This window comes from Pempheris klunzingeri, chromosome 16, assembly GCF_042242105.1.
Source record: "Pempheris klunzingeri isolate RE-2024b chromosome 16, fPemKlu1.hap1, whole genome shotgun sequence".
Classification (NCBI taxonomy): domain Eukaryota; kingdom Metazoa; phylum Chordata; class Actinopteri; order Acropomatiformes; family Pempheridae; genus Pempheris; species Pempheris klunzingeri.
In genome coordinates this window covers 1,085,802-1,196,142 of record NC_092027.1, presented here as the reverse complement: position 1 = coordinate 1,196,142, position 110,341 = coordinate 1,085,802, and the positions used below count along the sequence as shown (strand labels likewise).

Genomic DNA, 110,341 nt, shown 5'->3' with positions numbered 1-110,341 from the left:
GTGTTTCCTCGGGCACAGGACTGGGAAAGGATGATTTACAACAGAAATCTTTTCATACAAATCCATTTTCAAAGAAAGCAAAATTAAAACTGTGATGTCTTCTGTCCACATGATGTCACCAGTGTCAACAGGATCAGCTGGAACTCACCTACACTGGTGCTGCTGTGACACAACTAGAGATGGCGCCATAACTATTATTACTATTGGAGAGCTGACAGCTACCGATGAGCTGAACGGAGGGAAAATCTCAATACTTTCACGTGTCCTTAAAAGAGACGGTCCTGTGATGGGCTCCAACAATTCCTTACAGCAGCCCTGCAACTCTAAAGCCCCTAATTGGGGAAAGTGGGCGTCATGGCATGTTGGTAAATCCAGATGGGAGGGACACACACTCTTTCTAATGCTACTAGTCTGATTTCTTCAGACTGTAGGGGCTTTAAGTCCCCATTAATACATGGAACTGTCCCACTAAATCAACTAGGGATCCTGTACAGACAGCATCCACAGCCTGGTTATTACTGGATGTGCACGGCTGCACTGAGCTCAGATCAGTTATGTCCCCATCCCTTGGTCACATCATGGCACTATTATTATTAGTGAGAGTAATATTAAAGTAAGAGAAGATCTTTGTGTGTCTCATTCAGCTTCTTTCAGGGAGGCAGGAGCTTCACATGTTCAGTTTAATGAGTGAAGATTTTCTAACCAGTCTGGGAGAACTGGTGATAACAGGAGTTTCAGTAACCATATGACAGCTCCTGCTGGGGAGGGAAGGGGGGGGGTCCTGTGCGTCGACGCGGGAGGAGGAGGAGGAAGTGCATTAGACAAATGAAGTCCATCAAGTATCGCCTAAAGAGGGGTGACTCTTCCGAAATGCCAAAGTGATGATGAGGCCTCGGTGTTCCCGAGAAATGTAGAGAGGTTTTTTCGGAGCGTCGGAGCTGTGATAAATAGAGGTGGGGAGGCGGTGAGAGCGCCATCCTCCCCTCCCGACGGACGCTGCACCCTGCAACAGCTCTCTACACATCTACGATGGTGGGTGGGGGGCAGGGAGGGCAGGCATGTCGAGGCTTCTCACTGCCTGAGATGGTTGTGCTGTTTCTCCTCAGCGCGCTGAGGCTCTGTGGCTCTCAGCTCCTAGTTTAGAGATGTTTTAGACTCTTTCAGACATTATGGGGACGTTAACCTTGTTCACAGGACCTAACAGCGAGGTGGTTTTTAACTGGAAACTGGTGCAAAAAGAGAGGTATTAGTTTGTAGACTGACCGTGAGGACCTGTCCAGGTGTGACAGCTCTGCGCCTCCTGTCTCCCCTGTGCCGCTTGTGTCCTCGCGCCTCTCCGTGCGCCACGGTGCCCCTCCACACTTCTCTGTCTCATGTCCTGTCTGCCTTCTTCCTTCTCTGCAGAGGCTGGCTTCGCTCCTCCCCGCGGTGCTGCTGTCACTTCGCGCTGCTCTGCTTGCAGCCTCGTCCCGGACCTTCAGGAGCACGGACCCGATCACCGGGAGGCCGGTGGAGTGTGACAGCTGCGCCCCCGGTACCTACCTGCGAAGCCGCTGCACGTCCGCGCAAAAGAGCGACTGCGCGCCGTGTCCGCCGGGCTCGTTCACGGAGCTGTGGAACTACATCGGTAAATGCCTGCGGTGCGGCGTGTGCGGCCAGAACCAGGTGGTGAAGACGCCCTGCAGCGCGGACACGGACTGCCAGTGCGAGTGCAGACCGGGATACTTCTTCAAGGAGTCTTACGACATGTGCGTCCAGCACAGAGTGTGTCCGGCCGGACAGGGGGTGCTGAGCACAGGTAGGCTGCTGCTGGAGGGTCCAGAGGGGTGGGGGGGTCTCAGGGCCAGAACAGATCAGGAACTGGACCTCATGCAGCATGGATGATAACTATGATTGTCCTACTGTCAGTCATCTTTGAAAAAGTTCAGGCTGCTAGTTTTCCCAGAGAAGTTCCTGTTTTCGGGATGGTGTCCTCCTGGTTTCCCTGCGGTGATGCTGTAATAAGTCAGACATGTCTGAGCACAACACTGTGTGTGGCTCCAATATCCACAGGCACATTCAGACCTGGTGCCGTTGCCATGGCGACAGCTGTTATGTTCTAGTTTTCTTTTGTTTATGCCCTTTAGGTGAGCCCAGGTTTGGATGTATGTTCGTTTTAAAAGGTGGTGACTTGTTGGGAGAAGCTTTAGAAGCAAGTGGATGTGACCTCCATGACAGCAGGATGCTGCAGACAAGTTTTAGAGCGGAGCTGGCCGTCCCACCGCAGAGCGCATGCACATTCACAGCGTTAACAGAAGGCTACAGAGAGCAGGATGAAAGCAGCAGCAGTGGTCTTAGTCTCTAATCAGGGCGACGTGTGTGGCTCTTTATCTAAAACAAACGCACATGTCTCCTCCAGGTACGGCCGATGAGGACGTCGTGTGCCACACTTGTCCCAATGGCACCTTCTCCGACTCCGTCTCTGCTCACCAGAACTGCACGAAGCACAAGAGCTGCAGGGCTGCGGGGCTGCAGCTGCTGCTGAGGGGCTCCGCCTGGCACAACAACCTGTGCACAAACTGTGAAGAGCTCAAATCAAAAGGTGACAGCGCCCCTTCCTACTGCTCAGACAGAAACAGGCAGACACGGAGGCTTGTTGTGTTGATGCCCATTAACATTGTCTTCCATCAGAGGGCAGAGAGTTAAAGAGCCATCACTGTTCTGATTTCTTCAGTTTTATTTTTTTTATTAAAGTTCCATTATCGTCAGTTACAGTTTCACAGCCTTTCCAGGACATTTCACATCATAGCTGTGCTTTCTTTGGTTCTTATGCAACATCACTGACACCTTAGAAATAAAGCTTGCTGAGAAATATTTCACGTGACGGTCACAGTCATGTTTAGGCACCGACACTAACACTGCATGGTTTGGTTTAGGAAGAATGATGGTGTGTCTTAAAGTAGTGAGTTAACTCAAAGTGAAGTTACATTATGTGACTGTAGTTACATCAGTTGAAATAACTCACTGTTGAATTTTGCTCTCAAACAGGAAACAAACCATCACTAGTGTGCACAAAGTTAGCAGAGACTGAATAGTTTACACGTGCAAAGCTTAAAATGGGGATGTGGTGGTTGAAGTGGCTTTGCTCTGTGCTGTGTCACGTCTCCTCACGCTGGTCGGTCATCTTCTTTGTCTCTCACAGATGGAGCCGACTACCTTAAAGAGATCCTTCCTGCTTTCTTCGTTCACCAGAAATTGTCCATGAAGAGGCTGCGTCAGATCGTGAACAAGCTCCCGTCTGAGGACGGCAAGACACAGGGAAGATCGTCAAGACTTGACCTCTCCGATCTTCATGAAGCCATCAACACTTGGATGGTGTCTGCCACAGCGAAGCAGATTCGCCAGCTCCCACAGCTGCTGAGGAAAACAGGAGCGAGCAGCGCTAGTGAGAGACTACTCAACAAGCTGCAGCGAATAGACTCTTCTCTGACTCAGCTATGTGTTGTGGATGCAGCTTTTATATCAGAATAAGCTGAAGTAGAAAATATCTCACCATAGTTTCACTGCTGCATCACATTAGCGTTAAAAAAAAAAAAGATTAGTTTTTTTGTAGTTCAAAAACTGTTGCACTGTCAATACAGGCTGAAGTACTGAAGTTAAAGGAGAATACCGGTCAAATAGATTAACAGATCTTTTACTTCAGCTTGCTAATTAGCATTCCCTCTTTTTTTTATTCTTATTGTGGACCACACAATCCAAAACACGATCCAAACTTAATTGTGTCACCTAGCTTGAAATGACCTGCTGTGCTTTGTTACCAGATTTTAGTCATAAATGTGATAAAATAGATAGATATGTGAGAATAAACTACGCATGGCACCATGTTTTCGAGGACACTTCATTTCAGGTCAGGTGACTAACATGAATAATATAATATATTGTCATTTAATGCAGATTTAATACTGAGGAAGACAAATCATACATGCACCTTTTGGTATCTAGTTTTGCTCTTAAAGGTACAAGTTTGCAGCAAAGATACAACAGTACGCTGCACTTGGTTCTCCAAAACTCTCCATAAAACAGAGAGAGGACCTGCACAATTGATCCTTAAAAATTAAAAGCCCTGCTGGAAACCCACTGGTATTAACCTTTAGAAAGTAAAAAGTGTTGGCCTACAGTATAACTACCTCTTACTAAGCCTGCAGTTAAACACCAACGTGGCATTGATCCTGCTATTTCCGAAGGTTTCATTTTGTGTGAAAGCGCAATATGAGATATCTGACATATCAATATCTGAGATCTTAATTTATTTTACTATTTATACAAACAATGTAAGTTGTGTCTTATAACGGACGGGGTTGTGGAGCTCTTGTTTTTTGCCTGTATTATTTTGCTGCTTTGACTGCTCTCTGAATGACACAAATAAAAATAATCATAAATGTCAGTGGTAGTCATTTTTAATATGATTTATTTGTGACTATGCTGAACACGTGGGACATGAAAAGACAAAAAAAAAGAATCAGTTCAACCTTAAACCTTGTTGGATGTTGTTCATTAATGAAATATACATTTTGTTTATTTATAAGGTTATTTTTGAAAGAAATTCATAACAGGAGTTTCTATTCCAGAAACAGTTTGAATGGACAAAAAACATTTTAGATAACCACCTGTCTAAGACAGGAGGACAAAATTAATCACATTTCTGCCACTATTCCCAATTTTTGAGAGTTTTGTTCACTCACTGATTCAAAATTCAAAGTTTATTGTAAATTCAATCGTAAAAAACACACCATTGCCAGCCTAGAACAGCAAGCAAATAGATCAGTACTGATTTTGTGTTTTTAGAATTTAGTCACCTAACTAACTATGAAGCTTGTTGCAATTCCTAAATGAAGGGGCTTTATGGGTTGTTCTAATGCTGTCTTAAAGTTTTTTGAAATATTTCCTGGTTGGATCGATTGGATCTTCGCGCTTGACCATACAATACTTCTAGACAGGCAAACTGGATTTAATTCACTGATGCAGTATTAAAATGGTTCAGGTCCTTTCTACAGGACAGGGGTGACAAACATTACATATGGAGTTCCCCAAGGTTCAATCCTTGGAGCTCTTTAACAATTCATTCACTCAAATGATACAAATCATCATAATATGCAGATGACACCCAGTTCTCTCTGTAAATCTGCTGCTCTGGGATCAAAGATCATTAACAAGGAAGTAATGGCTCAAGATAAAAAGCAAAAAAGGGGAAAAAAATGTAATTAATGACCAGAAAGCTGCCCACATCTGATCCTGGTTCTGTTCCAGGTTTCTTCCAGTTAAAAGGGAGTTCTTCCTGCCACTGTTGCTTAATCTAATATCTGATGCTTGTCTTGAATCCTTAATGTTGAATTCCTGAATCGTTGGGTCTCTCTCTTAATCAAAGAGTTTGGTCTAGACCTGCTCTTTATGTAAAGCGTCTTGAGATAACGCTATTGTGAACTGGCGCTCTATAAATAAAGTTTGAATGACTTGTGAATAACGCTAATAAAGTTTATAACCGTGTCTTTGAGTAGACTGCATTGTTGGCTGCATTAACACAATCGGTTAAGGTCACGTCATATTTCATGCCCACCTCATCAGTCTGTAACTCCTGCGCTCAGGTCTCTAGTTTCCAGTGTTTTGTTGAACAGAAATTAAATTCCTGCAGCTCACCTACAAATTTCTCAGTGATTTAGGACCAAAGTAACTCTCTGACTGCCCGTCTACCATATCAACCCTCTCTCTCTCTCCCATACACTCACTGTACCACTGTAACTGACTCTGACAAGCTTGAAAACCAGGACAAAAACTTTGTTTCCACTACCTTTGACTGAATGGAAAGCAGCTTTTCTCAGATAAAACTGAAAACTAAGTTGAAAAAAACACGATACAAACAGAAAGATGGAGCTAAATATTTATGATGTTTGTATGAACGATGGTCATGAGAGTGTCTGTGTTTTACAGCTCGTGGTTACACTCATTTGTTCGCCTGTCTGAGGCTAGAAGATTGCACCATATAATACCAACCACTGCACACACAAGGTCACAAGTTCAGAAGCCTGATAATGACTCATTCATTCATTTGAATCCGTTGTGTTTGAGCAGGGAAACATCTGAAAACATGTTGTTAAATACTACATGTAATAATCAGACAAACAGAAGCTGAATACTGGAAACTGGAGAGTACATGCAGTTACCTTTTAACAGCAAAACAAACACACTACAGGTCACACAGAGATGTTCCATTTCATTGGAGACCTTTAGTCTTTAGATGCCCGGTAACATTTGAACAAATGGAAAATGTCAGTATTTGAACTGTGCAGGACCAAAGTCATTGTCTTCTAGTTCTCTATAATTTCTAAAGAGTCGTGGAAGTAATTTATCTTTATTTTTCATGAAGTTGTCAGTCCAGTGGCCGTTGGTCATTTTATTGTTGCTTTTGTTAAATGGGAATGCAAACAGTATAGTCCACGCTAGAGAACATTACAAGTCTACTATAGAATAGATACTATATGACTATATGACATTGTAAACAGAAGAATTATTCATTTTGGACCTTCTTTCTTGTCCTTTGGCCTTTGAGTTCTGAGTCCATCAAGTCTGAATCTCCCTTTCAGGTCCAGCTGGGCTCTTCCATGTCAGTCATACATGTGCAAGTTGTTTTGATTTCTGTCAAAACTGACAGACATGATGTGCATTGGAGACACAGGGTCAGTTTTCAATTAGCAAATGTTAAAAGTAACTTTGCAGCATCCTCCACCTCAGCCTCTACTTTCTCCCAGGCAGCAGTGTGTGTGTGTGTGTGTGTGTGTGTGTCTCCCACTTTTTCTCTGTGTGTGTGTCTGATCACAGGAGTGGAAACATCTGTGCAGGAGTCAGGCACCAGGTACCACGGATCCTGACCAGCCCTAAACCTCCAGCCTTTTTGATCCCTGCTGTACTGTCAACGCGGTAATTCACCACCTTTTAAACAATCCAAACAATGCCATGAGGTAACTTTTAGATAAAGTGGAATCAGGCCTCCAGATTTAATAGCAAAGATGGTGGATTCTGTTAAATGTTAATAAACACTTTTTCTGTATTAAACCATGACCATGATCGCTCCCCATCCTCAGCCAAGTGCTGCCCGTGCTTCAACATCAGCATAAAAAAAGTTAACAATGTGATGCTGGAGTCACCACAAGCTGATTTTGCATTGCAAGACTAGATATTGTTTTTGGCGTCAGCGCTTTTATGACTTTCAAAATGTGTTAAGTAACAAGATTTCTTTCTGTTGCAGCACTTTTATTTCCTTCAGATATTTTCTAGGAGATGGGGTTGAGAATGTCAGTGGTCAATGTGATCTGGTGAACATCACCAGGAATTCATGCATCAGGATTAATGTCAGTGGTCAAATCATGTGTTGGTTTCCATCCGTCACACAGACATGTACAGAGTTCATAGAGGTGGTTAGCAAAGGGCATTCTGGGAAATACAACACAAGTAACCTCATAACTGCAGAAGTTCACAAAACAGCTTGAGGGCATTTGTTTTGACCGAGACAGACCCCAGAGGAACTCCTGTGACTGCTGCTATTCACACCACAGAGAGACGCTGAGCCAGCTGATTCTGTCTCAGACGCTAATTTCAAGAAAATTATTGACACCAAATTATTTCTATTGACTGCAGGTTGACATGTTGTTACTGTACAGTAATTATAGACAGAAAATACTCCAATTTATTGTGATGATTTCTTACAGTGCAGTTATTCCTTTAAATGTGTAGTTTAAGAAAAACGTAAGAGGTTTTAAGTTGGAAAAAAAGCAAAGCATGAACCAAACAAAGTACAGGGAGCCTTTAAGGTCTTTTGAGGTGAACTGTGTGGGATGAACATGGCTGAGTCAAGCAGAGCAGTCATCTCGCCTCTTCAACACCCTGAAACCTTCAATAAATAAGTTGCTGACACAGAAACTCTCAGAGATAAACATGTTTTGATAGTACCATTAGCAGGGGTGTGCAACAAAATGAAAATGTGGAGGAAGGAAGTCGGCATTGACTGACTCCCCTGATGGAGGAGGAAGGTCGATTAGCTGGTGATTTTCTCCAAAGAGCTACTTGTATTAAACCAGTAGCCTAAGAGAGGAGGTCTGCTTGACTGCACAGAGTGCATAATGTAGCTTCTGTGTGGTTGTGATTACATCATGAGTGTTTGTGATAATGGTGATACGTTTGCCACTAATTTGGGAAGCTGCCAGCCAGGAAACTTGATACGGCGGGGAAATTATTAATTAGTGTGGCTGGTTTAGTATTAACGCAGCAGCTTTTACTGTTCAAGCGAAACGTTCATCTCTTTTACTCTTTTCACAAAGTGAAGAAGGCTCAGACTTCATGAAGTGTCGAAAGGCCTCCTGGGCTCTTCATGGGGACTGATTCATCTGGGTGATGTTGAAAATAGCATCAAACAAAGTTACTTCAGTAGTTTAGTCAGTGTTCAAAGTTCCATAGTAGCACAATGTCAGTTTTATCTGTATCATTAATGTGAAGCTTTATACTGATATAAATGCAGTTTCATGGTGTGTGTGCGTGTGTGTGTGTGTGTGTGTGTGTGTGTGTGTGTGTGTGTGTGTGTGTGTGTGTGTGTGGGAGCATCTGTCAGGAGTTTGACTTGTTGATGCTGCAGGATTCCAAACAGCCGAATCATTTTCACATGCAAACACTTCTGTATCTCTGAGGAGGCAAATGGTCTTGAATGACCCATTTACTTCCCTGACAAAGCACTGGGGATATGACACAGGTGGGAAACACAACAGTCCCAGGAAGTATAAATCTAACTTTTCAGGTCAACAGCAGTTGACTCACAGTATATTGACTAACAATGGGAAGGTTGACAAGGCAAATAAAGGCTTCTTTTGAGCAACATGGGTGGTACCTGCCTTACTCAAGTCTGCACACATTATCCCAAAGAGCTGAAGCTGTGCTTTCAAATACAGCAGGGTGCAGTCACCTGTAATGTGACCTTTCAAGGACACCTTACAACGTGTAAAAGAAACATTCAAATAGATAAAAAAAAAAGAGTGAAACAAGACCAGTTTAAGCAAACAAAACTGTGAGCAGAGCAGTAAAATCAGTGACACGGATACAGAAAGAGCCACACAGCAAGTAAGAAACATCACATGTTCACTGTTACTGTAGCAGAGCCTGGAGCTCTTCTGTACAACTAACCTGCAGAAGCACATCACGTTTTAGAGGAAACTCTACCAACATAATGCAGAAATGTTAGTTGAGGCACATGGCAGGCACATGTTGGTGCTGAACACATCACTAAAATGTTCACTGACAACATATTTTATTTGTTTTCTGCCAAAATAACCAACATGTTCATTTTTTCCCATTTTTTTCTGCTGCTAACAGATGGTAACAGGTAACAGGTAGACAGTCCGACGCCATCGCAGCTTGTGTTGTATAATGATGTCAGAAAAGTTCAATTTAGTCTGCATGAGTCTGTCATTCTTTTTTAATACAGTTTCTCATGTAGGGTGACCACAACCACATACTTCACCGGGGCTTCACTGCACGCAGCAATGAGGTTAAATTGGGGTTGAATTACATCCACATTTGTCTGTTGAACTCAGAGTCGTATAAACATGAACAGTGGATACCTTGTTCCTTATTTTACCTTTTGTTGTGGTTTCCTGTTCACATAATGCTACAGGAAACTGTTCTTGTCAGCCCAGCATTGAATTACAAGAAGTGGGACCTCCTGAAGTATCCAGAGGATTCACTTTCTGAGTTCTCTGACTGTTACTGGAACTACTTCAAGTAGTTCATCGAGCCGCCGAAGCAGCCGAAGCTGTTGAAGCTGTTCTACCTGTATAAATCAGGGAACACCGTCTAGACATCCCCCCCTGCTAAAAATATGTGTACACATAATTGTCATGGTGCTCCACCAAATGATGGCCTGGTCAGGTCACAGAGGCGTCACTTTACTCTGAAATTGCACAGAGGTGAAATAAATGAGATGCTGAGTTCCAAAAGTAGAAGTGCTTGTTGTCTGTGTTGTGCACGATGTGATGATGGCTTTGAACCGTGACATCATTCACACTGTGTTTTATTTTTGGAGCTCCACCTTGTAGGCCACCTCTTATGTTAAGATGATACTCACACAGCGTCACTAAGACGCAACAAGCGCTGGCACTGCAGCAGTTACAGTTATCTGCCTGTGCATCTGAATGACATTTTACAGAACAGTTCCCTGTTGGAGTGTTTAGCTGGATGTGAAAGCAACATAGAGGAAGAAATGTTGACAATAAAACCCCTTCTTCCTGTTGGTAAACCTTGGCTGTTCCTCAATTAGCTGTTTGCGTAGGTGCCACTGTGAAGCATGTGCAGGAAACACAGAAGTCCCAGCAGGCTTATCATGAGTTTCAGGTTTGATCAGAATGTAATCAGGCTGATGATGATAAGAATTTAGAGAGCAATGTTTGGACTGTAGGAAGAAACCAGAAGAAGCTCAGCACCTCTCTGCTGTAACAATGATATTGTTAGTAGTGAGCTGTTCTCGGCTGGAGAAATGATGGCTGATAAACTGTCGCTTTTCCAGTGTAGAGAATGAAATATGCAGTCTTAAACTGGGCTTTTGCCGTGTTGTTTGGACGATTACCGTTATTATCATTAGGCGTCACACATGGTCAGAGAGCTGGGTAAATCCAGGAGTCTATCACAAGACCTTCAAAAAGAAAACCACCTTTACACAACGTGTGTTTGTTTAGCAGCTGATTTGGGAACGCCAGTTTGTACACAGTTTGATGGTTTTAAGAGAAAAAAAAAAACAGCCAAACACATTGCTGCTGTGGTGTTGTTTGCTGTGGTTACAACAGAGCCAGAGATCAGGTTCAGATGTGTTTCATCTAGTGTGCAGGGCAGGAGTTTCTACTTATCATCTGCCTGAGTCTTAGTGATCTGACTTCATTAAACAGAATTTCCTCTTTATTGAAGCATGTAGCACATTTCAGCTTCAGGCAGCTCTCTTCTCTCTCCTCACCATGTACTGTATGTGCTTTTCAGATGTTGTGTCTAAAACCTCTTTCCTCCTTTCACCTCGCCGTGTCTGCAGACAGCACACTGAAAGATGACCCCATGAAATGATGCATGTTCTTATACCAGAGCAGCAGCTTCAAACTCCAAAGCCTGAAAGCTGTACAATGGAACCATTCACTTACTCGTATGTCTGCCTCTGACATGATCAGACTTCAGATTGGAGTCCTTTACAAATGACAAACAACAGCAACGACTGACGTCAGACTGTCTTAATAGAGGCTTTCAAAATGTGCTGTTTTGTTTGTGTCAACCTTTCTGGGCAGTGGAAGTGAGGTGTAGCTTTATGGTGGGAAAAATAGACTGATGTCACACAAGAAATGCATTTGCCTGCATTTTGTTTAACGTCGGCTCTGCTGCTTTATGCATGCGGCCTGTGGTTGTGAAACATTAACCTTGGAGTCGCTGGTGTCTAGGAGTTACTGTGTGGTGCCATTTGAATATGAGAGATATCATCCATCAAAAACTGCCTCTCCTTTGCATGTGCACACATGCAGAGCACGGGTTTACAGATCTACTGCCAGGATTAACCAGTCTGCAACTAAAAGTCTTCAGGCACAGTGTTCACATTGTTGTTTTGTAAGATCAATGTTGCTCACACAGTGAATCAGCATCTGACTACGTACGTCAGACATTTTTTAACTAATACTTTGAACTGAGAGAGAACAGAGTGCACATCTCCCCCCGCTGATCTCAAGTCGAGAAAAGGTTTCCGTTTCCAGAGACTGCATCATGTCATTGACTGATAAGAAATTACTGTCATCTGAGCCAAGTGTTCACTAGGAAGGCACTTTACAGTCCATTTACCACTGACCGACACTTCCTGCAGCAAACAGAGGAACAGTTATTGGAATACACACATCTTACTGTTACACCAGGGCACTGTGAACACTGTTAACAGTGTAGATTAAATATTATATTCTCATCACCAAAATCCTTTTTTATCTGAACCTGGAATTAAAAGATCTTTTACCAGACAGTTCCTATTCTTCCTTCCCTTTTATTAAACGTTTATTTATCCAGAACATGTCCTACTGGGTCATTTGTTTCATTCATTACCTGAGTGTGTTCAGGGGGTTTGTGCTGCTCCTCAGCAACACTCATCATACATGAGTTACCTGGACGCAGTTCAAGCTATGTAGAGTCATGGAATCATTTAAACCACTGTTATTATACTAAATATGAATGTGCGGCCCAGATACATGCTGTCGGTGTGAAATCTGACTTTAAATCCAGTGAAAGAAATGCAGCCCCCTCATTCATTTCAATGAGACTGATACTGGCTGAGCAGCGGAGCCACCAGCAAAGAGGGCCCTCTGAAAAAGAACTAAACTTTCCTGCAGCACAGTGCCAAGTGCCCATAAACACACGCAAACACACATTCCTGGAGTGTAATAAACTCATGTCTGTTGTTTTTCTTTTCATTCCTGCCCTTGCGTATGTGCTCCCATCACAGGAAACAGAATATGGAAATGAATTAGGAAAGTTTGCACAGTAAACTCTGTGGATTCAGACAGTTAAACAATGTTGGGTCAGTTTCCAGTGAAGCACATTCTCAGACTGTGGGACAGGGGATTCATTCAGCAGCTTAACCGCTCTTTGCATGGAGACAGGCTGATATTCACGTTATCTCGACAGTACATCTCTACAGTGTGCAGCTTGTGTGCAGCAGGACATCTGAATGAGATATGCAGATCACCAAACATGCCACACAAACATCCTGATATAACACCTGATATAATATCCACGCCATGCAAACCCCACACAGAAAGACCACAGGATCAAACCTGCATTCACACCTGGTGCAACAGCGCTAGCCACCACCAGCGCGCTGCAGACATGACGTCACGTGAATGAAACACAGCTGCTGAAGGCTGCTGGGGTTGTTTCAGCACCCTGGACAGATCACCAACCACCAAACCCGAAAATTATTTATTTATCCAGACTTTTTAACCCTTTGATGCACAACATATGCACATCATTGTGATAAAGTGAAACCAGCAGATTCCCTGGAGGAGCTCTGGAGTCTCGCTGTGTTTGTGACGTATGTTGTGCTTCACTATACAGTGAATAGCACTGTTGGGCACTGGAAGGGCTAGTTTGGTTATTGGATGAAAATTATGAAAACTGATTATTAATAAGACTGGACACTCTTAAGTGTCCTTATTAATATCACAAAAATTATTAATTAAATCAATAAGATCGGGGCACCACCCTGGAATCAGGGACCAATAACCAATCTATAAAATAGTCTCAAGATAAGTTCACTTGAAATGTGGATATTTAAAGACACTATCTTACACTCAAGTGGACTTGAAGGGTTGAATTCGAGCACAGACTATCGCAACCAGCTGTTATCACAACACATGAACAAAATAATTACAAACCACTCTTTAAATACACAACAGGTTTAATTAAACTAAACACCCTGATCACAATCAATAATGCGTTGTTCAATAAATTCCTCCTATGCAAGTAAACAGTTAAACAGATTATTAATCAAACAACATAATCAAGACATTCAACATGTGTGTAAGTGTGAGGAAGTGTGTGTATTTGAGGAAGAGGGTGTGTGTGTGTGTCCTAGTGGCTGTAGTTACCGGCTCAAACGCTGGAGGCAGGTTACTGCGGCACGTGCGCTTGGTAGCTACTGTAACTAGCCTGAACAATGGGCTAACTGTAATGGCGCCGACTGCGCCTGTAGGCTAAGTGTATGTACTCGTGTATGTAGAGATGTGAATGTAAGTTAATAAAGGAAACAAAAGGGGGAGAGTACAGAAGCGATGGTTTTAACCGTCGTGGCAACCGTCTGTTTTATCACTCAGCGGCACGGTCGGTAACTCTAGTTCACCGACGGCGATGCTGACCCTTTAATCGATAAAACAACGTTACTGGCTCTCCACGTGTTGGTTACTACGCACCGCAAGGATTCCTTGCACGGGGTGTGCAAGCACAGACAAGCACAGCTAACAGAAACACGCTTGGCATGAATACTTTCAACTGTAGCAAAACAGAAACTTAAGGAAACAAAAGCAACAACAGCACAGATCTTTGGAAACAAAACAGGACGATGTGTCCGATGTGGACACGCAACTACACTAACAAACAAAGGGAACAAAAACAAGGGAAGAACAGCTACTTAACTCGTCCAGCGAGCTGAGGAAAAAGCCGTTATCTAGATAGGAGGGGGGGGGGGAGACGTCTCTTCAGGTCACCTCCTGTAGCAACGTGTGTCGCAATGGAAAGAGGACGTGGTTCTGGCGTTCACCGGTATTATACCTGTGGTGACGTCACAGCCGTCTCTCAGCTGCTCCTGGGTTTTCCCCCAATGAGGGTCCAAGGTGCGGGTCCTCGGGCCATCCCCCTACCTAGTTTCCTTACAGCACCGCCCAAGGGAAAGTTTGGCGCTCATTCCTTTGTTTGAGAAAATCCTTTGTTTAGGCTTTTATGATTACATGTAGGCCGCTGTCTGGCCATGTGGCGAGGCCCACATCTGGGCCCAACAGCACATAGTGAAACCGCATGTTTCTTTGTCTGTAAAACTATTGGACTCCTTTCCCCAATGTCCCCCAGTTTCACAGATAGGTGTGAAATCACCCCCGCACCCAGCTCCACTGTCACCATTGGCCGGAGGGGACACATGATTTTACGACCGCAGGCCATCAAAACCAGTTCACCCCCACTGAACTCTCTCTTTCCTGCTCCCCCTTTTCCTGACGTTTCTCCTGCAGAGGAGAGACCAGCTCTCCTGATCTCTCCTGAAGAGGAGAGAAGCTCTGCCTCAGCTAAGCTCTGCCTCAGTGTGGTCTGTACCAGAGCAGCCACCTCCTTCATGGTAGCGACACAAGGTCCTGCCTGAAGTAAGCAGACGGACAAGAACCACACCTTTCCTCCAGCAACAGGCTGAGAAAGCAGCACCCTCAAGGACACTTCTTCTACCCCTTTAAGGACTGGTAACAAACTCTAACTGGGCATAATTAGCATAGCATTACTGCATACATGGTTTACCCCTGTTAATGTATTGACTTGCTTTAATGTTCATTGAGTTTGATTATTGTGAGGTGTTGTAGTTACTGTGCAGCCATTAAGTTTAGTTGATGTTAGTCTACAAACTAACCATCCTGTCTTAACCTGCACCTTTATCTCTCTCACACACACACAGTCTGCAACAGGCCACTGAGGGACAAAGCTAAGCTAACAGCACTTAGCTTCCTTTGTCTGCCTCTGACCCACACCCCAGGGGGTCTGGCCATCACCATTTGGTCTCTCTCCCCCACCTTTGTGGGCCCATCTCACATTCCTCAGCCTTATCACACACACACACACACACACACACACACACACACACACACACACACACACACACACACACTCTTCATATTATTTGTTAGTTTAGTCATAGAGACGTAGTTAGATTGTTTGATTGATTTTGTTTCTGTAACAGCAGATGTCTTTAATACCTACTCTGCTTCAGCTGTACTTACAACCAAAGTACAAGTCCTTCACCTTAACGAATAACAAATGGTGTCCCTGCGTTTTGCTCTGTTTTAATAAATGTTTTAATACCTGCTGTCTCCTTTAATGTTGTACAAGGGTGAACACTGCCAACCTCTACACTGTCAAGAACTCTAAAATCCTTCAGCTAGCTATCAATGTGGTAATTTTGGTAGAAATTATTAAATTAATTATAAAACAGAATTCCAAATTGATAGTTTAGTATTTTTATGAGACTAAATCAATTAAAACGGCTGTCTTTTCCTCGTTTTTCGAGGTGGTGCCCCAATCGAGGTGGACTTTATTCAAAGTTCATTCATTTTAATAATTATTAATTATCTTTGATAATTATTAATTATTTCTGATAGCCAAATTGAACATTTCCACTTGTCAAAGTACAACACGTATGCGCAGCATCAAATCCAGATTTCTTGGCTCTGGTGTTTCATTATGTGCCTGAGGACCAACCTAAAAACCTGGATTTATTATAAAGAGTGCAGCAGCATGTTGCTTCTTATCTACCAAGGTATCAGCAGGATGTTTTACGTAGCACGTACATTTTGCACAGTTTTAGACTTGTATATATATCTTATTGTTTCACTTCATTTTTATTCTAGAACAGGCACTCAGAACATTTCCCTGAGCTTTATACTGTGTATAACTGTGTATGTGACTAGTTGAGCAGTGAATTAATGCCCAGTGTGTGTATATTAAAAACAATGTTACTCATTTACCTGTTAAAGATTTAGCTGGCTGCAAGTAAAAAGGCCATTACAAAATGCTGGCTCCAAAAAAAAAAACAGTCCTACTGCTGGCCTTTTTGTTTATATTATTACATGTATCAGATAAGAAAGGAAAAAATAAAAGAAGGATGTATTATGATCAAAAACAAGTTAATTGAGGAATACCTGGAATACTGAATGATGAAATTAATTTATTGCAAAGATATAGCACATAAAAACTCACTTCGGTCACTTTGGACCCATGTTGTGCATCAAAGGGTTAAACAACGGTTAAAACGTTCCAATTCTCTTTTTTTTTTTTGAAAACTGGGAATAAGATGTCAATATGAATCCACATGAATTTGTAAAACCGTCATAAAGGATCATTCCCATTCTCCTGTATCTGTCTTTTGGACACCTTAAGCACTGCGACATTCAAAGACAGAAAAGTATCTGAATGTATGATTCATTCATTCAAACCAAATCCAGATAATGACATTTTCTTCAGGTGTAGACGTCACATTAAATCAAATTATTGTGATAAAGAGGAACCAGCAGATTCCCTGGAGGAGCTCTGGAGTCTCACTGTGATTGTGACGTATGCGCAGCATCAAATCCAGATTTCTTGGCTCTGGTGTTTCATTATGTGCCCGAGGACCAACCTAAAAACCTGGATTCAACCTGGATGTTTTTCCAAAGAAAAACAGTCCTACTGCTGGCCTTTTTGTTAATATTGTTAAACATCTACATCTCTTAGAACAGATGACCCACTCAACGGTGGGAAAATGGTGTATTTATTTAGCCAGTGAGACAGATGTTTAACTTTACTCTGTGTGACAGCACATTATAAAGATGCTAAACTTGCCTTGACTCACTCTCATCCCATGACCTCATACCTTCGTTCTGTATTGTGTTTGTTTACTCTTGCCAACGTAAAAATACTCATAAATAAAAAGTTTAACAAAAAACAGTGTGGCTGCCTTAAAAGATCCAGTCAGACAACATGTTTGGTTCACAACTAAATGCAGGACTGTTAAAGTAGCAGCTGTTTATTTATTCATAGGAAGAAATAAATGAAGAAGATAAAGTTTGGATGTGTGGCGCCCTCTAGTGGTTCAATCACACTGACACACATCTGTGACCAGAAGTGTTATCAGTAAATACTACATCATCATATGTATAATGTGAGAATACTGTGTCAGGACCACTGCTCCTGCCCCTCCTGTATCCAGTGACAGCCCTGCTCTCTCTGGGTGTGAGTCACTGAGTCACTCTGCAGCCCAGTCCAGCCAAACCAGCTCCTCTGGCCTCCACACAGTCGCCCTCCTGGATCAAGCTGGATCATGGATTCCTCCACCTGCCCTCGTCAGCTCCAGCCCCTGCTCTTTGTAAATAAACCTGTTGGACATCAGGTCTGGGTCTTGTGTTCTCGGACGAGCCGTGACACATGTAGGCCGGTTAAGGAGCAGCATTCCACGCATTTGTTGCAGTGATGAAATAAAGTGTTTGACCGCAGTAAGTGTGACTGTGTGACCTCAGCTTCAGGCTGAAACACGTCCAGGACGTTTTCTGTCCTTCAGTGTTTGAAACCCAGCAGCATCCAGCAGTGGTGGAGGTCACACCACCTGTGTGTCATGCTGCTGTGTCACTACCTTTAAAATGAACACAGCTTCCCAGCATGCCCTGAGGCGACGTTAACCCCCTCTGGTGCTATTTTTCACTCTTTCTACTCTGTTTCTACTGGGTTACAGTCTACTGGTGTGAAAGAGTGCTGTTGCACCATGAGTGAAGTTATGTACGAACGTTATGATCATTGTGATCATATGATCAGATGTGTCTTCTTACAGTCAAACCTCTTTATTTCCTGCTGTTATATTTGTTTTATTTTGATAATCACCTCATATGACTGTGTGTGTTTACCTGGTGACTTCGTAGATCAAGAATAAATCAGATTTGCAGCAATTTGCTTCATTATTTGTTGTTTTTTCCACATCTTTAAAGTAATTTACTTGAGTTTGATTTTAAAAAACTGAAACAACAAATATCAATAACATATATACATATACATATACATACATATATATATATATATATACAGTCTATACATGATATAATCATTCATACTGCACTTTTGTCTGCTATGGAGACTAAAAACGACCTTTCAGCTGTATTTGGACTGATTATTATCTTATTTTACCATAACTATTCCACTAAGAGTGTCTATGGACTATATTTCTGTACAGTTTTAGCAGAAGTACACAAAATCATCCAATATTCTGTTTTGAAAACTGCAGGTCAGCATTTTAAAACATGCTGTAAATAAAAGCTGCAGTGTTGTGAAGTAGGATTTTAGAAAATCTAATTTGACTTGATTTTTATGCTGCTTCTATACTCACTCACTTTTTTTCCAATACTTTTATCTTCCATTCTGTATTATGTGTTTTATGTGAATGATTTTGATTTAGTTTGATGTGTTTGATGTGTTTGATGTGTATGTTCATGTAAAGCACTTTGGACTTTGTGCTGCATTTCATGTCTGAATACATGCTGTTGTTTCTTATCATTATTATCATGACTGACTTTGGTCCACACAGAGTTTCTGGCTTCAGTCTGGATGGATGTTAACAGTGGAATAAAACTGGAGGTAAATGTTGTGGGGAAAGACTGGAAGCTGCACACACACACACACACACACACACACACACACACACACACACACACACACACACACACACACACACACACACACACACACACACACACACAAACGGCCTCCAGGTGTCGTGGTTTCATTATTTTTAGCTTTCAAAACAAAGTGTCGTCCTGGAGGGAAGGAGGGGTCACTGAAGAGTGTGTGAGGAGGACTGTTGTCACACACACACACACTCACACTGACTGTCTTCAGTTGTGGCTCCATGTCTCGGACCGAATGCACCTTTAATCCCGGTGTGACCCCCCCCCCACCCCCTCCCCTCCCCGGTGTGATGCAGGAGTGGGTGCACACAGGAGCAGTGAGGTCATCAAGGTGTCGACAGGTAAGCAGCGATAACTGAAGAAGAGGGACAGCACACCTCCCCAGCTCCGACCTGGACCTCCTCCCCCACCACCACCACCACCTCCTCCTCCTCCTCCTCCTCCTCCGCCGGCCGGCCGCCTTCCTCCCCTCCCTCCCCCGCCCCTGCTGCCCCCCCAGCGGACTGCTCCTCGGTGTGCGCCTCGGCAGCAGACATGTCGGAGGAGAAGACGGACGTTCCCAGCGAGCTGCTCGGTAAGACTGAGGCTGATCTCCGGACAGACCTGAGATCAGCTTGTGCTTCAGCTTCTAGTTCAGGACCAGCTGGCTGAAAGAAGAGGCAGCAGCAGAGTTAGTGGAGCTTTAGCAGCTTCAGGGGTAGAAAACATGAGGTGTGTGTTTTATAGGAGCATCAGTTCAGTCACAGACAGAAGGAGTAGGAGAGCTGTTGGACTGTTAGAGGTTAGAGTGCCTTAAATCCATCATAAATAACTGTTTAAACAAGATAGTTTCTCATGAGGAGTTGGTAGAAATGCAACACAAACTAAAGTAAAGTGCTACAGAGGTTGATATGAGCTCCCCTGACTCTGTCTTTCCTTAACGCTCACTGGTCTCCATGTTTTTGGGAGCTGTTTGTGGCTGAGATTGAGTGAAAAGCTGTTTTCATGCCCTGAGGGCCGGGCTGGCCACCTGAGAGCCTCTCCTGCTTCCTTATCTGAAGGCAGGCAGTGGAAAGCTCTGGGAAAGGGGTGTGTCCTGTGAAATTCCTTTGGATTGTGAGATATTATCAACGCAGCCCGCCTGGAAGACTGAGAGGAAAAAACCCTAGAAATACCAAAGCACACTGGCTTTAAATGGAACATGGCACTGATGAGAATCTGGGCTGTCTTGGTGAGTGAAGACCACTTGGACTTTGGCCCACATTGATGTTTCGTGGTCTTTCCGGACTGAGTCAGTTGGCGTCTGCTGTTTTGGGCCAATGTCCAAAGTCTAATTGTTCAAATAACAGCAGCAGGTAATGGCAGGCAGGATTATGGCTGATGGAAGAGCCCTAAAAACTTCCTCCAACCTGTAAGAGAAAGAGGCCGCCGTGTTCACATGGACCGTTCTGTTTATTGGCCTGTCATTAGGAATCAAAAGCAAAGCCATAACTGGGCTCAGAGGCTGACTCACAACCCCGTGCTCTCTGTTACGGCGTCTGCAGCTCCCTCTCACGCTGCATGTCACTGCGGCTGACCGATGAATGGCCCTTTTTGTTGCCAGCTCCTGCTGCTGGTGGTAATGGGACAGGCCGGCCTGACGCTGCTCATCAGCAGCAGGAAAGGTTATCAAAAGTGAGGCTGCGTCGACTTTGAGTCTGACCTTTGGCAGAGCGGCAAAATGTTGGAAGGAAAGGGCCAAACTAATGCCAGTTAATGCCAAAGCAAAGTGAGTTAAACACCAGCTGTGATAAATCTGGTGGAGTTCAGACCAAAAGACGTTGAAACCAAGTCACTTAATCCACAAACACAAGCTCCATGAGGACTGTTGTTTGTGAGCCTGTGCCAATAACCATGACCAAAACTAAGCCTGACCTTGACCCCTAACCTGAAGTTACCACCCAGACGGAGCCTTCTTTCATTTACGGCTGCATCAAGTGATTCTTTTCATCAGTTATTGATCTGCTGATCCAGTTCTTGAGTCAGAATCAGGTCCAGGTTACTTGTTTTGTCAGAAGGGTTGTTATCACAATCAGAAAAATGAACTGTTAACAAAAACAGCTGCTGACCAAGTGGCCAAAGTCTTTTAGTCCACTAGTGTGACGTCCAAATCCAAGTCTCACGTCCACACTTTGGTTGACTAACAGTCCAAACCTAGAAAATATCCAGTTTACGATGATATAAAACAGAGAAAGTCTTCACCGCTCAGATCAGTGATCAGTTATCAAAGTGATTGTGAACAGCAGGACGTCATTACAGACACTTATTCTATGAGGAGGCCGTCGTTCCAGTCCACAGTAGTAGAAGTTCTACCTGCTTTACATTCTCAGTTGTAGTAATAGTAAAGTGCTGGAGGGTCAGACAGACTTTGGTTTGGTGAAACATGTCGCAGGTCGTTACTGTGAAGTAATTAGTCCGCTGGGAACTCTTTATGTGAGTGAGCTGGACGGAGGGAGAAGTCCATGTGTTTCTGATCAGCCTGCACGCTGCTGCTCCGTGCACTAATGTTTTCATCCTCCTCATGACCTCATCATGTGTCTGGGCACGAGGAGGAGGAGCAGGAGGAGGAGGAGGAGGAGGGTATGATGTCATGAAGGCAGGCCCTAGCTCTCATACTCATTAATACTCACTTTGCTTTTACATTCTAACCATCACTTTCTCCTTCAGCTCAGTGCCGTCTTGGTGCCTTCCTCTTCCTTTACCTCCTCTCTCTCTCACGCTCTTCGTCGCCGTCTGACACGTCATCTTCTTAACTTCTTCTTCCTACCTCCTCCTCGTTTTCCCACCACAGCTAAAAAAAAGTTCACCAGACGTTTTGCCCAGAGTGAATCTGTGCTGGCAGGAATACCTCGTGTTTTAATATGTGGACGTAATGGACGGACACAGTACACTTACCCTGTGTAGCACAGAGGCTTTACAGCTTTATGTCCAACCACTGAGGGACCACAGCTGGCTCCACGGTGGGGGTCTGATGGAGAACGTGTTAGGAGAAAATAATGTCTAAGTCCATGTAACCGACATCAGCAGGGTCATTTAACATGTGGCCTGTAACCTACACCAGAATTCAGATGGGTGTTTATGGGTGTCTGAAGTGGTGCCATTTCAAGGAACATCAGGCTTCCTGAATAGATGTGTGTGTTGTCATCACACTGAAGGTTACTGTATGATCCCACCCCCCTCAAAGAAAAATCCATCCATCCATTTTTATTCCACTTATCTGGGGTTGAGTTGCAGTGGCAGCAGGCTAAGAAAGGTATTCCAGACAATATTCTCCCGAGCATCTCATTCCTGCTCCTCCTGGGGGGATCCTGAGGCCTTCCCAGGCCAGATGAGATGTATAATCCCTTCAGTGAGCTCTGGGTCTGCCCCCGGGGGCTCCTCTTAGTGGGGCGTGCCCAGAGGACCTCCAAGGAGAGGTGATCCAAACCACCTCAACTGGCTTCCTTTAGACACAAAGGAGCAGCGGCTCTACTCTGATATCTGAGCTCCTCACCCTCACCTGGTCTGAAGGGCTGAGCCCAGACACCCTGCAGAGGAAACTCGTGTCTGCAGCTTGTGTCCACGATCCCCCCTCCCTCAGTCATTAACCAAAGCTCATGATAGGTGAGGGTTGGAATACAGATCAACCAGTAAGCTTCCTCTTCACCGCACCAATCCGTCTGTCCATCTCGCGCTCTCACTGTGAACAAGACCCTCGAATACTTGAACTACTTGGGGCAGCACCTCACTCCCAACCCGGGGGGGGGACATCCACCGTTCTCCGGCACAGAGCCATGGCCTCAGACTGTCATCCCAACCACTTCTCACTCAGCTGCGAAACCTCTCAGAGCCCGCTAGAGGTCACGGTCTGAAGTAGCTAACAGGACCACATCATCTGCATAGAGCAGAGATGCAGTCTGAAAGAGGGCACTGTCCTCACCTCAGCTGAATATCACAGAGAATTCGTTTGGCTTTGTGCAGAGAATATGGACACAGCTCTCACTTTAGGTTTACAGGAACTAAGGGGGCTCATGGTTGCGACCCCGGTACCCCATACTCCCACAACTGCCTCCATATATCCTCTGAAGGACATGATCATAAAAAATCAGTTTTGCATTAAAGATCTTAATGACCCACTTAATCATTTTGTCAAAGTCCTCCAATTTCTTCCCATGCCACTGTTAATGTTTGCTGTTTTTGTTCTCAACTCAATAATGGACAATGATTCAGGCTGAGGCACAACAAGGGAGTCAACTGACTCACTGTTGACTCCAGTGAGCTCTGACACAGCAACTAAGAGCGATGAACATAGTAAACATGGCACCAAGAAACACCACTTCACACATTTTCCCCTTTAATGAATCCCTTGGCCAGCACAGGAGGCGTGGCGCTCTGTTTGTGGTGCAGTTAGCTGAGTCCTGCACGAAAGCTTAACGGGACTGAAACGGAACCAAATACTCACTGTGTATTATGATGTCATTTGATCCGTCCAGCTGCTGTGGCGTTAATAGTCAGGTATGGTGTAACCCTGTCTGTTGTAGAGAGTGTGCGGGAGGCGGTGGGTCGGAGGGTGAAGCTGACCCTGAGGCGCAAAGTCCAGCTGGAGGTCAAAGGTGACAAGGTGGAGAACAGAGTGCTGGTAAGTGACAGCTGTTTGCTTTTTTTCTACCATAATACTGCAAATACAGCGTGAACTGTTTCTGAATGTTTAGATCATGGGCTCTGGCACTCATACAGATGCACACTTTTGAAAAATAGCTGCTGAGTTTTCAGAGTTAAACTGGTCGGCTGGTTGAAATGTTACTTAGATGAATCATTTCAAAATCCACGAGGCAGCGCTGGTGTAGACGTGTTGGTACAGGTAGAGGTGGGAAGATAAAGTATGGTGCAGGAAGTGAAGATTTATCAGACACCATGGCACCACAGACCTGAATATATTTCTCAGAGGCAGATTTTAATACCTTGGGAAGTTGTTTCTCAGGCTCAACACTAACATGGTGAATAGCAGAACTATGAGCAGGCTTCTCTGTGCACACCTGAAGGTGGTCTACCTGCCGTATGAGCGGCCAACACGCCGTGTTTGATGTGTTGCCTGTGACTTCTGCTGAGCTAAGCTCTGACTTTGTGATGGAGCCGCAGAAAGCCTGCATGTGGTTGTTAAATATTCTGAACGACTGCGGCTTCGGTAGCTCAGTCTGAGAGGAGCTGCTGCTGTGAGTCACCATCTGATGGTCCGTGTCCGTCTGTGAATGTTAGACCGATGTTTCCCTTTTTTCTCCTGCAGCTGCACAGATACAAATCTCCACAAGTCAAATGGGCAAACTAATGTGCCGTATCAGCATTTTCACTTCCTCACAAGAGTTTGGAACCTGGCTGCAGGTGTTTTTCTCACATTCAGCCACGAGAGCATTGGGGAGGTCGGCCATCGATGCTGGGTGTCACTAAAGAGGTTAAAGAGCGTTCGCTGTTTAAATGCAGATTACAAATCAAACTGCACTCAGTCCCCAGAAAGTGTAGGATTTATTTTGGTTTGTGAAAAGTGTCAAACTTGACAAGAAAGAGAAGCCGTGTTCAGACCTGCTCTACCTGCAGGTGGGATATTACAGAGGCTTTAACTTAATGGAATTAAAAGATGTTGCGCCCTGCTGTGCATTAGAAATGTTTGTGGAGGAGCAGCATGTCGGCCACTGAGCCCTGCTAATCATCAGGAGTGACGAGTCAGTTTTAAATCCTTAACGCCTCTTTTCCATGGATCTGATCTGACAGGCTGCATCTCTGTTCTCTGTTGCTCTCCAGTAGTTAACATTCTGGATCTGATCTGAGATATCAAACATGATATAATAACGCAGGCACAGACACTCTGACTTTTAAAAGGGAACTGTTATCTGCGTAGAGGAGACAGTTTTTTTAATGTTTGAGCACAGAATGGCAGGTAAACGTATTTACGTGGAGCTGTCCACTTGTGGATCGGATCACAGAGGACTCATGTTAATACATCAGGTCTGAACAGGGCGGTGAAAGAGGACTCCGGACTCACAGTCTGTGTTTCACTTCATCCCAGAGGTGTTGGATGGGTGGAGGTCAGGGCTCCGTGCAGGTCAGTCATGTTCCTCCACACCAAACTGGGAAAAGCATTTGTTTACGGCTCTGGCTTTGTGCACGAGGACACTGTCATGTTAAAGCTGGACAAAGTCGTGCAAATAACGTAAAATGTTCCTTTGTCTCAAGCTGCAGATGTAAAGTAGGAACAGTTTGTACGAACAGTCTTTTTTCTCTTTACTTGTCGTCGGCTGATGCTGCAGCTTCATTTATCCTCAGGGTTTGTGAATCACTGACGACAGGACAGAGATACAGAGTGAGACTTCCCATACTGAATCAGGAAGTGATGTGCTAATGTGGACTGGCCTGAGCCATCCCGTTAGAGCCCGAGTCTGAGTTTCAACACGACTTTGCAGGTGTAACTGAATGGGTAATTATGCAAAGACACTGGACTTAAAGCACAAAGTTAAGAAAGAGGAGGGAGTTTCTGTGGCAGCGGATCTGGTTTCATGTGACTGCAGGTATGTGAGCTCACCTCAGGTCTGAGTGAGTGTGTGAATACAAAGACCAGAGGCCGTGTGTTTGCAGCACACTTGATCTTAACTAAGTGCAACTAAACACACGCTTCATTTCATGTTTGCTAAATTTCTTCTCGTTTGACCACATACCACGGCTCTGCAGAATGTGAAGGCAGCTCCTGTCAGGACTTGACTAAAGCAGCCCACTCACAGCCACAGGGTGTCGGGACACACACACACACACACACACACACACACACCACATTCCACAGATCCAGACCAGCAGATTATGCTATAATTTTTTTGAAATGAGTCAAAACACACTACATGCTTCGTGGTAATGTGGCAAGCAGATTTGTTCTCAGTTGTTGGAGGAAAATTAAGAACAGATCGTTTCCTGAACCACGTCACATGAAAAATAAAGCAGTGGATCTGTCGCAGGAAGCCAAACTGAGCCACATTTAATGGCCTTGTGCGTTTAGAGGCTCGTGACGAAGCCCCTTATGATGCAGGCTGAGAGAAAAGCCGCAGATTCTCTCTTTTTCAGGCTACAATTGTTCAATTTAAATTTGAAAAGCTTTTTTTTGCCCCAAACCAAAAGACAGAGAATCTGAAATAATCTAAAACAGAAAAGCTGCAAATCCTCACATGTTAGAAGCAGGAGCCAGAGAGCATGTGGCTTTTTTTATTGATCATTAGTCAGTGGATCAGCTAAATTGCTGCAGACTAATTGTCCATCGAATGGCTGAACGATGAAGTGATTAAGGGTTTCTTATCAAATACAGACCGTAATGGAGGGAAGTGATCTCAGGAGTGCACGTATGAACATCGTGGTAAACAATTAAGTTTATTTCTGCGGCACATTTCAACAACAGGGCAAGTCAAAGTGCAGAAGAACCACATTTAGATACAATAAGAAGTGGAGACAATAGAAAATAACAATTAATAATCTTACAAGAATAAAAGTTGGAGTGCAGCGCAAGTATTCAATTTAACGAAGGGCAGCAGCAAACAGTGGTTTAAAGACTTAAGGGAGTTTTCTGAGATACGTGGTGCTTAAAAACTGAACGTTACTGCAACAGGTGTCACACCAGCAAGATGGATTTATGTAAAGATGACTGACAGATCTCTCACAATGTTAGTGTCAGTCATGGCGGTCGCTCTCTTTATTCTCTCGGTTTATTTCTGGCTCCAAAGTGGAGACAAGCTGTAAACATGAACCTTCAGGACAGCAAACAGACGCATCGTCTCTGTGATTCTATCGTCCACGGTCAGCAGGTTTGAGCACTTTACATCAGACAGTGGCAGCAGTGCATCATGGTCCAGATGTTTTCTATTCACCTGCTCAGTCACATCTGTAGAACACCTGGATGTTTCCAGACCTTCTCAACTGGAAACAGGACGATCAGGTTGTCACATCTTCTGTCTGAGCCTCTGATGTCACAGAGGACTTTGGTCTCTGACTTTGACCAGCTGTGACCTGGAGTGACCCCCCCCACATCTGGCTCAGCCTCCTGTCGACCGCTGACCATTTCACCTCCGCCCCCCCCCCCCCCCCTCTCTTTCTCTGCTTTCAAGTCTCACTGCAGAGAAAATGTGCTCTCAAGGGCCATTTAACTTACACCATTTCAGACCACAGCTCACCGCACGCTCTCGTGATGAAAATCAGTCGGCCGTAACGTGTCTCACTGTCTGCCAGGACAGACGGTCAGCACGTGGGGGAAGATGATATGTGGTGTTCTCCCACTCAGGGAAAACCTCCACGGAGGCCAAAGCCTCAGCAGCAGAGGAGCTGTCTCATTATTGTAGCATGTAAGAGCCTCTAACACATTATTCTACATTATTCTAGCGTGTAAGAGCCTCGAACACATTATTCTACATTATTCTAGCGTGTAAGAGCCTTGAACACATTATTCTACATTATTCTAGCGTGTAAGAGCCTCGAACACATTATTCTACATTATTCTAGCGTGTAAGAGCCTCGAACACATTATTCTACATTATTCTAGCGTGTAAGAGCCTCTAACACATTATTGTAGCGTGTAAGAGCCTCTAACACATTATTGTAGCGTGTAAGAGCCTCTAACACATTATTCTAGCGTGTAAGAGCCTCGAACACATTATTGTAGCGTGTAAGAGCCTCTAACACATTATTGTGGCGTGTAAGAGCCTCTAACACATTATTCTAGCGTGTAAGAGCCTCTAACACATTATTGTGGCGTGTAAGAGCCTCTAACACATTATTCTAGCGTGTAAGAGCCTCTAACACATTATTCTGGCGTGTAAGAGCCTCTAACACATTATTGTAGCGTGTAAGAGCCTCTAACACATTATTGTGGCGTGTAAGAGCCTCTAACACATTATTGTAGCGTGTAAGAGCCTCTAACACATTATTCTAGCGTGTAAGAGCCTCGAACACATTATTGTAGCGTGTAAGAGCCTCTAACACATTATTGTAGCGTGTAAGAGCCTCTAACACATTATTGTGGCGTGTAAGAGCCTCTAACACATTATTCTAGCGTGTAAGAGCCTCTAACACATTATTCTAGCGTGTAAGAGCCTCTAACACATTATTCTAGCGTGTAAGAGCCTCGAACACATTATTCTAGCGTGTAAGAGCCTCGAACACATTATTGTGGCGTGTAAGAGCCTCTAACACATTATTGTGGCGTGTAAGAGCCTCTAACACATTATTCTAGCGTGTAAGAGCCTCTAACACATTATTCTAGCGTGTAAGAGCCTCTAACACATTATTCTAGCGTGTAAGAGCCTCTAACACATTATTCTAGCGTGTAAGAGCCTCTAACACATTATTGTAGCGTGTAAGAGCCTCTAACACATTATTGTGGCGTGTAAGAGCCTCTAACACATTATTGTGGCGTGTAAGAGCCTCTAACACATTATTCTAGCGTGTAAGAGCCTCTAACACATTATTGTAGCGTGTAAGAGCCTCTAACACATTATTGTGGCGTGTAAGAGCCTCTAACACATTATTCTAGCGTGTAAGAGCCTCTAACACATTATTCTAGCGTGTAAGAGCCTCTAACACATTATTGTAGCGTGTAAGAGCCTCGAACACATTATTGTAGCGTGTAAGAGCCTTGAACACACAGTTCTTCAGCCGATACCGAGCACTGATCCAGTCACAGGGTTTATTGATACTGACTTTCATTTAGTTGTCTTTTATTTGTTCAGGTGCTGCTTGTTGTTCTGTTTTTTGATTTGTTTGTCATTTAGTTAGAGGCTCTGTCTGTCTGTCTGTCTGTCTGTCTGTCTGTCTGTCTGATGTGCCTGTCTGTCTGTCTGTCTGATGTGCCTGTCTGTCTGTCTGTCTGTCTGTCTGTCTGTCTGTCTGTCTGATGTGCCTGTCTGTCTGTCTGATGTGCCTGTCTGTCTGTCTGTCTGTCTGTCTGATGTGCCTGTCTGTCTGTCTGTCTGTCTGTCTGATGTGCCTGTCTGTCTGTCTGATGTGCCTGTCTGTCTGTCTGATGTGCCTGTCTGTCTGTCCTCAGGCCCTGGCGTCACATCGAGCCTACCTGCTGACAGCTCGGGTCCCCTCTAAGGTCAGTACATCTTAAATGATTATATTTAGTTTTATTTTGTTGAACCTCCACTTCACCTCCTCTCACTTTACTCATTTCATGTCACATTTTCGTCTTCCTTCATCCTCCATCCTTCGTCTCACATCTGCTCCTCATCTTCACTCTTTCCCTCCTCATCTAAAAAGGACGATGCCTTCCATCCAAGTCTTCCTCTCTTCCTCCCTCTCCTCCTCTCTGTTGTCTCCCTCCATCTCCTTCTGCTTGCTCCTCCACAGTCGAGTTGTTTTTTTGTCCTCTTTCTGTCTTCTTTTAAATTCAACAACAAGTCCAGACACATCCTCACACACACACACAGGTAGAATCAGCCAACATTTGGTTTGGAGGCTGAAATGTCTTGACAACTATGAGATGGATTGGTGCAGACATTCATGGCCCTCAGAGGATGGACCCTACCTTTCCTCTAGTGTCACCGTGAGGCTCAGGTTTGTAGCTGTGGGACAAACACCTCAGCGTTTGGTTCAGACGTCCGTCTCCCCTCAGGACGAACTAATCGGCTCAGTGACCCTCTGATTTTACATCCAGCACCACCGTCACTACAGTAGAACGGTGCTGATTAGCTAATGTGAGCATGCTAACGCGCTAAACTACATTATACCTGCCAAACATCTGCATGCTAACTGGCTGTGGACCCTCAGCCATGTTAACATCTTAATGCTTAATTGATCACAAAGTGCAGCAGAAGGGACAGAAGATAGAAGATAGAAGATATAGAAGGTTTTAATACACAGATTAAACTCCCAGGATTCCTTCATGACCTTATTCTTTACATGTAAACTTTATTTAAACTCATTTAAACTCTGCACAGCTCAGCTTTTACTCCTCATGAACCACATTAGTGCTGCGTCTGTATTAATCCTCCACTTCTCCTTCCCAGTTCTCTATTCATCTGACTCTGTACTGTAATCTCTCTCTCTCTCTCTATGTGTCACTCTATGTCTCTCTACCCAGATGCGAGCACGTCCCACCATACGGAGACATATGATAGTTTTACCCACAATGCAGCTGTGAGAGCGCAGCCTGTGGGAAAGAAAAACAGAGAGAGGAAGAAAAGTTCAACCTGGAGGGCGAGAGTCAGACAGAGAGAAAAACATGATTCAAAGAGTGAAAACAAAAGTTTCTGTTGAATGTTAGAGACTGAAGGAAAAAGTGACTTTGTTCTTCAGAAACAGTTAAAAACGTCGGATTAAAGGTCACAAAACCAAAGTGAATCCTGTGAACTTCCATGTGTGGCTCCTCTCTCAGACTGCTTTAGGAGTGATGGCTGTGTTATTAAAAGAGAAGTTACTGCTGCTGTTTTCCTTTTAATGGCTCTCTGGGAAGCATCCAGCTTTTTATCGCCTGCTGTGTTTTGCTTTTCTTACTAACGCGTGTGTGAATCAGAGCAGACAGCATTCAGATAAGTGGGAAAGTCTGGAATAGTTCATAATGAAACTAACTGGATGCAGGACAGCGGGGGCGGGACGGGCCGTCTCAGAGGATTAAAAGTGTTTTTTTGGGAGGTGGCATATCAGCAGGAAAAATAACTTCCTGGCAAGAAAAAGCCTCGTATGAAAGTAGTAACTTTAATCTTTTTTTTAAAGGTGTAAGCATCCTCCCCTTATGGTAATGAGAGATGTCATTTCATACATTACAGCTTATTCGCTGCCTGTTGAGGCGAAATAATGAACCGTTCTTGTGTTTTCATACATAAAAATTTATGAAAATACTCCTTTTAAGAGTTTAGAAAGTTTACAGGCTGATTTCTCAGCTGTGTAGAAACAATCGATCACCTTTGAATGGTTATTGTTTAGTTTTTTTACCGTCTTACAGTCATGATGAAACTTAAATAACCTCTAAATAAAGTCTCCCTCTGCCAGCTGACCCCTGATCTGTTGTTGCAGAATAGGCCAGTGTTTTTTCTGTGTTAGTGTGTGTGTGTGTGTGTGTGTGTGTGTGTGTGTGTGTGTGTGTGAGTGTGTGTGTGTGTGTGGAACAGAGGGTGGTTTGTTCCTCAGTGTGTACTGTCCTGGGCAGCAGAGGGAGAAAAAAAAAAAAAGACAATGGAGGAATTTAACAGCTGGCAAGGAAAGGCAGGGAGGGGGCGATCCTTCTCCGTGCCCCTCCTCCTCCTCCTCCTCCTCCTCCTCGTCTCCTTCTCCCTCTTCCTGTTTGGCTCTCTCACTCTTTTTCACTCTTTTCCTCTGTCACTGTAATTTCTTCACTGCATTTCTTATGAGTTTTCTCTCCCTCACAGCTCCCTGCCTCCCTCTTCTCCCTTCTGTCTGGCAGATCCAGTAGATAAAAGTCCAAACGTATGTGCACCTCCTCCTCTCTTCCCCCATTTGGGTATTTTCTACATTTTATTTTCGTTCTATTCATTTACTTTTATCTCTCAGTGTTTTTTATTTATTCGTTGCCTCTTGTTTAATCTCTCACTTTCTTTTTTAACAATTCTTTTTCTGCCCTCCCCCCCCCATGCTTTGTTTTTCTCCGTCTTTTCCTCGCTTTCACTTGCTCTCTTGGCAGCGAGTTAAGAGTCCACTGTTATTTTTATATTCCGTCTCTCTCTGGATTCGAAGGGAAATGTGTGTGACTCCGCTCCAGACATTTGTTCTGCAGACTGTGTTGTAGCTTGTGTTTCTACATTCCTGCTGTCTCTCTGATATTTTTCCTTCCCCTGGGGGTTTTGTTTAGGTTTACAGTAACAATACCCAGCTTCACGTCAGTGGAGATCTCTGATTTTGCTTAAGTTAATAAACAGAATTCAGACTTTTACATGGAGGGATTTCTCTGTTATTTATTGAAGACGTGTTTCCAAATGAAGGCCAGTGGGACACAGTCAGCTGTCTTGTCTGAAAGTATAATTTAGTACAGAAACTTTTGGAGTTGGTCCAGTAGATCTCCTCGGTCAGCAGCTGAGAACGGGCTGCAACGGCTGTAATGTAATCCTTATGGGCAACTGCATCTGATCACAGTAGGTCCACTAAAAGAGCTTGATTTTACCACTGACAGGCTCAGAGTGTTATTCTAAGTGTGTGACAGCATCATGGAAAGGATCCCTACAGAGAGAGACCTGGAAGATCCTTTTTTTGTTTAGCCACAAACAGCTGTTGTATCGCTCTCTGCACACACACCAGACTCCATTAACAAAAACAGTAATTTTACTTCACAGAACACAGGGGTGGCTGCTCTACCGCTGCCTCGATTCATCAGTTTGTTCTTGTTATTGTGTGTCACACAAATATTGTGTTGGATCTGAACTAACCCTTTAAAACACCAAAGACACACACTAACACGAACAAACTAAGTGATAAAGACAGTGATGGACCACCAACTCCTATGTAAAACTCCCCGTTTTTGTCAATGGAGTCTGGTGGGTTTGAATCAGCTAACAAAGACGCTTTAGGCTTTAGAAAGAACTTTTATACTGAAGATCTGCTTGATCCACAACATGGCCAAGTGTGTGGACACGTCTTATCTGATAGTTTATCACCTCTCAGCTCTCAATAGTTTTATCCCTCTCCATATCCTGCAGGCTTTTACAGGTGGGGGCTGCTTATACATCATTCAGAGCCTGATTTAAAGAACATTTCTGAAACTTATTTTATGATTTATGGAGTAACAACATACGTCAGCACAATGAAACAAGAACTTTATCCAATGTTCACATTCCTGTTGTGGAAATGTAAGCAAATGAGTGCATTTTCTATTAAATAATGCCTCATTTGCATATTTAAACGTAATGTTTCAGACGTATAATAGCAGAAATAGTCGTCTTAAATGAAGTAACCAACTGTAGAAGTTTCATGGTGCTGCATCCTGTTCATCTATAGCGTCTCCCCTTAAAGGCCAAACCCAGTCATTGTGTGTGTGCATTAACACAACATCAGGCTTTCCCTTCCCTGGAACTGCACGCCCCCACGCCAGTAAAAACAAACACAGGCGTGTCTGGATATACTGTGCAGTGCCTGTGAGATACTGAGGCCAATCAGCAGTCGTGGTTACATTCAGGTGTTCTGAATTAAAGCTGTGGGCTCAAACCTTTGTCACATGTCATCCTCCCCCTCTGTCTGTCTCTCTCTAAGCTAAAAGCCAACACACCTCAGAGTGTCTGTGCACCACCTGACATCTCTCCGTGTCCCTTTAATGAAAGATTGTCTGTATCTGCGTGTGGTCAAAGTTTCTGGGAAAGTCCTCCGGTTCTCAGGAGGAGGCAAATGAGTTCTCCTTTGGGACACACAACTTTTCATTTGTTATTTGTTGCAGCACAAAAAAAGAAGAAAAAACAGTTTCCCAAAACTCGACATGTTGCAAGATGACCTCGATACACTCACTGCTGAATTTCATAATCTGCCTCCATCTCATTTTAGGTCGAACACTCCTTCAGCTACTTGGATATCCAGGGAATCAGCAGCAACAAGCCCACTCAGGTACACACACACACACACACACACACACACACACACACACACACTGATGTCTTTCAACACCGCCTGCCCTTCAGGGAGGATGAGGAGGGATACTACAAAATCCTCTAAAGGATAACTCTGGTGTTTTTAAACCTTGGGCTCTATCTTTACATACTTTGGGTTCCAGACTAGTTGAAGCAGAAGCTTTAGGAATTGGTCCCCTAGATCATCACCCCCGTCAGCAGGCAGCCAAGAGTGTGCTGCAAAGTGAACTACAATAGCTGTAATGTAATCCTTCAGGGCAACTGAGCCAAGTCGCAGCACGTCCACTAAAAGTTGTTTTTGTCACCAACAGGCTCAGATTCTTGTATATGAAACAGACAGACCTGTAAGGTCATTTTTGTTCTGTTCAAAGCCACCAGACTACATTGATGAAAACGGTAATTTATTGATTAGTAGTTGTCGATGTACCTTTCGTTTGTTTGGTGTTATTATGTGACTTTGGTGTTTTAAAGAACTGGTTTGGATCCGACACAATCTTTGTGTGACACACAGAAACACAAACAGACTGATCTAACTAACCGATCTAGGCAGCAGTAGATCAGCAACTCCTGTGTTCTGCAAGGTTAAATGACCTTCTTTTTCAATGGAGTCTGGTTGGTTTGAATAGCGCCGTACAACGGCTGTTTCTGGCTAAACAAAAAGGATCTTCCAGGTCTCTCTCTGTAGGGATCCTTTTTGTGATGTATTCAGGCTCTTGGAATAACATCTGAGCCTGTCGGTGGCAAAAACAAGCTCTTTTAGTGGACCTACTGTGATCTGGTGCCCTGAAGGATTACATTACAGCCATTGTAGCTCGTTAGCCACCTGCTCTTTGTTCTTCTTCCAGAATTTTGTTATTTTTCACACAGAATATGTAAAAATAGGGCCTAGGTTTAAAAATATCAGTTCTCCTCCAACTCTTTACGCCGTATCCTCTTCTTCTCTGGTTCTTCTCCATAGTGTTTGTCTTTCAGAACAGGTCAAGTCAATAAGAATAAGTGCTCGGTCTCTTTGTATGGATGCTGTTTTTTCACCTCATTAGCGTTTGGACTCTTTCTGTTCATGCAGCTGGTGCTGGAGTACGAGCGCGGCCCATGGAGCCTCCGGCTGGGCTCGGTGGACGAGGTGGACGAGGTGATCGCTCACATCGGCAGCTGCCTTCAGAGGATCTGCCCGACCGGCTCACCAGCGTAGGTACCACACAGGAGCCCGAGCTAGAGCTTCAGCTGCTGGACCGTTCTCACTCCGGATGACTTTAAACTCCACAAATGAGCTGTAAAGTTATTCAACGTGAAGGAAAGTCAATATCAGGACTGAATAAGAAACAAAGGATGATGTGAGACTGTGTGATAGAACAAATAGAAATATGTAAATACAGTAGTATGTCAGCATTACTAGTCTTTACTGGTCTTTACTAGTCTTTACTAGTCTTTACTAGTCTTTACTGTTTCATTTGTTATCACAGAGATGAATTCTTTGATGTGTGTTTTACTGTAAAGTGATTTCTAGAGTATTTCTATCATTTTGAATAGTTTTATTTTTAATTATTAACAGAAAAACTCTTCTTTATTGAAGTGATAGTTTAACACCTTAAATCATCATCATGTGAGGATTTGCTGCTTCATTTGTTTTATAATCATTGTAAACAGAATGTTTTTGGACTGATGGACTGATGAAGCCACTTTGAGCTGCAGAGACTTGATGTTAAACTAATCAGCTGATCGATACATGATGTATTGATGAATGGATCAGGGTACATTCATCAATAGTAACCATGTTAGATGCAGTCTCTCTCACCTTTTGGCTCGTTATAGATGCACTTGATGCATTTAAACTTGTGTTTGGGTGGGAAACCATGTGAGTGGACAGGAAGCAGAAAGGTTTAGATCAAGTTTAGTAGTAAATGTTTCTGTCTCCCTCCCTCCCTCCCTCCCTCCTTCCCTCCCTCCCTCCCTCCCTCTCTCTGTAAGGAAGGAAGGTGATGAGGAAGATGAGTCTGAAGCCTCCAGAGAGGACGGCTGCCCTGCAGGCCACCTGGGAGGGGCAGGGATCAGCAGACCTGGGCCCCTGCGGTAAATCAGCCCCCCACATGTGAAGAATACGTCCAGTCAGACGTCTGAAGTGTGTCGGAGCTCTGACGTGTTGACTCTGTGTTGGCAGGCGGCTTTTCTCACCAGTACTGGTGTGTGTGTGACCACCTGGGTGTGCCGTACAGGGAGGAGGTCCAGTGGGTCGGTGCCGCAGCCTGAAGTCATCTTCCTGCTGCTCTTCTCTCTTATTTCTACTTTTTGTTGTCTCCATAGACTTTGTTCTGTTTTTTTTTTAACTGCTGAGATCTTTTATGTGCTTGTTTCACACACAGCTGCCTCCAGGAGCTTATTCTTCTGCTTTTCCTGCTAACTTCTTCTTTGTCTGCTCACTTTATGCTTGTTTTTCTTCTGCTAAATGGTCGTTTTATTGCTTGGGCTTCCTCATGTGATGCACTTTGTGTTCCTTTCTCCTTCCATGTCTTCCTCTGCTCTTCACCTCTGTTTGCCTTTCCTCTCTGCTTCTATGCTGCTGTTGGATTTAGTTTCATGTTGCACCTGAACGCACCATCATGAAGCTGTTTCCCCTCTTTGTTGTTTCATCTCCCCCGTCTCCCCCTCTGCACCTCCTCCAGGATGTGGACACCATCTATCTCACCCAGGACACCAGGGAGCTCAACCTGCAGGACTTTATCCACCTGGAGAACAGGTTTGTGCTCTGACTTTCACTTTTTTCACTTTCTGGCCAAGATGAAGGTGAGATGCTGATGAGAAACAGTTTTACCTGCTGCTCTCCTCTCCGTCTGAATAATTTTATTTTGAACAGCAGTAGTTTCTGAAAACCTAAACTTTACTGTTAACGTCACTCTGTAGAATATCTGACATGTGTGTTGGTGTTTTTGTGGCTGCAGGGATCTGGTGGCGATCATCGCAGCTCTGGAGTACAACCAGTGGTTCACTAAACTCTCCACCAAAGACTTCAAAGTGGTAAGTGATGCAGACAAAGTGTGACAGTATGAACCACAGTATGATGTGGAGGGAAAGTGAACTAGACCTCCAGTCACTAAAACAAGAATCACTGGCAGTACAGTCAATGAAATGAAAGGCGTGTGTGTTTCTGCCCTCCAGTCCACAGATGTGTGTGAGCAGATCCTCAGGGTGGTGGCTCGGTCCAGCCGGCTGGAGGAGCTGGTGCTGGACAACGCCGGACTCAGAAGGTCAGAGGTCGAGCAATACAACTGAAACTCGTCCTGTTAAAGCGACTTTCCCGGCAAACTGATGAGTGCAAAATAACTTTTTCATTATTTTATTTCATGTGATTCCTAATAAACATTCATCCCACGTGGACTTTGGTCCGACGTGACGACGTTTATCTTGCTGATGTGTGCGATGAGAGGTGGGAGGTCATCGCTCTCACAGAGCTGCTCGCTGACTGTGACGCTTCGTTTCTTCTCCTTCTCCTCTTCAGTGACTTCGCTCAGAAACTGGCCAGCGCTCTGTCTCATAACCCGGCCTCCACGCTGCACACACTCAGCCTGAGCAACAACTCACTGGAGGACAAAGGTTCAAATGAGTGCACACACACACACACACACACACACACACACACTCTTAATGGTGTGACTGATCTATTAGTGTTTGTTCCTTCTAAAATATGAAAATGATTCTCACTAACATCCACAGGCGCCACTACCATTGTTCCTCTTCTACTCATTTCTCGTTTTAGCTTTTGCACTAAAATGATCCTTGGTGGTTTAAAACGTGGCCTCCTGAGACACGCAGACGCTCTTCTTCTGTAAAGCCTCTCTCAGGTGCAGCCATGCGCCCTCTGGTGGCCGTGTTGCAGCCTCTCGGCTCTGAGGAGTCCGGTAGCGTCGGTGACTGGATGAATGTGTGTGTCTCTCTGCAGGAGTTTCTGCTCTGAGCGCTCAGCTTGCCAAGCTGCCCATGGGCCTGAAGCACCTGAACCTCTCCAGGACCTCCATGTCTCCTAAAGGTGAGCGCACACACAGAACACAGATGTGGTGATGCTGCATTATCAGCCTGGATTCTTTTCTCTGGAGAGTTTCTTCATTCTCCTCAGGTGTGAACAGCCTCTGTCAGGCTCTGTGTGCCAACCCGGCCGTCGCCACCGCCCTCACACACCTCGACCTGTCGGGGAATTCGCTCCGAGGCGACGACCTGCAGGTACGTGGACGCCTCCCCTTCGTCTGTCTTATCCAACCTCAAGACGAAGTCTGCTGTCTGCTTGTTAAGGGTTTCCAGGGAACGCTGGGCAGCGTTAAAGACAGAGAGATCTCACGCTGCGGTTAAGGCTGTCTGTAATCTGTAATCTGTGATCTGTGATCTGTGATCTATGATCTGAGGTTGTCTGGATGTCAAACATGTCTTTTGTTTTCTGCACAGAACCTGCACAGCTTCCTGAGTCACTCAAACTGCCTGGAGACTCTGGATCTGTCCAACAGTGACTGTTCCCTGGAGCAGGTAGACACAGCTCACACACACACACACACACTCACACACACACACACACACACACACTCACACACACACACACACACACACACACACACTCACACACACACTCTCACACACACACACACACACACACACACACACACACACACACACACTCACTCACACACACTCACACACACACACACACACACACACACACACACACACACACACAGCACACACACACACACACACACTCACACACACACACTCACTCACACACACACACACACACACACACACTCACACACACACACTCACTCACACACACACACACACACACACTCTCTCACACACACACACACACACACACACACTCTCTCACACACACACACACTCACACACACACACACACACACACTCACACACACACAGTTTAGTTCAGTTCAGCCTCTTTTTTTTACTAAAGCTCAGTTTTGTGTTTCTTAGATATGTGCGTCTCTGCTCAGAGGATCTTTGAAGCATCTGTCTGTCCTCAACATGTCCAAGACTGTCTTCTCTCACAGGTCAGATCCTAAACTCACACCACAGATGTACCACAGACCTGCTGCCTGCTAGAACCAGTCTGCAGCTTCAAGTGTTATTGTTTCAAAGAGTGAAAATGAATAAATCTACCACCATTCAACAAAGAGCACTATTAGATGTTGTGTAAAGGTTCAGCAGTTAGTTTACTGTCTACTGTGTTCATTTTAAAATGTCCCTCCTCACATTCACACAGGAAATGTAAAGAAATCCCGTCGTCCTTCAAGCAGTTCTTCAGCTCTGCTCAGAATCTGAGCTCAGTCAGCCTGTCGGGAACCAGACTGCCTCTGGAGGCCCTCAAGTACGTGAATATCCGCTGGGGGGGGGTCCCGGTAGCTCACCCACATTTCACTAAACATCACATCTAAATCAGTGTTTTACTTCTGAGCAGACTCAGAGAGTTTGATTGCTACACAAATCTGAATAGTGTGAAAGGTTCATTCCTTCATTTTGGCTTGTGGCTACGAGTGAAGAACAATAGTTCCATGTTGCACTTTAACATTAATAACTGACTCTATTTATAGTGTACAGATACAGCTGATGGCAGAATCAGTGACAGAAAGGACTTTCTGGTTTACATCATTGTTCAAGTCACACAGACAGAAATCCATGAAAGACAAGGAAACACAGACTAATGTCTCTGGCAGAGTTGTAGGACAGAGAAATTAAAACATGCAGCTAAAAGGGAAACAGGAAGAATTGTATTGCAGAAGAAGAAAGAAGGTTTGGCACTGACATTGCTGAGCTGGATGAACCTCTCTGTCTGCAGAGCATTGTTGTTGGGACTCGGCTGCAACCCAAACCTCAGTGACGTGTCTCTGGATCTCAGCTGCTGTGAGGTAAAAGCAAACACACATCAGACGCGCTGAGAGACGGACGCTGACGGGTCCTTTAACCAGTTACTGAGCAGTAATCATACGTGTGTTTGGCTCTCAGCTGCGCTCAGGAGGCTCCCAGATCCTGGAGGGCTGCGTCGCTGAGATTCCCAACATCTCCAGTCTGGACATCTCTGACAACGGTGAGGACGGACAGTTTAGATGTGGAACGTTTGTGATGCTGCTGTTCTGACTCTGACGGCGGCCTGTTGGTGTTTCTGTGCTGCTTGGCTCAGGTCTGGACATGGATCTGACCACCCTGCTGGTCTGGCTGGCCAAGAACCGCTCCATCAGACACCTCTCACTGGGCAAGAACTTCAATAACATCAAGTCCAAGTGGGTGACAGACTCACGGCCTTTTAATGACAGAAGTAATAATTAACAATGTGTCTTATTATTCTGCTATTTGATGTCATATAAAGATTTAATTGAAATACTCTGATGAATCAGATCCGTCCGTCCTGCTCATCGTTGACTGATTATCTTTGTTTCCACACCAGACAAAACTAAAATGCTTCTACAAATCGTTGTTTTATTTAGTTTGGATGCATTTAGAATCTGATTTTAAAAAGAGAGAGAGGTCACGTCGTCACGTCGTACAGACCTGGATCCTCAGACACCAGCAGCATTCATTTCTCTATCAGTTCTCTGTAAATCAGACACTGAGCGCCCACATTCAGCCGGCGGGGAACGATCCTTTGTTTTATGACCACATTTTCACGTCACTACGATGATATGATCATCAGTTCTGCTCGGAGACACTCCTGTTTAATTGTCCGCTAATCTTTCTCCAGGAATGTGGCTCATGTCCTGGACAACCTGGTTCACATGATTCAAGAAGAGGATTCAGTGAGTGACGCTTTAACATCGGATCAACTCCTCTCGTTCATGGTCTTTCTCTGCGTCTGCCTGTTTCTTCTCTCCTCTGTTTTAGATTTAGTTCACGCTGAAGCGTTCATTAGAGCCTTTGGTTGAAAGGATCCTGCCTGTAACATGTTTTCCCCTGCAGCCGCTCACCTCACTGTCGCTGGCTGATTCCAAGCTGAAGGCCGACCTCTCCATCGTCCTCAACGCTCTGGGCAGCAACACCTCTCTGACCAAGGTGGACATCAGTGGGAACGCCATGGGAGACATGGGGGCCAAGATGCTAGCGAAAGCCCTGCAGATCAACTCCAAACTCAGGTGAGCCGGGGGGTGGGAAGATGAACACAATATCCTCTTTAAGCTATTTAAGATCATCACAGATGATGCTATGAGGAAGAGGAGAGGACAGTTTTTCCTTGTTTACCTGTGTGTGTGTGTGTGTGTGTGTGTGTGTGTGTGCAGGACAGTCGTGTGGGACAGAAACAACGTCAGCCCTCAGGGTCTACAGGACGTCGCTGCTGCTTTGGAGAAGTAAGTATGAAGCAGTCTGTCAAGGTAACAAGTCTAATCCTAACAAAGTCAGAGTCGAAGGGCGTGACGTTCACAGTTATGGGAAACATTAGTTTACTATTCTCTCTCCACATCAGGAACTACACCATTCGTTTTATGCCCATTCCCATCATGGATGCTGCTCAGGCACTGAAGGCGAGCCCAGAGAAGACGGAGGACGCCTTACTCAAGGTTATTGTCCTGTTGTGGTTTTTCATATATGATCAGTGTAGATTGAAGCAGTGCTGTAAATTGTCTTCAACGGCCTCCGCTGAGTATTTAAACACTGCTCTGATATCACAGTTCTGAAGGTGTGTTTTGTGATGCAGATGGAGCAGTACCTGCTGAGAAACCACGAGACGCGTAAATACCTGCAGGAGCAGGCGTACAGGCTGCAGCAGGGGATAGTCACCACCACCACACAGCAGGCAGGCACACACACACACACACACACACACACACACACACACACACTCAGACGAACTGACTGAGCTCACCTCTCTGTGATGCAGATGATGGACATGATCTGCGTGAAGGTGCAGGACCACCTGAACTCTCTGAGGTTCACAGAGACCAGCCCGGTGCAGGAGGACATGAAGGTGGCAGAGAACCTTATGAAAGATGCCAGGAACTCCAAGACGGTAAGAAGATGTGGTTCACACCACATATACGACCGTTTCACACCTCAGTCCACTAACAAGGTGGATTTTTAGCTTCAGATCTAAGAAATGTTTCCGATAAAAAGTTTCTCTCTGTCTTTCCCATCGTCTCTCATCGTCCCTCCAGCTGCTTCCCAACCTGTACCACCTGAGGAGTGGGGGGTCCAAGGGGGCGTGTGTCGGAGCCATTCAGGACAAGCTGGAGTCGATGGCCGGAGAGGTGGCCAGGGTGATGGACGAACAGCTGCAGGTACCGAACTGATGCCACAGTAACATCCCAACATGTTTTCTAATCTAAGTAAAGTGCAGTGTGACTTTTAAACTGTACCAACACGCCCTCCCTAGACGATGCTGGTGTCCATGGTGGACGCCGCTGAAGGCCTCTGTCCTAATGTGATGAAGAGGAGCAGCCTTCGCCAGGAGCTGCTGAAGGCCGGAGCAGGGAGGATGACGGTTCCTCGCAGCTTCATCACCACCACGCTGCTGGAGCAGTCCGGGGTCGACATCATCAACAAGATCAGGTCTGACGTGCTGCCTGTGTGTTTATGAAGTATCATCAGGTCTCACTGAGTCCTAAGGTCTTATCTTCAGTGAAAGACTGGTGTTCTCAAGAGAACAAGTCCAGTATTTAGCTGAGTGAAAGCAGCTGATGTCTGATTTCAAGCTGATAAATATTTTTTTTCCAGACATCTGTCATGTGCTTCCATAACAAATTAGTTTCCTGTGACGTCCCTGTGATTGTGATTATGCACACTGAATGTAAGCACGGGTGGTGATAACCTGGAGCCTGACCCATTCACCATTCCTAGCAGAGTTTTATGTTTTACTATTTGTTGACATCCTTCCTCCACTTTGTCTCAAGTCATGAATCACAGATCACTTAGTTAGTTAAAAAGGTTTAAAAGCAGCAATGATTGTTAAATGTTGCATGTCATCTTGGTGAAATGGAGATTTTTAAAGCTAGATGTTACTAAATGTGTGTGTTTTTTCTGCGTGGACAGTGAAGTGAAGCTGAGCATGGCGTCATTTCTATCTGATCGCATCGTGGATGAGATCCTGGAGTCTCTGTCCAGGTCGCAGCACACACTGGTCAGTGTCCTCTCTGTCTGTCCATCTGTCTCTCCTTTCGTCTGTTTTTCTGTCCACTCATCCCTCCGTCCTCCTCCAGGCCGACCATCTGACCAGGAAGGTTCAGCCTCTGCTGCGCCAGGAGCCCCAGGTGGAGGCAGAGGTTCTGGATGAGGTTGTTCTGCAGCCAGAAAACCACAACCAGGAACAGAAGGAAAGCCGTGACCCCCGCAAGAAACACGGGCTGGAGGATATGGACACGTGCATGGTTAGAAAACACCAAGCCTCTCACTCCCAGCGCGAGTACCCATTCATGTGGACACCACCAGTGGCACCATGAAAATATTTTTAAAAATCTGCTGTAAAACCAATAATTTGAAATGCATTTTTACAAAATGAGAGTGAAAACCTTTTTCTCCTCTTTAGATGACCAAGAGGAAAAGTATTCTGGTCCGGATGCTGCGCCCCGTCTCTGTGGCCTTTGGTGAGTGACGCAGAAAATCTCATTATGGTGTCAATTTGTTCAAGTTGCCGCTTCTTCCACTCAACAGCTCAATCACATCTCTTCATGACCATGTGGACCCATAAACTATCCCAAAGAAAAGGTCACTTATGTCGTAAAAGGACAGACAAAGGTCCTTCTGACCAGTGAATTTTAGTAAATCCATGCAGAGAGAAAAGGTGTGCAGGAATAGTCTTCTGTGTGCCCAACAGAGATGGAGTTTGACCTGGACAAGGCTCTGGAGGAGGTTCCTATCCATGTTGAGGACCCCCTTCCTCCTCCTCCTCCTCCTTCACAACCACAGGACAGGATGTCGGCCTACTATGGAGACCTCCCCCCTCCCCCCGCTCCACTAGACACTAAGTCTGTCTGTTTGGGCGAGCTGCCGCCTGTGGAGCACAAGACGCTGGAGCACCACACCAAACTCCGCCCAAAACCCAAGAAGAGGACCAAACCCAGCCGACCACCTGTAGGTCTCCACCGGGGGGGAGTAACACAAGTGTTTTATATCATTAGGTTTCATGTTTGGTCTGCTGGTGCTTGATTTTATTACAAAACATATTAATCATCAGTAAAAAGATGTCATCACTCTGTCGTCTTCAGAATCTTTGACTGTTAAGGATGATGCAGCTTTAATATTGATGTTGAATGTTTACTTGTTGAATACTCAACATGTAATTAAGTCTGTTTTTATTCCTGCTGCTGTTTGTTTCTAGCGGAAGACCACTGACGGCTCGGCGCCAGAAGGGGCCGAGCACAACAGCATCGTGGGAAAGCTGGACGAAGGCCTGGATGACTTCTTCTCCAAGAAAGTCATAAAACTCGGCTTCAAGTGAGAGTCAAACTGAAACTTTGTTTTCTGCAGTTTTGTTAAGTTGAACAAAAAAGTATTTCTTTAAAGAGATATTTTGATGTAATCTGTGTGAAAGACAACTCTGAAATATAGATAATCTCCTAAAATGATTAAAAGTACAGTTGTGTGTCATCAACATAAAAAGTAACCAGATGTTTCCTCAATGTGAATAAAAGTATATTGTTATAATTCTGTTGTTATTTTTTATCTTCTCTAGACTCCCCAGTGTGAGAGGTCCGTCCTCCAGCACGCAGGAAGCAGCAGACAAGAAACGTGAATCCAGGAAGAGTGGCTTTTTTAACCTCATCAAATCCCGGACGTCCCGCTCCGAGAAGAGCCACGGAGCCGCCTCCATCAGTCCACCCCAGCCTGCCTCGTCCACCGCTGCTCCGACCTCTTCCTCCGTTAGCCCAGTGACTGAGGAAACGACGCCGACGTCCTCCACCACGCCCATGAAAAACACTGGCACTGTGGCGGAGCCCCATCAGGAGCTCCACAGGGCGCCGTCCTTGGACCACACAGATTCTGAGGTGGAGGCCTCTCCTACCGCCACTGAACCTGCTGAGGAGGAGGAGGAGGAGGGGGAGGAGGAGGAGAAAGATGTGGAGAATTTGGAGAAGAAGGAGAACCCCCACATTCCACGCCATATTGGAGTTCCTGTGATGGGCATGGACCTGCTGGCTGAGATGAAGGCCAGACAGGAGAGAATGGCTATAAGGAAGGTGGGTGGAGGCCATGGGTCAACATTTATAGTATTTATCAGGATACTGTAGCATATTTAAAGGTGTGAAAACAGAGCTTGTATTGTCTCTTCTTTGCTTGCTCACGCATAAGACAAACTTGGAAATAAAGAGGTTTGTCGTTATTATAATTAAAGCTCTCCGTCTCTCTGCTTTCAGTCTGAGTCGCCATCCTTGCTGGACAAAGTGGACGGTGACAAAGGTGAGTTTCTTTAAAGTCCCTTTAGGGTCCGATGGTGCAGTTTCATCAAACATATCCTGAAAACTGATTCCACTTGACTTGGCGTCCACAGTAATTAGTCCAGTGGTGTGATTAGTGAGTCGGTAGCAGTGTTTCCAGAATGTGACACCTCATGACTCCTAAACTGTCCTTGTCGTTTTTCTGCAGCCAAGTCAGACGTCCACCCCCCCGCTGTTCCGGCAGATGCTGATGAGTCCAGACCGGAGCCGGCTCCCAGGTCAAAACCACCCGGCGTCACCCCCAAACCACCCCCACCCCAGGCCTCTAAGCCCCTACTGGGGCCCCGCACCTCTGGGCCCCTCAATCCTTCCAGCCCAACCAGTCCCAGGCCGAGCAGCACCGACATGTTCGGTAAGGACACTGGGGGGCTCTGAGGGTTTTAGACTGTGGGGCATCAGACAGACACGAGAGGCTGTTATCGCTTCAGAGTACTGATTCCTATATTTATGTATCTGTACTGAGAATCAATCGTTGTTTCACTGATGTGTGTTTGTCAGACGACACTGCTGAGGCTCCAGCAGGCAGCCCGTCTGCCAAAGGACCACTTCCTGCCCCTCGCCTGAAGAGGGCGCCGTCAGAGCAGGAGAGAGAGAGCACCGGCAGCACTCCTGCAGGAGCGTCTCCTCTGGACGGTCGGTGTCTCCGTCTGACCTCAGTAAACAAGGAGCTAGCTGTAGCAACAGTAACTGTAGTGTGTTAATGAAGAGTTTTAGCCAAACCTGGTGATGGTGGTAGCAGGAGTCTGAACGAATAGAAACCTTTAGATTCATACAGCATATTAATAGATATTGGTGGTGTTGTATGAAAATATGGTTCAGATGCTCAGCACACATCTCTGCTGTCTCTGTCAAACACAAAATACCAAAAGAAATTCTTCACATCAACAGTTTATTTAAAAGTCATTATGTGTCACTAAACTATTTAAAGTGCCCAAATTTCAGGGAAGAATTGACCAAACATATGATGAATTAACTTTCAGATCACAAACATGGGCTTATTTTCACACATTCAAGGAGATCATTTATGTTTCCTTCTGCTCCAAAGTCTCAATCCCAACACACAGCAGGCATAATTTATCAATCAAAGATAATGTCTCTAACAGTGCTCAACACTGATATTTGTTGACATCTCACATTCATCAATTAGCCACATTTAGCGTAGCATTCATCTTCTCAGGGCTTCTGCAGAACGGGTTGAAAAGAAGAGGAGAAATCATCTGCAGACAATCTGAGGATGATAATAAAAGGATGTAAAACGACCGCTGCTGCCGGGATGTTTCCCTCTGTTGTGATGATGAAGGTCACATGACTCAGCACGCCCTGTGAACCGCAGCGTAGCTGAAAATATAACATTCAATTTAACAGGTGACAACTTGTTTAATGAGGGCTTCCTGGGTCGGATTCGACGCCTCCACACAGCACACACACCACGAGTGAAGCGAAGGTCCAAGCCTGCACTTGGCACGTCCAAGTGTCAGCATGTGTGTGTGATTTAACACTTGCCTTGTGTAATTAAGTCTCACAGGGAGTTTTTCTCTTTAAACAATGTTTTTAACATCACAGAGAAGAAGAAAAGGTCACTTACATGTTTTAGGAGCCTTTTGTTCTTCACATGGTCCCACCTTCAGCGGAGGAACAGTTTTACTGGAGTGGTTTCTCAGCATGAACAGCATGACTGTGATCTGAAACGGATTAAATAAGTAAAACTTCACAGCACAGAATGATGATGTGTGTGTTTGGGTGACGTATTTCTTACGGATGTTGATTTATTTCTTTATTTCTTGATCTTTTTTTTTTTTTTACCTGCAGTTGAGTTTCCCATGGACGGCGATGCGTTCGAGCCCCCCAGTGCAGCGGTTGAGCCCGGCGCTGGTGGCAGACAGTGGTCGTCTCTGAAGGGATCAGCCGGTCCTCCCGCTGACCGGGAGGACGATCGAGAGCGAGCCAAGTCCCTCCCCACCTACGGTGCGATATTCCATATTATAAATGACTCACTGAGTCTCCACTAATGTCTGCAGGTCATTTATGAAGCAGATTTGTTTCTTCTGTGTATATTCATCAGTGTGAGAGGCTTTTAAACTTTTTAATGTTAGAATATGACACTAAACATATGAACGGAGTACGAGGGACTACCACCGTGGTTTTCTAGTTTTTAAGTCCAGAAACAAAAGTTACTTTTCTTAGATTATTTACTTGAGGTCTTTTGTCTAATTTAAGGGTTTAGATGTCTGTTGTCCCCTAGTTTCAGAGTCACCTAAAAGTATCACTTTGTCTTTATAGTAACTCAGGTGGACGTGAAAGTACTGAAAAAATGATGTTCCTCATCTACATTTCCTCTCTCTCTGTCTTCAGTGAGGCCTCCCTCTCTGGCAGACACTGATCTCAGTCCAGCTGAGGAGGAGCCCCCCCCTCCGGCCGCTGAGCTCAAGTCTGACATCAAATCAGAGGACGAGTCCGACAGCAGTCCTTCAGTGTGACGGCAGCAGGACGTTTACGGCCTCTCAGACCCTCCTCCACTCCTCCAGGACGCCAATCACAGCCGACAATGATCAGATTTTTTTAACCTCTCCTGGTGGGGCACACGATCACACACGGGGTCGGTCCCAGCTGTCCGTCACTCTGTCCACTGCTCTGATTGGACCACAAAGAGCCACCAGATGGGTTTTATCTGGTGCAGAGACAATCTGGGGTCCAGCGAGGAGCAGCTCAGTTAGTCCAAAGCACTGAGAGAATGAATCTGACCGGGTTGGTTTTACTGTATTTCTGTAGCTGGTTATTCTACCAGCTGGTCGCCTGGAGACACGACTCTAAATATCTCTTTTTTAACTTCTTGTCCTGAAAGAAAAAAACTGTCCCCAGATTTTAAAAAGCCAAAGCAGCTGGAAGCAGAAACATCCTGCAACAACAAAGTGTCAAAAACCAAAGAGTTCACGCTCCAGCCAGTTAGCTGCTAATGATGCTAACTGACTGGTTATTCCACTTCAAGGTGATAGGCATGATGGGAAATGTTACTTTGAGCATGCACTGGACTCGTCCGTATGTCAAAAACAGACCAGATATTTCAATAAGCCATGACTTTAATGTTCTTACATATACTGAATCACTAGTCAGGGTTTTCAGGCTTTACTTGTACCGTTGTGTCTTCTGTTTCTGCAGCTTTCAACCGCTTCTCAAGGTCTTCATCAGCAGATGAAGCTATAATATACAGTCATAATAATAATAATATACAGTATGTACCCTCCAAACTCCATCTGCTGATGGAGACTGAACGCTGGAGTAGAAAGCTCTGGAAAAAGATTCTTTTGTCAAACTGTTTCCAAAATGTTTTTCCAGCGAGCTGAGATCATTCGTCCTGTTCCTGCTGCAGTCGACCATAAAATAAAGTAAATAATAAAGTAAAACGAGGATTTTTACAGTGTGGCTGTAGATGAAAACTCTCTTGGTTGAGTGAATGCTGTGTTCATGTCACGTTAGAGTCACCGGGATTCACAGTTTCTGACTTAACACATAACAGACTCCTGTCTCATGTCATGTCTTTAGACCTCACAAGTCCATCTCAGCCGTGTGCAAACCTGGGAGACGTTTCCATGGCTACTGTCCATCCTTCACACCTCAGTGGGTGGAGACAAACGGAGGCTCCGCCCACTGAGGTCCAGCTCTACCAATGAAATTATTTCTGCCAAAAGCTAAAACCTGCGGTAAAATAGTGCCGTCGTCTCCACGGGAGACATTTGGGCTTCAGCACCTTTTATTTTCAAGCCAAAGTGTCTAACTCACTGCTGCTGTCCTTCTCACACACACTGACCTGTTAATCACACTGCTGCACTTACTGATGTCCACGTATCAGTGTAAATATGTAAATGTGTACTAACATCACTGTGTTTGTGGTTCTGTTTATAAAAGAATAAAATGGGGTTTATAATAGTAAAAATATTGTATTATGAGCAGGAAACCAGTTCAACGTGCTGCTGAAGCTTCACGGGTCTCCGTTTATATCTGGTGATGGTTTTCATTTTACTGGGAAATATTTTTGACTTTATTTTTTAAAAATCAGTTAAAATGTGTTTTGTTGTCCGTTTGGCTGGAAATGTCCCATCAAGCTGTCAGATGTTCCTGTTTTTGTATGTTTAGACCAATAAATACCGTTTTACTCTCAGACCCTCTCTCTCCTCTTTAGTCTCTGTCCCTCTCTCCCCCCTCTCTCTCTCTCTCTCTCTCCCTCCCTCCCTCTCTCCCCCACTTTAGGCTTCATATACGAGCTGTTTAAGTCTCATCTCTGTGAGCTCTGCAGACGTCAGACGGTGAAATCAGAGCATCATTTTAACCCTTTCTCCCTCCTGTTTTCCTTATCTTCTGGCCTGGACTGGTCTCTGGCACCATGGACAGCCTGGACGCTGCAGGTTTCTTACAGATCTGGCAACACTTTGACGTGGATGGTAAGAAAGAGTTTTAATGTTGATTCACTGAGAACCTGCAGTGTGTACACTCAGTAAATAATGTGGTTTATCTTTATTATGTGGTGCAGGTTTGCATGAACGCTCAAGTCTCAACTGTTGCTCAGCACATTTTTACATTTCCAATTATCTGCAGAACAGATGCTGTAAAAACTGATTTAACAGTTAGTATTTAATGTGTCATCAGTGAAGACCGGGGGGGGGGGGGGGGGTCACTTCCCGCCTGCTCAGGAGGAGACTGAACCCCAAAAGTGCAGCTAATAGATGTGTTGATGTGGGGGAGGGGGGTGGAGGTTGTTTTCTGCACCAGTGGACCGAACTCGTGTTTCCCTTCCAGTGGCTGTCTGTTGGGGGGGTTAATGATCACATCTGAGCAGATCCTATGATCCTGTGTACATGCAGAGTTACTGATGAACAGAGGCACGATGTTCCTCACTCCAAAGTCACATAGTAGCAGTTCTGGAGTTTTCCATTATATCGCATGGTCTTCCTCAGAGGGTGGAGCTCCCTAATGAGATCTTCACGTGGTTCAGGAGAGAGATGACGGAGGCATGTAGAAGCTTTTAAGGCTCAGGGAGGTTTGTCTTCGATATCACTTTGGAGACACGTCGTCATAAACTAACCCAGAGCACAAGAATTAACTTATCAACCATGAAAAAAGGAAAATAAAAACTATTTGACCAGTGGTAACACGTGGTTTTTAGTTTTTCTGCTACTTCACACTCGTTCTCCACTGCATCTCAGAGGGAACTGTAGCAGCTGGACCAGTCTCCATGATCAGTACTTTTACTTTTGGTATTTTATACCTTTGCAACTACAATTAATCATTTCTGCACTGTTGAGCTCCTGCTTCAGTAAATGACCCGAGGACTGACAGGTTCATACTGTTGCTGTCACTTGTAGCCAGAACTAAAACAAGTGCACTCAAGTAATTGTACTTAACAGTCAGATAATTTGGAAAAAGCATCTAAACTTGTCCTCCATCACATCTTAATAAGCTGCAGGTGAAGTGATGATGCCTGCTTGTGTTTTAGATCACGGCTACATCGAAGGGAAGCAGCTGGACGCCTTCTTTCAACTCATGCTCAGCAAATTTGGGATGAAGGTAAAGAGATGAAACATGAGGCTGCTTGTTCACTTTGTCCTCCTGCACACATGGTGATGAAAGGCAATATAATCTGTTTAGTTTGTAAAGTTATCTTATCAGTGAATCTTCTCACAGCAAAAGAGTGTTTGTAGAAATCATTGATGGTCTGTATGTAACGTTCAGTGAGCATCATGGTTGTATCAAACTGCACCAACACATTTATTCAGTTTTAAAATGTTGGTTTTTATTTATTTTGTTGTTGGTGAAAGCAGAACAGCAGAACAGTTACATCCTAGTTTGTTCTTAAAGCTACAAAAATGTTTAAAATCAACAAATTCCACACTGCTGAAGTGTTTAGGAAGTCACTGTTAAATAAAGTGACCACTGAAGTCCATGTTGCTTCAGAGGGAGGAGATAACGGAGGACCACGTCAGGCGACTGAGACAAAGATTCATGTCTGCTTATGACGGCACAGCTGAAGGACGTCTGCAGATACAGGAGGTACCTTTACCTTTTCCCTCAGTGTAGATACACACATCAGTCTGCTGCCCTCAGAAATGTTGGGTTATGGTTGGTTAGACGCAGCGTGCATCAGTCATTTCTAAGTCTTACTGTACATGTAAGGGGGCAACACTTACATTTACAGCTTCACTGAATTAATGGGATGGAAATTCAAAAGTAATTCACTGTTTAAAGTCATGTTGAGTCACAGTGGATGTAAATGTTTCCTCTCCAGCTGGCCACCACGATGCTGCCGGAGGACGAGAACTTCCTGCTTCTGTTTCGCAGAGAGGCGCCGCTGGACAACAGCGTGGAGTTCATGAGGGTGAGGGTCAAAGGTCAACACACGACGAGGAGAATGAAGGAAGCAAGCAACAAAAAGACACAAGTGTTAGAACTGAAATAAACCCAGAGGACAGGACGGCACAGGTTTGGTGCCACGACCACCCCAACATGCTCAGTTATTACACCCATCATCGTAAAACCTCATCTGGAGTGAGACCGTCACAAACTGGCCAACCAGAAACAAACATTTAAAAAGCAGAACCTTCCAAAATGTTTGACTCCACCAACTACTGAGCATGAACTGTCTGTCCTGTCAGTCTTCAGGACAAACAGAGAACAATCATTAACATTCATTCATCGCGGAGGCTACACTCAGACTTACTCTACATTTCATTGTGCTTTCAGTGATTTTTTTTTTTGTCCGTGTAGATCTGGAGAAACTACGACACCGACAGCAGCGGCTACATCTCAGCTGCCGAGCTCAAGGTAACTGTGGCAGACCAGTTTACTTCAGAAGGGTTTCCACCTGGTCAGAGAAGGACTGAGTTAATCACAGGGGGGATCTCGACGTTGGATTTCTGTTTGAAATCAGAAATGTTGTGGCCCCTTTTCTATTCTGTAATCAATAAATCATGAAAGCAAGTTTAGCAGTTGGTTAAAACTGGGTTATTGGTGGAACATTGCAGAGCTATGGAAAGTGATAAATACCTCAAATTAACAGTTCAACAGGCTTCAATAAAGAGGCCTCAGCAGCAGGAGAGGGTTTACTGACACAAGTGGCTTTAAGAACATTTACTAAAACTCCAAGAGAAAGGAAACGGAGACTGACAAACCGTTTGGGGGATATTGTACCTGTGAAGAACATTAGATGAATCTAAAAACACCAGCATGAGTCAGAGGACTGCAGGCATGAAAACATTAGAAAAGAAATAAGATGGAGGGAGCAGACAAAGCACCACAGTGTGGAGGCAACCTGCAGCCTCACACCTGCCGCCTGTTAGCGTGCGGCTGCACCTGATTGACTGAGGCCCCTGCATGGTCCTGGTCTGATGGCTTTTGAGTTGTGCTTCTCCATCTTTGTCCCTCCAGGGCTTCCTCCAGGACCTCTTCCTCCAGCACAGGAAGTCCATCACCCCCGACAAGCTGGAGGCGTACACGGACACCATGGTAACCAGCGAGGGAGGAGGCGGGCCGTGCTGATCACATGTTATCACTGCATGTCATTGATTGTTGACTCCACCGTGACTTTTTTCTCCCCTGTAGATGAAGATGTTTGATAAGAACAGGGACGGCAGGCTGGACCTTAATGACCTGGCCAGGTACCGTGGAGAGATACAGCAGATCAGATGTGATTGTAATCAGACTGACGTACAGTGACACATTCTAAACGCATCAGTCTTCAGTGTGAAATAAGTAAAATAATCTTTCTTGTTGTCTCAAGAATCTTGGCCCTGAAAGAGAACTTCTTACTCAAGTTCAAGATGGACGTAAGTTTGTCTATTTGATATTTAATTTGAATTTCCTCTGATAAAAAACCAGCAACACGTTCCTGCTGTTCTGTATAAATATTTAATGCCTAATTCTCCTAGTTTCATCATTTTTTACTTGCTGTATTTGCTGTCAGGCCTGCAGTCAGGAGGACAGGAGGAGAGACTTTGAGAAGATATTTGCTCACTATGATGTCGTAAGTCTGAATTCAGACTTTTGTTCTTGTTTACCGTCTGATCGGAGGCAGCAGGGATGTTTTTACAGAGTGGAAACATCCCTGTTCTGGTCATACAGACCTGAATCTATTACAGTGACTCTGCTAATAATACCATCTTCATGAGTGTTTGTGTTAAAGCTGCTGGTCGTGACAAACAACACACTTTTTAGTTATCTGGCTCTTTTGCTCATCGTGCTTTGGAAAATGATTCTTATTTGAAGTTGTTAAAAAAAAGAAAAACATCAGATGGCAGCTTTTATGAATTTGCCAGGAAACGATGTCATTGGCAGATCAGGTTCTAATCCTAAAATATAATTCTAACACATTTTCAGCTCGCACTTTTTTGAATCAAGTCACAAAGAAGTTCATGAACTGTGTGTGTGTGTGTGTGCAGAGTAAGACAGGTGCGTTAGAGGGCCCGGAGGTGGACGGATTTGTCAAGGACATGATGGAGCTGGTGAAGGTAAAACATTTTCACCCATCATGACTTCACTGCTGTTATTAGAAGTTCACACTGACACATTAACTCTCTCTTGTCTGGATCATAAGCATGAAGCTAAAGCCAGGAAATGGTTAGCTTAGCTTAGCTTAGCTTAGCTTAGGCAGCGGATGCAGGAAGAAACAGCAAGCTCACTGATTTTGGCAATTGTCCTTTAAAACATATGCATTGAGGAGAACAGCTACATTTTTATTCTGGATGTTTTCTTTCTACTAGTCTGAAAGAAAACATGTTATGGAAGCAAAAAAAAAAGACCAGCACATGAAATAACAGGCATCATTTCATGGTAAGCAGCAGGCTGGTGCTGTGACTCCTCTTGGGAGGGGGGCTCGCATCACCACATCACAGCTGCAATCAAAATGTAGAACTGTTCCTTTAATATCATGACAGAAGAAAGCAGTTACAGGTAGTTTAGTGAACCCCCCAGCTAGATTTGAGGTCCAGCTCTACTGCACCGTTATCCAACCAGAGGCCGTGTCGTCCTGTCCTTCAGCCGTGAGACATTTTCATCCATCAGGAATTATGCAACCATTGATGTCTGACTCTGTGTTCACTCCCCCTCCCCCCTCCCCCCTCCTCCCCCCTCCAGCCCAGCATCAGTGGCACAGACCTGGACAGGTTCAGGAAGGCCCTGATGGGTCACTGTGACATCAACAGAGACGGAAAGATCCAGAAGAACGAGCTGGCGCTCTGCCTCGGCCTCAAGCTCCGCTAACGGTCTCCTCACCCTCCTCTCTTCCACCTCCCCCCTCAATATTTAACCTTTCCCTCCTCTTTCTCAGTTCTAATATGCATCTTTCCTCTCTTTCCTCCCTCCTGACTCGTTCCTTCTCCCGTCTCCTCCCTAACTGGCTCTCAGTTTGGTGTTAAAAGGCTCAGTAATGTAGCAGTATATCATTTTATATATTTAACTGTATTAAAATGCCCTGCAGGGGTCAAATTAATGTGTATTAAATGTGGATTTATGATTTAAATTTAAATCTTTGAAAAAATATGTAGTTAATGTAGTTGGTGTTTTCATTTCTGTACGACATGCTGCTTCTTTGCAATGTGGTAAAATATGAAACAGTGTTTGCGTGAAGTTATTGTGAAACTTTAGTAACATGAATGATGGTTAATAAAATGGACTGACTGTCTTTCATTCATCACATTCATTACAAACAGCCTGATAAGTCTTCCAGTGGTCCTGATAGAATTTACACTGTACAGAGAATATCTTTTTATATTTTATATTTGTCATGGCTGAAACGCTTTAGATCACGAGCTAAGAGGGTTGAAACTGAGTTCATTTAACAACCACATACAGCAAAAAACTTATTACAATATGTTTATTCTGTTTATCTAAAATGAAACTTCACCACATTTTAAGTTATGTCTGTTTTTCCTTTTAATGAAGTTGTTCTGTGGCGATGCAATGAAGGAGCCTGCAACAAAAACTGCATTATTAAGTCACTGTCAGTGTGAAATGAATATCTGCCTGGAGGGAAGGAGATCAATCTGAAAACTGATTACACGCTTTGGGAAAGATCATCATCAGTAAGATAACAAAGGTAAAACTACGATCAGTGTCCTTATAAGTTCCTTGCCTAATTTGTATTTAAGCGTGCATGTGTGACGGATGTGGGGCATAAAAAGGAACGATTCAAGGGAATGTTTCCCTGCATTTAACGGTTCCTGCAGAGGCCATTTAACCCACTGTTTGCCCTCTGCTCCCCTCAGCAATGCAAAGTGTCACTAAGTGGGACATGTTCTTATTTTCTAGCTATCTCCTCAAAACCATCAAAATCATTACATGTGAGAAAGAAGAGGGGGTCACTGAGCAGAGATCCTGAAATCCTGAATCAAAACATAAACAAAGGAAAACACAAACCTGCAGAAGAGATGTAACCCATCATCTGCACCTCTGCTCCCTAAACATGCAGGAATAGGAATTAATAAAGTGCATCTCTGTCTCTGTTACACGTGCAGTGGATGCTTAAGGTGGTAGGACTGAGAGGAGAGTGGACTTGACCTCCCCTCCCTCCCTCCCTCCCTCCACCGCACCGCAGGGCCTCGGAGCTCCTGGTCGTGGGTGGGAGCGTCTACAAGCAGTGATCTCAGGCTGAAATCTGGTTCTGTCACACACGTCTTCTTCTCTGATCTGACAAACTGTATTACACATCGCACAGTACAGGATATGAAATGATTATCACCAGATGGGGGGGGGAAGCACCAACTGCATGACCTTATGGGGAAGCAGATGTAAACAACAGTAGCTAACATTAGCATGAAGGACTAGAAAGCTGCTCCAGGACTTCAGTCTCCTTGAAGACTTGTCTCTCTCTGTTGTGGATCAGCTCCAAAAAGTAGTGCCGTTATTATCCAGATTTTGAATCCTGAAACATCTTTGAAATCATCTGTGAGCAGATCTGGACAGTTGGACGTGTGAACCCGTCACATTAGCAGATAATCTGGGCCGAACATCTGTACCGACCGTGGCATCAGACCAGATTTCTCCTCTGCTTGGAGAGCAACAAGTTCTTCTTTGGGTGGTGGGACTACTTTCTGTTGTTTTCCAATGAGGAAATAGTTTCAAGGTTTCAATTTTTGTTCATTTTCAATTCATTAAACTATCCACATGAAGAGATACCACCAGGTGTAGGTCAGAAATCATCTTTATGTGAGTTTGGTGGAGTGAGTATTGAGGGAGATCTACAAACTGAGCAGGTCTTAGCTGAGAGAGGTCAATCATAGCTGATTAGTTCAAGTGCAAACACCTGTGCAGGTCGCCACAAGCCTGACTCCTCCAGCCTGATTCCAATTACCTGATTGGTGTGAGACACGATTGGCTCAGGTAAGAACACTTGAAAAGGACCACTGTGGAAGCAAGAGTCATGAAGCACCAGTGGTTTCAGGTTTGTTTGGTTACGAGCAACACAGGTTGTGCAGGCTGTTTGGTTTGTGTTTAGAACAAAGGAATGGCCTCTGGATTTTGTGTGAGGTGAGACTGCTTTTCCTCAGATTTGACAACTTGTTTCTGTCCTGACTTGGTTTTGTTAACCCTCTTTTTTTTTTTTTTTTTTTTTTTTTTTTTTTTTCTTTTATTCCAGGGTGCTCCTGCTCTCACTATTAGCCTTTGGACAGCATGCTAGGGGTAAATATTCACACAACAAACTCCAGCTCCCTTTAGAAACTTCTTGAATGACCGTTTTAAAATGTCTTCTCTCTCTTTCTAGCACTCAGCTACAGAAGTGGAGGCTCCAGTGGGTATAGACCCTACCTTCAATTGGCTCAGGATTTTCCAAGAAGCTACAAACCTGCTCCTTCCAGTTATGAGAATTCTGCAGCTTCTCCAAATATTTATGGCCCCGCTCGCCCTGAAACTAGTTCATTTCAGAACCTGAAGCCTGCTGCTGCAGCAAGTGTAGGACGTTATAATGGTTCTCCTGGTAGGCAAGTAGATGGCTACAGTCCAGAGGGAAGTGTTTCCACTTACAAGCCTAGCCCACTGATCCGCCAAAATCCACAGCAGCCACATTATCAACCTGTTGTTGATGAAACTGTTCAGCAGACCAAAGATGGCATGTGGGATTTAGCTTTTCCACTGAATGAAGATGGATTTGACTCGGGTATTGTTTCAAGCTATGGAATTGAGATGCATTCTGATCAGCAGCCGAGCTACCCGGCCAAGCCCCAGCAGCCGAGCTACCCGGCCAAGCCCCAGCAGCCGAGCTACCCGGCCAAGCCCCAGCAGCCGGGCTACCCGGCCAAGCCTAGCCCACTGATCCGCCAAAAACCCAGACAAAATCCACAGCAGCCACATTATCAACCTGTTGTTGATGAAACTGTTCAGCAGACCAAAGATGGCATGTGGGATTTAGCTTTTCCACTGAATGAAGATGGATTTGACTCGGGTATTGTTTCAAGCTATGGATCTGATAACCAGCCCCAGCAGCCGAGCTACCCGGCCAAGCCCCAGCAGCCGGCCAGGCCCCAGCAGCCGAGCTATCCGGCCAAGCCCCAGCAGCCGGCCAGGCCCCAGCAGCCGAGCTATCCGGCCAAGCCCCAGCAGCCGGCCAGGCCCCAGCAGCCGAGCTACCCGGCCAAGCCCCAGCAGCCGGCCAGGCCCCAGCAGCCGAGCTACCCGGCCAAGCCCCAGCAGCCGGCCAGGCCCCAGCAGCCGAGCTATCCGGCCAAGCCCCAGCAGCCGGCCAGGCCCCAGCAGCCGAGCTACCCGGCCAAGCCCCAGCAGCCGGCCAGGCCCCAGCAGCCGAGCTACCCGGCCAAGCCCCAGCAGCCGGCCAGGCCCCAGCAGCCGAGCTACCCGGCCAAGCCCCAGCAGCCGGCCAGGCCCCAGCAGCCGAGCTACCCGGCCAGGCCCCAGCAGCCGAGCTACCCTGCCAGGCCCCAGCAGCCGAGCTACCCGGCCAGGCCCCAGCAGCCGAGCTACCCGGCCAAGCCCCAGCAGCCGAGCTACCCGGCCAAGCCCCAGCAGCCGTCCAGGCCCCAGCAGCCGAGCTACCCGGCCAAGCCCCAGCAGCCGTCCAGGCCCCTGCAGCCGAGCTACCCGTCCAAGCCCCTGCAGCCGAGCTACCCGTCCAAGCCCCTGCAGCCGAGCTACCCGTCCAAGCCCCTGCAGCCGAGCTACCCGTCCAAGCCCCTGCAGCCGAGCTACCCGGCCAAGCCCCTGCAGCCGAGCTACCCGGCCAAGCCCCTGCAGCCGAGCTACCCGGCCAAGCCCCTGCAGCCGAGCTACCCGGCCAAGCCCCTGCAGCCGAGCTACCCCCAGCAGAGTGCGCCAGACTCTGCTCCTCAGGGAGGTGTTGCTCCAAGAAGTTCAAGACCAAGGCCGCTGGGATATCTCTACAATTCCAGGTGGCAGCAGGTGCCTGCATACATCGAATATCGCCAACCTTAGGTATTTAAGTGTTGGCTTTTTCTTTTTCAAAAGCTTTGTTAAGCAGTATATACTGTCACGCAAGAATTGTGGCATTTATGAGCATGCATGTGCTTTGCAACAAGATTAAGTTTAATTTTCTTTCAAGGTTAAGTGCACTGACCTTAATGGTTTCTCTTCTCAGGTTCCTGAAGCTGTCGGTCCTGACGTTAACTTTTGTGAACTTCAATAAAGTACTTGAAACTGCACTTCTGGTCAATGGCTGTCATTTGAAGCTTGTTTAATATACAGTCTTTCAATTTGCTCTAAACTTACTGTATTGAACTCCTGGTTATCAAGCTGAGTAACATTGAAATGGTGGTTCGGTATATCTGCAAAATACTTAATGAGGTTCTGCTTTAAACCTTTAAGAACTTTTGCTTTGTTAAATCAAATTACTTGACTTTTTTTTTGTTTAAACTGTGTGGGCTTATGTTCCAAAGAACAAAGTTAAACTTGCATCAATCCAAAAAGCTCAGACACACAGCAGTTGCAGACTTTTACCCAGCTGCCAACTTGATCAGCAGTTTGCCAAGCCAGGTGGTAGGCTGGAAAACTATAGTGGACAGACATCAAGACAGTGAGCCTACCAAACTTCTGCAGTGGGCTGCTCTTTTTAGAAAATGACTGCTATCATGCTCAGTTAGTGTTTGTTTACAGTCAACTAACTTTCTACACTGCTGCTATTGGCTGGTGTACGACTCAAAGTTGGTGCTGCAATTAACACAATTGCAGGGCTTTGATTTTCCCCCCCCTGTAAATAAGTGTCCTGTTTCTCTCATCCCACATCAAATTTGTTCAGTTCTGGGGTTGAAGGTGTATTAAGCTAAAGCAGACATGGCAAAGACTCAGTAGTTTCTCTCTAACAGATACAAGCAGCAGAGCAGTTTGATGCCACACTTTTTCTGATGAATGCCATCATGTGCAAAGAGTCTGGTATTCAATGCTTATTGTATTGAAATGTTCATTTAACCCAGGGTGGGATGGCTCTTCACACCCAAAGAAATAGTAAGTCAGCATCTGAAACTGATACAGCAAGATGGCCTCTTATCAGAGCCTGATCTGTTTTACCTCATATCTGATGATCATTTTCTGTCTAAAGGGCATAAATAAAGTGATCAGATGTTTTGAGCCTGCAGGCTGATCCAATTACTAAATACCTTTGCACTGGCATTGTTGATGTGTTGGTCCAAGTCTGAAGACTCTTGTGCACATTTTAAAAGACTATCAAGGGGAGAAGGTGCAGGCTGGTGATCAAATGTTCTTCAAAGAAGTGCTGATGTCTCCCTGTGACTTCAGTCTTTTTTTTTTTCCCTGTAGTTTTAAAGGTGCATGTTGGTTTCTTCGTCTGAGCGCTGATGTGAATGTAGCTGAAATGCAGTCACGATCCTCATGACGAGACTCATAAAACAGCTTCTGAACTCGATTCAAGATCCTCTGAATCCTGAGTCTCCAGTTCCACTTTCCTCCCACTTCTCTTTCTCTGTTTTCTCCCCCTTTTCTCCCTCTCCCCTTCTCTCTGATAGCTGTTATTAGTTCATCCTTCTCCTGTTTGGGGGAGATAATGACAGAGAACGCTGCTTGTTGTGCACTGACTATCAGTGTGTGTGTTGCTGCTCCCTGTCATTAAGCAGCCAGTCTGTGTGGTTACAGTGACACAGCTTTGACTGTTTGAAGCTCTGCCAGCTCCACCATCTGATCCCAGATCGTCCTCCATTAAACCGCTCGGCCTGCTGGCTCCAGTGCAGCCTCCAGATCTTCACTTCAGGGCCAGAAGTCTGCAGGTTTTCCCTCTCAGCTGGTGTAGAGGGACGCCGGTGACAACTTGTTCCCTAAATTTGATGTTTACTGATAAAATTACAAAGCACTCGGTTGAACAATCTTCTAAATACATTGTTCATAGATTTTTTTTATGTGCACCTGGATCTACATCTGCATCATAATCAATAAGAGAAAGAGGAATATACTGTAAAAAGCTTTGATTTTGTTTAGTTTTCTTGGAATATTTTTCAGTAATTTAACCCTTTCATGCATGAATTATGATAACCTCAGTCAGGATTTTTTATTAAGTGTTTTTATTTATCTGAATAAAAAACAAGATTTGAACTTTTTAACCCAAATTTTATAAAGATATATTTACATGTCCAGTATAGTTGAAATATAACTGGTGATGCATGATGTACACTGCAGTGGACATGTGATTAATCATAATTTCCTCCCAATATAAAATGAATACTTGGAAAATTTAGCAATTGCATGACTCCTTAGATGTTACTTGATGTCACCATATGTTTCTTACCTGCATGGGTTTCTTTTTCTAGAAGGTTTGAACAGAAACAAATGAGCAACTTGGTGTTTCTGGCTGTCTGTCGGCCATCTTGGCTTCACTCTGAGTGGATGAGATGATGCAGCAGCTTCACTGGAGCGGCTGATGTGCAGCTACACCATCAAAACTCATGCATATAGAAGAAAACAGCTTTTGAATAGCTGCACGCTGTAGTGACCTCTATGCATGAAAGGGTTAATGTAACTTTCAATGTAGTGACAGAAGCCACTAAAACCTCTTCACTAATATTTGAGATATTGAACAAAGAACAGACTCAAACACAAACACACACACACCATTTATAGATGATTTAGTTTCTCTTTAGTTTGATAGTTTCCTGCTGAAGCTGCTGTGGTGGGACATTAAAGAGGAAAACCACTGGGGGGTCACTGACTGGGTGTCTCCACTAGGTGTCCTCCTACTTACATGGAGGTCAGCAGTAGGAGTTAAAGAAGCTTCAGAAGCTGATGTGGACATTATGAGAATAAGGTACTGCAGCTGTTTCCTTACTCCTGGTGAATCATGGGAAACCTCTGAGGATGATGTTTGGCTTGTAGGAGGGGAAGATGAAGATGAAGTGTGTGTGACAGATGAGTGGGAGCAGCACACTCATGTAAATAACTATTTTAGTGTATTTGTATTAATAACATTTAATATTTCTATTATTTTGCCACTTTATATTTCAACTCCACGACATTTCAGAGGCAATTTTACATAATTTCACATAAATGCACCTGATGAAAATGTTTTTTATATTTCTGAAGTTTCCTCTCTCTGTCAAAACCTTTGGCTCGAACATGTCAACAAAATAAACCAAGAATCTTTAACCTGCTTCATCTAATGTATCCAAATGAATGCATTTTTAATGACATAATGCCTCATTTGCATATTTAAACATAATGTTTCATAAAACTTGTCATGAAAATCATATTTGTCATAATCAAAGTGATCAGCTGGTGAAGTTTGATGGTGAAACCTGCTTGTTAACCTTTGACCTCCTCAGTAACAGTAGCCTCACCTCCTCTTTTCTCCCTCCCTCCCTCTCTCTCTCTCTCTCTCTCTCCCTCCCTCCCTCTCTCTCTCCTCCTCTTCCTCAGCTGTCTGATCTTTTCCCAACAGTTCAGTAAACACTCACTAGGTGGCGGAGTAGTTTTAGATATGTGGGTGAGCTCCTCCACAGTGACAGTGAACACCACACAGCAGTGACATTTACAATTTATTTCATTGCATGTGCATTTTATTTTCTTCCTCTGTCTGTACGATTCTATTTTTCTTACTTTACATCTCATTTTTCATTATTTGATGACGTTGTATTTATTGTCTCTCTGTTACTTCTTCTAGTTTCTACCATTATTCTTTTTTTTTATTATTCTATCTTACATTATTGATGACATTTGATTTATCCCAATATAACTGTGACTCCTTCACTCCTTCCTCCTAGTCTTTAGACAACATTTTATTTATTTTGAGCCATGTGTAGAGGTAGTAGTGTAGATTACTCTAATCATTTATATTTATTTTACTATTTTATATAATTTCATTTCTCTTTATTTGATGTTATTCTGTTATTGACAGGAGGTGCTGTCGTGTTGCAGATTCCCTCTATGTGTCATAAACTTCATTTCTAATTGATTTTACTCCCCCCTGTACTCTCTGTGCCCCTCCCTGTAACACCCCCCCAGCTGAGGGCGGGGCCAAGCAGACGCGCGTCCCCGTCCGTCCAGGCGCGCCCCCGGGCCGTGTGTGTGTCCCTGAGCAGAGGCGGAGGAGCAGCCCGGTGGAGTAGATCCAGTGCGTCCTGCTGTCGGTGCTCCTCTCGGCTCCACCATGCGCCCCCTCCTGCACACATGGGCCCAGTCCGCCCTCCGTGGATACTAACGGCTCTGCTGCTGCTTCAGTCCGCCTCCTGCTCTCCTTCAGCCGGGGGGGCCTGAGCCCTGAGCCCGTCCACCTGCACCGAGCACCGCTGATTCCCTGAGATTCATCTGGTTCCTGGTTTATGGAGCGCAGCGTCTGAGTCCTGCGCACAGCCCCGAAGATGGAGACAGTGATGGAGAGGGAGTGCAGCGCGCTGGGGGGGCTCTTCCAGACTGTCATAGGAGACATGAAGGTAACAGTTTTATTATTTCACCTGATTTGTGGTTTAAATCTGTGCTGCACACACGACATGTGCCGGGGGGAGGTGAGGGTGAGGGTGTGGGGGGGGGGGGTAGATCCTGTTGCATCAAACATTTGCTTCCGTCTGTCGGTTTATTGGACATTTCCAGGCTTCATCATTAATGTGCTAATTATCCTGGAAGGGGGGGGGGGGGGTAAAGTGGGTGTGTTCAGGCTCAGGATGTGGCCGCCTGCAGCCCCCCCCCTTCCAAAATCTGACCACAGCATGTAAATCCAAACCCAGCCTCTTCATCCTGGTGACCAAATACAGCTACAGGCTGCTGATTACTGGGGTCAGTCTCCCCACCCTCAACCACGAGCCTCCCCAGGAACATTTTCCAGGGTTTGTAATGCTGCTAATGACTGAGGATGGACTGACATGCTTTCTGCAGATGTAACAGTGTGACTCAGACTAACCCAGCGGTCCAACACCTTCTTCTGCTGAACTACAGGGACGTCAGAGCAGAAACCAGGAGAAGCTCCTGCTGCTTCTTTGTCTTGTTTGTCTTGTTGCTGCCTGGAGATGTTTCACTCTTCTCTGACTCAACGATGAATCCATTCATTGTTTATCTGAGAGGATGTCTGGCAGATTAGATTCCAGATACTCACCGTCTCTCTCTGGTCCATCAGGACAGACGTGTGAAATTCTTTAGCTGAGAGCTACAGGAATAAAAAATGAAGATAAAATTAATACCTGATTAAGAAACGACAGGTATAAATACAATAAAGATGATATAATAAGATATATGTAGATGTATCCTATCAACACAGAAATATACGACACCACATATAAAACAGAGCGAAAGCAAATGGAGCTTCTGCAGCTGGTGGAGGAGTCTGTTGATCCAGTGCTGCTAATGAAAAATGGACACACACACACACACACACACACACTCACTAAACATATTTCTAGGTCACTTTGTTTTTTTTAGGTGTGTGTGTGTGTGTGTGTGTGTGATGTCTGCAGGTAGAAAAATGTTCACACCACCCATTTGGGCAGCAGAGCTGTGGAGGTTAACACTTAAGGTTAAAGTCTGGCTTCATGTATGTGCAGCTTGTGGGGAATGGTTAAGGTTAGAGGGACTAGTTAAGGTTAAGTGACTAGTTAAGGTTAGAGTGACTAGTGAAGGTTAGAGTGACTAGTTATGGTTAAAGGGACTGGTTATGGTTAGAGTGAACCTGCGGGGTCAGGTCACACTGAGGGTGTGTCGGGGGAGGGGCAGGGCGTAGCTTCACCCACCTGTTTCCATGGTGATGTAATAACAGACAGGTGGTTTCTAACAGGTGTGGCGGTTGGTTCACAGAGAGCTCTGGGAAATCTGCCTCCCCCTCTCCCCCTCCCCCCTCCTCCCCCCCTCCCTCACTGGAGACAAACACGTTAAAAGTATGAGCGTATTTCCTTTTAGCTTGTTGGTCCAGTGTTCCAGTGAGCTCCTCCTCTTCCTCCTCCTCCTCTTCCTCAATTTTACCCTCCCCTCTTCCTCCTCTGCCTCCCTCAAGTGTTTCCTCTTCTCTCTCTTATTTTCAGCATCCTCCCTTGTTACTGTTCTGTCCTTTTACCCCCCTCCTTCAGTTTGCTCTCCTATCTTCTTCTTCCCTTTCTTCCTCCTCCTCCTCCTCCTCCTCCTCCTTCTCCTCCATCTTTTCTCAGCTCCTCCTTCTCCTCCCTTCTAGTGAGTCCTGATCCTTCATGCATCTCTTTCACGGCACTGTTTCATGCATGTTGATCCCAGAATGACTGAAACTTTCTAACCTGATGTGACAGCACAGATTTATTTCTGATGTTTTATCCATAAAAGCAGATGAAATGAGAAGACTTCCATTTTATAATCTGTGGTGTTGTTTAATCTAATGCACCATTTATGAGCTCATGAGGTTTGGTGTTAAAACCAAACTGTTGCTGACAGATGAATACAGACTAAGATAAGATTAAAACAATCAAGTGTGGTTCCTAAAGCTTTACGGAGAGAAAAGTGCACATAAAAGTTAAACTAATCTCATTTCCTCAGTCCTCTGTGTCACTCTGGGCTCAGGCTTCACCACATCCTGCCTGTTTTGATGCAGGAGCAGTGGAACAAAGACAAACACTGACCCAAGTTTCACGTTAGCTGTTTTTAACCTCGATGACCTGTATCAGTTTCCTCTCCTCACCCGGCAGCGCGGCAACGCCAAGAGCCAAAAAACACTCTGATTTCCCTAAAACAGCTTCTCAGTTTTTGCCAAACAAACAGGAGGAAATGGAGCGTTTAATAGGGACTATTTTCAGCCGCGGATGAATCCACAGTTGAGTCAGAATAAACTACAGTGCTCACTGAGGCTCCCCGATGTGATTGTTAATAGATTCTGTGGCGCTCGGAGGCTCAGAGGAAGATAAACCAGGCTGTGATCCACACACAGCGCTCACTGAGAGCAACAACAGTGAAGCTTAATTCCTATTTTCATCTTGAATTACCGACTGAACGATGACAGATGAGGTGGAGACAGCCTGGCGTGTCAGACAGACAGGTGACAGACAGACAGACAGACAGACAGACAGACAGACAGACAGACAGACAGACAGACAGACAGACAGACAGACATGTGTGGGTGTGCAGAGATTCTCCTGCGTCACTGTTGGGGGAGACTCCGTCTTTCACGCACTCAGGTTGTGTTTGTATGTTCAGACTGCAGCGTCAGGTGACACACTCCCCGTTTCACCCCTCGGCCTCCCGTTTAATTAAAGGAAAACACCGAGAACACTTTGCTGCTGCGTTAATGAAGCCTGCTCGTCTGCCACTGATCACAAGGTTGGATTTAGGTTTGTGGTGCTGCTGCGATCCTCCTTCTTTTCAAAACAAAAAGTTGAACAATCTACAGCATTCAGTAGGCAGAGCATGCAGGTACCTGAGGGACCACAAGTGAAGAGGTGCTGATAAAGGAAGGATGTTGAAATGAACATGAGATCCAAGTTTACACGTTAATGGAGAATCCAGGAACCTGCCGGCTGGAAGCTCAACACAGCGTCCAGAGCTTGTTTTATCCTCTTAGTTTCCACCTTTATGACGTGAGGACACGAAAAGGGCCGGTAGAGCAGCGGAGACACGAACAGGGCCGCACCAAGGCTTCACGCTGTGTTATGTTACATCCCTGCAGTAGAAGTAGGCCGTTGTCACCACTGCAAACGTCAAAATGACTTCATGTACTGTGATTAAGATCAGGATGGAGATGAAGCTTGATATCTCTGCTGCAACACTTGATTTATAGTGATAATAACTCTTTCAGTGAAATGGACTCGATAGTCACACCATGATGCTTAGAGACATTTTAGAAACACCCATTTGATCTCGTACAGACTCGACATATTAGGGCTGAAATGATAGTTATCCATTAGTAAGAGGGCGGGATATTAATTAGCAACGATTGATGATTCACTATTTCACTTATTTTCTAAGCACACGTGCCAAAAATGAAGACATGAAGAGGATTTGCTGTCATTGTTGAATTATTATTTTTGGGTTTTGGATGAAAACTACTAATTTAAAGGATTCTTCTGACATTTGTAGATCCAATGATAAAGGGGTTAATCTAGAAAATATGTCAATTTCTTGTTAATTGATAACAAAAATAATTGTTATTCAACCGTAAAAACAGACATTTTTGTAAGTGGCTCACTTTAACCTGTCAAAATGAAAAGAGATCATGCAGAGATGCTCAAAAACGAGACAACGCACTGCATCATGTTGCAGCGCCCCCTAGTGTTGCTGTAAAAAGCACTTTGCTGTTAATCCACCAGCCTCTTTCAGGAGCTTCACCTGTAGCGTGGCCGTGCTGTCTGGCTGTGTGCTGCTCAGCGTCCACACGTCACTGTGCTGCTTAGATTCAAGACAAATTACTGTTGATCCGTTTAAGTGGAACCGATCTGCATGTTTTCCCCTGAAGGAGGAAGCAGCTCATCCTCTTCTGCTGTGAGCTGCTTCGCACCGAGCTTCACATCTGCCTTCAGAGTGTCTTTAGTGTTTTCCTCCCCGCTGAATAGACGCCGATCTGAAAGTGTGCTGCTGCTGCAGCTGCCGCCGTGGGTTTGGCACCGGCCCAAGTGATTTCTCATACTCACAGGAAGGTTTTACAATTACTCTGTTAACGTAGTGTGTGATTGGACCGCAGGACGAGGCGATGGTGACTCAGAGCCACGTTATTAGTCGTGTTTGTGTCCGAGTCGACGGTGTCAGCTGTGTGGCTGCTAAATCTCTCCTGTCTCAGCGGCTAGTTTGGGGCTCAGCAGGTCACGTGCAGTGGGTTCATCAAAGCTTCTTTAACTTATCGATGGAAACGGTGAGAGCCAAGAGACTCAGTCACACTGCTCAGACTGCAGCGGGATGATTCGTCTGGTTTTGCTCTTCCGTTGTTACACATTCTTCTTGATCCAACATGAATATGAAATACATTTATTAAGTTTATATTATATATTAAGTTTTTTAATGTGCTGGTGTACTTCAGCCCTCCCAGGACCAGTGTAGATAGAGAGATGCATGTGTGGACAGATGGACTACAGTTAAAAGGTATCCTACGATGTTAGAAAGGTAATCAATATAGAATCCTGTACACTGTAACACACATCTGCTTGCTAACTTAAAGAAAACTCAGTTATTGCTGCTAACCAACCAGGGTTGAAGGCTTTGCTGTGACTGTGACTGTGTGTGGTTTGAAGTGATGGCATTGAGCGTATTAGCCGAATGCTAATCACCATTTATCTTGGACTGAGCCACCGTCTTAATCACCTCTGAGCTAAAATAATCCCGGCCTCTTTGCGGGGGGGGGCAGCTGCTGTGTATCAGTATGGAGATCGTCATGGAAACATCACGGACAGAGCTGCATTGGCTCTGCTACCTCGGCCAAATGGGTCAGTGTTTGGTTGTGCGGGCCTGTTTATTGGCGTGACGCGCTCTGTTGTGTTTAGTGTCTGATGTCAGGGACACTTCTGTCTTGGTTTTAAGAGGTGAAATCCACTGTTTGGTACTCGAGGTGGCTTTTGTCGTTATCCTGATATTCCTCACATTCATGGAGTTAAATGCACAAAGGCACTGCTAGAATAGTTATTCATAGTTTTGTGCAATCGTCTTAACATATCCGTGTTTAAAAGTTATAAACTCTGACTGGATTCTAGAGCTGAATTTTTTTGTTTTTCCTGACAACTACATTTATTTATTTGAGATTTGTTTTGTACATTAAACATGAAGCTTCACCATCGTAGCGTCGCTAGAGCACGACTTCCATCTCGTGTGTGGAAACTGTAGAAAATCCAAACTGTAAAGGCAACAGATCGCAGTTTTATGTGCCGGATTATTTCTTGGCTGCGGGGAATAACTGTCCGGAGTCTCTGTTTGTTGCCTGGCAACTGCTCCCGAAAGGCCGACGGTCTGGCACACAACCCCCCCCCAGTAAAACCACAACTTGACGCTTTTACTCTTTAGTTTTTGTGCGGCTTAAACAAAAGCAATACAATGTGTTAATTACCCAGTGAGCCGTTTTCCTCTCCTTCACGCTAAGCTGCTTACGCATATTTCCCCAAACTCCTTCAAGGTCCAGTTATGGTGTTTCATTCAGTCTTAACCACGCCCACCGTGATGACATCACACAAATAGAAATATGTGTTTAATGACGCATGACGGCAAAATTGCTATTTGTTCAAGTAGTCAGGTAACATGGCAACGCAAGGCAACAGTGTCCCCTCATCTTCCTCCAGTGACAAAAGCCGGAGCCCATCGGGGAGTTCTGGTGGAGCCTTTTGAGAGAAGGTAGCTGCTGACGCCTCGAAAGGCTCACAGATGAAGAAGAAGTCTGGTTTTGATGCAGATCTTCAGTCAGTTCAGGCTTTTTTTTATTTGCTTTAACACCACAGAGAAACACAGATTTGTGTTGTCGTCTCACACGATCTGTGATGATGAAGAAGCAAACGGGGATCTCTGGGTTTAAACCCTGTGCAGCCGTTCGTGGAGCCAAACAAACGGAGAGGAGGATTCCTCAAGGACCAGCAGGCTGCCGCTGCCGCCTCTGGTTGTTGCCACGGTGACAATTTATGTCCTCAGTGACTGATTGATGCAGCGGCCCTGCCCTCAGCTCGGTGTGTGTGTGTGTGTGAGAGGGAGAGAGGGAGAGGGAAGTGGGAGAGGGAGAGGGAGGATGTAATAAGATGTGGGTATATACACACATATACATATATATATATATGTATACATGTATGTGTGTAGTGTGCAACAGCGAGGAAATGATGAATGAGTAATAAAGAACAGGAGGATGAGAGGAATGAATGAATGATTGAATGTGTGTGTGTGAGCTTGAAAGAAAGAAAAATACAACAACAACAAAAAAAAGTGTGAATATGAAAGTGACAGTGATGGAAACAAAGGAAGCAAATGTGTGACACAGAAAACAAACTGTGTGTGTTTGGGTGAGGGTGGATGCGTGCACGTGTGGCTCCCCCCCCCTCCCCATAAATCCTGCTCTGTCTGAAGCTCCTCCGCAGCTGCAGCAGCAGCAGCAGCAGCAGCAGCCGTTACCGTAGCAACGGTAGCCAGGTGATGACGCTGAGCATCACTCTCATAAAACAGAACGAGGACGAACACACCCAGCTGTCGGCCCCTCGGCTGGGCTGCGCTGCCAGAGAGGAGCGATGATGATGATGATGATGGTGGTGGTGATGATGGTGAGGAGGATGATGATGATGATGATGCTGACAAAAGGCCACGCCCACAAAGACAGGATCAGAGGGTGGAGAGGCTGTTCTAATGCAGTGTACGTTTCATCGTGATATGACTTCATTTCGATATTTGCTCCCGTTATATTTGGGGGGGCCCAGCCTGACCCCCCCCCCCCTCAGCCCCACCTGACCAATGAAGAATTATTGATTTAATTAATTTGTTCTTTATGTAGCATCACTCGCCTCACAAAACATACACATGAGTTTGTTGTCCCCAGGCAGCTGTACTGGGCGCCAAACGCCTCCAGTGTGGCGTAGACAAGGTGGATCCACATCAGGCCACAGACCTGTATTTGATAAGATGTGGTCTTAGTCATAGCGGTTTATACTGCAGATTATCAGTGAGGAGTGTGAGTCTGTCTTATACGTCTTCTCCTGGGGGGCCCTGGACACCCCTCTAGGACCGCTGCAGGCCCGTGGACCCTAAGTTGAGAACTGTTGGTCTAAACCTTAAAGTACCACAGTGACAAAGTTCGGTAACATACAGTATGATTCATGTGTGTGTGCTGTGAGGTCTGTTTTCATACAGAAAGCATGAAAGTAGATGACTTGAGTGTGTTTTAACTCCAGGATTCTTGTGGTATTTTCAAATACGGGTGGAAAAATATCTTATTTAAATGAGGTGACACCGTTTGTAGTCTAGACGACAGAATCCAGCGAGTGAAGAGACTCAGCCTCAGATGTTTCGCTGCAGTAGAAAAGCCCCACCCGCCCCGACAACATCAGGGGACTCCTGCCGACACGAGAAGCGTACCCCAGTTTCTTCTGTCTTTGTGTGTTTGTCTGCAGTGGCTCAGTGTTTCCCTCCGTACAGCCTGCTTCCTTCACACAGTGCTGCACTGCAGCGTTATCTGTGTCATATTAAACCCAGCCAGTGGCCCAAACTGTATTTGCGTGCCTGGGGGGTGCTGGCTGGCTTCGTCTGGGTGGGTGGGGCGAATGGATCGGCAGCATTGATCTGTCTCCTTGTTGGCTGTTGGCTCGCTGCTGCATCTGATGCCAGAGGTCCTGTACACGGGCTTTTCAACTTTTGTCGAGGAAGAATCTTTTTGGCTCTTGTTGAGTTTACATAATTATGTTTAATGTAAATGAAGATAAAAGTGTGTGCCCTGTACTGACCTTATTAAAGGGCATTTGCCAGACATGATCAATACAAATCAATACATAAATACAGTTTTTTGGTCACAGCAGCATTTGTGTCATTATAACAACATGATTTAAGGAAGCTGCCATGATGAGATTAGAACTCCACAGTTAGAGCTTCACTGTGAGAGATTCAGGTTGGAGCTGTAGAGGAAAATATTGTTTTCATGGTTTTTCTCTCTCTCTCTCCTTGTTTTTCTGTCTGCAGGGCAGTTATCCTGTCTGGGATGACTTCATCAGCAAGGCCAGCAAACTGCAATCACAGCTCAGGTAATACACACACACACACACACACACACACACACACACACACACACGGCTGTAATCTAGTCCTTAGGGGCAGCTTAGTCTGATCAAAATATATCCACTAAATGTGCTTTTGCCTCAGACAGGCATATTTTAAGTGTCTGACAACATTATTGAAAGGATTCCTACAGAGATTCACCAGTAAGATCCTTTTCATTTAAGCAGAGTCAGCTGTTGTACTGCTCTCTTCAAAGCCACCAGATTCCATTGACAAAAACAGTCATTTTACTTTGCTTAAAACAGAAATGGCTGCTGCCTCAGTTGGTTAGTTTGTTTGTGTTACTGTGTTACACGAATATTTCTGGATGTGAACTGACCCTTTAAAACACTGACGTCACACAATAACAGACACTAACTGTCTGATTGAGGCAGCGGTACACCAGTACTTCCCATGTAAAATTACCGTTTTTGTCAGTGGAGTCTGGTGGCTTTGACCCGAGCAATATAAGGACCTTACAGGACTTTCTCTGTAGCAACACACACGTACATTGACGACTCTTACAGCAACAAAACAGTTATTCTGAGAGTTCAGAAGAAACTCTCTAGTGCATTAGAGCTCTTTCATTTCTGTCGCTGATGTTAGTGCTGGTCGGCTGCTCCAGGATGTTAAAAGGGAAATGTGTGCACAGGTAGTACACACAGATACACACACCTGAAGAGTCTGAATAACCTGAGCTCATGAAAATCCAATCAGTCTGCTTCATTAAGTGTTTAAATGTCAGGCTCACCTCTCCGGTTCTGTCGCTTCATCCCCAACACTGTGGATCACTGACTTTACACACACACACACACACACACACACACACACCAATGAAGGTCATGTACACACACGAACATGTCGAGAAACATTCAAACAGCAAACACACACTTTTCAACATTAGCTCTTTGTGGACAGTACCTCCACACTTATTCATAAACACACACTCACCCCTTCAAGTCATTTACCGCCCACCAACATCCACCTTCACACAACCACAAACTACACACACACACACACACACACACACACACACACACACGTGCACAACTCAATTAACCTTCTGTGGGTGGCAGAGATTAATGATGCCACCATAAAGTCATTATCAGTGAGATGGATCAGCAGAGGCCTCCAGAGACTCTGCACCGGGCCAGAGGTCAGCAGAGGTCACAGCTGATTACAAACACTCTGACTGCATCCTTCGTCCTCTTCCTCGCCGCAGCGCCTCACATCATGGTGCCGCACCACACGTTAGGCAGCTAAAGTCTGAGGATTGACACCACCGTACCGCCGTGTCTTAACCTGATCTCTACATTTACTAGCTTTCAGCAAGGAAACTCAAACAGAAGGACGAGTCACTACGTCCCCGTGCAGCACTGGTTTATCTGTTTTCAACGTACTTTTCATTTGATTTGTGTGTTAATTCAATAATTTATTAGCCTGCAAGTTACGTTAGAGTCATGCTAGATTTGAAACGGACCGGAGCTTCATATGCAGATGTGACTAGTGACTAGACGAGCATTAACTAACTAACTAACTAACTAACTAAACTACACTCAGCTAATGTTATGTAATCATGTAAACATAACAGAAGCTATTATTAATCCAGTCAATCTCCCTGAAGCAGCGTCTGGATTGAAATAAAAGGAAGACAGAGTATTTATTTATCTTAAACTAAATCTTCTCAAAGGACACTTGGCTTGTTTTATTTCCATGACCAGTATTTGAATTGGACTTTAAAGTACGTCTGTAGTTGTGCTTAGATAAGACCAGCAGCAGACAGGATGAGGTTATTAGGGGTTTTATTGTGCTGCTCTGTTCATAGAGGAAAGGAACCAAGCAGCCGGTCCTTGATTTCAGTTTAGTTTGACATAAAACATCAGCTAGCAGTGACTTGAAATCTGCCTGTAAAATATATTTACGTGAGGGTTTAGAAACACGTGTGGAGATGAAGATAGATGTGAGACGTTAGATGACTGTGGTCAGGGCGAGATGAGAGGAAACATTCAGTAGGGTATAACTTTAATGACGTGAGCGATTGATTCATCAGATATCTCTTCCTCATCCAAGCCTTCCTCTGTTGTGTCTCCCAGGACGACGGTTGTCGCGGTAGCAGCCTTCCTGGATGCCTTTCAGAAAGTGGCCGACCTCGCAACCAACAGCAGAGGTACATGTCAACGTGTCCGTCCGTGTGTGTCTGTGTGGACGTTTGCTGCTGCGTTTGTGGTTTTTACTGACGAAGATGAATAAATGATGGCGATCGTTGGACTTGTGCTGATGTGGTGATGGATGATAGCTGATGTGATGATGGATGATAGCTGATGGAGGCTTGGAGCTGCTCACTGCACTCATTTCTGAGCCTCGATCGACATCAGAGTCACGTCATGAGCTCAGGGAGCCGACAGGTCGTATCAGACTGACAGAGGAGTGCGAGCACATGAAGGAAGCTTCATGTTGTGAAGTGAACCTGAATGAATTGTTCTTTTATGGATGTATTATAAGACCTGAATTCTGCCGCTGCTCATCCTTACTTCCAGTGTGTCCAGGTGCCACTGGATGTTCCTGCTGCAGCTTTTCTGCCATGTTGTATATTTTTAAGCCCATGAGGGGGTTTAATCTTTGTAAATCTTTTTTGGTGTCTGGAAAAGTCTGAATGGTGTCACCGCTGTGGTACAGGACATTCACGTGATGTTCAGTGGGCTCCAGAACCCAGAACCACACCTGGAAGCTATAAACTTCTTTTTCATGAGAGATGTTCTTATTGGGTTGAATAGGTGCCGTCTCGTGTGGCATCGACACGTAGGCTGAAATTATTTTCTCCTCAAACCCAAAATGTTGAAAAACAATGATCTTAATTTCACCTGCAGTGGAGGATTATGGATGAAACTGTTGTTAATATGTGCTGAAGAAGGGTTTGTGTCCTTAAAGTCACATGGTTACTGAGTGGTCATGGAAGCAGTGTGGATTTTACAATTATTCTTTTTGGATTTATTGTGCTGTCACAACTTTTTGGCATTAATAGACAGCGTCCCTTACAAGTAATGTAGCAAATGAAGTAAACTAAACTAAATTCACAACTTTAAATGAACACAGAGACAAAGTTTGACTTATATCTACTGATGTACTGGTGGCCACGCCCACAGGAAGTGACACGTATCTAAAGCCAGTGTGACCTGTTGGAGAAGCCTTTCGGAGACGGCCTGGTCTCTCTGATGTCGGTGTGAACGCTCAGACTAACGCTGGACTCCAGAGGTCTGTGTTGTGACTGTGGGGAGGCAGCCTGCACGTTTTTCATGGATTTGTACTTTTCCACCATTGACTAATGATCAGTGGGGGCCGTCTTCCCCATCGCCAGACTGGAACATCAATACATGTCGCTTCCTGGATTGATTGAATGAAGCCGTGATGGGCAGCTCGGTTTGGTTGTGTGTGTGTGTGTGTGTGTGTGTGTGTGTGTGTGTGTGTGTGTGTGTGTGTGTGTGTGTGTGTGTTGACTCTTTCTGTGTTTCATGTTTTTATCTCACTGGCAGCCTTTGTCCATATTTCCATTTTTTCATGGATTCTCTGTACTTTGTTTTGGGAAACTGTGTGTGTGTGTGTGTGTGTGTGTGTGTGTCCACAGTGGGATGTGGGCCAACTTCCTGCCTGTCGAGGCGACTCGTTGTCACAATGACAACAGTAGCCGAGGAAACAATCAGTCAATGCCGCGATGATTCTAGGGCTCTGGGTCACAGCCGCTCTGTAATTGACTGTGTGTGTGTGTGTGTGTGTGTGTGTGTGTGTGTGTGTGTGTGTGTGTGTGTGTGTGTGTGTGTGTGTGTGTGTGTGTGTGTGTGTGTGTGTGTGTGTGTGTGTGTGTGTGTGTGTGTGTGTGTGTACTAGCTGTTACACCTGCAGTGTGTTGAATTATTGGTCTCTTTCAGCCACTGTGAGGATAATTAGTGGTTTGTGGAGCCACACCTGAACGTCCCCGACTTCCTCTGAGCTCGTCCAGGCCTAAAGGTCGACCTGTGGACAGTCAGTCTGCTCTGATGGATGTGTTGGATTATTTAAATGAAGGGGGAACTCCTATCAGCCTCCTCATCCTCATACATTGCATTTCTAGTGCATGGGAAGGTGGAGGGATGGAGGAGGGGTGAGAAGTGAGAAACAGATGGAAGTGGTGTTGGAAATGGGGAGAAAGTGGGTGTGATTTAAAAAATGTTTGGCCAAAACTGATAAAATGGAAGATTAGAAGGAGTTAAAAACAGAGGAGGATGGGGGGAGGAGGAAGAGCAGGTAGAGGAGAAAGATGGAGGGCAGATGGCGACGGGGGGAGATGATGTGAAAGATGGATGGAGGGATGGAGGCCGGAGACGGGAGGGAGGCTCTTGGCTGTCGTGTCCAGCCGGCTGCTGCTAGTGCTCATGGCAACGAGATGGAAATCAGTGCAGGATTCAGGGAGAGCACAAGAAATGTTATCTTATCTTATCTTATCTTATCTTATCTTATCTTATCTTATCTTATCTTATCTTATCTTATCTTATCTTATCTTATCTTATCTTATCTTATCTCATCTTATCTTATCTTATCTTATCTCATCTTATCTCACAAACAAGTCTGTTGTCATTCTTCAGATATTTCCCGTCTTTGCCAGTATGTTTTTCAAATTAAAAGCCTCCCAGCAAAGGGAGGGCTGGAAGACTCTTAATGTGAAAAATCTGCATGAAGAGGAGAGTCTCTTTCGCCATGTGGGATATTGTAGAAAGTTGCTGCGAAGTATTTCTGTCCTCGGTTTATTTGCATATTGATTATTACCTATTATTGTAGGATGTGTTATTATGAGTGAGTGACCACAGTTGTTCCACAGTTTTCTCACAGAAAACACTTTGAAATCAACCTCTTCAATTTTAGATAAACAAAACAAAACCCAAGTAAAAGAAAGTCGATACAAGCTGACTTAAAATAAAAATGTTATTATTGTTTTTTTCTCATATTTATTTATGACGTATGTTCCCATTATTCTGAGCAGGTTTCTCATAATTGCTGTCAAGTGGCAGGAAGAGCTTCCATAGAGGTTTCATTCATTCATGTTGTCGTCAGTTTAAACTTTCAGCAGATGAAATGGTTCATCGGTGACGCAGATCAGTTGGTCGCTCATGTTGGACGTGAGAGTAAGAGACACAAAAGGCTGCAGGTGGTTTCAGCCCTGATTGTATTTACAGTTTCTGAGCGCTGACAGTTTGTAAAGTGGACGATCATCATCTTATCGTATCACACACACACACACACACACACACACACACACACGCTGAGATAAGACGCAGCGGGTGTCCTCTCTCTACCTGTAATTGTGTGTGTGTGTGTGTGTGTGTGTGTGTGTGTGGTGGTCCATGGTTACCATAGCAACCTGCTGCCGGGGAGGATTTCGTCCTTAAAGGGCCGGTGAGCGCCGACGCTTTGGCAGAGGTCGCGTCAATATGTCAACACCTGGTAACTGGGTGGGACAGTGGAGGAAGGGGGAGGAAGGGGGAGGAAGGGGGAGATGTGGGTGAGGAGGAGGTGAGATGGAAAGCGAAAGGGAAGGGCCGGACGGGTGTGAGAGGGGAAAGAGCTGATTTTGTTTGAAGGAAGGAGAGGAGCAGAGCGATGAAGATGGGAGGAAGAGGAGGTGAGGTCATGGGAGGAGGGGGGGGAAGGAAGGAAGGAAAGACATGATGGAAGGAATGAGGAAGGAAGGGAGTAAATAAGGAGATGGAAAGAGAAAGGAGAGAAGAGGAGACATTTTGTAGAAGGTGGATGAGAAAAGCAAGGAAGGGAGGAAGGAAGGAAGGAAAGGAGGAAGGAAAGGTGAGGCTGAGAGGAGACGATGAAGAGGAGAGACGGGGGGTTAGAGGCAACACTCTGACGATGTGTTTAAGGGCTGCTGGGAAAACTCAGAGACAACAACCATCCTTTTCATGGTGTGACTGTGTATCCGAAGCAGGTTGAGTCAGTTTTACTCAATTAAATTTCATTTTCTTATAATCAACAAGAAATGAATCGGTTGATATTAAATTTGATATTTACAAGCACAAATAAAAACATGAGACGACTTGTTGTCTCGTCTGCTGGTGAAACAAAGCAAGCAGTCTGAGTGAGTCAGCTCGGGCTGCTGGAAACCTTAATGGATCCAAATGTTTAATCAGATGAGCAGTTTTTAATCGATGAAGGGCTCAGGAGGAGGTGGAGCAGGTTTGATCTCCTCTTGTCCAGACAGGGCTGTACGCCACAAATCACACTCTTCACTTTTACTCTTTTGTCATTTCGACATCCCTTGGCGTTCCTCCACACGGTGTGAACGTGGAGGAGAGGGAAGGTTAAACAGAACGGAGGGATTCTGAACAGGAGGTTTGGGTGTAAAAGTGTGGCACGGACCAGAAAACTGTACTTTGCCAATGTCGTCACAGGCCTTTCAAAAACAACACTAACCTCTTAACTGGTGTGTGAGTGTGTGTGTGTGTGTGTGTGTGTGTCCGCCCATTTAGCATTTCATGAAACTGAATGATAGTCAGAGCCCCATTCTTATGAACATGTCTGTTTTGTGTTTCACCTTCAAACGTCCTCCTGTTTCATCAAACAGCATCTGGAAAGTTTGATTCTGACGTCCAGATGAGAGGTTTTTTTTTTGATCCATCTGCTCTGAGACTGCGTGTTAGCGTCAGTAAACTGGAGTGGACCCTTCATACCTCCAGCCTGGTCACAGAGCGGCTGCGTCGCATCAGCTTCTGAGCCACTAAAGGCTTTAAAGGCCAGATGTTGTTTTCGGTCCCAACATATTGTTGTTCAGCCGTGAGCAGAGCTGCAGCGTACGGAGCTGAGAGGAAGCTGCAGGATTTAAAAACTCCCTCTGCTCCTCTTCAGGTGACGTCCAGCAGTCTCCAGCTCCCAGCAAAGACAAATACCAGCATCACATTGAGCTGCGACTACAACAGCAACCATGACCTCTTTACAACTGAGCCATAAAACCAGAAGTCATTCAAACATCTCGTTCCAAATCAGTGGGCGTTAATCTGCCTCCACTCTCCTGGTTTCAGCTTTTCCACCACATTTTGGAACGCGGCTGCAGGGATTTACTCCCATTCAGACACAAGCATTAGTGAGGTGCAGAGGTCGATCTATTAATCGGCTCCGATGAGGCTTTTTACAAACCGTCGTCATCGCTGGAGCTTGGCTCTGATAGTGTCTGAAGGCTGTGCGGCCTCACCGGCCACGCCACAGGGAGAGGTGTGGTCCTCGTCTGTAGTTTTACCCTCCAGCAGCAGACCGCTCGGCTCCCAGGCCGCCCGTCCCCGGAGCCGACTGCTGTGTTTAGAGGTGTCACTTGGTTTTGTTTTAGTCCGCCAAGTTTTGCATTAAGTCTCCACAGCAGTGTTTTTTGGGGCTGCTCTTATAAAGGTACTATTTTTATGTGTGTTTGATGTATCAGCCTGTTCTGAGGTCTGTGATCGTTCCGGTTCACCCCAAAGGTGTTGGCTGAGATCAGGCCTCTGTGGCCAGTCAAGTTCTTCCACACGACTCTGGGAAAAGCTGACTGGTTGAAACATGAAACGTGTAAACAGGTGCTTTCACGCCGAGCTCTCTGTAAACCTCTTGACATCGCAGGTCTCGGTTCGCCTCCAGTGGAGCTCCGGGTTTGATTTCTAGCGTTAAAGCGAAGCCGACCGACCAGATCACCGTGCTGTGAAGGCTTACCCAGCATCACTCCTTCTCCTCTCCTGTAGCTTCTTAGAGTTTCACCTTCTTCCACTCTGTCTGGAAAAAGAGAATCTCAAAAGGGGGAGTGAGAAATTCTCAAATCCTCCGTCGGACAGGAAGTGATTGAACATTTGGATTTCATTTTGATAATTGTAAATGTGACACGCAGCTTTTGCCGATTGGTTTCTCCCTGTGGATGCTGCTGCAGCTGAGTGTGTGTGTGTGTGTGTGTGTGTGTGTGTGTGTGTTGGTGAGGTCGACTCCTCGGCAGCTCACAGATGGCCTTCTTTGGCAGCTCGTCATTTAATGATATCATCTCAGTCGCAGGTGAGTGATGTCATATCTGCAGTGTCCACACATGCCAGCGTTTTTAGTGGATAGTTTCATCAAGGTCAGATGGAGGCTCGACGCTCACACGTAAAAACACGCCGAGCTGTTTCTACAGAAGACGCCGGCATGTCTGAGCGTCTGTCGAGCACATGTTGATTCTCCTGGAAACACTCAGACTAGCTGCTGTGACGTTTGTGTGTTTTGTGTTGTTTCCTTTAGAGTTTACATGGAGGCTGAATGAAGGGATCCCATTAGATGTGCGTTTACGTGCTCCAGGCTGTGAAGCATCTGACTGATGGATGTATAATAACCCGAGCTGACTAAAACGGGGATGAAATGATTCGGTGGTGCAGCTCTCCTACGATCCTCTGAATCTTTATAAGCTGAAAGGTTTAAATCCTGGCAGAGAAACGAGTCCACGACTTTACAGCCACTTCTTTTAAAGCCATTGAAGATGTAGTTACACAGTCTGGCCACTAGGTCGTATCGGTGTTAAAACACGTCCTGCGATCTTGGTCTGATCTACCGGAAATATAACAGAAGAAGAAGAAGATGATTTCACAAAGACAGACTGGAGACAAACTGTTGGAATAAGTGTTAACGTGGTTATTGGACACTAATATTTTCCGTTTGAACGGACTATCAGAGGTTTAAAGGTCGAGCCCAAGTGGTTATCTGAGGCTTGATCTGATTGATTATTAGTAGAGGATTGGGGTCCATGGAAAGGCAGCTGGTCTTTTCTGTGCTTTTCAAAATAAAATAAGACGTAACCTGTTTCTGGCAGCAAAAACACATTTCCACTTCCTGTCTTGTGCTCCTCTGCTGAATGTGTTTTTCCACAGTGTGTTTTCTCTTTTTCTGTTTCCAGCCTGGTGCCTATTAAGACATTATTTATGGCGCACTCACAGATATCATTTGGTCAAACGTAATTCTCCAGCTGACCTCCGTGGTGGCGCCAGCCGAGGCTTCTGGGAGATTTGTGACGTAGCTTAAAAGACTCACTGGGTCACATGTAAACATGGAGACAGCTGAGAGCACCGTCGCCTTTATGAAGCTTTCTTTCTTTGACCTGCTGTTTAATTTTTAAAGCCTGATCTGGATCAAAGATGAAAGCAAAACCACCAGGATCAATAATTCATAGGATTCAGGGGCAGACCATGAAATATCTGTGACATTAAAGATTAATGTATAAATTAAAGTGAATCTTTAAGTGTGAGTTGTCAAATATCCACAGGCTCATGTTAACGTGACTCCTACTAGACATAAAAGCTCTTTTATTATTATATCTGTTAAATTATAAATATCCCAAACTTTATTATATGAAACATTATGATACTAAATTACTTTGAGATATTTGAACATTTTAAAAATCAATTTAATTTAATTTCAAATAACATCTTTGAAGTTTACCAGAAAGAATTATGTGATTTGACACAAACTATATGGAAATGTTCACTGTTACTCCACTTTAGGCTGCTTTAAGTTTATGAGAAGTTGTTTATTTCCTGAATAATTTCCATGAAAGAAAAAAACTTACAATCTTATTTACAATTGGAAACTTCATTCTTCACGTGTTTGCACTTTTAAACTGTAAAACATTTAAACTGCCACCAGTTTCCAGCAGTTAGAAGCAAAAAAGTATTTATTTTTCAACATGTAATTCATGTTAAAGTTCAGTGACATCTCCCTTTAAAAAGACCAAAACAGCCTTAAAAATGAGCTTAAAGAGGCCTCAGGTCGTCGGTGTGTCAGAACTGGTCTGGAGTCTGGTCTGGGAGGTTGACCGAAGTGTCCGTTCTTCTCAAACACAGCAGGACTGCAGAGGAAATTAGATACCAAACTATAGCATCAGATAGAAACAGTGGTGACGATAAAACAGAAGAACTGAGAAGTCATTTAGGAGGCTGATTCTAAACCAGGTCCAGGACTAAAGAGTGTGGGTGTGGGTGGGTCAACCAGTGTGTGAATGTGTTTCTACAAAGTTTGTCCATGTTACATGAGCCCGTTTAGAGGTTTTTATTATAAGCTCCCACCTTTCTGCCAGTTGGCTTGAATACAAACACACCTTCTCTCACACACACACACTTTACTTTACCTCCGTAACAGTATTCAGCCTCACCTGACGAGGTGTCGTCTGAATCTGTCTACAATCTTCTTTGTTCCTCAGCTTCACCTGATGAAGATCTGAGGGCCAACACGTTGTATTTTTAATAAAGTACAAACCTGCCAACAAGAAACTGTGTGTATGAGCCTTTAAACCTCTGAGGGGGGGAAACGGTGGACTGACCGACTGACCATCCAGCATCAGAGCAGACTGTAATGCTCCTGGTCTCAGCTCGCTCTCATCCTACCTGCTAATCATCTATTGGAATAATCTTTTATTTGTCACGACGGTGTGGCTTTGTGGCGCCACCTCTTCATATTGTTCCCACACAGGAATACAGGACTGTACCTGCTGCATGTGTGTGAGTCAGCCAGAGGGTGTGTTTGAATTATTAACCAGGGGCGCCCAGCAGGTGAGGCTGTGTGTGTGTTCTTTTCATCTCCTGCACAAACTGCTCCTAATTAGTTGTGAGGCCCCACCCGTCTGAGGCGGCATGAGAAAGAATAATTCAGAGCTCCCTTTGCAGGTCTGGACTCGGGCTGTGTGCAGGTCTCTGTGGAGACACGTAGGGAGGGAGGGAGGCAGGGAGGGAGGGAGGGAGGGAGGGAGGGATTTCCCCTCAGCTGCTGACCCATGATTTTTATTTTATCACATAAAGAGCCGTTGTTCTTTTCTTTGTTTTCATGGCGCCTGTCTGGTTGAATGAGACTAAATTCTGAAAAGGAAAGAGAGCTGAGCATCAGTCCTGGTTGTCGGAGACTCGTCTTGTCTGCCCCCCCCCCCTCCTGAGAGCGGTGGTTGTGGTGCTGGAGGTCACCAGCAGGAGGTGGGAGCCATTTGTAAAGGCTGAGCGGCTGTTCAATAATTCACCACACCGCCATCGTGCTGCAGTGATGAACTCTGGAGCTGCTTTATGTCGAAGATTTAACCCCCTTTGACCGACGCTGGAGCTCCTTTAACTCATTCTCTTCTCATCAGCACACAGTCAGATGGCTTCCTTCTGCGTGACGTGAAAGACAGACAACATTTAGAGCCAGATGTTCTCCTCAGCAGCTGGAGGAGACCAAAGCCGAGGACACAATGCAAACTGTGCTAATGCTAATCTGACCATGGTTCTGTCAGGTTCTGTTCCTTTTTGGGTGACGTAAATGATGAGTATCGCCACAAATATCGCTCCTGCTGGATAAAGCTAGCTTTATTCTCACTGCAGTGTCCTCAGTGATGTAACGTGATGCCTGCTGCACTTCAAGATGGAGGCCGCCGCTTGGAGACCACAGGGACTGCTGCTCTTCTCTATAGTTCTAATTTTACATTTGTAACACACGATAGCTAGTTAGCTTTGCACATTGCACATGTTCTTTATTCAGTGGACTGATTCTGATGGTGGGACGTCGCTCTTCAAACTGACGGGCCGCTGTGAGCTGTCTCCATGTTTGGTTTGTGATCTTCTTCTGGCAAACACTGGTTGGTTTCCACCCACGCAGAAGGATTTGTTTTTTCACCCCCTGGTGTTTTGGAGAATTACTGCAGCGGACGACACGTTGAGCACGAACGCCGCTGTGCACCATCTGTGAAGGGCCGCAGCACAGCGTAAGGTGCTCCATGCTAACGTCTGAATGGAGACCATCACAGCTTTTAGCGTCGCTGATGCTGAGTTTATTTAGACATAAAAAAGACATAAAAAATGTACTTTTTAGAGATTTTTACATTGAATAAACACAGTAAGTAAACAGAAGTAAGAATGTGTGTCTGATTGTTGCTGTCGATGTACCATTGGTCTAGTGTGTGTGTGTGTGTGCCATCTCCAGAGAGCAATGGGAGGATCAAAGTGTTGTCTGGCTTAACAGACAACAGCCAATCACACATGAGAGAGAGAGAGAGAGAGCTGCCCCAACAGGCTTTTGGTAGTTCACACACACACACACACACACACACACACACACACACACACACACACCTGAGCACACTGGCAGAAGCACTACGGCCAACATAGACCTCCCACACAGTTCATCGGTGCCACAAACACAAAGCTGCAGTATCATTAAGTGTTCGTGTGCTGCTCAGCACCAAACTCTGTATAATAAAAAAGCAGGTATTAAGGCAGCGTGCTCTTAAAACTAATTTCAGGTGTCTTCACAGATCAAACTGTGGAGTTTCAGAGGGGAAATCAGCATTTTTGCTTCCCAGCTGATCACGAGTGAACATACTGTACATTATTTGTACTACTTTTGCTCAAATTTGGTTTGTTCATCCCGGTCAGTTTCTCCTCCTGGTCTTATATGACGGCACAGTGACTGACTGACTAGTTGCAGCTCTGGACATCTTCTAGGAGAAATGAAGAATTAATTTGTGGTGTTCTGATCTTCATTTGTTGTCAAACTGCAGAGTCTTTCCTCCGTCGTGGTCAGTTTGGTCTGTTCTTCTTCTTTAAACACTAAGAGAAGAGACTGTTGCTTTTCTCCGAGGAGTCTTTAATGGGATGTAGTAATCAGCTGTGTGTGTGTGTGTGTGTGTGTGTGTTAAACTGCTTCAGGGTCTTTTGAATAGATTACAGCTCATTAAACTGCAGACGACCAACACAAGCCGGGCTGTCTCAAACTCTGGGTTTGTGTGTGTGTGTGTGTGTAATTAACGTTAAGTGCTTGGCCTTGTGTGTGTGTGTGTGTGTGTGTGTGTGGAGATAAGGTAGAGCTACAAAGAGACACTTCACCTACGCTCACAGCACACTGTTATTATCTCTGCCCGTTTGAATCTCTTCCTTTTCCACACTGGAAGCCTTCTTTTCTCCTCTCTGCGCTCTGGTAACTTCTGTTTACTGTCAACATGTTTTCCTGGTTTCACCGCTGCTCGGCACGGCTACAGCCGCTGATTACAGCCCCGACTTTCAATCAGTGACACTTCTGTCGTGCACGACGCTCTGCAAGACGACTTAATGGTGAATGTTGGAAGTAAGAAGTCGGGATGTGGAGGGGCCGGACGCTTGGGCGTAATAAACACTGAATTTCAAACATGGTGGCTGTAACACCCATTTGGAGAGAGTCTGGAGCTTATGGGCGATAAAGATGGCCGACAGCCTGGACACAGTAATATTCTACGTAGTGGTTCAGGTTTCAGAGCCGTCTCTTTTGCAGAAGATTTGTGTTGCAGAGAATCTTTTAAGTTTGACCACTAGGCTGAAATTCATTCAAGAGTCAAGACTTTATTGTCACATGCTCAGCAGTTACATGAAGCAGTCACTGAAATTCACAGTATCATTAAAGAAAAACACACCAGCAAGTAGTAATATAAAATAAGGTATATACAACAACAAAATAAAATAAAATGTACAGCTAAATAGATAATAGATAAGATAAATTAATTCATATCATTTATTAACTTTGAGCTGAATCATTTTTCTACTGATAGAGTAACTTTCTAAGGCTGGAGTGTGAATTGTACATAAATGAGCGTCAGTTACATCCAAGCTCTTCTGAAACATGTTCACTAACCATGAAACTTCCCTGTTTGCTGAATCTGAACATTTAATGAAGCAGATTCAAAGGTTTTGTTTCACTTTACTTGGGAAAGTTGGGATTTCTGTTTTTTTAATCACTCCATAAATCAACAGCCATTAAAACCAAAAAGAATCTCCATTGTTTTAGGAAAGAAACGAACTATACATCAGGCTCTGAATGATCTATGAACAAAAACACCTTCAGAGTACAGAGAGGAATAAAACTGAGTCAGTGTCAGGAAAAAAACTCATTTTGAGAAATGAACCTTTAAAGATGTGAATTTAGGAGAAATCTGCAGACACAAATAGACAAAGTGAAGTAAAATAAATATCTAAATGTGTGTTTTGGACGTTTTCTCTCCACTCGTCTGAGAGAAAAATGAACGTCTCTGTGAATGTTTTATCTCTGAGTAGAATAACATGCAGCTTCGGATGCTTCAGGTGACTGTCGATGTGTCGCTGTGGCCTCTTTCAAGCAGGTCGAACTCTGAAGTGACACAAGCTTTTAGCATTCAGATACAACTCCCTGACACACACACACACACACACACACACACACACACACACACACACACACACACACACACACACACACAGAGGGCAGTGTGTGTACACAGTCAGCCTGCCAACGTTTTCAGACTACAGATTAGTGGTGAAATAGGAGCTGTGGTTTCGTTCAGGGATGCTGGCAGCAGCTCGGGTCAAACAAATCAAACGCTCACTTTGTTTTAGTCTCAGTTCAAAGTGTGTGTGTGTGTGTGTGTGTGTGTGTGTGTGTGTGTTGGCTGAAATCCGTCAAGGCTGCGGACGATACCGTTGGACGTTGTTTTAAAATGTTGGGTTTAAAGAGCGTCTGATAGCAGCAGGATCTTGTTTCTGCATTCCAGTTTCCCCGTAGATCAAAACGTGTTTCCACCCGTCTCACGTGTGTGTGTGTGTGTGTGTGTGTGTGTGTGTGTGTGTGTGTGTGTGTGTGTGTGATAGGAGGTTGGTTTGTCGATGCTCCTGTTTTCTCAGCTGCCAGAGGAGGAGACACGACTGAGCTGTTCATCTCCGTCTGTGAATATGTGAGCGGAGATTCTCCCTGAGCTCCACAGAGGCTGATCGGTCTGGTCCAGGGGGGGGGGAAGGATGAGGGGGATCACAGAGCGAGTGACAAGTGTGCAAACATGGTTCACGTACAGTTTACAGCACATGAGGAGAAGAAAACTGGAGTGAAATATTTTTCTTGGCTTCTCTGCTGCTCTCAGATGGTTCTTCTGTGTTTTGTATCATTATTCATTCAAGACGTTTGACTTCTGGACGGCTGGTTGGGATCTGAACTTGTGCTCTGGAAGATTGTCTGTAAAAGTTCAGATAAAATCATGAGAAATGTCCACAAACTTCAGATATTATATTTGTTTTTCCTGAAGTTTAGAACTGACTTTGCTCCCAGTGAAGCTCGTGGCTGCAAGTTTTTCTATTAATGTGAGATAGTTCATGAAAAATAAACAGAAGCACAAAGTCAAGACGTTTCAAATGAGTTCAGAATCTTCTTCTCTAGTTCATGTTTGAATACTTGTTTCTTTATTGTAAAAATGCTTCATTATATTAACCTGAATCTAAAAACAGGGCGATGCAGTGAAGCTGAGGAGATGAAACTTTACATTCTGGATTCATGTGCTGATTATTTTCTCCATCAATTCACTGATTGTTTGGTTTGTAAAAATGGATGAAAGTAGTGAGAAATGGTGTCACAATGAGGCCAAAGTGACTTGTTGTGTCCTTGTTTGTACTATTTGTTCATAGTTTGGTGTCTAAACGACTCGTAGGTTCATTTTCAGTCTGCAGCTGTGAACCAGACTCCATTGACAAAAACAGTCATTTTAGCTTGTACAACACAGGCTTTCTTAGTTGGTTAGTTTGTTCGTGTTGTTGTGATTTTGACTCAATATATGCACAAATAGGCCTGAGGTTAAGAAATAGTGTTACCCATAAAAAATAAATTAAATCAAATTAAAGCAAATCATTCAGAGGGAAAATGACTCCAGCCATCATCAGGATAGTTGCTGCTTAGTTTTCTGATTTATGGACTGATGGTTTAATCCGATTTTATAAAAAATCTTAACTAATAAAGTCACTAAAGCTGTCAGATAAATGTAGTGCAGTAAAAAGTGATATATGATGAAGTGGAAAGTGGCATTAACAGAAAAAACTTTTACTTGTACCCCAAAACTGTGCTTGAATGCAGAACATGAGTAAATGTACTTCATCACTTCTGGCTAAACGTACGAAACCGTCCACTGAAATCAGTGTGATTCTGGATGACGTGTTGTTTCTGCAGAGGCTCTGAAATCAAACATCGATCCACAAACTGCAGAAGTGATCTGAGCTTTTGAAGCAGGTATCGAACCGTGAGGTGCTGCTGCTCTCTGAGGATCGTCCATCACGTCAGCGGGCAGCAAACTGATCCAACAGGCCAAGTCCAGGATGGAATCAGAGAGGGGAGATGTTCCCGGGACGCCTATTTAAAGAATCCTAAGACTCTACTGTAACCCCCCCTCCCACACACACACACACACACCTGCAGAAGGCATCCTAAGCCTGCAGCCTCCACTGCCCGGCATCTCTGGACTGCTCCCCTCCCAGTTTGATGTGTGGTATTCCAGGACTGTACGACCCGGTCGGCCTCAGAGGGGCTGCAAGGAATTCTGTTTACTCCTCTTATGGGACTCTCCGAAAACTCCCCCCTCCCTCGCCCGTGCTGTGACCCAGTTAAAGGAGAATGCCAACAAGTCCTTAGGTTTGTCAGGAAGCTAAAAGCTGCAGCCCTCAGTGCACCGACACTGTTGACCCCTTTGGCTTGTGGACTGTTTTACTGTTGTATTTCAGGGCTGCATCAAACAGTTATTCTCATCACGGATTCGTCTGCTGAATAGTTTGTTCTATTAAACGTTAAAACAGTGAAAACAGTCCATCACAGTGTCCCGCAGCCCAAAGTGAACTCATCAGATGTTAAAACCCCCAAAATATTCAGTTTATTATAACAAACAGTCGTTTTTTTGGACTGAAAAGGTTCAGATTAGTTTTCTGTTGGACGACAAATTGATTGATTGTTGCAGCTCCACTTATTTCCTTTATTTATATTCATCAAACAAATTACAAATCATGATGATCAGATAGTAGTTAAACAAAGTTTTAGATAAATGTTCTGTTTATTGCTCTTCAACCCTCCGTTTATTAGAATCTGTGCTACAGACATGTTTTTACAGTAGAATATAGAATAAGATGGAATAAGAATAATTTTTACTGAGAATGTGACACACAAATCTTTGAGTCTATCTTTGAATCTGGACGGTGGCCTGCGAGGTGAAAATGATCCACATCACCAGCTTCTCCTCGTAAATCTTCTTCCTGTGAGCGCACGGTAATAACTGGGGGGGGGCTGCCGTTCCCTTTAATGAAGCAACAATGGCGCCTTTAAGTGCTGCAGTGAGGGGTCGTTCTCCAGCGAGCCAATGGGAGATCAGAGACATCGGCCGGGCAGTTTGATTTGATTGGAGGCAGCGAGCGGTGCTTCAATCACTACTAAAGATCTCTGGAGTTCAGGTTCATCTTTGAATGTGTGGCAGGTGTCTGACTGCAGCTCTGCTGTAAAGAAAGTATCTGTGTGCTTTGTGAAGTACTCGGCGTGAAATCTAAGTTCAGTCGTTCCTGCTCGGATGCAGCTGAGCTCAATGTGACCTTTCTGTCTTGCTGCTAATTGGCTGTAACTTGGTATTTCGTGCCTCGGCATTAAAGAGACTGACAGCAGCGGCACAGCGACACTTCAGCTGCTTGTTGACATGTGAGACTTACTGAAGTGGTAAAGTGACCTTGGCTATATGCACAGAGAGAGAGGGAGGGAGGGAGGGAGGGAGGGAGAGAGATGCTGACTGATGCAACCATGAGGCAACACTATGCAGCTGTTTTATCATCGGCCATCACCTGATTGGTCCCTGCTGCCTGCGGTTCAGCCAATCAGACTGCAGCGGCCTGTGACATCAAAGGACATAAGATGACGCATTAGACGCTGTGGTGGTGTGAGGTGGTGCACACTACTTCCTGTCTCCTGGGGGGGTCATCCCTGTTTGGAGGTGCTGTGAGCTAACCGTGGCCCAAACTGAGCAACAGCTGTTTGGAGTTTATTACTCAGTGTGGGTCAGAGCTAGCTGTTAGCTGTTAGCTCACATGCTAACAGCTAACAGCAGGGTGCTAACATGACAGAGGATCAGCTGGTGGAGCAGGTGACAGCTCTCTAGTAGAAACAGCCTCAGAGTTATTTCTGCAGCCTCGGCTTAGAAATGATATCTGTGCTGTCAGTTTTAGCGTCAGGACTTTCAGAAGATGTGTGACTTGTGGGAAATGGATCCAGTGTTGAATTTGGTGTCTTTGTGGCCAAAGAATCGATCATAATCAGCGATGACGTTCAGCTCTAACATGAGTTAGTCTGTCTGTGTGTGGGGGGGCTGAGGCCAAACACCCGTCACAGATGCAGGAAAAGACTGTGCCGTGGGCCGTCCCTCAGCTTCACTGTCATGCCAAAGTTTGGGTGGAACTTTTTCTTCTTTGTGTTGTGTTCAGTGCTTCTCCATCAGCTCAGAGTGATAAAGGCCTGACGGTGATATAACAGTCATAAATAATAATATATATAATGTATAAAAATATGAATATTATAGTAGTTATTGTAGTAGTACAGTAAGAATGTGTTGGTAAATGTGAAGGTAAATGTGATTCACTGATCACTGGAGCTCCACTTTAGAGCAGAAAGCTCCTAAACTTTGTGTCAAACATAGTTCAAAGTGTGTGTTTATTAGTTTACACACATTGTTTGATGCCTCCAGCTCCTTAATAAGCACTGAGGCGGGTGGAGTGGAGTTCATCCTGAATCAGAGCAGGAAGGATAACTTTGTTTTGTCCGTTTCAAAAGTTTATATTTTGACCTAATTTGTCAGCAGGACCCACACAGACTGGTGAAGATGATACATGATGGAGAGACGAAGATGTTCTCATGTTTTACTGTGGCTTCCTACAGATCCATCACATGTTAGCTAATGAAAGAAGAGTCCCTGCTGGAGTCCCTGTGTCTGAGCAGGCGTTTAGAAAAAGACCTCCAGGTGATATGAAGGTGTGCAGTGATGTGAAGGGAGGAGGGGAAGTGTCCATCCTCAGATCCTCCCGCCTTCGTCTGCTGCTTTCTAACTATGACTTCATCCCTCCTTCCGTCCTCTGTGTCTCCTTCATCTTCCTCTTCTACTCGTCTTCTTCCCTCATGCTCCAGTTCTCAAAAATAGCTCTTCAGTGTGAATCTCCCTGTAGCAACGAGGCGAGAAATATAGTCTCCTACTACACGACAGTGATTTACTGCCAGTCCTGCTGGGCCACAGTCTGTGTGTGTGTGTGTGTGTGTGTGTGTGTGTGTGTGTGTGTGTGTGTGTGTGTGTGTGTGTGTGTGTGTGTGTGTGTGTGTGTGTGTGTGTGTGTGTGTGTGTGTGTGTGTGTGTGTGTGTGTGTGTGTGTGTGTGTGTGTGTGTGTGTGTGTGTGTGTGTGTGTGTCGTCAGCTGCTACGGTTCCTCAGCCCAGTTCCACCAGTGCTGCAGCTCCTGTTAGGATGTGATGGCCGAGTTCACATCACAGTCTGATGGTGGGCTTGGATTCCAGGTCAGTGCCGCTCACTGTAAAGCACGCCAGCACGCCATCAGCCGCCGGTCACAGCGCTGAGGGGCATGAGGTCCGCCCCACTGTGGGGTTACCGCCTCAGAGAAATCGGTCAGAAGACTGAATTAAGGTTACATCCAGTGTCTGTCTGCTGGGTTATATTTGCCGGAAGCCTGTTTCTCCTGTGTCTTCTCTGCAGGACCGTCTTTAAACCCACTGATGCAGCCATTTCCATGTTCCAACGTGCTGACACACGAACCGGAAACATCCGGAAGCATCCTGTTCTTATAAAGAACAGGAAATGATCACAGAGAGACAAAAAGTGATCACAGAGAGGACCAATATTCCCACAGTGATACTAAAGAACCACAGAGAGACACAGAGCGTCTTGTGTGTGTCGCAGGGCTCTGAGACCTTTTACATCCTGCTCGTTGTCCTCTGGACGCCGGAGTCACTTCCTGTTTCACTCGCTCTTTAAGGACGCCACTGAAAATCTGCCTCCCAAAGTCCTCAGGTGACGTCACTTTAGCCGAAAGTCGGACGATGCTGATGATGACTTGCTGGAAATGAGTGAATGTGGAGAGAAGTGAGGTGACCAGATATCTGTAGTCCACTCAAAAGATGGTACATCATCATCTGCTGCATCGGTTTTAAAGCCTTTTTTGTCCGTAGTGAGTCCGACGGTGTTGCAGCAGTGCAGTGATGATGTCACAGTGCTCCTTTAAAGGGTCACTGAGTAGGATTTAGATGGTGTATCAGCAAAATATGGAGCAAATATGGAGTCTGATCCTGAGAGAAGTCAGGATTTATTAACCGTTTTGGCGACAAAAACAACGAATATGAATTTTAATATGTTCTTCCCAAACATCCTAGTTCCATAACTCATATCATTAAAGTGAAGAATTGATCTTGAGAAAAGGTTTATTTCCTCGTCCTCTTTCATGTTGAACCTTTAAACTGTTTCTCTGGTTTCATTACACTTCTCATCTTAATTCTTTTCACCACCGTTTCTGTCCTGTCCCTGACTAATGGCTTGTTGCTGCTCGGTGTCCCGGTCAGTCCTGATCAGGTCTGATCAGGTCTGATCAGGACTGACCAGGACTGACCAGGACTTCCTCTGCCGGTCTGAGCGGCTCGTGTTTGGTCTCACATGCAGATGAGCTGCTGTGGAGCCTCGAGGCTGTTCGGTCTGCAGCTGCAGGTCAGACAGAGACGCTGCTCTGTCCCTCTCAATTGGGTCAATTGGGTCTCAATGCATTACACACACACACACACACACACACACACACACACACACAGGCACACACACACACACACACACACACACACACACACACACACAGGCACAGTGTCCCCAGTCGGGTCAATCAGCTGAATTGAGCAGGAACTAATTGACTGACTGTGACCCTGCAGGATCAGGACTCAGGATGGAAACTCTGTTAAATGAATCACCGAAAAAACAACATTTAGTTTTTTAACCAAACATGCCAGAAGTTTTTTTTCTAATTGATTGAACTGATTTATTCACTGGAGTAAACACTAATTAACACTAATAATCTTCAGTGAGGTCCTGATTGATCGCTCAGCCACTCACTCATGAATCTTGTTGTTTTATTGGTTTTTGGGTCCTTTTCACGTCCGTCCTCTTCATCATCATCATCATCATCATCATCAGGAGGCAGCTGGTGCTGGATCAGTGTGTAGCAGCCCGCTAGGTTAGACAAAACAAAACAGAACATACTTCAGTTATTTTGTTAATTTCCTGCTTAATAACTCCATTAAAAGTCGTCCTTAGATGATTAAAAAGACTCTGTCAGCACAAAACGGTGCCACATTGGCCTAAATGTGAGTTGTAACACTTAATATGAGGAGTAAAAAGAAGAAGAAGTGGTGAAATCGGCCTTACGGCTCCTGTGGAGACCTGCCCGGGCAACGCTGAGGCCAAAGTGTTTGAGTCATGCAGGTCTGGGAAATTAATTTTCTACACGAGAGCTCTAGATGAAGGTGCATATTTGTCTCTGACATTCCTGGAGCCTGTTTGACTCCTGCAAACCTCAGACACCAGGTTCATTTGGGTATCTGCTCTTCAAGGTTTACCATATTTACGTGGTGGCCGCAGCTTCGTGCCTGCAGGAACACAAACGCAGCCTCTGTGAACACGATGAGGTGCCTGCAGCCCTGCTGGATGACGAGAGGTTCGCCTGGACTGATGCAGAAGTACGACACCTTGTTTCTCACAGGAGTGCAGCCGAGAAGAGGTGAGAAGAGAGGAAGTAACATCTCATCTGGAGGTGAGAAGAGGGGAGGAAGAGGAGGAGAAGGGAGGGAGGAGGTGGAGAGGGGAGCGTCTGCTATGTAAGGATTGATGGGGAAAAGCGAGGGGAGGATGATGTGAGAGGAGACGATGGTGTGAAGGAGGACCAGGGGAAAAGGGAACAGGAGACGGCGACCGGAGTGAGAAGAGATTTAAATGTTCATATCTGATGAAGAGCACTGGGGAGCCACATCCAGGAGCCCGAGGGAGCAGGGGCCCGACATGGTCTGAAAATCTAAACCAAGACTTTAGCCGTGTGCCCTGTATTAACACCAGTGAATAAATAATGACCTGCTGGAAGAAATCAGAAAAATCTACAAAAGAAGAAGACGAAAAGGAAAAGTAGAAGCACAGAAGAAGAAGAATCTTGTTAGTCTTTCTTAACAGAGAACCTGTTTCCCCACCTGTCAGGTATTATCATGTCTGACATCAGATGAATACTGATCCATTAGCGTGTGAGCAGAGCTGTTGTAGCTGTAACTATACGTTAATCAGGCTCATGGGTTAAATCTGAGGGACTTTTTTAGGATCCTCAGAAACTGCTTTAGATCAGAGGTGACATCAGTTTAATCTGGTTTAAACAACGTGCTGTTTTTTTATTACATTCCGCCTACACTCGGTTATAAATCTGGTTTAAGCCCTGTGTCTGTGGAGGCCTCTGCAGAACAGAATCTGTGAACTCAGCATCTGAACTTTCACAAGTTTTTGCTCTCGAACAGAATCAGTCAGTCGTCGAGTCCTCAAATCAACAAGCTTGAAAACGAAACCACGCGCTGTGGTGATTCTACGGTGATTCTACGAGAGGAAGGGAAACTCTTCGGCTGAGAGGAGGCTGAAGAAGAAGAGAGAGGAAAGAAGAGGGGAGACTGAGTGGGAGGAAGATGTGTGAGAGAGAGAGAGAGCTGAAGAGGAGGAAGGAGGAGAACGGGAAGAGCAGAGGAGAGAATGAGGTGTCAGTGGTGCAATGCAGTGTTCAGTACCCCACCCTGCACACACACACACACACACACACACTCACATATATACTATACACATGGGGACCCTTCACTGATATAACACTCTCTCTGTGTAGCATCCAGAATGAAACTGTAAGATATAAAAACTGTAAAACTTCCTCTCGTGAGTGTGTTGGAGGTCGGTGTCGGTGGATCTCCAGGCTGACAGGCTGACGTCTGGTGAACTTTTCCCCAGGAGGGAGTGTTCTGTCTGGGGGAGAGAGAGGACGACCATCTGCTCCCTCCGGGTGCCTGTGGAGCTTCTGCTGCACTGACGATCGGCTCGTCTCCACCCTGCTGGAGCGTCCTTGAGCAAGGGACACGCTCACAATGCTGCTCAGCTTCAGGAGACGACCTCTGACCTCTGACCTCTGACCTCTGACCGTAACACTGAGGCTAATTAACAGGGTTGAGGTCTTGTAGGAGCTCTTACGGCTGCTGAAGTTTGGCTCATTTCATACAGACCGACAGCGTCATCTAGTAAATCTAATAAATCTAATGTCATCAAATAAAGACTGATTGATTGATTGATTGATTGAAGTCCATCTTTTCCATCGTCATCTGATTCACAGATCATTAAACCGATAATTAACTGAACGTTTTATTCCAAAACTCTTCAGAATGAGAACAAGAGACACCCTGAGCCTTCTGCTGCTGCAGCCTTCACATCGATGTGATTCTGCTGGAAGTTTGATCTTCTTCCTCTCACTTACTCAGACAGCAGTATGTAACACTGTCAGTCCGTCCATGTGATGAAGCACGTGTCCTGAAACAGGCTTCTGGTCGTTGTAGTGACGTCTTACCGAGGCTTCGTGTGTGTTCTGGTGTTCGCCTGTTTGTCACCTGTGACTTTGAGGACTTTTTAGACCAAAACATGGAAACAAAAGTGTATTTTAGTGGTGGTGTGTGCTGCGGCCACAGTGCTGAGCTGTGACTGACGGGTCGACTGTGTCTGTCCTCAGGGGGGACCAGGGACATCGGCTCAGCCCTCACCAGGATGTGCATGAGGCACCGCAGCATCGAGGCCAAACTCCGCCAGTTCTCCATGTGAGTAGATCACTCTGTGTGTGTGTGTGTGTGTGTGTGTGTTGAACAGGTGTAGCATCTCCTTCCTGCTCTCCATGGCAGCCTGCTCCTCCTCTTCCTCCTGCTTCGGCTTTCTGTCCTCCATGTTCCCCTCCTCCTGGCCGGCCTTGGCTCCCTCTAACAGTGATGTAATGGATGAAAATAATGACCTGGATCTGTTTCATTATCAGTTTTGAGGCCATTACAGGCCCCCAATCATATGAAGGACAACATTATTTTAATGTAATCTACTTCAGGAAGGACCTCTTTGTCCTCCTCTTCCTGCCTCCATCCTCTTTCTTTCTCTTCCTCCTCACTCACTTCATCTCCTCCTGAGCCAACTCCTCCTCCTCCTCCTCCCCCTCCTTCTCCATCTTCCTCTCTCTGCACGAGTCCATTAACTGTCCCAGTGTGGAGGGAGAGACTCAGGCACTGTGAAGCGAGAGGACGAGGCCTCCGGCTGAGCCTGTAAACGAGGAAACAGAATAAACAGGATTCACAGATGATGCGTCCACACGTAGCCGTCCTTCACGCCGGCCTCGTCCTCCAGCACCTCCACGGGGATCCGTGGCAGGACGGGATGTATAATCCCTCCGTTTTACCGCCCAGGTGTCCGGTTCTCCTCGGCCTGACACACGTACGACGGCTCAGAGCGTCAGCATCGCTCACGTTTCAGCCACTTCCTGAAAGACGAGCGTGCGTTTGCTTCCTTTTCTTTGAGAGCAGCTACGATGACGCCGTCAGTTTCACATCACACACGTCCTGGGTTTGACACGTCGCTTAGCAAAGTGACCGTAGGAAGTGAAGGCATCGCCATCATCTAATCTGACACACTGCTGAAGTCATTAGTCGATTAATTGATTAGTCGATCGAGCCTTAATTTAGAATTCTTGGATCTCCTTTAAATAAGAGTTTGGTTTAGACCTGCTCTTTATGAAAAGTGTCTTAAGATAATGTTTGTTATGAGCTGGCTCTATATAAAAAGAAAAAAGAGTGATTGATTAAGCGGCGACTATTCTCATAATTGATTGTGATTAATCGTGCGGCCTGAATAGTGACCATAAAGAAACCTGACTGTGGCTGCTTGTAATGTATCTGCAATCATCGTCTGTCACTCAGGAGAGTTCAAGACTGAATCCACAGCTTCACCTTCTCAGTATTCATTTATTCAAATACACATTTCTAGAAAGATAAAAACACTCTGTGCTCTGTCGTGTTTAATCCTACCGGAGAATATTAGCTGCAAACAGAAATAAAGATGTGATTTCTAAGCTGAGGTGGCAAAAATAAAAGAACAATAAGACTAGTAAGAAAAGAAAGTGAGGCTCCCTCCTGTTACTGCAGCTCACATCACTCCCAGCATCCAGCTCTCAGGCTCAAGAGCCACTTTAGGCAGGAAATACTCACCACTACACACCAAACACAGCCCGCAAACCTGAAACCAGGTCCTGAGCTCAACACTTCTGTTGTGGGGATTCAGTGTTTTCGCTGTAACAGTGTGTGTCTGCGTGTCCGCAGGGTGTTTCTGGACTGTCTGATCAACCCTCTACAGGAGCAGATGGAGGAGTGGAAGAGAGTGGCCAACACTCTGGACAAAGATCACGCCAAAGGTGCACACACACACACACACACACACACACACACACACACCGACCTCTAGAGCGCCCCCCACAGACACGGAGCAGCAACTGCAGAGACGCAGTGTGACGATGTCAAAAGCCAGTGTAGAGTCTGAAGGATGTGTGTGATTTCTGAGCTGTAAAACCAGAGACACAGACCTTACAAAAGCATAACAGGAGGGAAGAAAGGTCAAATTCCAGAAGCAGCTGTAGCACAAAGACCATCTTCCTTCGTCAGGGTCGGCACGACGATGGTGGTGATGTGTTCGGTCTGAACTCGGTGTCTCTGTTTGCATTAGAGCCGCACACAGGCCAGAAACTCAGCCGCAGCTCAGCTCAGGCCAGACGATGTTTGTCAGCCCGAGTCTGACACCAAGATCACTGCACACACACACACACACACACACACACACACACACACTCTCTATCAAGAGGTAAATTTATTATAGACCATAAACATAACTAACATTACCTCCAGCAATTATGACGGCAATTTTAGCCAAACTACGTGATCCAGCAGCAGATGAATACATGAGATTTATGTCCTAGCTTTTTTTTAATGTTAAGTAACTTTGCAGGGATGAAAGAACAATCTGTCAAATAAATCTCTGCTAATGGCTAATGCTAACATTTATATATAACAAAGCAACTTGTCCCTGATGCTCCCCATAGTCAGCATGTAATACTCATAATTCATACCTGGCTGTATGTTTCTGATATGTCTCTCTGAGTCTATGTGGGTCTGTTTTATGTGTGTTCAGAGTACAAGAAGGCCCGTCAGGAGATCAAGAAGAGATCCTCAGACACTCTGAAGCTGCAGAAGAAAGCAAAGAAAGGTTTGCTCACATATAAACAGTTGTTATTAAGCCATTTAGGAGCAAAGTCTCTCTTCCAAACCCTCCAGAGACATTTCTACTGACGCAGCTGGGAATGTTCTGGTCGGGCAGAGCGAAGCGATTACTGGGCTGCATTGGATGATTAAGTGGTATTTATGTGATGTAACATGATGAAGAGGATTTAAAAGTTAATATGGTGTTTATTTTTTTTCCTTTTTCCAACAATGTGCCTCCCTCCCTCCCTCCCTCCCTGTGGTGTCCCATCATGCCCTGCTCTGTCCAGCTGATGTTTTTGGTGAGTAACAAATACGCTCATCGCTGTGGGTTTAAAGGAATTCTGTACTTTGTTTTCTGTATTTTACTCTTGAAAAGCTGTATGAACACATCAGCATCAGCCTGATTCACAAACACTAGCATGCTAACACGCTAAGCTAAGGTAGGACAGTCTAACAGGGTCTAACACAGGGCTCACCTGTGTTTCCAGGTGGGAAATGTAGAATTATCAAACCATAGAATCAAAATTATCGTATTTTGGGGTAAATGATCGTACACCCGTCATAACCAAAATAACAAGCTTACTGTTGTGCGATAGTCAGATATAGTGGTTCTATATGTGTTTAAAAGCGTCCTCATCCACTGCTGTGTGCTCCAACTTAGCTGTGTTACACTAATGTGTCCCCCATAAACAAATGACAGGTGGGAACTAATGAGCTAAATCATGAGGCCACCCAACGTTAGGGGAACTGACACAGCAGGTTAACAGTATTTATAATAACTGAGAAGAAAATAAGAAAATAAAGAGTAAATCTGGCTTCACTTAGTGACATTTATTTTTGCAGTCCAACATTTGAATACTATTTGAATTACTTATATGAACAATCTTTTTTCAAAGAATAATTCAGAACTTTCTCTCTTTGTCCTCAAAAATGACAAATAACTGCACATCTTCAAACTTCTGCTGCCAACTATTACTCAATAATAAAACAAATCAATTAATTAATGGGGCACGATCAGCCAATCATGCTCGTTATTCCAGGACCAACGTCACTTGTATCCAGGTGCTCGTATCTCACGCTAAACCAATTACGATTGGTTGGAAATGTCACGTGATACGAGATGCCTTCAGAGTTCACAAAAACTGTACGGCAGATTTTAGCAAGGCTGATTGAAACACACGTTCACGGAAACTGTCAAATTATCGTACTTTTGGCCTTTTTTTGGATTATTGATCGTACATCGTACATCGTACAGAGGGCAAAATTATCGTACACTTGGCAACACTGCCCCCAAAGGACCACATGAGTCGCCCCCCGCAGGCCTGTTCAAAAAATAGCACAACTTACCAGTGAGCTGCGTCTAAAATTTATTTTTTTTCTGTTGCTATTCTTTTTTTAATCACACTTGCATCTATATAGATTGGAAAATGACAATATCTTAAAAATAAAAATTTGTTTAGATAGTTTTTAGGTGACCTCTGACCTCTTCGAGTTCAAAGGTCAAGTATTGTGCGCATGACAAAACTTTGGCGCTCGTGCAGAGTAAGCTAGCTAGCGCAGCGGAGATGAAGGAGCTGAATGCGGTTTCTAACCCAAAAAACATGGCAGAAAAAAGAAAGAAAACTCATCATTTTGACAGTGAATGGGAGGAAGAGTTCTTTGTTACTACTGTGAAAGAAAACTGCGTGTGTCTCATTTGTGGGGCGACGACAAAGCGGCACAATGTGGAGAGACGCTTCACTACGGGTCACAAAGCTAGCATGCTAACTGCCATGCTAACTGCCATGCTAACTAGCATGCTAACTGCCCACCGGGAAGCGCGCGACGGCCAGAAACAGCCCGCGAGCTGAAGGCAGCTTTGGGTAAGCAGCGGTCTGTTCTCAGGAGGCCGGAAGCCTCGTTTAGAGCTCCACATTTTCTGATAAAGAAGAAGAAGGAGGCATTTTCAGACGAAGAAGTTATCAAAGAAACAGATACCAGATGTTGTCAGGGGTAACATGGTGGTGTCATGGCAACGTTAAATAAAAATATTGATTTTTAATTGTGTTCAATTCAAAAGTGTGTTCATGAAATGTAAACAGATATAAATTTGTTAAAAATGCCGCAGATTTGTTCATTAGTTTAAAATGTGATAAGATTTATTTAAAAATATGAAAGTTGATTTTTCTTAAACATCATATAATTGATAACTTTTTCAAACATAGTTGATGATGTGTTTAAAGGCTCTTTTGGGGGGGGGGGTATGTTCGTGTTATTGCTCTGAGGAACCACAAGAAAACACCCGAACACGTCCTCTGCTTGTAGAACAAGGAGTTCCAGTCTGATTCATCGCACTAAAATGAGCTTTATTACATTTGGACATGAGAACTTGTTGTTCCTGCCGACAAAGGACTTTATGGTTTCCAGCTTTGAATTGAGCCTTTAAGACTAAATAAACAGGACCTGCGATCGACCCCAGAGGAACCTCAGATGTGGTCGGGCTGCTTCGGTCCTCGGGCCCTTCCAGCCTGTTATTACTGCACGAGAGGAAACTCCCTCCGCGGTGGTATGACTGTCACGAGGGGAGAAGAGAGTGAGAAGGAGATTCAGAGAGGGAAAGTAGGAGGGAGAGGAATGAAATGAATGTAATGAGAGGCAGGATGGGAAAAAATGAAGGGAAACCTCGAAGTGTGTGAATGAAAGTGATGGAGGGAAGGCTGGGGAACAGAAACACTTCCCTTTGCATCTCTCAGAGATTAGAGAAAAACTATTACGGCCTTTTCACACCCACCTTCTGTCCAGGAGTGTGTAACATCACAGCAACCAGCTGGATCAAATTTTAATAAACACATATTTTCCATAGTAGTAGCTGTACAAGCTAGCTTGAGCCAGCTGTTTCTGACCAGCTAGCGCCGTGTCGTGCAGCATCATCAGCTCGGATGTTATCAGCTCCTCCATCGCTTTGACTGGCCGAAGCCAGGTGTATCTAAGTGTGTCCACGTTGGTGGTAACTGACTAACACCTGTATCAGAACAGCCTCCCCTCACTGACATGCTGGACGGCCACTTTAGGAGAGAAAATCTACTCATTCACAGCCTTAAGTAACCTGGAATCTGATGCACCAAGTGATAGTTGTTATTTGTTGGCCATGAGAGATGGAGGGAAACAATCAGAGAAGGTGAGACGGGCACTGCTGGAGTTCTGCAGGGAACCACAGATGACGTTTCCGTCCCTGAAAGAAGCTCTCGAGTTCAGCTGGAGTCTCCCATCTACGAGTCCGACCACAGAGCGCAGCCCTGGATCTCACTGGAGGAATGAGGAACTTTAATTGCATGTTTACGTCCTGAAGCACAGACGATGAGATTTCCAAATGATCGTCATCTTGAAGAGGAAAAGTCTCCAAACACTTCTGAGAGCAACAAATCAGCAGTGATAATAAAACAGCTGATGAAATGATCGGCTGATTAACTTCCAGCTTGTATGTGATGCGGTCGGAGAAAACTAGCTTCTAGCGTTCATTATTCTACTAACTGCCTGAGTGATGATGGGAATCTTTAATCTAGTTTCATTTAAAAAGAGGCCTCTCACTGTAGTTCCTATCAACCACACAGGAGGAAATGGTGCATTTGTTGGGGACTATTTCCAACAAGATAAGATGAGATATTCCTTTATTAGTCCCACGTCAGAATATGTACGACAGTGTGTGTGTTCATGGTGAAGGAACAGCTCACCCAGTGGTTTTTCTAATAGTTTCTGGACAACAGAAGGCTGTGATACACACACAGAAATATGTCTGTCATTTTAATTAGTGGGTATTTTGTAACCTAATGTCTTCAGATAATTGATAACCCCTGTGGTAATGTGTGCTGTGGGTTAGCTGGTTGTTTCCAGGCAGGACAGTCTGGTGTTGGAGAGGAAACTCTTGTAATTCTTTAATGTGGGCTAATGGTTTGTGGGAGGCTCTAACTATTGTTTTGAAGCGATCAAGTGTTTGTGTTCTCAGAACAGACTGTTCCCTCAGTGACTAACGTTCTGTGTCGTGGAGCTGAAGCGAATATACGATATCCCAGATAATAACCCGTCTGCTGCCTCTATTTCTCTCTCTCTCTCTGTCTGGGGTTCTAAAATCTGGATTATGATGCACATTTCTTTGATATCACACAAACTCTGTCAGTTTGTTTGTCAGTAAAGACAACATGAAATAACCTATGGCATCATTTTATACTGCATGAGCACTTTTGATGTCTTTGTTCTCTCTTTATGCTTTTTTACAGCATTTAAACTGTGCTAAGGTGAACATTAAGTATGCTTCAGTATTTTTAAACCAGGGGCCAACTGTTACATATTTGGGGTTTTAAATGACAAGAAGACTTGGAATTAGTCCATCAGATCGCCTGCATTGTTTTTGTTAAACCAGAAACAGCTGTTGTATTGCTCTCTTCAAAGGCACCAGATTCCATTGACAAAAACAGTAATTTTAGACAGGACTTGCTGGTCTACTGCTGTCTCAGTCAGTTAGCTTCGTTCGTGTTATTGTGTTATTTGGTGTTAAAAAAAGGTTAGTTCAGATCCAACACAATATTTGTGTAATGCTCAGTAGCTCACATAAACTGAACGGTTAAGGCAGCAGCAGACCAGCAGCTCCTCTGTTCTGTGAGCTAAAATTCCTGTTTTTGTCAATGGAGTCTGGTGTTTGTGAAGAGAAAACAAAAGGATCTTTCAGGTCTGTCTCTGTAGGGATCTTTTCCATAATGCAGTCAGACAATCTTAGTCATTTCGAAGTCAGAACATGTGATAACAGGACCGAGGTTCAGAGTCATGGTCATTTTTAATTTTTTTGTACACAAAACAAAAAGTCAGTTAAATGAGAAAACAATCAACAGATGAATCTGGTGAAAGCAGCTGTTACCTCTGAGCTCTTCTTTCACTTGCAGGCCGTGGGGACCTCCAGCCCCAGCTGGACAGCGCCATGCAGGACGTCAGTGATAAATACCTGCTGCTGGAGGAGACGGAGAAGCAGGCGGTGAGGAAGGCGCTGGTGGAGGAGAGGAGTCGTTTCTGCTGCTTCGTCTCCATGCTGAAGCCCGTGGTGGTCAGTCTGTGTTTAAACCGCAGTTTAAAAGACACAAAACAGCAGCTCCTTGGTCACCCTGTAGATCTGATGGATGGTTTTACAAAGTTGTACTGTGTGTGTGTGTGTGTCAGGAGGAGGAGATGTCCATGCTGGGGGAGATCACTCACCTCCAGACTCTGACCGACGACTTGAAGACACTAACTATGGACCCACACAAGCTGCCCGCCTCCAGCGAGCAGGTATGGTGGAGCAGATGTGGTCAGATGAAGGATGGCGTCAGTTGATCAGCTCTCAACCTCCAGTGTTTTCCAAAAAGAGAACCAGACTACATGCTGCACTTAATAACTGCCATATAAACTACACATTACTGTCAGTCTTCTTCTCAAACCCCCTCACATTTGAAATATATGCTGACGTCCTTTTTCTAGTCTTTATCTTATTGTCTCTTATTGATTGCAGAGAGAGAAACGGTGCGTGTTTCTTTCTATTGTTTGACACTCGCCTCAATAATCCTGTTTGACAGGCTTTAGAGAAAAGAGACAAACTTTGTGGAGTCTGGAGGCTTTAAAGACAGCTATGTAACGGCTGTTTCTGGTTAATCTTCCAACAGTTTTATGAATGGAAACACAGCTCTTGCTCTGGTTAAGTGAGCTGAAGTAACCCGTCCTCCCCTGCTGAGAAACTCTGCCTTCCCTTTCAGAGATGCCTGTCTCATTCTCTCTCTCTCTCTCTCTCTCTCTCTCTCTCTCTCTCTCTCTCTCTCTCTCTCTCTCTCTCTCCAGGTAATAGTCGACCTGAAGGGCTCCGAGTGCACCTGGTCCTACCAGACTCCACCGTCGTCCCCGAGCACCACCGTTTCCAGGAAGTCAAGCATGTGCAGGTTGGTTACCATGGCCACACAAACCCTCCCATCATCCCAACAAACCTCCCGACAAGCTGAAACATCTAATTACGTTTCCTGTCTTTACTCGACTGCCTCCCTGTGGTCCAGACGGGAAGTGAACATGAACCAAACACTAAACCACTCGTCTCTGACTAGTCCAACATTTCTGAGATATATGAGCATCTTTACAGAGTTTCAGCTGATGATTCTTTTCTACTTCGAGTGTGTTGCATCCTGACAGGCCCTTTAGGACAGTAAGGGGTGAGGAGCTCAGTGATGATCCAGCCATGAAAAGGGAAAAAACCTTTAACCCATAAGAACCCACAGGTGTCACAGACCTTTAAAATATTGTGGAAATGTCCCTTTACAGCTTTTATCCTTGACTTTAACTCCAGAAGTCCCTCAGTGACAGATACTGAACTTCCTGGTGCAGTCATGTGACCCAGTGACCTTTTCCAAAATGGTGATCTGTCTGATTAACACCTGAGACACAACCAGCTGATTTTAAACAGTTTTAGTTTTTAAAAGGTGAGTTTCAGAATATTTAACAGCTCTGATCCTGTCCTGGATTATATGAACCTGTGCTGACCATAATTTAGGAAAAAGTTGATATGAAACAGCTTCTAAAAATAAAGCTGTGACATGTTTAATATTTCAGGTCTTGGACAGTAGAGGTAGTGTCTCAAAAATAAGTTCAGAAATGTTCCTTATGCTCCGTTTAGTCTGTTTTACACCCCTATAATTTGATTTAAAGGAGAAAAGGGTTCTTATGGGTTAAAATGGATCCTAAAAGAAAGTGGACACCAGAGCAAAGAAGCAGGAATAAGCTCTTCTTCCTCCTCTGATCTTCATCTGTATACTCAGGTTAAGTGATGAGAAGCAGTGCAGCTTTGGTGGGAGCAGGTTTAATGTTCAGACTGTAAAGCCGTGTGGTCTTTACAGCGTCCATGGTGCCAAGCTGCTGAGTGTGAAAGTGCTGTGCTGTTGTAGCTGTGACGACAGCGAGTCGTGCAAATGGTTTTGATATTTGTCCAGAATATCATCCCTAAAGCACCAGATAAGCTGTGAAGATAATCCTGGATGTGGGTGAACAGATTTAATGAACCACTTTCTGCTGAGGGAGCAGTCTGAATGAAAACTGGTGACCGTGTGTGGATAATCTGGACAAACGGTCCTTTTTTTTTTTTTTAAATAAATGAAATTCCCTCCACCTTCTTCTTAGAAACTGAAAGTCTCAAAGCCCTAAAAAGTAAAACTAAAGTGATCTGCATGTGCATGATAATTTAGCTAATCAGGATGTAAGAAACATGTTACAAAGATTTGTTTTCTCAAAACTTATTTATTTATTCTAACACACCTCTTGTATTTGACATCGGGACATAACAAGGTACCATTTATTAATGATAATACATTTTCTACCAAAATTGAAACCTGCTGCCCGGCTCTCTTCATCTTCATTCTCTCACCTGACTCCCCCTCAGTCATTTTTAACTCTTTAAATCCTTCCTGCCTCACTCAGCGCTCTCAAGTCTGGAAAATGGCTGAAAATGAGAAGAAGCAAGTCCCCCACAGAGGACATTAAGGGTTCATATGTGGAGACAGACATTTATATTAAAGTTACGACTCTCACGAATAAAAAGCAGCAGAACAAAAACAGTATTTCTCTATAAATGTGATCGCTCACTTCCATGAAACCTGTAGCTGGACAGAATCCCATCCCAACATGTGTTACACCACTAGAAAGCTCAGGATGTCCTCTGACGGGACAGTCGCACTCAGATAGATCACATGATCACATGAATGGTGGTGGACTCGGACTCACGCCCCCCCTCACAGGACAAAATGACCGTTCCTCCCTCTCTGACATATAACCTCCTCCTCTCTGCGCCCCACAGCAGCCTGAACAGCGTCAACAGCAGCGACTCTCGCTCCAGCGGCTCGCACTGCCACTCCCCCACCTCCCACTTCCGGTACCGAGCCTCCTCCTCCTCCTCTTCCTCGGTGCTCCCCCAGCAGACGCCGGCCCGCCTCTCCTCCGTCTCCTCCCACGACTCTGGCTTCATCTCCCAGGACGCCTTCCAGTCCAAATCCCCCTCACCCATGCCTCCGGAGAGCTCGCAGGTGAGGAGCCGAAGCTACTGAAACACTGTGGCTGAAGATTGTTATTGTGCCGACACTCTGTTATATTCTCATCTCCTCCTCCTCCTCCTCCTCCTCCTCCTCTGACGACGAAGAGGGTTGCTGAGATATTGTGGCTTCATTAGCTCCTGTGTGTGTGTGCTGAGTCACCCCAGCTGTTACAGATGGCCTCCTCACTTCTTCCCTGCAGGGTTTCCAAAGCGGTGGTTCAGGGTGGAGTGTGGGGACACAACAATTATCTCCAATGATGATTAGTCCATTCTTTCTTTTTTAGTTTTAATTTGTAGTTTTGTTTATACAATGTCAGAAAATCAGCGCCCAAATCGTTCCCCAACCCAAATTATTAATGAAGTCTCTCACACTCAAAAAAAATAAATAAAAAATGTAAAAATTAGGCCTTATTTTATTTTATATTTTGGGTTTGAAATGATTGGTAGATACAGAAACAGTTGGAGCTGGTCCAGTGGATCGCCAAACAAACTACAGTCGCTGTAAAGTAATCCTTTAGGGTTAACTGTGCCCGATCAAAGAGCTTGTTTGATCCACTGACAGGCTCAGAGTGTTATTCTAAGTGTGTGACAGCATCATGGAAAGGATCCCTACAGAGAGAGACCTGGAAGATCCTTTTGGTTTAACCACAAACAGCACACACACCAGACTACATTCACTAAAACAGGGATTTTAGCTCACAGGACACAGGAGCTGCTGCTCTGCTGCTGCTTCTATCGGTTAGTTTGTTTTGTTACTTTATGCCACACAATATTATTTTGGATCTGAACTAAGCTCTTAAAACATCAAGGTCACACAATGACATGGACAGACTAACTGATCGAGACAGTAACTCCCATGTTAAATTACTATTTTTGTTAATGGAGTTTGGTGGCTTTTAGCTTCTCCTTCCATCTGTTGAACCTGCTTCTGCTGCTGCTTCTTCATGCTGGCTATTCTGTTGTTTTTAGCTCATACTTTTACTTGCTAATTCTGCTTCAGCTTGGCCTGATTACACTGAGATTATGTTTTTAATCACTAATCTGTGCCATTCTTCTTCTTCTTCTACCGTTTTTTTCCTGTCTCTTTCTGTCCTTTTGTTTGTCCGTTTCTTTCTTGCATCCTGCGAACTGCTTACTCCTGTTGTGTGTGCGCTCTGCATGGCTCTGCCGCAGTCGTGCGTCTCTCCCTTGTCATCTCAGTCTGTCAATGAGGAGCCTTCCTCATCTTCCTCCTCTTCCTCCCCCTCACACAGCGAGGTGAACACCTACACACGAAAACACACAAACACGCATGTACGAGGTTTTAGGGTCAAGTCGAGCAGCATCACACACTCTGGTCTGCTGTTATTTTGTGTGTGAAGGTGCCGCATGGAGCATCAGTGTGTCCAGTGGAAGGATACGGCGCCCTCCACTGGTTTTAATTGCTATAAAGCAAAATACAAAGATTTATTCTACTGTAAAAGACAGCTGAGCTCCTCCTGCTCCATGTAGCACCTCCACTCCTGTGCGTCATGTTTCATGCCATAACCATCACCTTAAATTTTTGGATTGTTTGTCTGCCTCTCCCCCATCCACTCACCCTCAGTTGTCAAATGGTTTTGACCATCACGTCGCCCTCTGTCTGCACGGAGCGGTACTGCAGGCCCAGGACACCCACCTCCACCCTCCATACTTCACCTACTCCTCCTCCACCGCCTCCTCCCCCATCTCCTCGCCCTCCTGTTCGTCCATTTCTCCCTCGTGGCCGTGGTCCCGTTCAGGCTCCAGCCTGGAAGGAGAGTTCCTGCTCCCGTCATCCAGGGTCCCATCCTGGAAGGTTTGATCCTCGTCCTCCCTGATGCCCTCCTCAACTTCTCCCTCTCCTTCTCTCATCTTCTCACACCCCTCTTTGCCCCCTTTTTCTTTTGGTTGTGTCCTCTCATCTTATGCTTGTAGCGTCTTTCATCTTTCCTACACATGTTCTTGCTCTGCTGACTCAAAACAAACACTACAAGGAAACAATATTCAGTTTCATCTAATAATTTACGAGCTGAAAACAAACTAACAACTCTACAGAAAGCCTTGCCTGTCTCTCACCTGTTCTCTAATATACTAATATTATTTTATTTTCACAAATCATTTGTGTAAGTTTTCTTTTTAAACCAGGTTTTGACTTTTGTGTGGTCTGTAAGAATAAACTGAGAACAAGTGAATCCTAATTTTGATTAATATTTATTCCAGCAAACTATCCTGTAAAAATCCCCAAAGTCTGCTGGCTGCAGCTTCAAAATACAAACATATCTTTACTTTTTTTAAAAAGACAAATCTGCTAGTTTGACATTATGAGTTCCTAAAAGCAAAACTGGGCCAATCCAGGATTCACGTTTGTCTGTTTTCTAAATTATTGCATCTCAACACACAACAACCTTAATTTTACCGTGTTGTGCTGTTAATCCATCTTTTTAGTGTTTGATCAGGTTTATAAAAGTCTAAAATTGTGTGTTTAACATGTGACTGAGAAAAGCAGCAGAGTTTACGTGATGCTGCATTGAGCTGGATCACGTCTGTCCGTACAGGACTGGGCCAAACCGGGTCCATATGACCAGTCGGTGGTCAACACCCTGAAGAGGAGCAGAGACAGGAGGGAGACTACAGATCCCAGCAGCCACCAGGGCGCTGACGTCACCACACCAGGAGAGGAACCACAAGGGGTTAAAGGAGGCCACTCTGTGATGTCGCCCAAGGTCAGATGAGTTTTTAAGAAAATGTAGATTTGTCTGTGCTGAACATGATCATGTGACTTTCTAGCAGCTTTTTGATTGGACGGAGGTTTCACACAGATTCAAGACAAATCTAAAAGGTGTATTGTGAGATTGTCAAAACACAAACTGTATATACGTGTGTGTGTGTGTGTGTGTGTGTGTGTGCGTGCTGACCGGGAGCAGGAGGACCGGGAGGCCCATGAGGAGCTGGCCAGAGCTCTGGCCCGAGGCCTCCAGCTGGACATCCACGGCTCCAGCAGAGACTCATTGCAGGGCTCCAGCGGCTACAGCAGCCAGACCAACACACCCTGCTGCTCAGAGGACACCATCCCGTCACAAGGTAGGTACACACACACACACACACACACACACACGGTCGGACTGATTTCCTCGGACGCAACAATTTCCATAAAAATGAAGCGGACGGTGCTAAAACGGTGACATTTGTTGGGTTCTGTACTGAACTGGCCTCAGCTGTAACAGTAGCTGCCCCTGATTTTCCAGCTGTAGTGGCCACACCAGCATGTCAGGTACCGTAACACAGCGCATGACCCTCGTTAACTCCCTCAGGAGGTAACGACGCTCAGTTTACAGATCAAAAACTCAATAGCAATAGTTTTATTTCAGTACCTTTAACCTGAGGACGTAGAATCTGTTCCATCAGATGCAGAAGAAACGCCTGCTGTCGCTATAAGATGTGTGATCAGCTGTTTTTTTGTCCCCGTAGTGTCAGACTGTGACTACTACTCCGTGGGGGCAGATCAGGAAGGCGAGCAGCAGCAGGCGTCAGACTTCGATAAATCCTCCACCATCCCCAGAAACAGCGACATCAGTCAGTCCTACCGCCGCATGTTCCAGTCCAAACGCCCCGCCTCCACTGCCGGGCTGCCCTCCCACCCCTCCGCCGTCATCACCCCGGGAGTCGCCACCATCCGACGGACACCATCCTCCAAACCCAACCTGCGACGGCCCTCCGGGGGCCTTAGCCTGGGCCCTATCCCCATCAAGCCCCCCATGATCCCAGTAAAGACGCCCACTGTGCCTGAACATCCCGGTTTCCCCGTCCGGGCAGCATCAGAGGACGCCAGCGCTCCACGAACCCCTCTCAGCCCCCCGACCACCCCGTTGTCACCGGGCAGCAGCGGGCCGTTGTCCCCCAGATCAGGCCTCTGGGGGACCCAGCACCAGGGCGAGGGATCGGATCCTCCCACCCCACCACCGCAGCCCAGCGGTCGGGTGTCGGAGTGGGAGCGCCGGCCTCTCCCGGAGCTCCTGGAGGAGACAGAATATGGCGAGGTGGAGGACTTCCTGGTGGCCATCCGGAGAGGCGTCAGGCTCAAGAGGGTGATGACCAACGACCGATCGGCTCCAATTATCCACTGGGACTAGAGGGGCTGGTCTGACTTGAGCTATTTTGCGTCCCTGCAGCAAATATGCTCGTGAAGGGACACAAAATGGTTACTGCTAAGTAAAAACATATGGCAGTGGTGACATCAAGTGCACGCAGAGGATAGGGGGAAGTTGCCCAGAGACTCTGATCGAGGATCAGTCTCAAAACTCTGAAGGGATCTCTGACCACTGAGCAGTGAGTTCATCACAAAAATGCCACATTTTGGCTGAACTCTTCCATTTGTGGCCTTGAGAAGAGTTGATGACTTGAGGTCGATCAGAGTTTTGCTGTACATACGTAGTTTGAAGGCTCCTTTAAACTGACACAAACCAAGAGGGAGTCTGGTGCAGGGAAAAGTTTGAAGTTTCCTGTTTGAAAAGTCCTGACAGAGATTAAAAATCTCATGTCGAAGTGGATAATGTAAAGAAATTCCCCTCAGCGCCATTAATTTCATCTCCCTTTTGAAAACCTCCTTAAAGTTATAAACTGTCAGTATTGCACTTAATTCCAGTTAAGTTCCCCGGTGTGGTTACTAACTGACACTGATCTGAGATCACTTCCTCTGGGCGACTTCAGTAGATTAAAGAAAAAGGCGCGACAGAACATCCGTAATGATCACGAGCAGGTTGTTTAAGGTCATTCTTGTAGCGGAGATGACTCAAAGGAAACGTTAGGTATATTAATGTGTGGGAATAAGAGGCAGTCGATGATGTAGGGAACGATTGTGGAAGGACGACAGTGAGCTGGAAGGAGGTGCGAGTATTTTCAAAAGATCAAATCATTATTTGTATGTACATATTTATATTTTGCTGTGTTTGTTTGTCACATGCTCCGTTTACATCCCCGTGGTCTCCCATTTCCACTAAAGGTGCCAAAAGCCTGCGTGCTGAACTTGAATATCCTCTATTTAATTGACAATGATGC

The 110,341-nt window shown here is 45.0% G+C and overlaps 4 protein-coding genes and 1 long non-coding RNA gene across 5 annotated transcripts; all 5 read left to right on the top strand.

The window, feature by feature from the left end:
- Positions 1–906: 906 nt before the first annotated feature.
- tnfrsf11b (tumor necrosis factor receptor superfamily, member 11b) lies at positions 907–4,423 on the top strand. Its single transcript, XM_070846440.1, has 4 exons — positions 907–1,032; positions 1,405–1,798; positions 2,399–2,581; positions 3,182–4,423. The coding sequence occupies exons 1-4, from the start codon at positions 1,030–1,032 to the stop codon at positions 3,508–3,510; spliced, it is 909 nt and encodes a 302-aa protein (XP_070702541.1). The 5' UTR covers positions 907–1,029; the 3' UTR covers positions 3,511–4,423.
- Positions 4,424–19,498: 15,075 nt separating this feature from the next.
- On the top strand, positions 19,499–49,141 carry LOC139215153 (F-actin-uncapping protein LRRC16A). The gene is made up of 38 exons (XM_070846023.1): positions 19,499–19,557; positions 23,522–23,619; positions 29,050–29,100; positions 33,489–33,548; positions 34,638–34,759; positions 35,544–35,641; positions 35,730–35,800; positions 36,232–36,305; positions 36,508–36,583; positions 36,725–36,813; positions 37,065–37,159; positions 37,506–37,592; positions 37,680–37,783; positions 38,003–38,080; positions 38,543–38,619; positions 38,832–38,936; positions 39,405–39,474; positions 39,572–39,653; positions 39,747–39,846; positions 40,305–40,359; positions 40,520–40,692; positions 40,837–40,905; positions 41,022–41,115; positions 41,253–41,351; positions 41,436–41,564; positions 41,710–41,832; positions 41,928–42,103; positions 42,584–42,671; positions 42,751–42,918; positions 43,077–43,134; positions 43,365–43,621; positions 43,869–43,984; positions 44,223–44,727; positions 44,905–44,947; positions 45,134–45,337; positions 45,484–45,618; positions 46,795–46,950; positions 47,338–49,141. The coding sequence occupies exons 1-38, from the start codon at positions 19,518–19,520 to the stop codon at positions 47,460–47,462; spliced, it is 4,350 nt and encodes a 1,449-aa protein (XP_070702124.1). The 5' UTR covers positions 19,499–19,517; the 3' UTR covers positions 47,463–49,141.
- Positions 49,142–49,354: 213 nt separating this feature from the next.
- On the top strand, positions 49,355–54,231 carry LOC139215760 (secretagogin-like). The gene is made up of 11 exons (XM_070846803.1): positions 49,355–49,421; positions 50,474–50,544; positions 50,932–51,027; positions 51,263–51,352; positions 51,742–51,798; positions 52,402–52,479; positions 52,576–52,631; positions 52,754–52,799; positions 52,937–52,996; positions 53,412–53,480; positions 54,106–54,231. The coding sequence occupies exons 1-11, from the start codon at positions 49,364–49,366 to the stop codon at positions 54,229–54,231; spliced, it is 807 nt and encodes a 268-aa protein (XP_070702904.1). The 5' UTR covers positions 49,355–49,363.
- Positions 54,232–56,451: 2,220 nt separating this feature from the next.
- LOC139215124 (uncharacterized) lies at positions 56,452–56,818 on the top strand. The gene is made up of 3 exons (XR_011585506.1): positions 56,452–56,496; positions 56,606–56,649; positions 56,732–56,818. It is a non-coding gene; the product is annotated as an uncharacterized lncRNA (long non-coding RNA).
- Positions 56,819–62,678: 5,860 nt separating this feature from the next.
- LOC139215154 (protein MTSS 1-like) lies at positions 62,679–109,425 on the top strand. The gene is made up of 16 exons (XM_070846024.1): positions 62,679–62,867; positions 71,002–71,063; positions 73,170–73,243; positions 94,668–94,752; positions 96,289–96,380; positions 97,151–97,225; positions 97,509–97,520; positions 102,135–102,292; positions 102,406–102,513; positions 103,057–103,154; positions 105,053–105,278; positions 106,487–106,543; positions 106,851–107,102; positions 107,842–108,009; positions 108,211–108,367; positions 108,755–109,425. Exons 1-16 carry the CDS (start codon positions 62,796–62,798, stop codon positions 109,414–109,416), a joined length of 2,358 nt encoding a protein of 785 aa, XP_070702125.1. The 5' UTR covers positions 62,679–62,795; the 3' UTR covers positions 109,417–109,425.
- Positions 109,426–110,341: the final 916 nt, after the last annotated feature.

What these genes read in the sequence shown, in the direction of transcription:
- tnfrsf11b (XM_070846440.1), top strand. An exon ending in ACAGGGGGTGCTGAGCACAG is followed by an intron (nt 1,799 to 2,398) that starts GTAGGCTGCTGC and finishes TGTCTCCTCCAG; the next exon opens with GTACGGCCGATGAGGACGTC. An exon ending in TGAAGAGCTCAAATCAAAAG is followed by an intron (nt 2,582 to 3,181) that starts GTGACAGCGCCC and finishes TGTCTCTCACAG; the next exon opens with ATGGAGCCGACTACCTTAAA.
- LOC139215153 (XM_070846023.1), top strand. Translation starts at nt 19,518, where the DNA reads ATGTCGGAGGAGAAGACGGACGTTCCCAGCGAGCTGCTCG. An exon ending in CAGCTCGGGTCCCCTCTAAG is followed by an intron (nt 29,101 to 33,488) that starts GTCAGTACATCT and finishes ATCTCATTTTAG; the next exon opens with GTCGAACACTCCTTCAGCTA. An exon ending in GACCTCCATGTCTCCTAAAG is followed by an intron (nt 37,593 to 37,679) that starts GTGAGCGCACAC and finishes CATTCTCCTCAG; the next exon opens with GTGTGAACAGCCTCTGTCAG.
- LOC139215760 (XM_070846803.1), top strand. Translation starts at nt 49,364, where the DNA reads ATGGACAGCCTGGACGCTGCAGGTTTCTTACAGATCTGGCAACACTTT. An exon ending in TCAGCAAATTTGGGATGAAG is followed by an intron (nt 50,545 to 50,931) that starts GTAAAGAGATGA and finishes ATGTTGCTTCAG; the next exon opens with AGGGAGGAGATAACGGAGGA. An exon ending in ACAGCGTGGAGTTCATGAGG is followed by an intron (nt 51,353 to 51,741) that starts GTGAGGGTCAAA and finishes TTGTCCGTGTAG; the next exon opens with ATCTGGAGAAACTACGACAC.
- LOC139215154 (XM_070846024.1), top strand. Translation starts at nt 62,796, where the DNA reads ATGGAGACAGTGATGGAGAGGGAGTGCAGCGCGCTGGGGGGGCTCTTC. An exon ending in CCATGCTGAAGCCCGTGGTG is followed by an intron (nt 102,293 to 102,405) that starts GTCAGTCTGTGT and finishes TGTGTGTGTCAG; the next exon opens with GAGGAGGAGATGTCCATGCT. An exon ending in GGACACCATCCCGTCACAAG is followed by an intron (nt 108,368 to 108,754) that starts GTAGGTACACAC and finishes TTGTCCCCGTAG; the next exon opens with TGTCAGACTGTGACTACTAC.